The sequence below is a fragment of the Lepisosteus oculatus genome, chromosome 2 (assembly GCF_040954835.1).
Source record: "Lepisosteus oculatus isolate fLepOcu1 chromosome 2, fLepOcu1.hap2, whole genome shotgun sequence".
NCBI classification, from domain to species: Eukaryota; Metazoa; Chordata; class Actinopteri; order Semionotiformes; family Lepisosteidae; genus Lepisosteus; species Lepisosteus oculatus.
In genome coordinates, this window is record NC_090697.1 from 30,518,373 (window position 1) to 30,623,152 (window position 104,780).

A 104,780-nucleotide genomic window follows, 5' to 3' on the forward strand; every position below is an offset into this window, starting at 1 on the left:
AATCAACAATGACAACACAAACACTACACTACACACTGCAGCTGACAACTCCCTGGAGATACAAGCCCAGGGGTCACACACTCCACTGATATCAGTTGCCCGGACATTTGGATCACACGTGATCTGAGTGCTGCCATCCTTACAGTAAGGTCTGCTCTGCTAGCTGCAATCATTTGTTTGATCAGGGATGAGTATTTAAAAAGCTGAGAGGACACGTTCGACTTAAATCCACACACCCTGGCAGAGGAAAGTGCATGACGGACGAGTCAGATTGAGCCCCTGTGCTGAGGATCGCTGCGGTCATGATGCCTCTCAAAAAGACCTGATCTTCCTCTGCTGTCCTTTTCCTGCAGGGCACTTCAAGAGTCAAAGCAGAAAGGATCTGGGCACGGAGGCACAGCTACTGTATGTCACTCTCTGAGGCCGTGACCCCTCCATCCTGACCTGTCAGTTTCAGCTTCAAGCCCAAACAAATAGAGCCAGAATTCTCAAACACATAAAGTTGTTCTTTACTGCGGTGTCTGTATGTTAACAATTCTCAAGAACAAATCTGGTCCACTACGCTACTGGATGAGCTCGTTTACGCCAGGTTAATTGTCTCTGAGCTCAGAAAAAGCAGACAGGGGACCTGGGCACAGCAGTATAGCCTGCAGCTCCAGTGCTATTGGGCACAACAGAACAGCCTGCTGCTCCAGTGCGATTGGGCACAGAAATACAGCCTGCAGCTCCAGTGCTATTGGGCAGTCTGCAGCTCCAGCACCATGCAGGAGACCTGAGTACAGCAGTTCCAGCACCATGCAGAGGGCTCTGTTTCTCTTTAGAGGTGATAAAACAGCAAAATCTACAATCCGATTAAAGTCAAAAGTAATGAAAGCTTGCAAGTAATTGGAGAATTAAAGCTCATCTATAACTCATATTAGTTTGTAATTTAACAGCAATCACACAAATCTTGGGGGGCTGAGAGGAGTGTTTGTTTTATGGTCATATATATTTGAGTACTTCTAATTAAGTCTTCAAGTCGCCTCTTTTATTACACTCTGGCTGTAGACTGCTGGTAATAATTATAGTCAACCCTCTTTTATGAATGTATTTTATCCTGAAATTTAATTACTTTTATTAATCAGAAGAAGAATATCTCTGTGATGGCTTGCTTATTTGTGCTGGCTTTAAGACTGAGGATATTGCATTTTGCTTTGCTGGGCTGTAATTGGATCTAATAATGATAAATTATGAAACATTTGGAGGAGATAAAACATTGCCCAAGCGCTTGTTTGAAGCAGGAACCTCATACATCAAAGTGAGAGGTGCTAGACTGCCGCCTCCCCGGCCGGGTGGAGACTGGAATCTCTCAGGGCTTTATGATCAATTATTTTTATTCATTTTATGGTCGGAAACGAAACCAGCAGTAAACAACAGAGCACTGTGTGCACATCTGACCGGGAGGAGTAGGAGGGATGATGATTGGAGTCTCAGCCCACAGGTATGATTAGAGGACACTCTTCCGACTTCACGCTGGGCTGAGTGCTCAGGACTGGCAGTGTGTTCAGGGCTCAGATTGGTTCGAGGACACTCTTCAGACTTATCCTGCAGCGTTCTTTCAGGACCCTATGCAGACAGCACAATCCAGGGAGGAGTGAGGAAAACACGGGGGGAAAAGCATGCAAAGGGACTGGAAGGACAACAGGGGGTGTGATCTAGGTGCGCTGGTGTTCAGGGGGGTGTGTCCGAGGCAAACAAGTCCAAGGGAGTCCGTAGCAAATCCAAGAGTATTCCAATGTCCAAAACCGGGAGATCCATCCGGACACAGACAGAGTTATAAGCCGGAGCGGGATCTGGCTGAAGCCGCTAAGCTTCCTGTCGGCAGGCCAATACTGGGTCACGGAGGACTGGGGCCTGTTGAGCCTCTCTCCTGAGCAATTCATTCCCCAGCTCCTGAGCCGGTCCGGATCAGTGTCCGTATGATCCAGGAGATTCCCGAAGCAGAGCAGAATAAGGCGCAGATCCTGTGAGGATGTCACAAAGCGTCTTTCAGGACCCTATGCAGACAGCACAATCCGGAGAGGAGAGAGAAAACACGGGGAAAAGACTTGGTTAGGGACTGGAAGAAGTACAGGTGCGCTGGTGTTCGGGAGGGTGTGCCCAGGGCAAGCAAGTCCAAGGGAGTCCATAAGATAAACCAGGGAAAGCCAATGTCCAAATCCGGGAGATCCATCCAGACACAGAGAAACGGAGTTAAAAACCGGAGCGGGATCGGCGAAGGGTCGGGGGAATAAAAGGGGGGTAACGGGACCAGACGCTCCTTGATCCCGGACTCAGAAGGTCAGGACGCCGTTGTGAAGCCGATGCCGTCGAGTCGCTCCTGGACTCGCGGGTAGGCGGGCTTCTGGGCGTCCATCTTCCAAAGCTGAGCCCCGATAGGCAGGAACGTCTGGCTTTTATAGGACGGGGGCTGGAACCAGAGGCAGGTGCAGGAGATAAATAATCAACTAGGAAGGGATGGAGCGCCCTTAAGAGGAGGGGTGTACGAGCGTGACAAGACTTCACTCTGGGCTGAGTGCTCAGGACTGGGAGTGTGCTCAGGGCTCAGATCGATTAGAGCACAGTCTTCAGACTTCACTCTGAACATAGTTCTAGTAGAAGAACACAGCCAGGAGAGGGAGAGGAGTCTGTTCTGCACTCTCCACGGTCCTCCTGCCCGTAGCTCCCTCACACGGCCCTAGGTGAGATCCTCCTGTGCCTGTGAGGTGACGTTTCACTGTTGTCACGTTGTCTTTGTCTTTGCACTGCGCCAGGCGGCGGGTGAGGGGTCAGGTGTCAAGGGCAGTGCCCGGCTCAGAGCGGGTAGCTCACGCACGTGGCACACGCATGGCCTCTGAATGCATGTCACAATCAATACAACAATGACTGAAATTACAATCTCTGACGAAGAGAGGGTGGAAAAGCATTATAAGATGTGACATTACTGTGTAAAACACACCAGGGGAGAGCAAATGAGCCTGTCTCACAGCAGGTACACTCCCCTCCTCCCCGACTGAGACTGGTATCAGAACCACAGGCAGGACACCAGACCCGGCACCACCCCCTCAGTTTTCCACAAAAGGATTTTTGAAAACTTTCACTTACTTAACTTGCGCCCTAAAAAATTGTTGTACTTTGTCAATGGTTAGATTACACTAACCCCGAATTCCCAGTTCCTACATTGGACTGTTTGATGTGCAGGAGGGCTATCCGTCCAGGAACAGATATATTACATAGCATCTACATTATTGGGTGTTGACATTATGACCATCTTGTTTGCTCAGGTGGACCGATTCCTTGCAGTAGTTTATCATCATACTTACATTCGTTATATGACTAGGACTGTAGTTATAGAAGATTGTGCTTTCTGTGGGTTCTACAACTATTTCTCCTCAACGATTCAGAACCTCGTTACTGTCGATGTAGCTGCGAAAATGAACGCGTGTGGTCTTTTGTCGCGCCCATCAATAATAACCGCGAGAGTGCTGATGAACGTGAAACTGTACTTCTTCGCTAAATGCCAGATTGCTCGTCGTTATCTTCTGTCATGAAGCACTAATCAGTGGCATGGTTGTGAGATTTCACTTGGGTAGTTGCAACGGCTCCGATTCAACCGCAATATCACCAGCCCCCCTAAGAATTTCAGACGCCCCCTACGGACTGTTCCCCTGGCACCGGCCCTGCAGGACAGGCCGCGCTGGCAGAGAGCAGGGCAGGGGCAGGCCTCTCTCTCGCCCTGCTTGCAGTGCCTGACGGGCGCCAGGCTCTCCGCTGGCAGCTGGACACGGAGGTCTGACCGCTCCTCTCCGGGCGGCTCCGCTCTGCTGCGCCCGCGGTCGGCTGCGCCTGGGGACCCGAGTATCGCCTCGCCAGCTCCTCGTTTGTCTTCCTGCTGGAAACCCATATAGCAAGAAATGGAGCGGTGATCCATTGAGAGAGGGCACAGGCCTTGACGTGTGGCGTTCAGGGGGAAAGCCAGAGGCGGCCACTTCACTAGAAGTCGACCACAGGGCTTTACAGAAGCCCTGCAGCGCTGCCTTCAGGGTCACACAGCATCCGCTGGCATATAAAACAAAAGCATTACTGCCTGCTCTGCAGCTGGATCACAGTTGGCAACAGTTAGCAGTGATCTATCCTGGGCAACACCGCCTGTGTCCTGGCCACCGCCAGCAGCGTAGGGTCATGTGATTACCCTGCCTGTGTCCTGGGGTCAGCATGGAGAGCAGCCCAACACAACGGTCAGCAGAGGTGTCCCCTGGCAGCACACTGACGGACTGTTGAGCTCTTTACTCCAGCTGGGCTGTGCCCACAGAGCTGCTCCAAAGAGCTAAACAAAGCAGCTTCCCAGAGCTATCCTGCTGGGGTGTGTCAGTGATGTCTGATCTGCCTGCTGGGGTGTGTCAGTCTGATCTATCCTGCTAGGGTGTGTCAGTGATGTCTGATCTGCCTGCTGGGGTGTGTCAGTCTGATCTATTCTGCTGGGGTGTGTCAGTGCTGTCTGATCTATCCTGCTAGGGTGTGTCAGTGATGTCTGATCTGCCTGCTGGGGTGTGTCAGTCTGATCTATCCTGCTGGGGTGTGTCAGTGATGTCTGATCTGCCTGCTGGGGTGTGTCAGTCTGATCTATCCTGCTAGGGTGTGTCAGTGATGTCTGATCTGCCTGCTGGGGTGTGTCAGTCTGATCTATCCTGCTGGGGTGTGTCAGTGATGTCTGATCTGCCTGCTGGGGTGTGTCAGTCTGATCTATCCTGCTAGGGTGTGTCAGTGATGTCTGATCTGCCTGCTGGGGTGTGTCAGTCTGATCTATCCTGCTGGGGTGTGTCAGTGCTGTCTGATCTGCCTGCTGGGGTGTGTCAGTGATGTCTGATCTGCCTGCTGGTCCAGGTCATTCATTGGACGTCAGTGATAATAACAATTAGAATGACCGGGGGCTGCATGCTGTAGAGCTTGACCAGCAGGCTGGAGAGACAGTGACCAGTGGTCAGGCGTGAGAGTAACTGGAGTTAACCAGAGTGACCTTGACCAGCAGGCTGGAGAGACAGTGACCAGTGGTCAGGCGTGAGAGTAACTGGAGTTAACCAGAGTGACCTTGACCAGCAGGCTGGAGAGACAGTGACCAGTGGTCAGGCGTGAGAGTAACTGGAGTTAACCAGAGTGACCTTGACCAGCAGCCTGGAGAGACAGGCCCCTGAGCATGATTGTCAAACATCCTTTATCCCTACCTCTCCCTCCACTGCACATCTGTGATGAAGAAGAACACTCAACATTGAAGACTTTCACTCTGTACAAGGTCCTTACTTTTCATGAGCCTTTATAGGGCCTCAAAATCAGGAATTACAACAAGCAGAAAGTGGAAAAAAACTGCCTTCTACTTTTTCCTGACTTGCTCGGTGCTTTTCGAATGAATCGATTTTGTTTTATGAAGTGGCTTAATTTGCTTCCTGCTGCTTGGCAATAAGAGTGTGGGAATGAATAAGAACAGGATGCAGCCGTCTGCTGCTCTAATCGTGACTCTGGAGGAGCTGGGAGATCGCAGCAGCTTTTCGGTCCCTTCTAGTGAAGTCTCCCTGGGATCACACGTTCCCCCGGACACGTGCCACGACCCGGGAGAGCGAACGATCATTTATTAACGAGGCGTTTAACATCATCAGTTTTTAACAGCAGGAATTGTAGCCCTTGACCTGTTACAAGCGAAACGAAGTCAAAAAGGACAGGTCTGATTTTATAGCTTGCGCCTGTAAAGAGAGATCACAGAAAGGGCTTAAAGGCTTTTCACCATCTGCAGTTAAACACGCGGCTCTCCGGGTTTGCTAATAAAAGCCCCGGAGGTTTGACTAAATAAGGCTCGGGGATCATCAGTGTGCTGCCCGAGTGAGAGGTGGAGAGGAGGAGAGTGAGAGAGACAGGAGACAGTGAGGCCAGAGCAATGAAGAGAGAGGAGAGGGAAGGTGAGAGGAGACACGCTGAGCAGAGACAGTGAGGCCAGAGCAATGAAGAGAGAGGAGAGGGAAGGTGAGAGGAGACACACTGAGCAGAGACAGTGAGGCCAGAGCAATGAAGAGAGAGGAGAGGGAAGGTGAGAGGAGACACGCTGAGCAGAGACAGTGAGGCCAGAGCAATGAAGAGAGAGGAGAGGGAAGGTGAGAGGAGACATACTGAGAAGAGACAGTGAGGTCAGAGCAATGAAGAGAGAGGAGAGGGAAGGTGAGAGGAGACACACTGAGCAGAGACAGTGAGGTCAGAGCAATGAAGAGAGAGGAGAGGGAAGGTGAGAGGAGACACACTGAGCAGAGACAGTGAGGTCAGAGCAATGAAGAGAGGGGAGAGGGAAGGTGAGAGGAGACATACTGAGAAGAGACAGTGAGGTCAGAGCAATGAAGAGAGAGGAGAGGGAAGGTGAGAGGAGACATACTGAGAAGAGACAGTGAGGTCAGAGGAACCGAGAGAAAGGAGAGGGAGGCAGGATTGAGACACACTGAGGAACAGCGAGACTGCAATTTTTACAGCTGTTACGCTAATAACATACAAGTAAAAGGTTCAGAAGCCAGCAATTGTTTCCCGTGAGAGTTTCGTTCCTCATACCTAACCTGAGTTATATAGAAATGTTTCAATGCAAATTCTCAAAAACAAACTGTAACACAAACTAACAGCACAGCTCCTGCTGAGACGTACAGAGCCCTGCTGAGAGTGAGCTGATGGTTTGATTTGGCACAGTGGAATAAAATGTTAAAATGTAATATAAGAGAAAACAGGTACTTTTCGTTCTGCGAGTCAGTGCAGGTACCCACAGTCTGCCTTGCCTGGCAACAGCCCAGCCCAGCTCCAGACTCACCTGCGGTGGAGCTGGACCGCGTCACCGCGGACTCACCTGCGGAGGAGTCGGTCTGTGTCACTGCGGACTCACCTGAGGAAGAGCCGGACCGCGTCACCGCGGACTCACCTGTGGAGGAGTCGGTCTATGTCACTGCGGACTCACCTGTGGAGGAGTCGGTCTATGTCACTGTGGACTCACCTGTGGAGGAGTCAGCCTGTGTCACCGCGGACTCACCTGTGGAGGAGTCAGTCTGTGTCATTGCCGACTCACCTGTGGAGGAGTCAGTCTGTGTCACAGCGGACTCACCTGTGGAGGAGTCAGTCTGTGTAACCCCGGACTCACCTGCGGAAGAGTCGGTCTATGTCACCGCGGACTCACCTGCGGAGGAGTCGGTCTATGTCACCGCGGACTCACCTGCGGAAGAGTCGGTCTATGTCACCGCGGACTCACCTGCGGAGGAGTCGGTCTGTGTCACCGCGGACTCACCTGCGGAGGAGTCGATCTGTATCACCGCGGACTCACCTGCGGAGGAGTCGGTTTATGTCACCGCGGACTCACCTGCGGAGGAGTCGGTCTGTGTCACCGCGGACTCACCTGCGGAGGAGTCGATCTGTATCACCGCGGACTCACCTGCGGAGGAGTCGGTCTATGTCACCGCGGACTCACCTGCGGAGGAGTCGGTCTGTGTCACCGCGGACTCACCTGCGGAGGAGTCGGTCCGTGTCACCGCGGACTCACCTGCGGAGGAGTCGGTCCGTGTCACCGCGGACTCACCTGCGGAGGAGTCGGACCGTGTCACCGCGGACTCACCTGCGGAGGAGTCGGTCTGTGTCACCGCGGACTCACCTGCGGAGGAGTCGGACCGTGTCACCGCGGACTCACCTGCGGAGGAGTCGGACCGTGTCACCGCGGACTCACCTGCGGAGGAGTCGGTCTGTGTCACCGCGGACTCACCTGCGGAGGAGTCGGACCGTGTCACCGCGGACTCACCTGCGGAGGAGTCGGACCGTGTCACCGCGGACTCACCTGCGGAGGAGTCGGTCTGTGTCACCGCGGACTCACCTGCGGAGGAGTCGGTCTGTGTCACCGCGGACTCACCTGCGGAGGAGTCGGTCTGTGTCACCGCGGACTCACCTGCGGAGGAGTCGGTCTGTGTCACCGCGGACTCACCTGCGGAGGAGTCGGTCTATGTCACCGCGGACTCACCTGCGGAGGAGTCGGTCTGTGTCACCGCGGACTCACCTGCGGAGGAGTCGGTCTATGTCACCGCGGACTCACCGGCGGAGGAGTTGATCTGTGTCACCGCGGACTCACCTGCGGAGGAGTTGACCTGTGTCACCGCGGACTCACCTGCGGAGGAGTCGGTCTATGTCACCGCGGACTCACCGGCGGAGGAGTTGATCTGTGTCACCGCGGACTCACCTGCGGAGGAGTTGACCTGTGTCACCGCGGACTCACCTGCGGAGGAGTCGGTCTATGTCACCGCGGACTCACCGGCGGAGGAGTTGATCTGTGTCACCGCGGACTCACCGGCGGAGGAGTTGACCTGTGTCACCGCGGACTCACCTGCGGAGGAGTTGACCTGTGTCACCGCGGACTCACCTGCGGAGGAGTTGACCTGTGTCACCGCGGACTCACCGGCGGAGGAGTTGATCTGTGTCACCGCGGACTCACCGGCGGAGGAGTTGATCTGTGTCACCGCGGACTCACCTGCGGAGGAGTCGATCTGTGTCACCCCGGACTCACCGGCGGAGGAGTCGATCTGTGTCACCGCGGACTCACCGGCGGAGGAGTCGGTCTGTGTCACCGCGGACTCACCTGCGGAGGAGTCGGTCTATGTCACCGCGGACTCACCGGCGGAGGAGTCGATCTGTGTCACCGCGGACTCACCTGCAGAGGAGTCGGTCTATGTCACCGCGGACTCACCTGCGGAGGAGTCAGACCACGTCACTGTGGACTCACCTGCGGAGGAGTCAGACCGCGTCACTGCGGACTCACCTGCGGAGGAGTCAGACCGCATCACTGCAGCAGCCCAGCTCCAGACTCACCTGCAGAGCACTGATCCCAAGGGAACAGACTCCAGTGAGCACAACAGGCCATTAGAATGATGGTATCACTTCCATTCCCTGAAAGATCCTACAGCACTGCCTGTGTACAGATACATGATATCCTGGCTTCGTGAGACCCTTTTCTTGCCTGTATAGGTGTTGTGTACAGTCCTGTTTGAAAACAGAAGGAAACTCCTCGCATGCAAGATTTCATTTTTATGAGTCAGATACTTTCTTGTTTCCAAATTGTTCCATGGCAATAAAACGTAGAGTGAAATCCCTAAAATATTACCTAGTTATTAAAGCTCCAGAAATTTAATGTATGGGGAAACCATCTGATTAGGTTTATTGATTCCACAGGGTAAAATATCACAACGCTCTTTGGAGAAACAATACAGACACTAAGTAAAGTAGCAGACTGTTTGTGGAACAGGGTCTAAATAAGCTCTGCTCAGTACAAACAGAACAAAAGGGGTGGGATCTCACTTACGGAGGTGTAGCACCAAGCACAGAGCGTGCACAGCAGCACAGTACAAACCTGTTACACTGCGGAGAACCAGGGACTGAGGCGGACAGATTCCACAGACGCCTGCTCTTTATCGTGCATAACTCGCAACTGACACAGAATGCCAAAACCTGCCAAGGTACCCAAGTGCCGTAAAGCGGTAACCCCCAAAACCCAAAGCTCAACAGCATTGTAAACCCCAAAAGGACGCTGTGTGCGACATAACAAGACCCTGTGCCAAAGCACAGAGCGGAGACAGGAGCACAGCACCAGCCCTGTACCAGAGCACAGAGCACAGAGCGGAGACAGGAGCACAGCACCAGCCCTGTACCAGAGCACAGAGCGGAGACAGGAGCACAGCACCAGCCCTGTACCAGAGCACAGAGCGGAGACAGGAGCACAGCACCAGCCCTGTACCAGAGCACAGAGCGGAGACAGGAGCACAGCACCAGCCCTGTACCAGAGCACAGAGCGGAGACAGGAGCACAGCACCAGCCCTGTACCAGAGCACAGAGCGGAGACAGGAGCACAGCACCAGCCCTGTACCAGAGCACAGAGCACAGAGCGGAGACAGGAGCACAGCATCAGCCCTGTACCAGAGCACAGAGCACAGAGCGGAGACAGGAGCACAGCACCAGCCCTGTACCAGAGCACAGAGTGGAGACAGGGGCACAGCACCAGCCCTGTACCAGAGCACAGAGCACAGAGCGGAGACAGGAGCACAGCACCAGCCTTGTACCAGAGCACAGAGCACAGAGCACAGAGCGGACACAGGAGCACAGCACCAGCCCTGTACTAGAGCACAGAGCACAGAGCGGAGACAGGGGCACAGCACCAGCCCTGTACCAGAGCACAGAGCACAGAGCGGAGACAGGAGCACAGCACCAGCCCTGTACCAGAGCACAGAGCACAGAGCGGAGACAGGAGCACAGCACCAGCCCTGTACCAGAGCACAGAGCACAGAGCACAGAGCGGACACAGGAGCACAGCACCAGCCCTAAGCACAAAGTAGAGAATGTATCACAGTGCTAGCTATCCACACTTCTCACACAACAGAGTATTAATGACACTGCTGCAAGCCTCAGCCATGCAAGACAGAAACACCTTTACAGCTGGACCATCAATAAATACTGGAACAAACAGGCAATTAACAGCCCAATATTCCTTCCTTTTATTGCATTGTCCCAATTAACATGCAGGGTTATGTATCCAATAGTGCCTAATTTGTATTGAATTACTACTCTAAACTGGAATTTAATTCAAGCATGGAGCAGCTGAAGATTTAGTTAATAAGCAGATGGAACTGAATGCAGGAGAATGGATGAACGGCCGAGTTTAATTTCATTCTCCATTCTCTGCCCCAGCAGCCCGGCCTGACTCAGACAGAGCTCTGCGTGTCCTGGTGGCTAAACGGCAGCAATCGAGTCTTCAGGAGGCTTGCAATGTGGAACAGGAGACAAATAAACAATTATGAGAAGACTTAGTGACAAGGGATCATCCCAAAGTTCTAAGCTAAAAGAAGCCATTTGTCCAGAGAGCTGCTGCCTGGTTTCCAAAACAGGATCACAGCAGGATTTCAACACAGATATAAGAACATACGACCATCAGACAAGAGGCGACTGTTCAGCCTGTTTTGTCCATCTGGTAGTTTAGTAACTGAGTGAAATCTAATATTTCATCCAGTTCTTTTCTTAAAGAGTTTGGGTCTCAGCCTCACGGCTGGGAGGGCTGTTCCTGACACTCACCACTATTTGTGTAAACATGTGCTTCCTATTCTCTGACCTAAAGGAATTCCTCTTCAGTGTCCATGTGTCACCCTGTGTCCTTGTTTGTTTAATGAGTGTGAAATGAGTGTGAGTCTCCTGAGCTGAATCTATTCAAACTCCTAAGGATTTTCTATACCTCGTCACATCTCCTCTGTTCGAGACTCACGTTGTCCAAGTGCAACAGTTGTTCAAGACTAAAGAGACTCAGTTCCTTCAGTCTGTCAGTGTAGGACAGTCCCTTAATACTTGTATCAGGTCTCCTCACAGTCTTCTCTGTTCAAGACTAAAGAGACTCAGTTCCTTCAGCCTGTCAGTGTAGGACAGTCCCTTAATACTTCTATCAGGTCTCCTCACAGTCCTCTCTGTTCAAGACTAAAGAGACTCACTTCATCCAGTCTGTGAGTGTAGGACAGTTATTTAATGGTTATATAGTACCGGCTTTTCTACAAAGGGAGATACAGCCTGCAACACGTGTGTAAACGGAGAGTGAGCTTAAATTCCGCCCATGTAGTTTTAGTTCATCCGATCTAACTGAAGCAGACAAAATATTCTGCATCTGTTAAATGCATTCTGCAGTTCTGTCCCACAGCTTCACATGGAGCAGGAGATCCAGGGATTTTTGCCCAGGACCTCCCAGCCTTGCGTGCCTGGGGAAGCGCTCCGGGTTGGATGCGTGCCCTGCAGAGCCTTCCTCCACGGAGGAGTGCGGTGCCGCTGGCTGGCCTCCAGGAGGGAATCTCATTAAAGCCGTCGTCTCTAGCGGTGTTCCTGTGGTGTCATGCTTCAGCAGTGTTCAGTAGCTCACAATGGCATGTTCTACATCAGGCAGCTCCAATTACCCCTGTCACGCCTCGGCAGGTCCAGGCAGGAGCCCTGCTGCTTTCAGATGCAAATGACAGCGCGTTTGTTCGGCATCTTGAGCCACTCCAGATCTAATTGCTTTATTGACCTGATTAGACATGGTGTCAGCAGAAGCTGGCTTTCATCCACCCAATGCATCTGTTTCATTCATACAATAATTAGTGCGCTTATTTTTTTTACAAAGAGATTTGTAGCAAACGCAAGGCAGGGAATTCCTCGCGTGCTGTCAGAGCAGCAGCGGAAAAGAGTTGTATTGTTTGTGTCTAAAGGGGGCTGTGAACGAGCTCCGGAGGTGAAGAGCTCAGGCACCCGCCTGCCCAGCACACAAGACAGCCAGCAGACAGTCTTCACGCGGTGAAACTGAACTCTCAGAGACGTGAGAACAACTGTGTGGAAACTTACAGTCAAGTGAATGGCACAGTGGAGTGTCCAGATAACTTCTTTCTTTCCTTTCAATCAGAAGCATGTTCTATTCTCAACTGAAAATCCTTCTTATACATTTAGAATGCTTTTTTTCCACTGGTGGCTACATCTTCCTGCAACTGGTAACTGGCAGCCCACTGAAGCTCAGCAGGTGTGAGCCTGGTCAGTGTCTGGATGGGAGATTCCTGGGAAAAACTAAGGTTGCTGCTGGAAGAGGTGTTAGTGGGGCCAGTAGGGGGCGCTCACCCTGCGGCCTATGTGGGTCCTAATGCCCCAGTATAGTGAAGGGGACACTATACTGTAAAAAGGCACCGTCTTTCAGATGAGACGTAAAACCGAGGTCCTGACTCTCTGTGGTCATTAAAAATCCCAGGGGGTTTCTCAAAAAGAGCAGGGGTATAACCCCGGCATCCTGGCCACAATTTCTTCCTGGCCTTTACCAATCATGGCCTCCTAATAACCCCCATCTCTGAACTGGCTCCATCATTCTGTTCTCCACCCCACTGAGAGCTGATGTGTGGTGAGCGTTCTGGCGCACTATGGCTGCCGTTGCATCATCCAGGTGGGGCTGCACACTGCTGGTGGTGGAGGGGAGTCCCCATTACCTGTAGAGTGCTTTGAGTGAAGTGTCTAGAAAAGTGCTATATAAGTGTAAAGAATGATTATTATTAAATATTACCTGGAACAACCTTGCATTTCACTAAGCTCATCTATTATTCCTTCTCTTACTACAGAACATACATGTATAAACGAATTCGTTGAGGACAGCTGGTCATCACATTGCAATTCATTAACAAGTCCCAGAGGCTGCGCCCTGTGCTGCAGGTGTCAGAATAGCCAATTAAAATCCATTTATCCAGATTTGTGAATGTGGGGCTCTTCCCCAGCAGCCTTTTCTCAAATCTAAATGACTGTTCTGGACAGTGTGAAGCCCTGAGCTGTCAAGCTGAATGAAACAGTGAGTAACAAGTAGATTGGCAGTGACTGTACATTACAGTAAATTATGCATTTTGGGAAGTATGGGAAGACTTGAAGTGCTCAGTGAAAATAAAGACGCTGTTAGTCGGAGGTGAGAGACCAGCTGAGCATGTGTTAACCCTAGCCACCCTCCTGCTGCCAAGACTGGGGTGTGTCTCCCTCATGTTCCCCATGCTACTGGGCTAAAAGCCCCCAGAGTTTCACTGCCCTGGTAGTGCAAAGGCCACAGTTTCTACTAACATTTGATGGTGTTTTTAGTCTTGTAATGCTGGTGATGGGAACATAAGGACTTCAACTGAAAAGGTTTTCCACATCTCAGACACAACCAGGAGCGACAAGAACTGGAGTTTTATTCAGAAGCCAGATGGTCGAACCCTTATCTTGCCCACTTTCTCTTACTGGCGTGCAAATACCCCGCTCCCTGCTGACTCCCTGGTGCGGTTCAGTTGTGTCAGAGCCCGACCACACTGGGCTGCTGTCTGAAGCGAATCATCTCCCCCTGACTGCTCAAAAGCAAACCAAACTGCAGCTTTTCCACGTCGAAGCTGTGCCCCTTCAGAAAAGACGGTTTCCTTTTTGTTAATAATGGCTCTGTCCGTGTGCAGACATGATCTTGGTTTCCTGAAGCTTTTCAATTCCGAACCCACTTTCATGACAGACCTTTTCAAAAACCTTCTGGAAGTGGTAGAGGTTCATGTCCCGTGCTTTAGCTTTATCTTCTATCCTAGCTGCTTATCCAAATAATTCTACCAGGATAGTTGACCAGTTAAAATGCCATTTAGATTTAGTATTCTTCGCATGGTCCTGAAATGTAGCTGTCCTGTAACTATTGTTTCTATACTTGCCTGTAACAGAAGTAAGATCTAATGGGTCCTTAGTCTCCTGCTTGGATTTTGTCTCTCTTTTTTCAATTATATCTGTAATTCTGTAGTCCGTTGCAGCTCCCATCCTAGGAGCTGGAGGTCTGCAAATAACACCCTTCATATCCTTCTAGGTGACAGGGAAAATTGATCATTACTTGTTGCTCTTATTCGTTTCACTTCCCATAGGAGAATTAACCTATCAATATAGTCCTTCCTCAAGAGAATGTGTATATATGTGGTCAATATTTTGTTGCATTTCTCTCTGAAGGATAGGGAGCTCTCTCCAGGTCCCAGGCACCACGCAGCACAATTGATGACGTACTACTGCCATCCTGTGGGCACAAGAAGCATTACATGAAGTGCCAACTGCTGCGTGGTTGGAGAGAGGAATTTCTTGCACTCATAAAGCTTTAAGTAATGCATGAGGGCAGCATATAATCATTAAAAATGCACAAAATCAAGTCAAAGCCTGTAAGATCAATCTGCGCAGTGGGTTCACGGTGAAGACATTACTTGAAGAAGGAACACGTTGTAGCGTCTCCCACTTGCCTTGGGAGTGTTGCAGCCAGAGGCGGGTTACATTGTGTACACTGTTCACAGGGGGTTATTGCTTTTAATCTTCACAGTAGTGTGCTGGATACGGACAGTCAGGTGTTGGATTGCATTCACTAGAGCCACATGAGACAAAAAACAACTTTTCATTTTAATTAGCTGGGGTACTTTTAGAATCCTTCTGTACCCATTGGTCTGAGGTCACATTTCCAAAGAGATGAGACTGTAAAGGATGACCTTATCCTCCCAATACACAGCAGGTACCTCTGGTGATGCTGTAGACAGTGAGGACTCTCCTCATCCTCCAGACACACAGCAGGTACATGTGATGATGCTGTAGACAGGGAGGACTCTCATCCTCCAGACACACAGCAGGTACATGTGATGATGCTGTAGACAGGGAGGACTCTCATCCTCCAGACACACAGCAGGTACATGTGATGATGCTGTAGTCAGGGAGGACTCTCCTCCTCCAGACACACAGCAGGTACATGTGGTGATGCTGCAGTCAGGGAGGACTCTCCTCCTCCAGACACACAGCAGGTACATGTGATGATGCTGTAGTCAGGGAGGACTCTCTTCCTCCAGACACACAGCAGGTACCTGTGGTGATGCTGCAGTCAGGGAGGACTCTCCTCCTCCAGACACACAGCAGGTACATGTGATGATGCTGTAGTCAGGGAGGACTCTCCTCCTCCAGACACACAGCAGGTACATGTGGTGATGCTGCAGTCAGGGAGGACTCTCCTCCTCCAGACACACAGCAGGTACCTGTGGTGATGCTGCAGTCAGGGAGGACTCTCCTCCTCCAGACACACAGCAGGTACATGTGGTGATGCTGTAGACAGGGAGGACTCTCATCCTCCAGATTCACAGCAGGTACCTGTGGAGATGCTGCAGTCAGGAAGGACTCTCCTGCTCCTCCCAATACACAGCAGGTACTTGTGGTGATGCTGTAGACAGGAAGGACTCTCCTCTTCCTCCAGATACACAGCAGGTACCTGTGGTGATCCTGCAGTCAGGAAGGACTCTCCTGCTCCTCCCAATACACAGCAGGTACCTGTGGTGATGCTGTAGACAGTGAGGACTCTCCTGCTCCTCCCAGTACACAGCAGGTACCTCTGGTGATGCTGTAGACAGTGAGGACTCTCCTCCTCCTCCAGATTCACAGCAGGTACCTGTGGTGATGCTGCAGTCAGGAAGGACTCTCCTCTTCCTCCAGATACACAGCAGGTACCTGTGCTGATGCTGTAGACAGTGAGGACTCTCCTGCTCCTCCCAATACACAGCAGGTACCTGTGGTGATGCTGTAGACAGTGAGGACTCTCCTCCTCCTCCAGATACACAGCAGGTACCTGTGGTGATGCTGTAGACAGTGAGGACTCTCCTCCTCCTCCAGATACACAGCAGGTACCTGTGGTGTTGCTGTAACCAGTGAGGACTCTCCTCCTCCAGACACACAGCAGGTGCCTGTGGTGATGCTGTAGCCAGTGAGGACTCTCCTCCTCCAACTTTGAGGATGGCTCTGACAGAAAGTCTCAGCTAGTGTGATAGCACACTTATCAGAGATTCGGAAGCAGGCAGGTGCAATTACCATAGGAAACACGCACGCACCTGATATAGTTTGGCCCTTCACGTAGCCCCCAGTTAATCTAAGAAATAATATCTTTTCATGAAATTCGATAGGGATATAATAAATACTTGTAACACAGCCATTTTATTAATGTGCAAGTGCATGCACACCGATCTCCAGCACCACCAGTCACTCGTTGTTTGCTGTAGTGGACAGCAGAGGGTGGAGCAGTATTGCAGATATTTCATGTTTCCTCAGTGTGTTGCCACTAGGGACTGCAGAGCTGATCATTGGTTAAAAGAATATTATTGAAAAATACAGAGCACTGATAATCAACATGCCCCTTCATTAAAAGCCAGGTCCTGGATCTCCTCTAGTGCTCTAAAAGCCTGCAGGCTGGGTTTGCTCCACCCACAATTCAGAGCAGTTATGTTTCTGTAAAGACACAGGTCTTGTTCACACCAGACACGGTTTCTGGGTCACTGCAGCTGTCATGTATGAGCTGCACAGAGCTGGGTGAAGTTGCTTGGAAAGTAATCCTTCAGTGGTTTCATCTTGTCTTTGCAAACTGGGTAATTCCCATGGGAGAGAATGCTCTGTGCCAGACTGAGGATGTTACAACGCTGTCTGTCCTGTATCTCACTCCGGTAATAATGCCTCGTTGGGACTAAAGTGCCAGCTGGGCTGCTGCAGGGTTACAGGCAGAAACATGAAGGATGAAACCCGGGGAGGTTCAGGGCTTCACTCACAACGACACACCGAGCCTGAGGCAGAGCTGTGGCTTCGAGGCCCTTGGACACCTGAGCGTTTTCTTTCCGGTACTCGGCGTTCACAATAAAAACACATCGGAATGAGACTTTCTCAATGCTTTATTAGGTACAGACGCAGTCAGAGCCGGGTGCAGGGATGGAGATCACAGCAGAGGACCACCCCAGCGAGACAGTCAGCAGAGCAGGAACATGCACAGGGTCAGTAAGACAGCAGGGGTCAGAGGTCAGACATACACATGAACACATACAGGCACATCGGAGAGCGCGGCATCAGCCGCCCGTAGCTGTCAGTACTGCTGGCAGGCCTGAGGCCCTGCTGACGGCTGCTGAGTCCACTGTAGCTGAAGACAAAGATCTTTTCTTTTGGGGTTAGAGGTCGTTGTCCCGCATGAACAGTGGGCGTGGGTGTCAGCAGCAGTATTGTCAGGGTCACGGGAAGGAAGGGAGTCAGTAACAGGGCCAGTATCGAGGTCAGTGGCAGTACTGACATCAGTAGGCAGGCTGTGTTGGGCGGTATGCTACAGTGGAGGTGTCAATATGCAGTGCGATGTCCTCTAGTCTTAGATCACTGCTGTGCTCAGGCTGTTAATCAACAGCCACGTGTTTGAGGATTAAAGGTCATTGTTAGAAACAGTATGGGGATGGGGATGAGGGTCAGGGATAGCGGTCAGTAGGGTGGACAGAGCAAAGGCCAGGACAGTTATTTTCAGCAGCAGTGTTAGGGTCAGGGATAGCGGTCAGTAGGGGGGACAGAGCGAAGGCCAGGACAGTTATTTTCAGCAGCAGCAGTGTTAGGGTCAGGGATAGCGGCCAGGACAGTTATTCTCTCTAACCCTGGTTGCACTCTGCTAGGCTCACGCTCCTGGTCAGCGGGGAGCTCAGTGCTGGGTGGCTCAGCTGGCAGGAGAAGGAGTGCCCCGAGCTCCACTGGGCAGCGGTCAGTGACATGAGGCTGGTGAGAGAGAAGGTGCCGTCGGGCTGGCGCTGGGCCGCGCTGGTCTGGACCGCGGCACCGCTGCGCGCCTGGCCATCCTCCGCCCAGGACACGCTGACCGAGTCGGGGTAGAAGCCCTGCGCCAGGCACACCAGGGTGGCACTGCCACGCTCAGACAGCTCCCGCTGGGAGGGGGGCATCAGGGTCAGCGTGGGGGGGCTGGAAGACTGGCCACCTGGAGGAAGAAACCATACGCTTCGTCGTCATGCTGATCATCATCTTCATCTTCACCACCATTCTCATTTGCTTTGTAAACCTACAGCAGTCAAGCAGCGAAGAAGGGCTTTCTGCTGGGCACTAATCCCAACAGCCAACACCCGGTTTGCACATAATTTCATTTTGTAATTAAAAAGTCACTGAAAACAGAATCACAATGAAGTCCAAAAAAGGTTTATACAGGTAAAATGTTCAGCCAGACGATTCTCACCTTACCAAAAATATTCATCACGTTTATTTTTTAATTTTTATTACTCATTAATATCATGGCTGGCTGTCCATCTGTCCCTATATAATATTGCTCTTTGGACTTTCCAAGAGGTTCTGAGAAACCAAGAGCTAATTATCCCAGCTTCTCAATGTACACACCATTCTTTCAGTACTAACCGTGGTCTCAAAAACTTGAGATCTCACCTAAAATCACAAAGGATAGCGGACAATGAGCACAGCTTCCACATTAATTAGACATGAATATTGATGTGAAGCTCTTGAGAGACCGAGTGCCTTTTCATGTGTGAACTACCTGGCAGAAAACTGTCCCGTGTGTGTATTAAAAGGGGAAATAGACTTGGAATATATTTATATTATGTACAATATAATAGACATTATATGTTATATTTTATAAATTATACAGTTTATGTGCTGCATCGAACTTCTTTTAACATCTCAAGAATACACCTTAGCATTGACTACGGGCTGTTTTGCATGCGGTGGCGCTGGTAATGGTATGAGACACAAGCAGACTGTTTCAGGTCTCGTCAGAAGACCGAACGGTCACCCTGATGCCTCTGACCATTGGCTGTCACTGTCCTGTGGATTAAAGATCGGCCACAGCAGGAGGGCTCTCCAGCCCAGCGCCAGGGCTTCGATACGAGACACAAACATCAATCGAGTTGCATTTCCTAGTCATAGTAAGGTTAAGGTTTTGAGGTGGGTTCCTAATGACGATTACAAACAAAACTCCGCTTTCCTAGTGTGGAAAGACATTCCCATACAGTGAGAAAAACAGTTAATTTCAGGGCTATCCGGTCTAAACTACTAATATCTGGTGTCCGATCAAAAGCTAGAACCACCTCTTTAGAGTAAATTTTAAATATAAAAATGGAAAAAATAAAACTGTCGGTTTTCTATTGTCTTGGGTTCAGATTGTGGGACCCTCAACAGCCCTGCTGAATGCTGAATAACTGAATGTGTGTGGTTTTTGGAGAAAGAAAACAGAAAGGGAACATCCACACTTAGAACAGTACAAAGGTGAAACGCCTCTCTGCAGAGTGTGTTTAGAATCTTTATCTACTTTAGAGTCATGACCTACTCTAACACTGGCCGTCGAAAAGCAGAAAAATCTTGTAAATTGCTCAGGGACAGATTTTGTCTCTGTTTCTGGCACTCCTGTGGAGATCAGGCTCAAGGACCGGGTACGCTCACTCACCGACATCAAGCCTCGTTCCCCCTCCAAAGACTGTCACCCCCACAGTGACACAGAGCCGTACAAAAACCCTCAGACACAGATCAGGCTGCACCTGTCTTTCATGAGCTCTCAGCTCACTGCAGACACTGGGCATAGGCAGATTCAGACCCCAGATACCATCTCTCTTCGAGTTAAGAACACTTGCTCACAACAAATGGGTCGCTTGCTCCAGATCCTCACAAGCCTTTTCCAGTGTCAGTCCACCCCTCTGCAGCTTGCACTTGTGTCCTGTGGTTTCTCTGCTCATTCTGAAGAAGAGCACTGGGCGACCTTTGTCAGTGACTTTACTGTACTTGTATCAGGTTCCCTTGTAGTCTTCTCTTTAAAGAGTCTGAGATTGAAACAGTTCGGGACAGTCCTTTAATCCCACAATGTATCTGGTTGCTCTTCTCTGCACAAAACAAACGGTAACCAATCTCCCTCTTTTCTAAAAATGCACCCACTCAGCAGGAGAGGCCATTTTAACCAATTCTGCACTCAGGAAGTCCAAGTTCCCTAAAAACTAAAGAATAAAAAGCTCTCTGAGCTGGGTTCAAATACTTGGCTCCAATCGGATAATCTGGAACAAGTACCTCTTGCCTGGCACATGCTCTTTGTTCTGTATGTTCCTCATGTCTCCTCTCTCTCTCCTGGACTATTCTTTCCTTTTAATTCAATTCAATTCAGTTCAAGGTGCTTTATTAGCATGACCGATGGGTACAATCAGTGTTGCCAAAGCAGATAAAAATAATGATATTCACATTAAACAAAACAAAAAATAAAAGTAATTTTAAATCTACAGACATATTACAACAAAGACATATTATAAAATATTGACATATACTGTCTTGATCTGATCTTATATGGTGTCTCTCTGGACTGTTGAGTGACACTTAATCATTTACCCCAAACTTAATTAACTAAGGTAACCCAAAGTAAACGGATTGCTTTGATCACAGACTCTGAACCCCCTACATCTCAACAAACATCCTCTTTGCTTTGAGGCTGGAAATGTTTACGCTGCCAGCTGTTTATACTTATCTAGACTCCTACAGACACTTCCTAGTCACGTTTAGCTGTAACAATATACAGTACATATATACACCGCTGTTGTAAATCCTTAGAAATCGTGCATTGTCCTTCAAGCAGAAACACACTCGGTGCCCCTGTCTGTGTGGAGTCTGCATGTTCTCTCTGTGGTCTTGGGATTTCACTACTAGAGTCTCCTGCCCCACAGCTCCCAGGCTGTATTCCAGCTTTGAGGTCCTGTGTGTGTGGAGTCTGCATGTTCTCTCCATGACCAGGTGCTCCAACAACTTCCCACCTCCCAGAGACAGATTTCATGACCAGTGACTAAGGCACTGACTTAAAGCAACAGAACCTGGGTTTGATACCAGGTTCTGATTCTGAGGTTCTGGTGGTCTGGTGACTTTACTGATTAGCTGACAATGAGTCAATTAGCAGTGTGAAGTAGAAGTAAGGTTTTGGGCCCTAGATCGACAGATCTGGGTTCATATCCGGGTGATATCACTCACATTACTGTACCTGCTAGTAAACGCCCTCCCTTGTTAATTAAAGTTTTCCGAGTTGTCATCGTAAGTAAGATTCTGATATCAGTGTAAGTTGTACAATGTATTTTAAAGATGGAGAGGGTTGGTCAATGTAATGGTTTTGGATTATCTACTACATCACTTCATATTGACTCTTGACCTTGAGCTGCTGTGACCACAGATTTGTGAAGGCTGCAATCAGTCTGTAAATTGCTAGATGATAAGATAGGTTTCTCCTCACCCTAACTATGCTGTATAAATAACAATGAGAGTTATGATCGTACAGTACACCACAGCAGGCTTTGAGTATGCTGCTGATGCTCCTAACACACCCATGTTGTAAGTCCTGATTGTGGTTAAGATTAGTGCTCATGAGTGTACAGTACATATTCGTCAGCTTGTTAATGTTAATGAGTGTTAATAATAACAGCAACAGAAGCAATAATAAATATCACTCACCCAATCTGATCAGTTCACAGCAATCCCCAATCCTGTGACAATATCCGCAGTGCAGGACCTGGCTGTTGAGGAATTCTTATTATTAGGATCTGGAAGGCCTTAATCCTTTGAAGGCCTGAGGTAGGACCAGTACAGTCTCAGCAAAGGCTCTGTCTTCTCTCCATTGTACTACTGCAGTCACTTTCTGCAGGCTGTGTGTTTCTCCACTGTACTGCAGTCAGTCTCTGATGGCTGTGTAGTCTTCCCCATTTCACTGCCCCGCTGCAGTCAGTTTTTGTACGGCCGTCTCTCACCGATGTCACACTGTGGTAGTCTGAGGGACAGCCGTGGCAGGCGCAGTAGTAGGTGGCCTCGTCCTCCTGCTGAACGCTGGCGATGTTCAGATATTCCATTTTGCCAGAGGACTCTTCAGAAGCAGTAAATCTCTCTGGCGTTCCAGACCCTCGGGTTGAGTCATACAGAAGGAACCGAGGAGCACTGCCGGTCTTCTGCTGGTACCAGGTAATAACCCAGCTCCTGTGACTATCAATAGCACAGGATATTTTAGCCGAAGCTCCGGGAGACACAGACAGAGATTTCTGCTGGGTCATCACAAGTCCCTGGGAGCCTGTGAGGGAACAGAAGTGGTTTTAATTCATAAAACATACATCACAAACTCACAAACCTTTCCCATTACCCTGTCAGTAAATGTCACAACAAGAGGCAAATTAATGATCTACTGGCCTTCTGAAGAAAAACCAAGGACACTGAAGAGTCTTTGTAAAATGAGTAAAATGTTGGATAATGCCCAGGTAGCTAACCAGGAGTCACAGTTCATACCTCTGTAGATTTATATTCAACACAGTGGAGTTCAGTAACTAGCAGTCAATTGCTTGCTGTGCTGTTTAGAAGATATTATAAATGTAAGATTGAGTGTAGAGGTAGCTCTTACCAGGGAGAGCGAGCAGCAGGGCTGTGAGGAGAGCTGTGCTGAAGACCATGGCGTCTGACAGGACTGCTGAGGCTCTGGAGCTGCGATGGGACAACAGGACTGATACACCGCCTATTTAAAACAGCTCAGCCCCCTGGGAACACAGACAGACCCTCCCACCCGGGGTTTCACAATCTTCCACCAGGTTTCAATTCACTGATTTTCCACATGGGGAACTGAATCAAAGACTTATTGCAGAAACGTGCTATCACACACTGCTAAATTCACATTCTAATCAGACAAGGGGAGTACCAGGATAGTCAACGTGAAGCCTTTTAGCTAGCAGGACTAGGGACTATCATGCTGTGAAAGAGAGCTGTCATCCATAATAATGTAACACATACGGCCAACATTACAGGTTGTGCGATCTGCCAGCGTGGTGACGTCACCGCCCTTCCCTGTGAATAGCAGGGACCTCAGCCGCCGCCACTGGGGGGAGATCTCCCTTTAGCTCAACTGGCTGGTTCCCTGTTGAGTGATGCCGGAGGCTCGGGTTTGAGTCCCCGGTGGTGGGGGGCCGACCTGAGGCGGGAGCGGTGAGGGCACATACCCACGTAAACCCGAAAGCACTAAAATAATAATAATTTCTTATACTTACATAACACTTTTTCTGGACACTCCACTCAAGGGGATTTACAGGTAATGGGGACTCTCCTCCACCACCATCAATGTGCAACCCCACCTGCCATAGTGCACCAGTGCACTCCCCACACACCAGCTCTCGGTGGGGAGGAGAACAGAGTGAAGAAGCCAGTTCAGAGAAGGGGGTTATTAAGAGGCCAAGACTGGTAAAGGCCAATGGGACATTTGACCAGGAAGTCAGGGTAATACCCTTGCTTTTCATCAGAAACGCCCTGGGATTTTTAATGACCACAGAGAGTCAGGACCTCAGATTGACATCTCATCAGAAGGACAGCACCTTTTTACAGTATAGTGCCCGCGTCACTATAGTGGGGCAATAGGACCCACACAGATTGCAGACGAGCACCCCCTACTGGCCCCACTAACACCTCCTCCAGCAGCAACCTTAGCTTTCCCAGGTGGTCTCACATCCAGGCACTGACCAGGCTCACACCTGCTGAGCTTCTGTGGGCTGCCAGTTGTGAGCTGCAGGGTGATGCGGCTACTTGCATACGTCTTCATCCTATGGGTTCATATGGCTGCATCAATGGGTTCACTTATCTAATTCTATCTAAGTTACAGTACTTCCCTCTGGTTTGGAGGTATACTATATATCAAAAGAACCGGCTGTAAATAAAGGAAATTGGTGTTTTTAATCTTTTAATACAGAACAAAAGGGCCAATTGACACGAAATGTTTCAAGAGAAAGGAAGCAATTCAGCTAGCCTTGCTCATTTGATAACTAATGTCTAATCCATCTCAATATATAATCAAATTGTGTCTTTGCTCCGGAAGCAAAATTCAATTAAATGGCTAATAAAGTTTTTATTTTCTTAGAAAACTCCCTTATCCAGGGTGAAACACAATATTTAAAAAGATGTGCAACAAGGGTTAGGACGCACATTACAAAATCTACCATAAAATAACATGATAATAAAGCTGCATTAAGGTATTAGTAACAGAAAAATTTAATCATGCCCTGGTAGTGTGGAGTTAAGTAATGTAGACACCTCAGTAGTAACAGACAAATATGAATATGCCCAGGTCATGTAGAGCAAAGGTGGTAATGCAGACAACCCCATTAGTCAGTAATATGATAATAGGACATGCCCAGGCAGTGTGGAGTTAAGGTGGTAATGTAGACACCTCATTAGTAAAAGAACAATAGGAGGATGCCCAGGCAGTGTGGATTAAGGTGGTAAACTAGACACCTTATTAGTAAAAGAACAATAGGAGCATACCCAGGCAGTGTGGAGTTAAGGTAGTAATGTTGACACTCCATTGGGAACTGTCCAGTGTTCACTGTGAATACTGTGAAACTGTTTTACTAGGTTAATTAAGGGGGGAGTTTAGTGAGGTCAGATTGCACAAGGCAAGAGTGGGGTTCAGCCAAGGTACAAGGGTTAACAACCTTCTTTTACTGCTCTTATGAGCAGCCCTGGGATGGGAAATTATCACACACAGTAAATACATTGGTTTAACTCTCATCTAAAAGACCTCCAGCATAACAGAGTCCCTGGTCTCCATACTGGGGTGCTAGACTGGAAATTCTGCTCCAGATGGAAGAGCACCACCTACTGGTCCAACAAGACCCCTTAGAACAGCAACCTGATCTTCCTCGGAGGCCACCTGTCCCAGTATCGACCAAGCCCATCAGTAATGACCAGGCCCACCAGTACCAATCATGCCCATCATAACTGACCAGGCCCACTAGTACTGAACAGGTCTATCTGTACGAACCAGACCTACCAGTATCAACCAGTCCCATCTGTAGAGTCCAGGCCCACCAGTACTGACCAGGTCTGACAGTACCAACCTTGATCACCAGTACAGACCAGGCCCACCAGTATCATCCTGGTCCACTAGTACCAATCAGGTCCACCAGTATTGAACAGGTCCAATAGCACCAATCTTGCCCAGTACTGACCAGGTCCACCAGCACTGACAAAGCCCACCAGTACCGATCATTTTTCGGCTGGTTCTGAAACAGTCTATACTCCTGTTGCTTCACTTGACTCACGACGAGCTGTGGGAGGTGTGTTGGGCAGGGCGAGATCCTGTTCTTTCACTGTGGACCGAGGATCATCAGAGGGGAAGGGAATACTGAGAATCAGGACATTGGAAAAGCAATTGGCTCAAAAAATAACTCTCAAAAGAAATGCCACTGCATGAAGAAATGGAAAAGAAGCTGTAAGTGTTGTGGCCAGAGCTGAAAGCCCAGACATCCAAGCTTTTATGCCTTATATGGGGTGAGAAACGACGGTTAAAATCTTTACTGGTGAGCGATGACAAGACTTTTATTTTATTTTTATAATGAAGTCATTGTGGTCCAATCAATGACATACCAGTCAGACCCTTACCTCTCTCTTCTGTTTCTTATCTTACAAGGTCCCTATGGCTTGAATAGGGGAGGAGGCGGGAGACCCCAGCTTGTCCAGGGTGCAGATGGACCCCAAAGCTAAGTGGGTAAAGGGTACGAGATGAACGACCACTGCTGAACTCGGCATCTTATTCTCTGGGGGATTTTCCAACTCAGGAGCTGTGAAGTGCGAGCAGGTCAGCGATCCAGCTGTGGGTATGGCTGTCAGAACGTGGGCGCGGAGTTTCAGTTCCTCTGTGGCTCACAGCTGCTCTCTCGTACTGGAGTGTTTCTGGCAAGGGACAGTCCCTGCCACAGCCACCGTGCCAAATATAGACCGGCTTCCAAGACTCTGTGCAAATTAGGGGCAGCAAGTTGCAACAGTAGACACGAGAATAAGATTTATATAACTATATTGACTACATTTTATATTCAGGACAATACAATTTTGTTTTCTTAGCACCATTCCTGCTTAGGAATGTCAAAAAACTCACAATATTAAAAACAAGAGTCTTCGAAGCAAAAGCACGCTGCAGTTACAACGCATTAAACAACACATCGTGATTTCTTACACAGAGTGAACATTCATTCGTTAATCGTCTGTCCCTCTCTCCCACGGCCCCCTGTGACTGACTGGAGCAGGAGTGTCTCGGGAGACCTCAGGCTCGGTACTGAGCCACGCGCTCGTGGTGACATCTCTCCAGTGGTCTTGCCTTACTTCCTTGATCTTACGGCCTTGATCTCTGACAGGCTGATATTGATCTTGCTTTTCCGCAGGTTTCTTCCACTTCTCGGAATGGCCTTTAACTCAGCTGCACTAGACTAGGCCCTCACTAGAAATATCACCGGATTGAGGCACTGCGTGGGAGAAATTACAGGGCTCGGCCATCGACGTGTCCAGGCACAAGAAGCAGTCAGAGGCAGCTGAAGCAGCCCTCTCACACAGAGGGGAGAGAACTGGGACTGCCTGTTGTGTCCGGAGCTCTGCTAGCCTGGAGCTCGGCGATGATATATATACTGTATATATCCCAACATTAAATCTCCTGCCGGAACTAACGAGCTCAGGGACGTCTGATTGAAGGACTTTCAATCTAGACTACAGACTGCAAAACACAGGTAGCACTATATATATGACATTGGTTCTCATTCTAAAAACCTTATAAATGGTTTATGGATCATATTAATAAGAGGTGCCCCAGTTTGGAGTTGAACCCAGAATTCAAGAGCAGTGAGGAAGCAAGACAAACTGCCTATTCATAAAAGTAATTAATTTCAGCTGTATTGTGTCAAAAATGTCAGGACATATTTCGGTTATTGCATATTGCATAGTATAAATGAAGAGGTCTTGTGTTCAAATTATATACAACTGCACTATCAAGGTCTCATTTACAGTATTGCCTACATTTGTTTATCACCACATCAGAACGATATTGACGCTGAGAAATAAATTCTAGAGAAGAGTAAATACAAATATTTTATACAAAGAGGCTGAAGGGAAAGAATATGTTCAGTCTTGAACTAAAGTACTGTAGCATTCTCTGTAATCGCTCCGTCATCATGCGGTCCCGTTCAGTTCTTCACATTTAGGCCCTCACCAACATGGCTGCGCGCACACGGCATTCTGGGAGGTGGGAGCGCTCCGCTGTCTGCGTGTCTTTATTTACACACCAGTGCGGGGAGGCTACTGCGGATAGCATGGCGAAAAGGAGACAGGAAAAAGTCAGCATTGCCACAGAGGTCAGTCAGCACTGGATTCTGATTCGGGGGAAGGCGGTTTACTCAAAGACTTTAGCCTTACAACTTTATTAGCGCTTGCTGCACGACGCGTGTTTCTGCTGTAGCCACATGGGCACAGCACCGGAGGAGAAGACGAGATGAGAGTCGGAGCTAGGATAGGCAAGCAGTGTGTGCATGTACTCCTTTCTCAGTTGTATTTAATGAGAACTGCGTGTCTGTAGCTGTCTGTCTTGCGTATAGCAATGCAACACCTGGTGTATCTATGTTGCGGTGTGAATCCGGAAGTGTTGCTTCGCTGCGGTCAGTCCTGGGTCAGCTGAGGAGATCCGGTGCGGCCGCACTGTGCCTGTGTGCAGGAGGCGACAGGGCCCGTGTCCGGTACAGAGAAGAGTCACTTCATAACCGCATCAACCTCGCTTCAGATCCGTGTTTGTCAGAGCAGTTTAACTCAAGGCAGTAAGCAAAGCTTTAAACTGTGACCGGCAGTTCATTGGAAAGACAAGGTCGCCCCCCAGTGGAATGTCTGCTAATTGTTGCTCCGTCGCTCGTTTTAAACCAAAAATGTGTATAAATGGTCGATTTACGAAAACGGGGGAAAATACGAAAATGTAATCTTTAAATGAATATACTTTTGTCAGAATGGTTACCCATGGGCTGGGTACTGTACAGGCCAGTGGGAGATCATACAGACTGCAAACCCGTATTGACTCCACCACAGGTCCGTCCGAGAAGAAATGTTTCAAACCGAGCCTGTTACCTTGTTGTGAGCATGTTATCGACAGTGTGGCTTTTATGTTTAAGGTGTTACACTGATGTTCTGCCATATCATGAACTCTGGCCAGAGAGAATCCCAACCCTCTGGGCTACTTCTTTACCCAGCTGAGATCCTCCAGTCAGGACAGAAGGCACTTCTTTACACAAAGGGTGGTGGGAGCTTGGAAGAACTTACCCAGCCACGTTGTCAAAACCGATACCGTGGTTTCTTTCCAGGTGTGTGTGAGATCCTGGGATTAATTAACTCCTAACTGCCCGATGGGCCGAATTGTGACTTTTCCTGACCTTTGCTTTCCTGTGTTCTTATGAATACTTTTCTTAGTTTTTGTTCTGTTGTTACACCCACATTCCTGATATGATACTGAAAATAAGGAGGATGTTCAATGATAAAAATCATGTGGCATTATAAGGGAAGCACTTTCACTGTAGTGAAAATGGCATCGTACAGTGAAAAACACCTGTTAAAATACTTGCTGCATTGTCGCAAAAATAAATATCCATCTAGCATTTGTATGGCGTGGGGTGAGTGTATATACAGTAGTTGCTATTTTATTATTGCCAGTGGAACCAGAAATGACATTAGCTTGAATTAGATTTCTCGACAGTCTTCTTTGTGAGCATGTTATGCTCATTGTCATGTTTTCAAGAGAGTAGATTTCTGTAATGTACCGTAAGCACAACTTAAGTCAATGTTTGACTTTAATAATGCAAAAACATTTGAGACTATGATTATGTATTAGTACGTTTTGCTAAACTGGCAACTAGTGAAGACACGAAGACTTATTACTTTTTAAGGGGAAGTATTTTGTTTTAAAATAATATAAACACATACAAAACATTTTTCCCAGTAGGTCAGATTCTTTCGTGACATCAAAATTGATGTTTTCCCAAAACCTGAGATTAATCAAGCACTACCTGCTCTTAGGTTAGATGATGATAACCAACAGATGTAATGTGATGACAGGACTGAAGTAATTGGATCAGTGCCGGTTCTTCGGTCAGGAATCTGGGATCACTCTGAGTCTTCAGGAGGTCATGTTGACTGGCTCTCCTCAGTGTGACTGCTGATGGAGTCAGGGCTGTTCCTCCAGTCAGGAATCAGAGTCACTCTGACCTGAGTCTTCAGGAGGTCATGTTGACTGGCTCTCCTCAGTGTGACTGCTGATGGTCCTGGAGTCAGGGCTGGTTCTCTGGTCAGGAATCAGAGTGGCTCTGACCTGAGTCTTCAGGAGGTCATGTTGACTGGCTCTCCTCAGTGTGACTGCTGATAGAGTCAGGGCTGGTTCTCCAGTCAGGAATCAGAGTCACTCTGACATGAGTCTTCAGGAGGTCATGTTGACTGGCTCTCCTCAGTGTGACTGCTGATGGTCCTGGAGTCAGGGCTGGTTCTCCAGTCAGGAATCAGAGTGGCTCTGACCTGAGCCTTCAGGTGATCGTGGAAACGTATAGTTATTGTTTTTAGACTCTTTACTACCTAATCTGATAAAGAGTTCTGATTGAGCAATGTTGAAAATCATTTTGTATTATGGTATTGTACCTTTGTTGTATTGTATTATTGTCATATATATGTTTATGAGCTCTTGACATGCTCATAAAGACAAATTCCTTTAGGAGCAATAGAGGTTAATTCAATTTGTGTATGCCATGAAAGATGCTAACTAAAATAGTAAACTTTAACACAAATTTGACTTGCTTTTATGTGGTTCTCAAGGAATGACTTGCATAAGCAAAAAATGATACATTTTATTACAGAAATTTTATTACAAATCCCTTTTGTTGAACTGAGAATATTAGTGAATAAGTAGTCAGTTAATTATACAGCCAAGAGCATTAATGTTTGAAATATTGCCAACGGCCATATCACCCTGCAACTCACAACTGGCAACCCCTTAAAGCTCAGCAGGTGTGAGCCTGGTCAGTACCTGGATGGGAGACCTCCTGGGAAAAACTAAGGTTGCTGCTGGAAGAGGTGTTAGTGGGGCCAGCAGGGGGCGCTCACCCTGCGGTCCATGTGGGTCCTAATGCTCTATCCACATGCTCTATCCTTCGGATGAGACTTAAACCGAGGTCCTGACTCTCTATTATTAAAAATCCCAGGGCGTTTCTCGAAAAGAGTAGGGGTGTCCTGGTCAAATTTTCCCCTGGCCTTCACTAATCATGGCCTCCTAATAATCCCCATCTCTGAACTGGCTCCATCACTCTGTTCTCCTCCCCACTGAGAGCTGGTGTGTGGTGAGCGTTCTGGTGCACTATGGCTGCCGTCACATCATCCAGGTGGGGCTGCACATTGGTGGTGGTGGAGGGGAGTCCCCATTACCTGTAAAGTGCTTTGAGGGGCGTGTCCAGAAAAGCTCTATATACGTGTAAGGAATAGTTATTCATTATTTCCTGCTGCCCGTGGTCTGTGAGGACCAACAGCTGCAGCCCCTCAGGTCCCGCCCTCTTTCACAGATCGACCGCGTGGAGGAGCGTCGTGCCCTCTGCCGGGACAGTCTGGACAGGGCGGAGTACCGGCGCCGCCGCGAGGAGCTCTGTGAGCAGGACAGGTGAGACGCCAACACACGATGAGTGAAACCCTCTCTCAACCTGCCTCGGGCGGGATGCGCTGTCTGAGTGGGCAAGGATGGGACTCTCAATTCATGAACAAATGGTTACAAATGAGAGGAGGTAATTTGGCCCATCTAAACTGTTTTTGACAGGTAATAGCCGACTGATCTGCGTGTTATTTTATAGTGTGGTTACCACTCTCTCCAGCAGTCCTCCTTACATACAGTACAGCCACAGGTCTATGTAGGTGCAGGCGAGTGAAGACAGGGCAGTGTTAATTAGTATTACAATGATGAAAGAAATAGGGACTTGAAACCCTGCCTGTCTCTGCACATATACTGAGAGATGGAGTACAGGGCAGCATCTGCAGCTGACAGCAGCCCAACCTTCATCTCAGCACACGGACAGGCAGATGAGCTGCTCTGAATCGCTTGGTCACGCCTCTCTCTTTTCAGACAGGCGCTGGAGGAAGAGATGACCATTCTGAATGGCAGGCTTTCGAAATATGGTGAGGGATTGCCGAGTTTTCATCTCTCTTTGTATAGTCAGTATTGTGGCTCTGCTGCTTATTTCATAATGCTAAAAATCAAGATTTTTCATATAAAAATTGAAATGGGTGTCCTCAGTATAAGGGCCGTGTGTCTGTGGGTGTCCTCAGTATAAGGGCCGTGTGTCTGTGGGTGTCCTCAGTATAAAAGGGCCCTGTGTCTGTGGGTGTCCTCGGTATAAGGGCCCTGTGTCTGTGGGTGTCCTCAGTATAAAAGGGCCCTGTGTCTGTGGGTGTCCTCAGTATAAAAGGGCCCTGTGTCTGTGGGTGTCCTCAGTATAAAAGGGCCCTGTGTCTGTGGGTGTCCTCGGTATAAGGGCCCTGTGTCTGTGGGTGTCCTCGGTATAAGGGCCCTGTGTCTGTGGGTGTCCTCGGTATAAAAGGGCCCTGTGTCTGTGGGTGTCCTTGGTATAAAAGGGCCCTGTTTCTGTGGGTGTCCTCGGTATAAGGGCCCTGTGTCTGTGGGTGTCCTCAGTATAAAAGGGCCCTGTGTCTGTGGGTGTCCTCGGTATAAGGGCCCTGTGTCTGTCTGTCCTCAGATCAGGAGCTGGCGGTGCTGCGGGCAGAGAACAGGAAGAACATGCTGCTGTCGGTGGCTCTGCTGGCTGTCTGTGCTCTGATCTACTTTTCCCTGATCTACTGAGCCCAGAGCCCTGGTGCAGCAGGCTGTGAGTATCAGCGCCAGCTCCCCCTGGAGGCCTTCTCCTGCCCGCAGTCCCGGGTTCCTAGACAGGCTTCCGGGATCCACGGGCTCCTGAGGACACAAGCAGGGGTGATGGAGGAGCGGAGCTCTCACTTGGGCCTCAAGGTCCTTCGCTCCTGCTTCACAGGACTCAAGTCTTCTGGAGAGAGAAGATCAGATCTGTCACCGCTGGGTTTCTGGGCCAGGTTCTCTGTGCCTTCATTTTATATGTACTGTGTATGTCCTTAGAAGAACTTGACCTGCCACTAACTTCAATGTGTTAGAATCAAATAAACTCTTCCCCTCCACTGGTCAGGGAGTAATGTAACGTGAGGTCAAGTGTTGTGCTTAATTTAATGTGGTGGAGTAGTAATACAAGTAATGAACATCCAGGTCTCTCCAGAACTGGAGTGAGTTCTTGACATCAACACGGTGCATCCAGCCTTCACTTCAAAACCCTGAACACGGAGCCCTGGGGCACCAGAGTGTATTGAGGGGGAGCGGGGCTGCCTCCTCGCCGGACCCTGAACGCAGAGCCCCGGGGGATGGGAGTCTGTTGAGGGGGAGAGGGACTGCTTCCTCGCCGGACCCTGAACGCAGAGCCCCAGGGGTTGAGAGTGTGTTGAGGGGAAGCAGGACTGCCTCCTTGCTGGACCCTGAACACAGTGCCCCGGGGGACAGGAGTGTGTTAAGGGGGAGCGGGACCTCCATTAGGTTTGAACTTGGAGCTCGATTTGGCCAATCTGAGTTCTCACTAGTTTGTCCTGATGATTTCCTTGGTTGTGTTAGTGATGGCAAAGAAACGCGTGTGGAGGCAGAGATCGAGGAGCTCCTTGCACATGTTCTGTTCTCTCAGGCGATCTGCTGCTCGGGCTCTGACAGCAGGGCCCCACAGAGGCGTCAGGCAGCAGGGTAAGTGTGGAGCGAGACTGTCAGGCACGCTTCGGTGAGGGAACGTACAGCGAGGCCAAAGGAGAAGGATATCTACACAGAGTGGAGTGGAAGTGGGCAAGGTTAGGGTCTGACCTTCTCCTGAACTTTGGTTTAAAACTGGGCTGGTGCCACAGTGTGCAGTAAGCCTTTGAGAGGCAGCTGAGCCGGAGAGCAGGCTGGCTCAGTCTAGAAGATGATAAAATGGGTTAGTGGGATTAACTACCCACAGCTGCACCCTCCAGACAGGCGTGGTGCTGCATATCTAGGAGTTTTGGGACCAAGGGCCAATAAAGTCCTTCATTAAGACAAGAATTTAAATGAAGGGAAGTCATGCACAGTTACGCATTTGTTGTCAGGCATTTGTTACAACTAATTTGGTGTTCAGTTTGGTTACTGTGGTACAAAAAATATATATTTCTGGTCCAGAAAGACACTGAAAAAATTAGCTCAGGAGAACTGAAGATCAGCTGCCCCAAACAAAACGAATTTTAGAATTATTCAAAGCAGACACTTCTTTAGACAGAGGATTGTGAAACCATCTCCTCAGACATGTTGTTGATCGTGACTCCTAAGGGTGCTTTAAAAAAGATGGATCTATGTATACAGGAACAAGTGAAGGTTAATTCCACACTGAAAAGCATATAAAACAAATTCAGGGTTTTGCTTGTTGAGTCTCTTCAGGCGACAGGGACATAAGTCTGTGAAGGAGAGAGAGGAAGGTAGCAGGGATATAAAGCACAGGGGACAGGGACAGATTGATTCTCTCTCCTTTTCAGGGTGGAAGGAACTTGTATTTGTTCCTCTGCAGTCGGCACATGCTGATGCAGCTCCTCACTCGAACATTAAGGTTCTTGCAACCAGATGAGCAAGAAGGGCCAGAACCGGAATGACCTGCTCTCTATGCAGCCTTCATTATGTCCAGTAGCTTCTTACTGAACAGGCAATCCTGACACTTAGAGAACTGCTATAAGAAATTAACACTGCAGGTAAGGGGAGGCCAATTCAGGGCACCTAGCCTGTGTGGAAGGTTCTGTAGTTGCTCCGACGGCCATTTTGCGATGGAAACCAGTGTTTGGGCTTCAGAAACCAGGCTTCCGGCTTTCCTCGCTGTTACCACCTGCAACCTGGAATTGTGAGCGCTCCTAAAAAACAAACTTTCAAAGGTTTAAGAACACAAAGGATTTTATTTCTTTTTGACTAGGCCAGCTTTTTTGGGGGACCGGCTGCCATCGGCTTCAACACACTCTGCAACAGAAAGGAGAAGAGGTCGGACGAAGCCCAGCAGTGTCTGCGGTGCTGTGCTGCAGTCTCGGGGCGCTCGGAGAGGGAGGGCAGCTGCTTGCTGCTCAGGGGGAAGGCCAGGACACAGAAGGTCTCACCACCACCCCCCTAAAAGAATACACAGTCACTGCTGCTCAATGCTCTGTCCACACTGGCACTGTCTGCAGGTCAGAGCTGAACTGACATTGCAAGTTCTACCACCATCTCTCCATAGTGACGTAGCTCCATACAGAGTACTACTGACAGTCACATCTGTGAATATATAAAATAAAAACAGTGCCATCAGCACATAGACTTTTTCCATTATTACATAAACTATGAATCAAACGCAATTAATGATACATAAAATATTTTCATGGCTGGGTGGATGGAGATAAGACCTTTAAGAACAACACAATAATACTACCTAAACCCAGACAGGACATTCAGAGGAATCCCTGTCCCAGCTACTGGTCATATTGAAAAGGAGCAGAACAGGGTCTCAGCGGTGTGTATCAATGCGTCCCATCACACCCAGAACAGCCGCCACGCTGTCAGAAATCACTTTGGTGAAGAGCGCAGAGTTAGTCAGGGCTTTAACAACTGAAGCAGCCAGGGCTGATGGGATAGTTATACTGTCAGGACTGGGGTAATCTCTCTCAGGACTGGGACGTCTGGTGTCAGGGGTAATTATCCTTTTAGGGCTGGAACAGTCTCTCGTAGTGCTGTGATATCTGGTGTCAGGAGTAGTTATCATGTCATGACAGGGGCAGTTTCTCTCAGGGCTGAGACGTCTGGTGTCGGGGGTAGTTATCTTGTCAGGGCTGTGTCGTCTGGTGTCGGGGGCAGTCGGTCCGGGACAGTCTCTCTCAGGGTTGAAACGTCTGGAGTCGGGAGTAGTTATCCTGTCAGGGTTAAGATGTCTGGTGTCAGGGGTAGTTGGCCTGGGGCAGTCTCTCTCAGGGTTGAGACGTCTGGTGCCAGGGGTAGTTGGCCCGGGGCGGTCTCTCTCAGGGTTGAGACGTCTGGTGCCAGGGGTAGTTGGCCCGGGGCGGTCTCTCTCAGGGTTGATAGTGCTGGTGGATGAAGGAGAGTATGTCCTCCTTGGATAGCTTCTCGGGGTCGATCCGCGTCTGGGAGTCATGAACTTTCACACCGTCCTCCCAGGCCCAGAACAGACGCTCGACGTGACAGATACTAAGGAGTGACAAGCAGAGAACAGGAGACCATCAGTCATAAGCATGATACCCATAGTAAAAGGTGAAGGCAGAGACAGCTGGGATCCACCCTAACCCACCCCCAAACAGGGTACTCACTGAAAGGGGATCCACCCTAACCCACCCCCAAACAGGGTACTCACTGAAAGGGGGCCACTGCGTTAGGAGGAAGTTCATAGGTGGACTCTTTGCTCAGTCTGTTGTAGAAAAACTTCCTCTTGGAATTCTTACTGTAGGCCATCGTCCAGGGGTCTGCAGTCAGAGAAGAGAGAAGTGCGTGTGATTGTGCGACTATCATACAACAGACGTGGGATCTTGTCCACAGTTACTGCAGCACACTGATATTGTTGACGGATCTTTTTCCCCACCCTGTGCTCTTAAGATCACTTCATTTGATTCATTCTCCAGCAAACGTTTTCAATGCACCATGATAATTATTGATAAAGAGAGAAATGTTAAGCTCTTTATAAAAGAATGAAGTGAGAATTTCCAAATCATTACAGTGTCTTGAATTATTAAACTTGCTCTAAAGAGGAGGAATATAATCGTGATACTACAGGACTTCATTCATTTTATAAAAAGGGTGAAAACAGAAGTCATCATGTTAAATTATGCCCTGTTTAAGGATGAGGGTGTTTGCATTTCTCACCTTGATCGCCTCATTCTGAAGGTTTGGATCAATGTGTACTGTGTCTACACGGCTGTCTTTGTGAGTTACAGATGATCAAAGGGTGTTCCTAATAATCATCGCAAGTCACTGTTAGATCATTTGGTCAGACAAATTAACCATTAATATTCAACAGTGAGTAAAACATTCCTTGTGAGGTCATTAAGCCAGGCCCCATTGGAAAGGGCAAATCAGAAGAAGCAAGAATAGGAAAAACAAGGACATCACCATCATCGTCGACCCATTAGTTTGTCAGAACCAAGAAAATACAGTTTTCTGTTGCTAGAAGATTGTAGAACTAAATCAGAAGAATGTTTATAAAAAAAGTCATTTAACAGACAGCCAACATGGGTTTAGAGAGGTAAAGGTCTTGTCAAACTAACGTTTTTAAAATTCTTTAATCGAGCCAGAAGGACATTAGATAACACTAAAGAAAATGACATGTTTAGCTTTCCAGAAGGAGTTTGGTAAGGTCCTCATAAAAGCTTGATTCCCAAATTACACAAGAATAATCAAGATACATTCAGCAGTGGGGTGGAGAACTGGTTAACAAACTGGAAACTGTGTGGACTGAAGGGGTGGAGCCTCACAGGAAGATGTGAGTAGTGGTACAACTGGGATCCATTGTAGACCTCTTGCACTTCCTGAACTGTATTAACAATCAAGATGTTAGTACAGTTAGCGAACTAGTCAGACGTTTCTGATGATATTTAGCAGGGGAAGAGTGGCAAGCACAGAAGCCACGTTCCAATTGTCCTACAGGGACCGTGGTGAATGGCAAGCCAAGCTCCAGGTGCAAGCGCTCAGTGAGACTTCAGGGGTGGCAAAGTTTGCCTTAATTCCTGAGGCAGATGAGCTGAGGTGCTCAGAGGAAGTAGGGCTCAATGGAAAGGCAGTGTGGAAAAACACAAGTTCCCTGCAGAAAGTCAAGTAGGGCTTCAGTAAGGAGAAGAGAAACTGAGCATGGCTCAATGTCAGAGCACTGACCAGAGAATTGGATGAGGAAGGTGTTCCTGATTGATAGAGGAACAGGGGCTGGGAGATGTGTCCTGAGGGAGTCTGTACAGGGTTAGATGCAGGCTGAGTCCCCTCAGAGGCAACAGCAGGACACGAGTCGCTCTGACCACGGAAGTAACAATAGCCTTAGAAATGTCAAGCGAAAGCAGAAAAACAATTCCTGCTCTTGGTATAGAAAGGTTGAGGGAGCTAAATCTCTTCCATTTATAACAGGGGAGACTAGATCCAGGTATACACTGAATTTTAAATATTGACGCATAGTGTAACAGTTGTTGATATTATAACTACTGTTATTTACTGTCAGTACTCTACCGAACTCCACCAGTGAATCAAAGAGCACGTATCACCTAATGCTTGGTCTTCCCAAATTTGGGGGATTGAAATATTAATCTTTATAATTTTCCTGCCTAGCAAGCTGGTTTTTACATTGCTTTGATTATGTCCCTGTTTTGTCATTTTAACCCCCAGGGGTGTAATGATTTATAAACATTATTGCTGTTGATAAAAGTTATTCTTACGACGGGCAGTACTTTTCAACCTTGGGTTTTCTGCACACAAAACATGGTAAAAACTGCTTCCCTTTTAAAGGCAGCAGGTCAAGCCCATCCACACCTGCAAATCGCTTTCCCAGTGGGAGCTTCTCAGTCGGAAGAAGTGACGATTTCTGTGCCCGTGCTCGTGGGGGTTTTTTTTAAGACTGAAGCGCTGGGAATCACCGACACTGCACTCCTGCCTCCCTCTCTCTCCGACACCCCGCCCAGCTCGGTCTCCAGCTCTGTGCTCTGCCTACGTACCCACCTCTCTCTCTACCGTCTGTCTCTCTGTGTGTCTGAGCGCGTCTCACCATTGACAGTTTTGATGATGTACAGTCCGGTGGGAAGGAAGTGCCGGTCGTCCCTCCCGGTGTAAGAGAGGCGCGGGAAGCCCCCGGAGCTCTTGGTCACCTTCATCTCCAGCCTGAAACAACGGGCAACACTTCACGAACATGCGCGCGAATCGGTATCCTCCCACCTCCTCGTCGGGACCTGCGCCGGGCGGCTCTCTCCCTCCGGCTCCGGGCTTGCGGCCCATCTGCCTCACCCATCTGCTTTGCTCTGCACCACCCTGACAGGCTGATGAAGCTCAGACCCTGGGAGTCACCTTTCCATTCTCTGGCATCACCTCCAGTTGCCCAGGCTCCCTGACTATACCCTCACCGCTCCTCTTCCTCCTCTGACCGCTCTCTTACCTGACGAAGATCTTCTCCATCTCCTCCAGCCTGTACACCTCCTTCACTCTGGAACAGGAAGAAGGACAATCACAGCTGCAGCTCACAGTTCTGATACTGTAACACTCCAACAGGGATCTCTTTCAGACGCACAGTAGCGCACGCCGGCACAGAGCTGTATTTTAATGGGGACACAATGAGTGATGAAATTGAAACTCTTGCGGCAAAGTGCACAGGGCTCCACCAGCCTGCAAGTACCAGGTGCTGGAAATAATTTAATTTCGGTTGCCCCGGCAGCAATTCTGCACTGAAAGACAAACAGTTCTACAGTAACATTCAGAATTCACGGACCATAAATTTGTTTTTCTGCATTACCAGTACAACTGGCCGCGTGGTTCAACTGTGGAGAGGGAGCCCATGGTGACTCAGGACAAGGGAGGTCTCAAGTCTCACCTGATGGGGTTCATGTCTGGCCGGCTGGGTTTGGAAACGGCTCGCACAAACTTCTCTGCCATCTGGACCCTGAGAGACCGGCAAGCACAGGCAGAGGGGTCAGCCACTGGGCAGAGGTGAGCAGCAGTCTACACATGCATGGTGTGATCACCGTGCTGGATTAGTCCTGCTGCAGCTCACTGGGCTGAGGGGCCATTCATGAATGGCATTATCATCTGATCAGTATAGCACGCTGGCGTAGGATGGTGTATCTCTGCTGTCTTTATGACTGTGAAATAGGAGACTCTGTGCCTTCACAATGAGCCAGACTCTAGTTGCGGACTTGCGCACGGTTACACTGGAGAGACTGCACACTTGGAGAAAGAGTGGGGGGCTCACCTCTGGTTAAAGTGCTGGTCCCGCACATCCGTCCCATTCAGTACCAGCGCATCAAGGACGTGCACAGCACCAATCCGGCGCTGTGCCTTACCCTGCGGACACACGTGGCACAACAGCAGGCCGTAAGAGTCGCGGAACGGAAGGGTTCATCCAGCAGGCCTTGCTCATTCACTCGCCCGATTCCAGTACCCCCTAAGCTGAAGCTCACACTTTGCACTCAGTGCCCAGGTTTATTTCTCCCCCTTTCCCACACTGTAGAGAGAAGGACCTGGCTCTCTAGATTCAGGCCTTCCAGTACTTACTGTGAACAATCCTGCTACCTGCATGCAATAAACTCTAGACAAAGTATTTCTTCATTTCTTTGTAATGTGACCAAACCTGTACACAGGGTCATGTATTTTAAATTAAGTCATATTAATGTTTTGCACAATTCTACCGTAGGATCTCTCTCCTAATTAAATTTTGCCTATTTAGCTATGTACCCTACGATTCTGATGGCCGTGTTCCCTTCCCCACAGTGTCTGGGAATAGTGGGTTCAGTCCTGAGGGACCTGTCCTTTCGAACCCTTTGTCCACTCATTCTTACTCAGCCCTTAATCACTGGTGGACAGGCATTTCTCTGGATTCTGACCTCGGTGTCAAAGGCACCCTGGCTGAAGTATGTAGCTGCAAGAGGGTCAGCAGACAGAACATTCTGCAGTCTCTCCAAAACTAGCCAATTAAGAATTTGTTTCTTTATTTCTGACTAAAAGGCTCACAATGCCTGACCAGTTTCTGATAAACAGATACAAAAAGTGGGAGTTTGTCCTTCTGCTGAAGTCCAATAGGCCACACCCCAAACAAGGGCAGCGCTGAAGCTCGCTCATCAGCACTGACACTGAGTACGCCTCCACTAAGCTTTGCGGAGAGAGCCTTGCGGAGTCAGTACCTCTCCCTTCAGTTCCTGCACGATCTCCACGCTCAGCAGCGTGTCCCTGGGCAGCTCCATCTTGAAGTTCTCCAGCTTCTTCCAGCGTACAGGAGACTTCCCATCCCATGTGTAGATCTGGGATTTCTGACAGGCACACAGGTGAGCTTGTTAACAGTTCTGCGTCTGACAATGACACAGGCACAGGACCGGATTCTTGTATCTGGTATAGGGAAGATTCTGACCCCAGGTGAGACTGAGGTCAGCAGGGATTCTGCACATGTAATATGCAAGAATGCAGCAGTGCCTGGACTGTAATCTTCAATCTCCTGTGCAGATCAGACGGAGCCCGATGCTCTGCTTCAGGATTGTGACTACAGAGACTGTCTGCAAGGGATGTTAGAAACAGGTCTGGCTTGTGAAGCTCACATTTAGATGGAAAAGGAACTCGATCAGTGTCAAAGAGGAGCTAACAGTGCGAGTTAACAGGCAACGCCCTCCACTCACCCCCAGCCCCAGCAGGAAGAGCTGCTCCCCTCCACCCACAATGCAGCGGTAGTCCAGCACATGGTGCATCTTGTCCAGTGTCCGCGAGGTCAGAGACGTGGGCTTGTAGTTAAAGGACTCAATATCAGAGCCCTTAGGGGACAGAAGGAGACAAGCACTCAGTATACACTGTGTATGATTAACAGGTCTTCCTTTACAGAGACACACTACAGGACACAGGCACAGACTCACACATACAGACAGCAGGCAGAGACAGAGACAGGGTTAAAGACAGAAGGACAGACTCACAGGCAGGCAGACACACAGAGAGACGGATGTCTCCTGACCTTCATCAGCTCAAAGAACTTGGCCTTGGGGTCCGAGGGGGAAGGGGCAACTCTGGCCTGGTCAGGAATCTGCAGAAAGAAACAATGTAAGAATGAAAGATGAAGAGAGAGGGAATAACTGTCTTGATAACAATGAGAAAGGCAATTCTGCAGTGCATGTGTCAGTGTCAGAGCTCTGTACCCAACCCTGCAGTGTGTGTGTGTGTGTCAGTGTCAGAGCTCTGTACCCAACCCTGCAGTGTGTGTGTGTGTGTGTGTGTGTCAGTGTCAGAGCTCTGTACCCAACCCTGCAGTGTGTGTGTGTGTGTGTGTGTGTGTCAGTGTCATAGCTCTGTACCCAACCCTGCAGTGTGTGTGTGTGTGTGTGTGTGTCAGTGTCAGAGCTCTGTACCCAACCCTGCAGTGTGTGTGTGTGTGTGTCAGTGTCAGAGCTCTGTACCCAACCCTGCAGTGTGTGTGTGTGTCAGTGTCAGAGCTCTGTACCCAACCCTGCAGTGTGTGTGTGTGTCAGTGTCAGAGCTCTGTACCCAACCCTGCAGTGTGTGTGTGTGTCAGTGTCAGAGCTCTGTACCCAACCCTGCAGTGTGTGTGTGTGTCAGTGTCAGAGCTCTGTACCCAACCCTGCAGTGTGTGTGTGTGTCAGTGTCAGAGCTCTGTACCCAACCCTGCAGTGTGTGTGTGTGTGTCAGTGTCAGAGCTCTGTACCCAACCCTGCAGTGTGTGTGTGTGTGTGTGTGTGTGTGTGTGTGTGTGTGTGTGTCAGTGTCAGAGCTCTGTACCCAACCCTGCAGTGTGTGTGTGTGTGTCAGTGTCAGAGCTCTGTACCCAACCCTGCAGTGTGTGTGTGTGTGTGTGTGTGTGTGTCAGTGTCAGAGCTCTGTACCCAACCCTGCAGTGTGTGTGTGTGTGTGTGTGTGTCAGTGTCATAGCTCTGTACCCAACCCTGCAGTGTGTGTGTGTGTGTGTGTGTGTGTGTGTGTGTCAGTGTCAGAGCTCTGTACCCAACCCTGCAGTGTGTGTGTGTGTGTGTCAGTGTCAGAGCTCTGTACCCAACCCTGCAGTGTGTGTGTGTGTCAGTGTCAGAGCTCTGTACCCAACCCTGCAGTGTGTGTGTGTGTCAGTGTCAGAGCTCTGTACCCAACCCTGCAGTGTGTGTGTGTGTCAGTGTCAGAGCTCTGTACCCAACCCTGCAGTGTGTGTGTGTGTCAGTGTCAGAGCTCTGTACCCAACCCTGCAGTGTGTGTGTGTGTCAGTGTCAGAGCTCTGTACCCAACCCTGCAGTGTGTGTGTGTGTCAGTGTCAGAGCTCTGTACCCAACCCTGCAGTGTGTGTGTGTGTCAGTGTCAGAGCTCTGTACCCAACCCTGCAGTGTGTGTGTGTGTCAGTGTCAGAGCTCTGTACCCAACCCTGCAGTGTGTGTGTGTCAGTATCAGAGCTCTGTACCCAACCCTGCAGTGTGTGTGTGTGTGTCAGTGTCAGAGCTCTGTACCCAACCCTGCAGTGTGTGTGTGTGTGTCAGTGTCAGAGCTCTGTACCCAACCCTGCAGTGTGTGTGTGTGTCAGTGTCAGAGCTCTGTACCCAACCCTGCAGTGTGTGTGTGTCAGTGTCAGAGCTCTGTACCCAACCCTGCAGTGTGTGTGTGTCAGTGTCAGAGCTCTGTACCCAACCCTGCAGTGTGTGTGTGTCAGTGTCAGAGCTCTGTACCCAACCCTGCAGTGTGTGTGTCAGTGTCAGAGCTCTGTACCCAACCCTGCAGTGTGTGTGTCAGTGTCAGAGCTCTGTACCCAACCCTGCAGTGTGTGTGTCAGTGTCAGAGCTCTGTACCCAACCCTGCAGTGTGTGTGTCAGTGTCAGAGCTCTGTACCCAACCCTGCAGTGTGTGTGTCAGTGTCAGAGCTCTGTACCCAACCCTGCAGTGTGTGTGTCAGTGTCAGAGCTCTGTACCCAACCCCGCAGTGTGTGTGTGTCAGTGTCAGAGCTCTGTACCCAAACCAGCAGTGTGTGTGTGTCAGTGTCAGAGCTCTGTACCCAAACCAGCAGTGTGTGTGTGTCAGTGTCAGAGCTCTGTACCCAACCCCGCAGTGTGTGCAGCTCTTTTCAGGACTCACCCCCCACAGCTTCAGACACTCCTTTCGTATATCTGCCTGTTTTGGCTCCGACAGCGTGCTGAAATACAGACAACACAGTCAGGCGGCACGTAGAGACAGACACTAGGGGCAGCTGGAGAGAGGCAGGTGGGAAGACTGGTACATGAGTTGACACACAAATGACACATACGGCACAAGAAGAGATTTCGAAGGCCCTTCATTGTGATCGGACAAACTGAAATGACAGTTGGGTGAGAAATATGTTAAACTAAAACAGTTCTGAGCAAACGCCAGTTTTGAGATCTAAGACCAGAAGAGAATAACGTATACACAGAGTGCTTACATACAGGCGGTACTCACGTGTCCAGGACGAAGGCATGGATTTTGGCCAGAGATTTAATCTGGACTGCACAGTGGCTACAGGAAAGAGCACAGTAACACTGTTTATTTTCAGTTTGGCTGACATCTTTATCCAAAGCAACTTAATATTTGCTCTAACTTATATATGTGGGTTAAGGGTACTACAGAAGTGTTTCACTCAGAATTTGAACCCACAACCCTCCAGTTACAGGTCAAGAGCCCAGAGTGCTTCCCCACACACAGTGCCCAGTCAGCACAGCTGCACAGAGGCCACACAAGATTAAGAAAGCTCCTCTAGAGATACACACAGCTTTCTGTACCTGCCTGCTTAAAGAAACACAGGTTTGTACAAACCATTTTTGATATCACACTCAATTCCAAAGGTATGTGACTCTTCCGTTACATTCTGAGCACATAACAATTAAGTAGGGTAAATATTGGTATGATTCTAATTATTCGCTAATGGGGAAAAAAGTGCAGCTACTGTATGTGTACCGGAAAATTAAATGGCATCAGCATTCCGATAGTAAGAGCTTAATGCCTTGGTACCACACTGTTCACACTGCATGTATTCACTGCACATTGAAGATGTGATAGGAGCTACAGTGATGTGAAAAACAAAGTATACTACCTCACAATTCTATGGTTTTATTTACACTTAGACATATCTGACCTTCACCTTGTCCTCACCACGTCCCCAACAGTAGATAAATCTAACCTCATGTGACAGATACCACAAATTTTGCTTTGTTATTATGTATTGAACAAATAACTTAGCCAACATTCAGTAGCCTTGTGTGAAAAAATATTAAAGGACTGTCCTACACTGACCGGCTGAAGGAACGGAGTCTCTTCAGTCTTGAACAGAGAAGACTGTGAGGAGACCGATACAAGTATTAAGGGACTGTCGTACACTGACAGGCTGAAGGAATGGACTCTCTTCAGTCTTGAACAGAGAAGACTGTGAGGTGACTGATACAAATATTAAGGGACTGTCCTGCACAAACATCTACAAGCAGAGATGGACTAAACTTGACAGTAATGTATAAATGGAAAAATGGAATATAAATGATAGTATAAATATAAATGACAGCAATGTATAAATGGAAAAAATCTGATTCTGGATTTTTGTGATTTTAAACAAAAATAATTGCACAGGAAGTTGTACTTTCAAGATGGCTATTCTTAACCATCTCTTAAATCCAGTTAATTGTGGGACAAGTTTTACTCTGATTACATTTCCATTCTCCACTCAGCTTCACAATAAACACATACCTCACCTCATTTTATACAGCTTGAGTCCCATCCACACCCCTCTCTAACTCTCAAACTCTCAACTAACACCTGCTCACGGGCAAACACATGATCTTACAGCATTCAATTCAGCTTCAGTCCCAACCACACCCCTCTCACTGACAGGCTTCCTTGGGGCCTGCAGGCCCATAGCGACGTCATCAGTCTCCCCCAGAGTGCAATACTGCAGTCTGTCCACCTGACACAGGACCAGCCTGTCTTGTGCCCCCCCCCTTCTCCCTTTAAGGACAGGGGTCCCCAAAAGTGGCAGTTTCAAACTGGGTGGATAGGTAATAAAAATAATTGGCAATTCCATATTTATACACCAAGCCCTCTCACTGCTGCCTCTGCTGAACTGTCACTATGCGAGACAAGCAGCTTTGGATTACAGTAAAGAACAGGACCGGATTAAAGTGGCTCAGAGCCCAACGGCAGGGAACCTCAGTGTCCTGACCTCTCATTGGAGCGGACCATGTGCTGGTAGAAGTCCGTGTCTCCCTTAATGATATCCAGAGGGACGACCTCCGTCACGTCAGAGGACGAGAGCCTCAGCTGGTTCAGCTTCAGATTCACGGAGAACAGGTACTCCCTCACCGGATCGGAACCGGGCTTCAAGCCCCGGCACACCACGTACCTTCGAGACAAGCAGAGGCAGAGGCGTCAATACTGCGTCGTTGCATAGTGGAAACCCTGACAGACTAGCCTCTTCAACGGGACCAGACGGCTGGCCGCAGACGCCGAGACTCACCTTCAGCCTAACAAGGGCAGGCGGGCGGACGGACACACTGACCTCTCAGAGTTGGCCGGCCGGCTGGTGACGGGTTTGAAGAGAGACACCCTGTCGAAGCACAGGTACAGCAGGTACACCAGCCCCACGCTGAACGGAGTGAAGAGATCGAATGTCTTACACAGAAAATGACCACCTGGAGGCAGAGGGAGAGAGAGGGTGAAGGAGGAGAGGGAGAGAGAACGTGCAGGGGTGGGAGAGAAAGGAGGAGAGAGCGAGCAGGGGTACGAGAGAGAGGAGGAGAGGGAGAGAGAGCGAGCAGGGGTACGAGAGAATTGAGGAGAGGGAGAGAGAGCGAGCAGAGGTGGGAGAGAAAGGAGGAGAGGGAGAGAGAGCGAGCAGAGGTACGAGAGAAATGAGGAGAAGGAGAGAGAGCAAGCAGAGGTGGGAGAGAAAGGAGGAGAGGGAGAGAGAGCAAGCGAGCAGAGCTGGGAGAGAAAGCAGGAGAGGGAGAGAGAGAGAGAGAGAGCCAGCAGAGGTGGGAGAGAAAGGAGGAGAGGGACAGAGAGCAGGGGTAAGAGTGAAAGGAGGAGAGGGAGAGAGAGCGAGCAGAGGTGGGAGAGAAAGGAGGAGAGGGAGAGAGAGCAGGGGTAAGAGTGAAAGGAGGAGAGGGAGAGAGAGCGAGCAGAGGTGGGAGAGAAAGGAGGAGAGGGAGAGAGAGCAGGGGTAAGAGTGAAAGGAGGAGAGGGAGAGAGAGCGAGCAGAGGTGGGAGAGAAAGGAGGAGAGGGAGAGAGAGCAGGGGTAAGAGTGAAAGGAGGAGAGGGAGAGAGAGCGAGCAGAGGTGGGAGAGAAAGGAGGAGAGGGAGAGAGAGCAGGGGTACGAGAGAGGAGGAGAGGGAGAGAGAGCGAGCAGGGGTACGAGAGAATTGAGGAGAGGGAGAGAGAGCGAGCAGAGGTGGGAGAGAAAGGAGGAGAGGGAGAGAGAGCGAGCAGAGGTACGAGAGAAATGAGGAGAAGGAGAGAGAGCAAGCAGAGGTGGGAGAGAAAGGAGGAGAGGGAGAGAGAGCAAGCGAGCAGAGCTGGGAGAGAAAGCAGGAGAGGGAGAGAGAGAGAGAGCCAGCAGAGGTGGGAGAGAAAGGAGGAGAGGGAGAGAGAGCAGGGGTAAGAGTGAAAGGAGGAGAGGGAGAGAGAGCGAGCAGAGGTGGGAGAGAAAGGAGGAGAGGGAGAGAGAGCAGGGGTAAGAGTGAAAGGAGGAGAGGGAGAGAGAGCGAGCAGAGGTGGAGAGAAAGGAGGAGAGGGAGAGAGAGCAGGGGTAAGAGTGAAAGGAGGAGAGGAAGAGTGCAAGCAGGGTACGAGAGAAAGGAGCAGAGGAATTCCAGTACCTGTCCTGACCACAGACAGTGCAGTGAGGAACTGACACAGCAGTAACTGTTTACTCAGGATTTCCTGGATGTTCTCCTGCCCCTCCACTGAGAATCCCTGCACAGGAAACACCCAGTTAGAGCACAACAAAGCATCTGTCAGCAACTTAGGGCGCACAAACCCAGCAGAGTATCACGAATCACACACTCAGACACCCCTGCTCACACAAGGACAGAGACGGACACACATCCACTGCTCGCGCACGGACACACCGCCCAGTAACAGGCAGACAGCCTGGCTCCGCACCCCATCTGCCATGAGGAAGTGCAACCCGCGGCGCTCCGTACTCTCCAGGACAAAGTTCCGGAATGCGCTGATGTTCTCCGGGCGAGTGATGTCGCCATCGCCGTCCACACCCCCCTCGCCTGCAAAAGATTACCAGTTAGACAGGGAGGCCGAGAGGAGGATTTCTGAGATTGAGAGCAGGGCTTGGCGATATACCGAAAATGTACCGACATTGACGTTAAGACCGACCTCACCGACCTAATTTTGCTTATTTCGGTATGTTTGATAAAAGCTTTCTCCTCTGTGAGCTTTCATGAGCGGTCCCCTTAAAAAACTACAACACCCGGTAGTCATATCCAGTCACATGCTTCTGCCTCGACCACCCTTCGCTCTTCATTCAAAACACAGAGAAGCGTGCCGGGCGTGAGACAACACGAGCGCTCGTGCTGAACCCAGGCAGGCAGGGAAGACTCAAGTACAAATGAAGAAGAGCTGGTATCTAAAACAGATGCAGTGTCGATCGTTTGGTCATATTTTGGCTTCAGCAAACTGAACAAAGAGAAGTCAGATGTAAACTCTGTCGGAAAACCGTTTCTGCGCCCAAACGTCACACGAGCAACTTGTGTCATCGCTTGAAACACAACCATGTTGTGGAATACGAAGAGTGTGTGGCCAAAAAAAAAAGAGAGACTGACAAGCGCACTCATGGCCCAATTGATTCCCCCAAACAGCTGTCTCTAACACAAACATTTACTAACGCCACTCGATATGCAAAGGATTCACGCAGATGAAACGAGACAACTAACGCCATTACAGACTACACAGCGAAGGACATGGTCCCCATAGCTACAGTGGAACATAGAGGTCTCCAAAGACTCGTTCAAGGCCTTGACAAGAGATACGTCGTGCCCTCGAGAAAATATTTTTCTCAAACTGTGGTGCCCGACATTTATAAAAAAAGAAAGGATAGCTGCTGAGCTCAAATCAGCCACAGCAGATCTCTGGTCAAGTAGGCCGATGGAACCATACTTGAGCCTTACTTTGCACTCTAGCGACGGTGAATGGATCCTGCGCAGCAGATGCCTTCAGACAGCATGTTTTCCTGATGATCACCCAGCAGGTATGAGTGCACAGGGCCTGAAAGATGCCCTTTCCGCGTGGGACCTCCCGGAGGAGAGGCCGGTGTCCATCACGCCAGACAACGGCGCGAATGTCGTCAAAGCCACAGAGGTTAACAACTGGACACGGCTGCAGTGTTTTGGCTACAGATTGCACCTGGCAATCGGTGAGTTAGTAGCGTCATTTGAGTAGACACAATGCTACAACTGGATTAGTTCTACCCTTCATTAAGCAGGCTTAAATGCCATAATGTGTGTGAATATTAAAGTATAATTAATAGAATAATAAATAATCAATCATATTTATATAGCACTTCTCATATTCAGAGTGTAACACTGTGCTTTGTACAAAAAGTACTCCCATTTACAATACATATGACCAAACATATATATGAAAAAAAATCATTAAAATAATACCAGAAAATAACAAAAAAGATGATCTATCCTGGGCTTAAGAATAGTAAGCAATATTTTCCCCCCAGTATTTAATAGTCAAGGGGAAGCACAAGAAAAAAAAAAGACATTTCTCCTCATCTGTTAATTTTAAGATGGTGGCTGGTCAACACACCAGTTTGAAGCATGACTGAACCTTCACTATAATACCTCAGTTTTGTATGTGTATTGCGTTACAGAAAATGCTGCGAAAGATCAGCGTGTGGAGCGGGCAACAGGATTATGTAAGAAGACTGTCAGCGCCTTCTCCTATAGCTGGAAAACAAAAAGGCCTTGGGGATGGCACAAAAAGAACTCAACCTGCCACAGCACAAGTTGAAGACTGCATGTCTTCAACACAAGATGGGGGTCAATGCAGATAATGACTGAAAGGGTCCTTGAGCAAAACTAACAAGCCATCACACAGGTCCTCACTGATGACAAGACGTTAAGGCACCTTGTCCCGTCCTGGGCTGACCTGGGTATCTTAGGGGCTGTCACAAAAAGCTCCCTCCCCACTGATGGAGGTTACAGGTGCACTCTCAGGACAGGAGTATGTCACCGTCTCACTTGCGAAACCTGTCCTACGAATCCTCCGTGCACGAGCGCTGGCTCTGGAGGAAGATGACGCAGAGCGTCCCATCAGAGGGGAGTTACCGGACATGGCCGGTTTTGTCGACCCCAGATTTAAGACGACGTACACTGCTTCACACCACGTCCCCACCAGAAAGGAAAGAGTGAAAACGGAGATGGAGTCAGCTGCAGTCCCCCAGGAAAGTACCACAGGGAGCGCAGAGCCCCCTACTTGTCCAACGGAAGGAAAGAAGCCAAGGAGGTCATTAGGGAGCTTTTTCAAAGGAAATGAGGCAACACCTTCAACCACCTCCACTGTGTCGGTCCAGCAAACAGTGGAAGCAGCACTGAGCACCTGCTTGGTGTCTCCCATGCTGGATAGTAGTGCTGGGCGATAATTCGATAACGATAAATTATTTTTCTAAAATTTTTCTCGATATTATTTAAACAAAAGTTCGATAAATGTTCGATATATATGTTTATGCTTTATAGAAAATACTGCGTGAGTGCGCATGCGTGTTGCAGACCGGGCAGCTAACGTGCTGTCGTTTCCCCACACGGTGGTGGCTGACAGGATTGTAGTTGGAGTGGAGAAATGAGCGACACTGAAGCAAATGTAGTGCTGCCAACGACCAGCTCGAAGGAGAAAAAAATCTGCCTTTAAACTTGAAAGAAATAATGATTTTACGTGTATCGGGATAATTAGCGATATCGACTGATATGAAAGTTTTTATCGTGATGTTTTTGGCCATATCGTCCAGCCCTACTGGGTAGTGAGGAGAATCCATTGGACTGGTGGAAAAAAACATCATGTAAACCTTCCTGCTTTACGCAAGGTAGCAAAGAAGTTCCTTTGCATAGCAGCCACCACCTCCACACCAGAGCGGGTTTTCAGTTCAGGTAGAAACATTGTTACACGCCTCTGGTCCTGCCTGAAACCAGAAAAGGTTAACATGCTGGTGTTCCTGGCTAAGAACGTAGAGTAGGAGGCCTACAAGTGCAGCATGGACACCGAAAGAGCAACATAAGGGAGGATTTTATTTATTTACACTATTCATTTTAAAAAGCTATTTTCTATTTTTGTTAGTAATTCAGGCATCTACAACTTGCCTTTTACTGTAAAACAATTTATAACAGTGATCTTTTTCCAAAGGATGTATATCTTGATTTCTAGCATAATTCATATTGAAAATTAAGATGGGAGACATTGAGATTTCGTTTGCATTTGATAAGTATTCAAAGTTCTATATTTTTCATAAATGTTCTTTGTGCAATATGTTAAAATGTTCATTAAAAGTGTTTCCATGAATTATGTCCTTAAATTATTTGTAAGACATTGAGATAAGATGGGGTGTGTGCGGCTTCAATAGTTGTATATATTTAAAACATGATCTTCCAGCATATCATGTCGTCATATCATTCCAAGGGTTTAAAAAAAAATATCGTTAATTTATCGTTATCGTGGTAAATGTGTGAAATTAGCGTGATATTGATTTGAAGTCATATCGCCCAGCCCTAACTGAGAGGTTTGAGAAAGAAAGGCACAGTGAGGTGATCTTCTCTCTCATTGGGGTCCATACGCCCCCAGACTACATGGTCTGCCAGTCATGGGGACACAGGAGCAGAGCGCTGACAGGGCTCACAGTGCGACGGGATACAGAGCTCAGTGTGAGGACAGGCTCCCCAGGCCTGTACCCAGCTCGGTGTCCCTCTGTACTGAACAACCAAAAGAACTCAAGGTAGAGTGCTGTGTCCGGGCTCAGTTGGCCACAAAGCCAGTTGGGAGTCTGGGACACTGCAAGAGGCTATTTGACCTCACTGTCTGGAGGTCTTGTACAGATCCTGCCCCCACCCAGAGAGCCCAGTCAGACTCGGGAGCTAAAGTGGTAAATAAGACACCAGTTTTGAACAAAGACAAATACTTACTGACTGTAGTAGATTCTGGTTGTTTTCATTACATTTAGATTCATCATTTTTTTTGTATTGTCCAATCAATCTGGAACCTTGTGTTTTTATATCTTGGAATGAAGTTCTGAACCCTTGTGACCACAGTAGATAAAGCCCTGTACCAGAGGCTCAGGTCTGATGGAGGACAGGAGTGTCCCCAGTCTCCTTATCTCTCAACACATCAGGAAACAGAGCCCCATACTGGAGTCTCAACTCTGATTGGAGGACAGGAGTGTCCCCAGTCCCCTTATCTCAACTTATCACAGGAGACACAGCCCCATACTGCAGGCTCAGGTCTGACAGGAGGACAGGAGTGTCCCCAGTCCCCTTATCTCATCTCATCACAGGAGACACAGCCCCATACTGCAGGCTCAGGTCTGATTAGAGGACAGGAGTGAATTCATAAGTGAATACGCTAACCCTGCGGTCCAATGGCTCTCTCTGGGAAACCAATTCGTAAAGCACACACCAAGAGCTGTGTTGCAGAGGGTTAAGAAGAAAAAGGAACACAGCAAGCTTTGTGTTGGAAGCTGTTTGCGCGAGGGTGACTCTGTTCTGTCTGATGTCATCTTACCGTAGTACGGTTCGAACAGCTCACTGGGCGCGGAGAAGAAGTCCTCCAGCCGGAAGTCGTTGGGGCCGCGCAGCGTCATCCCGAAGCCCTTGGCGTGCCAGCGCCGCCGCCACAGCACGTACTCCGAGAACCCGCCAGGCCCCGCGCACACATCCCCGAAATACAGCAGCTCGCCATCTCGGTCCCGGGTCAGCTGCTTCTGCAGGGGACAGAGAGGGACAGGGGAGGAGGTCAGAGAGGGAGAGAGATCACAGGGACAGACTGGCGAGGGGGTCAGAGAGGGAGAGAGATCACAGGGACAGACTGGCGAGGGGGTCAGAGAGGGAGAGAGATCACAGGGACAGACTGGCGAGGGGGTCAGAGAGGGAGAGAGATCACAGGGACAGACTGGCGAGGGGGTCAGAGAGGGAGAGAGATCACAGGGACAGACTGATGAAGGGGTCAGAGAGGGAGAGAGATCACAGGGACAGACAGATGAAGGGGTCGGAGAGGGAGAGAGATCACAGGGACAGACAGGTGAAGGGGTCAGAGAGGGAGAGAGATCACAGGGACAGACTGGCGAGGGGTTAGAGGGAGAGAGATCACAGGGACAGACTGGTGAGGGGGTCAGAGAGGGAGAGAGATCACAGGGACAAACAGGTGAAGGGGTCAGAGAGGGAGAGAGATCACAGGGACAGACAGGTGAAGGGGTCAGAGAGGGAGAGAGATCACAGGGACAGACTGGCGAGGGGTTAGAGGGAGAGAGATCACAGGGACAGACTGGTGAGGGGGTCAGAGAGGGAGAGAGATCACAGGGACAGACAGGTGAAGGGGTCAGAGAGGGAGAGAGATCACAGGGACAGACTGGCGAGGGGTTAGAGGGAGAGAGATCACAGGGACAGACAGGTGAAGGGGTCAGAGAGGGAGACAGATCACAGGGACAGACTGGCGAGGGGGTCAGAGAGGGAGAGAGATCACAGGGACAGACTGGCGAGGGGGTCAGAGAGGGAGAGAGATCACAGGGACAGACAGGTGAAGGGGTCAGAGAGGGAGAGAGATCACAGGGACAGACTGGCGAGGGGGTCAGAGAGGGAGAGAGATCACAGGGACAGACTGGCGAGGGGGTCAGAGAGGGAGAGAGATCACAGGGACAGACTGGCGAGGGGGTCAGAGAGGGAGAGAGATCACAGGGACAGACTGGCGAGGGGGTCAGAGAGGGAGAGAGATCACAGGGACAGACTGGCGAGGGGGTCAGAGAGGGAGAGAGATCACAGGGACAGACAGATGAAGGGGTCAGAGAGGGAGAGAGATCACAGGGACAGACTGGCGAGGGGGTCAGAGAGGGAGAGAAATCACAGGGACAGACTGGCGAGGGGGTCAGAGAGGGAGAGAGATCACAGGGACAGACTGGCGAGGGGGTCAGAGAGGGAGAGAGATCACAGGGACAGACTGGTGAAGGGGTCAGAGAGGGGGAGAGAACACAGGGACAGACTGGTGAAGGGGTCAGAGAGGGAGAGAGATCACAGGGACAGACAGATGAAGGGGTCAGAGAGGGAGAGAGATCACAGGGACAGACTGGCGAGGGGGTCAGAGAGGGAGAGAAATCACAGGGACAGACTGGCGAGGGGGTCAGAGAGGGAGAGAGATCACAGGGACAGACAGGCGAGGGGGTCAGAGAGGGAGAGAGATCACAGGGACAGACAGGTGAAGGGGTCAGAGAGGGAGAGAGATCACAGGGACAGACTGGCGAGGGGGTCAGAGAGGGAGAGAGATCACAGGGACAGACTGGCGAGGGGTTAGAGGGAGAGAGATCACAGGGACAGACTGGCGAGGGGGTCAGAGAGGGAGAGAGATCACAGGGACAGACTGGCGAGGGGGTCAGAGAGGGAGAGAGATCACAGGGACAGACTGGCGAGGGGGTCAGAGAGGGAGAGAGATCACAGGGACAGACTGGCGAGGGGGTCAGAGAGGGAGAGAGATCACAGGTACAGACTGATGAAGGGGTCAGAGAGGGAGAGAGATCACAGGGACAGACAGATGAAGGGGTCAGAGAGGGAGAGAGATCACAGGGACAGACTGGCGAGGGGGTCAGAGAGGGAGAGAGATCACAGGGACAGACTGGCGAGGGGGTCAGAGAGGGAGAGAGATCACAGGGACAGACAGATGAAGGGGTCAGAGAGGGAGAGAGATCACAGGGACAGACAGGTGAAGGGGTCAGAGAGGGAGAGAGATCACAGGGACAGACAGGTGAAGGGGTCAGAGAGGGAGAGAGATCACAGGGACAGACTGGCGAGGGGGTCAGAGAGGGAGAGAGATCACAGGGACAGACAGGTGAAGGGGTCAGAGAGGGAGAGAGATCACAGGGACAGACTGGCGAGGGGGTCAGAGAGTGAGAGAGACCACAGGGACAGACTGGCGAGGGGGTCAGAGAGTGAGAGAGACCACAGGGACAGACAGGTGAAGGGGTCAGAGAGGGAGAGAGATCACAGGGACAGACTGGTGAAGAGTTAGAGGTAGAGATATCACAGGGACAGACTGGCGAGGGGCTCAGAGAGAAAACTCAGACACAAACAGATAAAGACAAGCAGCCTGAGGCTCCAGAAGGCAGGTCATACCCCCTGGGTGTCACGGGGGTTAGTGAACATACAGTCGAAGACATGGTCGATGTTGGCCATCTTCATCGCAGCTCTGAGAAGAGGATACATAGTTAGAGACACAGGAAACAGTCTATACAAGGAAACAGTCTATATCATGTCACTGAGTGAATCTAACTGAGTCTGTGTCCCAGAGCTCATCACCAAGTGGGGGTAACCAAGTCACAGAATTCACATCAACTAGTGAGTGCTATCAAAATCCAATGTTCACAGAGCGAGGGTAACCGAGGCACAGTGCTCGTCGCCGAGCGAGGCTAACTGTGCCCGGATCCAGGAGCTCGTCGCCGAACGAGGCTAACCGAGCCCGTGTCTCAGAGCTCATCGCCGAGCGAGGGTAACCCAGTTGTGCCAGAGCCCATCCTCAACTGTGCTACTGACAAGCAGCACTGAAATACCTGTTGAGAAAGAAGGCCCCTCTGATGGTTTCGTAGGGGTTCGATCGAGTCCGAGCACGGCGCATCTCCTCCCCCTCCAGGTCATCAAACACACTCTGCACACAGAGAGAGGCTGTTACACACTGTGGACAGACAGCGGAGTGAGCACACACCTGGCGGACACACTGCTCAGTCAGGGGCCTGGTGTCAGGCACACACACACAGGGCAAACCTCAGACAGGCAGCAATACGGAAGGGGGACACTTCCAGAAGCCTTCACTCAAAACTGCTGATCTGGTGCAGCTCAAGATGGATTTCAGATTGTCTGTCGCTTCGCTTTCACATCTTAAGACAGCTTGGGTGGTAGCATTGCTATGTCTCGAGCAAAGGGTTTCACTTTCAAAAATAATTCTCATGATAAAGTTCTGCTGCTCCGGTAACCGAGCAAGTCTGCGTTTTTCACAGGTTTTATGCAAAGAAGCGTCACTTCCAATACACACAGAATACCCAGTGATATTTATAAATGAAAACATGAATATGAAATATGAAAACATGAATGAGGTATTTTAAAATTAAAATACCTCAAAATCAAATGAGCATATTCATAAAAGCATCCTAAATGAATTACACATCAGCATATATGACCTTTTTTAACAAATTTAGTCTGTACCATATGTTTCTTTTTGCTAGACTGTTCAGTAACTAAAAGAGTTTGCATTACAAAGAAACAGCTGCAGGATTTTGTCCCCCAGGGAAAAGAAAACTCGACGGCAGTCTTCTGTGGGGAGGATTCAGACATGCAAACACCCCAACCTTGCACTGCAGAAGGCTGTGTAAGAGCTCCTCGCTGCAGAACTCGGTTTCATCATCAATCTTCAGCTTTCTCTGAAAGTTCAAAAACAGAAAGGTGAGTCCTCACAAAGCAGCGGATACGTGACCAGGCCCTGAGCACTTCTGCAGAAATGGGAGTTTAGAATGAAAACAGGACATTCCTTTCCTCAAGGGGCATCGGTACCCTTCTGGGATATACCTCATAACCTTTCGGTACCTACCAAGGTATGTTCTGCTTTCTGGAAGTAAACTGCAATACACTAAAGAGTCCAGTTTCTTTTCTCACGTCGAGACTGTACTGGAAAATGATCGGAAGTTTAAAAAGTTGTGGATGAAATGTGGATTTCCGCGTCTCATTTTCATCTGGCAGCAACTGGCTGTATTCTTTGAGCTTAACAGCTTATACGGTGTATTAATAACGCTGTGTGAAGACGTATTTCCTGGCACCAGAGACAAAGCTGGTCTGTCTTCCTATTTCCTGTGGAATTCCTCATCTCTGACTATCAGCACTGTTGTTTACCTGTCTAGTGTGTTGTGAATTGACTCACGGCATGTTGGCCACACACACTCACATATATTACTGCAGCACTTTTGGCTCCTTGCATGTTACAGGTTCTTCATCTCTGGGTTTCCCTTCTGCGGGTACATTAACCCTAACAGACCTGCAGCGGCTGGAGACCTCCTGGCCGCTAATACACACCAGATTACTAAACCAGGGAGTAGCCAGTTACACTCCGAGCCAATCACGTTTGCTCTTTTCGTCATGTGTCTCGCTAGACACCAATCATTTACTTTAGGTAGATGTCTCTTTTTTATACTCAAATGAGCAGTTTCTACTTTAGGTAGATGTCTCTTTTTTTATACTCAAATGAGCAGTTTTCAAACAAAGCCCCTACTTTCTTGCTGCAGGTCTCCATGTCATATTTAAGCGACGTAAACCCTCTTCAGCAGGCTGCCCACAGTAAGCTAATACTAGTAAGCTAAAGTAATGAACTGTGCCGGAAGCAGTACTACCACAGCGGTGTGCCTCAGTGCAGCGCATTCCTCCACTGTATACCTGGCACTGCCCCCTCGCCAGTCCTGCCACTACAAGCCGTTTAACTGGGGGTGACAGTGCGCCTGTACCTCTCCCACAGTCATCCACTCTCCCAGCTCCTCCGCGTCTGGGATCTCGGTGGAGCACTCGGGGAACCACTGCACCTCCTCCGCCGCGCTGGCCTGGGGAGAGGGAGGAAGGGGAGAGGTGCGGTGAGGGTACGAGGCAGGGCAGGACAGGGTGGAGAGGGCGGGCGCAGTCAGAGAACCAGGTCGGTTTTTGCAGTATCACCTTTTTCAACTGTCCAGAACACATACAATCATGAAAGACAGCTTTAAAAATCCGCAAGAAAAACTAAAGCTGTATGAAAAACAAAACAAACGTCATTGCTAAGGATTAAGAATACTGTGAAAATATATTTGTGAACACGTGAACGGCTGAAGGATTTGTCCCTCCAGTCGTCTGCGAGACGGAGGAGTCAGAGTCCCCCCTCAGGTCTGACATGATTTCCGTCACGTGATTTTAGGGCGGAGCGGTGGCTCTGTGGCTAAGGATCTGCGCCTGTGGCTGGGAGGTTGCAGGTTCGTATCCCGCGGCCGGCAGAGGAATCCTACTCTGTTGGGCCCCTGAGCAAGGCCCTTAACCCCAGCTGCTCCAGGGGCGCTGTATAAATGGCGGACCCCAAGCTTCTCTCTCCCCGTCTGTGTGCCTGTGTGTCTCCTGGAGAGCAAGCTGGGGTATGTGAAAAGACAAATTCCTAATGCAAGAAATTGTATGGGGCTGATAAAGTGCACCTGTTTGGCGCAGGGCATCAGAAACGTACCGCGGTGCTCAGGACCTCACTCGGCCTAGTGGATGCGCTCGTGTTTCTGGACAGCGACCGCTCCGATCAGGCGCGGTTAGCAGCCCTACCTCGGGCTCGTCCCGCCACTCCACGTTCAGCTCGCCCTGGAAGCCCTGCAGGGTCAGGCCCAGCCCTCTCCGCCCGCGCTGCGTGGAGGCTTCCACGATCTCCCGCCGGCCCTGGCCGAACTTCCCCAGGCCCTCGCCCTCCCGGAAACCCATCTTCGCCTGCGGGGAGGAGGAGAGGGAGGAGAGGGAGACAGGAAAGAGAGAGCGAAGGGAGACCGAAATAAGCAACAAAGAGAGGAACAAGAGGAAGTGGGCTTGACGTCACTCTTCACACTCTAGATGAGAACCTGTCCCTGACTCCGAATGGTATACTACCTCAAACAGCACATCCTTCCTTCTGCCTCTACACAGACACGGACCCTACACTTTCTATACATTCTGCACCTGTACAGCCCACTGAAGCTCAGCAGGTGTGAGCCTGGTCAGTACCTGGATGGGAGACCTCCTGGGAAAAACCAAGGTTGCTGCTGGAAGAGGTGTTAGTGGGGCCAGCAGGGGGCGCTCACCCTGCGGTCTGTGTGGGCCCTAATGCCCCAGTGTGAACAGGCGCCGTCCTTCGGATGAGACGTAAAACCGAGGTCCTGACTCTCTGTGGTAATTAAAAATCCCAGGGCGTTTCTCGAAAAGAGTAGGGGTGTAACCCCGGCGTCCTGGCCAAATTTCCCATTGGCCCTTACCAACCATGGCCTCCTAATAATCCCCCTCTATAAATTGGTTTCATTACTCTGTTCTCCTCTCCACTGATAGCTGATGTGTGGTGAGCGTTCTGGCGCACTATGGCTGCCGTCGCATCATCCAGGTGGGGCTGCACATTGGTGGTGGTGGAGGGGAGTCCCCATTACCTGTAAAGCGCTTTGAGTGGAGTGTCCAGAAAAGCGCTATATAAAAGTGTAAGCAATTATTATTATTATTATTACGGGCAGCCCAGCCTGCTGCTCGCGCTGCCTTTAACACAGCAGGCTTTAAGAATTAGGGACTCTTTTCTACTACAAGTCACTGTTTCTACACAGACCGAGACGTGAGACACAACCAGCCAGTTTACCATGAGCTTCTGGGAGACGCTGTTGTACATGGAGAAGAGACTGGAGGAGCCCTCCTGCGTGGCCCCCGTCGGTGAAGCATTATGGGACAGTGAGTGTGAGGCGAAGCCAGGTCTGTGGTCTTCGGAGTCACTGCCAGAGTCGCTGTGGCTGGAGTCTATAACAGAAAGAAAGATTCGCTGTAAAACACACTGTATAAGAACACCCACGTGGCATCATGTGACACAAAGGGCACTGCTGCTCTCTCAGTGTGACGCCTGTACCCTGGCTCGTCGCCCTGTCTCTCAGTGTGACGCCTGTACCCTGGCTCGTCGGCCTGTCTCTCAGTGTGACGCCTGTACCCTGGCTCGTCGGCCCGTCTCTCAGTGTGACGCCTGTACCCTGGCTCGTCGGCCCGTCTCTCAGTGTGACGCCTGTACCCTGGCTCGTCGGCCCGTCTCTCAGTGGGACGCCTGTACCCTGGCTCGTCGGCCCGTCTCTCAGTGGGACGACTGTACCCTGGCTCGTCGGCCCGTCTCTCAGTGTGACGACTGTACCCTGGCTCGTCGGCCCGTCTCTCAGTGGGACGACTGTACCCTGGCTCGTCGGCCCGTCTCTCAGTGGGACGACTGTACCCTGGCTCGTCGCCCCGTCTCTCAGTGGGACGACTGTACCCTGGCTCGTCGCCCCGTCTCTCAGTGGGACGACTGTACCCTGGCTCGTCGCCCCGTCTCTCAGTGGGACGACTGTACCCTGGCTCGTCGCCCCGTCTCTCAGTGGGACGACTGTACCCTGGCTCGTCGCCCCGTCTCTCAGTGGGACGACTGTACCCTGGCTCGTCGCCCCGTCTCTCAGTGGGACGACTGTACCCTGGCTCGTCGCCCCGTCTCTCAGTGGGACGACTGTACCCTGGCTCGTCGCCCCGTCTCTCAGTGGGACGACTGTACCCTGGCTCGTCGCCCCGTCTCTCAGTGGGACGACTGTACCCTGGCTCGTCGCCCCGTCTCTCAGTGGGACGACTGTACCCTGGCTCGTCGCCCCGTCTCTCAGTGGGACGACTGTACCCTGGCTCGTCGCCCCGTCTCTCAGTGGGACGACTGTACCCTGGCTCGTCGCCCCGTCTCTCAGTGGGACGACTGTACCCTGGCTCGTCGCCCCGTCTCTCAGTGGGACGACTGTACCCTGGCTCGTCGCCCCGTCTCTCAGTGGGACGACTGTACCCTGGCTCGTCGCCCCGTCTCTCAGTGGGACGACTGTACCCTGGCTCGTCGCCCCGTCTCTCAGTGGGACGACTGTACCCTGGCTCGTCGCCCCGTCTCTCAGTGGGACGACTGTACCCTGGCTCGTCGCCCTGTCTCTCAGTGGGACGACTGTACCCTGGCTCGTCGCCCTGTCTCTCAGTGGGACGACTGTACCCTGGCTCGTCGCCCTGTCTCTCAGTGGGACGACTGTACCCTGGCTCGTCGCCCTGTCTCTCAGTGGGACGACTGTACCCTGGCTCGTCGCCCTGTCTCTCAGTGGGACGACTGTACCCTGGCTCGTCGCCCTGTCTCTCAGTGGGACGACTGTACCCTGGCTCGTCGCCCTGTCTCTCAGTGGGACGACTGTACCCTGGCTCGTCGCCCTGTCTCTCAGTGGGACGACTGTACCCTGGCTCGTCGCCCTGTCTCTCAGTGGGACGACTGTACCCTGGCTCGTCGCCCCGTCTCTCAGTGTGATGACTGTACCTTGGCTCGTCGCCCCGTCTCTCAGTGTGATGACTGTACCCTGTCTAGTCGCCCTGTCTCTCAGTGTGATGACTGTACCCTGGCTCGTCGCCCTGTCACTTAGATGTTCCTCATCTGAGCTGGGTTCCTCACAGCGTTTCCTCTTCTTCTTGTGTGGTTCCGCGGAGTCTGTTCTCCGCTTCATCGCTGCAACTGAAGGAGCAAAAAGATGGGACAGAGAATCACAATGGAGCTCAAAGACATAAAGCAAAACTGAGGTTAGTGCACATGATCAAAGCAGGAAATGGAAAGCTCTTGTTCAAGTTTATGAGCTCCACAATCTTGAAGGATTCATCCTGAAGGAACAAAGAGCTCAACAACGAGCATGACCATCTGTATGCCAAACATTGTCAACAAAACCAGTCATCTGGTTTAATTGTCAAGGTGCAGATCCATGCCTACATGTTGCCCTCAGAGCCGTTGCTGGTCTCTGCAGGCTGGAAGGAATGGCAATGAATACTGTATCACCACATGAGTCAAGCCTTCACCAGCATCATCAACACTATCATTTCACTATTAACAGAATCTCATTTCATTGCAGAGACTAGGCAGGCTGGTTTCTTAAAGCAAACTAAAACTTTGCAGATAAGAAGCAGAGACCTAACAGTCTAAGTGACATTTAAAGAAAATAATTCAGATGGATTTCAACCAAGGACAGCAGTCAGAACTACACTACAGCTGTTTTCTAAATGTTACATGGGGAGACTTCCTATAAAATAACATTGGAGGTACTACTGTAAATGAAGTGGTGTGCATCCACTAACAACATTTTCAGCTTTATACAACTTTTGCCACCTTACACAGTAGAGGCAGCTTCCAGGAAATAAACTGAAGTTCAGGTAAAATGTGAGAAATGCAAGTGCTTTATATTCTGCAGCACAGTTCTAGTGAAAGAGTAATTAATCAGAGTCAAACGTGGATGGACCAATAAATATCATCATCATAAACATGACTACAACACAAACAACATTAAACAGCATATGCACAAATCAATGCATTCCAGGGGCCTATGTCCTACAGACTAAGAACACAGTATTCTGTGCCTGTCATCTGAAAATACTATACCTAAATACACCAACAACAGAAACAAAAACCTGCATCCTAAAAACAAATCCCAAATTAAACTAGATATCACGTTCTTTAAACTACACCCCCAACAGCAAAGCACATCTATGAACTGGCTTCATCACTCTGTTCTCCTTTGCACTTATTGCCGATATCAGCGACGGGGACACTATACTACAAAAAGGTGCCGTCCTTCACATGAGATGTAAAACTGAGATCCTGACTCTCTGTGGTCATTACAAATCCCAGGGCGTTTCTCGAAAAGAGTAGGGGTGTAATCCCAGCGTCCTGGACAAATTCCCATTGGCTTTACCAATCATGGCCTCCTAATAATTGGCTTCATCACTCTGTTCTCCTCTCCACTGAGAGCTGGTGTGTGGGGAGTGTACTAGTGCACTATGGCTGTCATCACATCATCCAGGTGGGGCTGCACACTGATGATGGTGGGGGGGAGTCACCATTATGTGTAAAGTGCTTTGAGAGGAGTGTCTAGAAAACATACATCACCCAACTAGAAGAGAATGTCTGAGGATTCCACAATACATTAATCTGAACTTCCTCAAATAAATAAAAACGCAATCTTCCTGAAATTATGTTCAGATTACTAAATCAGAATTTGGTCTCCAGGACTGATCAGATCAAGGTCCTAGTTCATGGGACAGCGTAGAGGAAGCGGGGACTGAAGGGGATTTTCCTTCTCCTCTTTGTGTCGTTTCCTCTGCTTCAACTGAAATTCAAATAGCTTTACTCGCATGACCAATGATTTGTTACAGTGTTACCACTTAACAAGATATTTACTGACACCATATGAGACACTTTATGATGTTCCTCTATACCCATCTTCTTTCTCCCTTTCCTTTCCTCTCTCTGTATTTGTGCTGTGTTCTATGGCTGTTGAGTGTATATTCTGTATTGGGGTTAATCCGTGTAATTCGCCAGAAGACCCCCTTTGATCATCTGTGCTTACCTGCCTCTTGGCCCACACGCAGCAGGGCTAACGTCTCGAATGATGCCCACTGATACATGGTTTCTGAGTGAGGCCCTGAGCAGTGCAATCAGGATGCGAACTGCCAACAACATAACCCCTGGCTCACAACCTCAGGCTCAAACCAAAGATAAAAATGTGTGTAATGTAATTGGAGATAGCTAGACATAGCAGAGTATTAAAAAAAAGATCGATTTGAATATAATCTGTTAGTTGCTTACTTGTAACAGGTTTCACATCCTTTTATCACTGGGTGCAGTAAAAACATCTGCTGCAAAGCCTCCTTGCAGCTGTAGGAGTGCTGCAGGTTCACTGCACAGCACTGATACACGCTGCCCTTCTGCAAGATCACGAATCCTCAGACTCCCCCCAGAACAGTGGAACTGCCCAATTTCCCCCAGAGGCCCGTCCTGTCACAAGCATGGATATCTACCTTCTGCGCAACTGCCTGTATCAGGCCCTGCGAGATGCACAACACTATCACCTACACGTTCGTAGCTAGTGTACGTCACAGGCATATCTATTTTATACCAAGCAGGCACACTTCACAAACTCAAATTCAAGTGCTTTATTGACATGACGGATGAGTTACAGGGTTGACAAAGTAGATGTAAAACAACGTCTAAAGATATTTACAGTACAAACGTATTCTTGGATAGTTACATGCAACATATAAAACATTAAACATTATTGAGAGGCTCACTGTCTGTTCCTCAGGCTGTGACAGGAGCTCACACACTAATATTACTATTGAGAGACAGGCTCACTGTCTGTTCCTCAGGCTGGGAAAGGAGATCACACACTGTATTATTATTATTGAAAGAGAGGCTCACTGTCTGTTCTTCAGACTGGGACAGGAGATCACACTGTATTATTATTGAGAGACAGGATCACTGTCCCTCAGGTTGGGACAGGAGATCACACACTGTATTATTATTATTGAGAGACAGGCTCACTGTCTGTTCCTCAGGCTGGGACAGGAGATCACACTGTATTATTATTGAGAGACAGGATCACTGTCCCTCAGGCTGGGACAGGAGATCACACACTGTATTAATACTATTGAGAGACAGGCTCACTGTCTGTTCCTCAGGCTGGGACAGGAGATCACACACTGTATTAATACTATTGAGAGACAGGCTCACTGTCTGTTCCTCAGGCTGGGACAGGAGATCACACACTGTATTCTTATTATTGAGAGACAGGCTCACTGTCTGTTCCTCAGGCTGGGACAGGAGATCACACAATATTATCATTATTGAGAGTCAGGCTCACTGTCTGTTCCTCGGGCTGTGAGAGGAGGTCATATGCTGTATTATGCTTCTGTTTCTCTCAGCTCGCAGTGGGAACACAGCCTGTCCTCTCTGGGCAGCCAGGTGTGCCTCTATCCACTTTCTATGCCCAGGTAGTGATCACTGAGCCTGTACTTCATCAGGGTTTGTTTTTCCTTGTTGTTTCTTATCCCAGATACTCAACCAGTGTGTATTGCCAAGAGAGGTGAAGTAATATTGCTATGGTTAAACCAAATAATTGCTACACTCTTCAATAGCACAAGAAAATCATTAAGGATAAAGTAACATGTATCTGAGAGATAAAGATGGGAAACTTCTAGACAATTAGAGGGAAATGGTTGATATACTAAATGAGTATTTCACCCAGGTATTTACTAAAGAAAGCCTCAGGTACAGACCACAGTGCTATATTTTACAGGACCAATACGAAAGAGGGAGAAGAGATTCATGTACTAAAAGCCCTCAAGATGAATAAATCCCAGCACTGATGGTATTTTACAGTAGCAACTGTACTCCAGGACATGACAGTTGTGATTCAGAAGACACTTACACAGCTCTTCCAGCTGTCCCTCAAGACAGGGCTCGTACCAGGGACTGGAAAACTACTGGACAATATAGTCATTGTAGACCAGTAACTCTGACTTCTGTTACAGTACAGTCCCTCAAGACAGGGCTCGTACCAGGGACTGGAGAACTACTGGTCATTATAGACCAATAACTCTGACTTCTGTTACAGTACAGTCCCTCAAGACAGGGCTCGTACCAGGGACTGGAGAACTACTGGTCATTATAGACCAATAACTCTGACTTCTGTTACAGTACAGTCCCTCAAGACAGGGCTCGTACCAGGGACTGGAGAACTACTGGTCATTATAGACCAATAACTCTTGACTTCTGTTACAGTACAGTCCCTCAAGACAGGGCTCGTACCAGGGACTGGAGAGCAGCTGATGTAGAGCCCATCCACACGAAGAGTGACAAAACTGACCCAAGCTACTATAGACCAATAAACTTGGATTATAGATTAAGCATGGAAGGCAGGTATTGTCTGACCAACATGTCAGAGTTCTTTGAACAAACAACAGCAGCAACAGATACAGGATATGGTGTATCTAGATTTACGGAAGGTTTTTGAAAAAGCTCCTCATAAAGCATTAATTCTGAAAACACAGGTGGTTGCCCTTAAGGAAAATGGAAACGCATTTGGACTGAGAACTGTAAACGTTAAATCCAAAACAAGAAACTGAGCTTGAAGAAGCTGCTTATACAAAAGACTTGGGTGTTTATGTTGAAACAGCACATCTGTGAAACAACATTTGTACCACACTCGTATTCATACGCCAGGGTTATTGGTATTATTCGCACATTTGTATCCTTTTGTAATCGACACAGAACAAAAGAGAGGTCTGGAAAGCTATACAGGACCAGTTATAAACCCAGATGAAACGGAACCTGCTCACTGTACTTCCTGGAATTAACACAAGGGAGTACACAGGATGGCCAGAAATCAAGCAGTGTGGCGAATGAATGACAGAGTCAGAATCAGAGGGTCAGGACTAGGCACTCGTCTACAGTGTAGGTTGGCTCTTCCTTCCTTCCTGCCTCTCTCTGTCCACTCACTGCATTACTGGCCAGCACCACACTCCCTTAGCTACTTATCTGTCACTTCCATAACAGTGGAATCACCTGCTAATGCAGTAGAGGCTGTTTCTTTCCTTCCCAATTCTCCTTACATTTAAGCATAAGCATTTATCCACCCTCCGTTACTATTCTGAATATTATAATTGGACTCTTATTGGACCTCCCACGTTATAGCGTATAATTTCTGTCCTTCTTGTAGTAAGAATGCCGTCGTTTCCACATGCCGACAAGTGGGTACAAGGAAATTATTTTACTAGTCAGTGAAAGATAGTAATAATGCAACTCAGTGGTACAATGAGTATAAATGAAATAAATTAGTATCGCTAAATGAAGCAATTTAGAAAGAGGAGAACTCGTTTCTATTTGTATTAGCATTTTCTCCTCTGCAATAACGAGCGCATACCTTCATCCCCATGAAGCGTACCTTCTTATTGGTACTGACTACCCTCTACAACCGAGCAGCCACTAGTTATCTAAAGGTGAAACGCGGGTGCGAACCCGCCCTGGTCCTACCCTGACCAAGGACGACAGTGCAAACCTCAGAGAAAGTGCGAACCAGACAAGCGGTACCTCGTGTTACGGAGCTGTAGTCCCACTAGACCAGCTGTCTCATTCCCGCCTCGCTGACCCGGCTCGTAAGCAGACGAGTGCTGATTTCCACGTCCTCTTGCTTCTCTTCGGCTCGGTTCAGTACTAAGCGGGCCTGACCGATCGTAAGGCGATCCACTCTCCTTCCGATCGGGTGCCCACTGGGTCCTGTTTCCAAAATCAACACGTTACTTACCAGCCGCTTCTCTCACATAGCCTTAGCTCCCAGTCTCGAACAGTCGATTCCCAATGTGAAGTTAACTTCTGAAACCCTATACTTATGTCGCATTCAAACCCGCTATCCCACAAGCAAACAAGCAAAACCTCAGTTTCCAGTTTCGATTTTCTGCGCTGGTGTCGCTGGGGTCCTTTCAGTCCCGCGGCTGGCATTAGTGACGTATGTATGGTGTTCACTCTTGTGCCCGAATATTGCAATGTAACCGATACGACCAGGGTTGTAAGATAGAGATAAGGTAGAACCAATTGATGAAATAGAAAGTAGAATGTAAAATGTTGGAATATTACTAAAAAATGATTATTTGAGTTATTTATTTTCAGTTACTGTCCTTTAGTATTCCTCATAGAGGTTTTACAGAATTTTAATTCAATTTAAGCTTTCTTATCCATTCACCCGTCCACTCTTTAACCATCTAATCCAGAGTTGTAGGGGAGCTTATCCCCGTAAGCAATGGGCCAAAGGTGGGATATAATCAGGATGGGACACCAGTCCACCGTAGGGTACACACACAGCAGAGACAACTTTCCTTTAAGCCAATTAACCTACCAGTAATACCAGTATGTCTTTGGACTGTAGCAGGAAACCAGACCACTTGGAGGAAACCCATACAAACACAGGGCGAACATACAAACTTCAGTCAGATAGCACCTCAGGAGTTGATCCTAGGGCCACAGGACTGTAATGCTAGCCACAGCGCCACCATGCTGCCTTGACTGATATCCACCCAGGATTTTGCTGCTTAAACTTTAATTTTCCAATCTACATTACAATTTGTTGTACTCATGTTGTCCGAAAATCAAGTACGGTAAGACAACAGTATTGTGGTGACTCCCGGGTTACTTCGTGGAAAGACAGGCTCGCACACAGGCTTACGTAGGGAGGGGTGTGCTAGCCACTGCAGGGAGAAGCTGAAGCCCTGTGATCCAGAGAGAGGGGCGGCAGTATTCGATAGACGGACATGAGGCAAAAAGAAGAGGCCTGGGTCGAGGGTCATAATCTCGTGTCGTGTTGTGTTTGTTGTAATCATGTCTCTGAACGGCCCTGGCTCCTCTAGGGAAGAGCCCCCCTCTCCGCGGGCCTGAAGTCCGACATCATGACCCACCCAGAGGAGCTGATGGAGGAAGACCTCCTGGGACAGAGCACTGATGATCTGAGTACGTCACGTGTTCCACGTACAGTGCAGCACCAGGGATCTGACTGCAGGCCTTGTAAATGCCTCTTGCATGTCACATAATCATTTCCAGGACTTGTTTCCCTGTCTGTCAGAGCTGTCAACGATATCTTGATCCGAAAGTAAGACAGTACTGTACCAGGATCCGACTCCTTTCACATGCCACCTGTACGTTGCTCAGATTGGTTTCAGTTTTGTGGTAGATTGCTCCTGCTGATTTCCTTGCGAGATGCTGGATGTCATTGTCCTTATCCGGCTCATTTGAAAGGAACAGGTACAGGTACAGGAACAGGTTCAGGTACAGGTACAGGGAGGGCTCTCTCACTGTGTGTCCGAGTGGACAGCATGGGGACAGCGCTGCTGGCCAGTGGATTGACTAACCACTGGACACCACTTTTCTCTGCATGGAGCCAGTGCATTTGGACATAACAACCTGACTTTCACAAGAATGTTACAGCCTTTGTTAACGACAGGAAGAGTTTTGTATAATTATATTTTGAGAGTGATGATGTATTTTATAGATTGAAGTGTAAAAAAAATGAAATCCTCACTATGGGATTGTCATGCCTCGTTGTAAAAGCAGAGATGTACATTAAAGTCATGGAAATGAATCCCACAACACAGCATCTGTGCAGCCTCCACCGATGGCCACACACTCACTGTTGATCAACACATCATGAATATATGGATACTGTTTCTGTGCTGGAGAATGTCAGTGAACCTGCTACAAAAACACACGACTTGTTTCTGATAACTTTGTGAAGGTGGGGCAGTTGTAAGTGATAAATAATATCTAATATAAATAAAATACTTGAAAACAGTATCTAAGAAAAGCCATCCAAGTAGTTCCATTTATATGACAGCATCAGAATCACTGGACAAAGGTGTTTAAAATTCATATGTATTACAGTATGCCTGTTTATAGAAAGTGTTTAGACTGTATTTCAGGATTTTGGCAAAGAGATTACTTCTTCCCCGTCAGTCAGATGGGGAAAGGAGGCCTGAGCAGAGACTTTCAGAAACACCGAGCTCACAGGCAGCCCTGTTCTCCTGGAGCTAACAGAACCAGACAGATCGGAGAGACACAGCAGGTTTTGCATGTTGCATATTTATTGCTGCTATAGCAATGGAAACAGGAAAGCACAGAAAGACAAGTCTTGGCTTGCTAAAGATGTCTGAATGGACATTTCTCCGAATGTTATAAGGCCTCATTGTAACTTAAAGGGTCAGCTGAAGCTGTTGGACTGAAGTGGAAGACTGTCTTCCCCTGCTCTCTGGCTTTTCCAGGTTTAATCCCTGCGTGTAACAGAGATGAACCAGCTCTGAAAGGTAAGGATTTCTCGTCTCACTCTTTTCAAACTTTTCTTTTGGAGGAAACTAGACTGCAGATATTGCAAAGATACTTCGATGCTGACTGATGATGACCCTGGATCACGGGCTCTGCAGTTGACTGTAGGGCTAAGTTTAAGGGTAGGATAGGGGAATAGAGCTCTTTTTTCAAATTTTCTGCAAAAGGGGACCACCTGGGACAAAGAGGGCTGCACTGTCCTTCCAACGACTGAAACCCTCACAGTTTATGTTCTGATGGTTAAGGTTAGGGTTAAAATTAGGATTAAAATAAGGTTAAATGAGGTTAAGTTAGCCCTAACAATATGGTCTGAAGGGTTAGGATTAGGTTTTAGGTTAAGGCCCTGTCGCTATGAACTCTGGGGCAGGAGAGGACTGAAGGGTTAATATAAAGACTTTTGGGTTGATCAGTAATTTTCATGTGACATTCAACGGTTCAAAGGTGGTTCGGCTCTATAAGCTGACAGACGTGTCCCGTTGAAGGCTTGATGGCCATGGCGCTGCCGGACTGGAGGACAGGAGACACAGGACTGGCAGAGGAGCAGCAGTCTGTAGCGAAAATTAAGCTTGATTTTCCAGTAAGAGATCTCAGGGGAGCCGAGTAAACACATCTTTGCCAACCCTGAAGTAAAAAAATCAAAAGTATCTTGTTACATTTTTCCAGCATACATTTAAAAACTGCACACTTTAAAGATAAATTTAACAATGAAATGTGTGCAAAAGGTCTAGATCTTGGGCACTACAATCTGTAGCCTGAGGTACCTGTTGTTTCTGAGGAAGTACTGTATTTACAGGAACTCACTATTGAGATACTGCTGACAAAAGAGTTTGGGATTTTGGGGACTCTTGAGGTGTCCAAGCCCGGCGCCGTTATTGACAGGACCAGGGCGAGACCCCCGAGTCAGTGCGCGGCACCAGTATTAACAGGACCAGGGCGAGACCCTCGTGTCCGAGTGCGGGGCCGTAGTGACAGGACCACTACGGGCGAGACAGTTCAAGAGGTCATATTCATTTACGGATCTTTAACGGGAAAAACACCTAGTTTAAGAATCAATAGCAGTACTGGTCACTTCAGAGTCCAGCAGCCAGCAGAATGTGAGGATGTTCTCCGCAGTGTGATTCATTCTCTCCCGCCTGACACCTCTTCCTCTCACACTTGTCGTTTTCTGTCCTCTAATGTTAATCGTTCTGTATGAGTGGCTCTTTTCATTCAGTGTTTGGTCATCTTTGCGGCCTTGGTGTGAGCCTGTTGGCCAGTGCGTCACTGGAAAGGAGTGTCTTATCTTACCCGAAAAAATCATTCTCCCTACCAGCAGTCAGAGGTACCGGTGAAAGACACTGCTCACCTACATTATCCCTGCCTGAGAGGCAATTCCCAGAAGGCATTTAGAGCTGAAAATGGTACTGATGGTATTTGAAAGACCTCACGCCCGAAGAAGGCTTCACAGCCGAAACATTGTGTTTTCTCTCTTCTCTTTTCAGCATGGAATAAACGTATTACTTGTTCCTTTGAAGACCTCAGGATGTCAGGGGAAATAATGCTTGGGGCTGGGTGTTGGTCCAACTTTAAAGTCGATTCTTTAAACGGGACAGAACAGCATGAATGGAACCCGACAGAGAGCAGGTTTGGAGGTAGGGAAGTACAGAGTACTGCCGGGCTAGTTTACGTAGCGAGGTCCCACCTCCGGTCCTGCCGTGCCGCAGGAAGCTGAGCTCCTGTGCCCTTGTGTCCGAACGCTCTGCTCACTCACCGGGTCTGCGACCAGTCGTCGCCCTCGGTCTTTGCCTTCCCCCTCAGCAGCCACGTGGTCTCCAGGCGCTCCTCCCCGGTCTGGCTCACAAAACACTGCCCGACCCAGGATGTCACCGACTCTGCCGAACGGAAAGGTCACCCTCAGCAGACGCGCTCGATTCACGGTGCACAAACACAGTGTTGTGCCTCCAAAATGGACAGAAGGAGGCGTGCTGTGTCATGGATACACAAGTGTGTGCTGAGACCCCTCAGCCAGCGGACGTTTTTGTGGGTGCTGTGTAGGTGGCTGCAAGAGAGAGGGGCTCAGATGGAAGTACGGGACTGCTCAGCTTGGGATTGGGTTCTACCAGTAGAGGGCGCCAAAGTATCTGCATCCATAAAAGAAGGAACCTAGAAATTGTTATGTCTAACCATGATAACTTTGTATTTGCATTGATTGCAAAAAATCGATTAAAATACTGTTTGCTATTGTGTGCTATTGACTTTACATGATGAAACAAGTAGTTATCTCTATCTCACACCGGGCACACAGGCTTGTACAGTGTTGCCTGTAATTAATTGTTCATGAGCAATAAAAGACAATATTGTAAACAGTGCAAAAGTGAGTTTTTACAGCATGTTTTTTGTGTGTATGTTGATTAATATATGAAGCCATTTAGTGGGAGGAATTTTCACATTGGCTTGTGTAAGACAGGTTAGACATGCAGAAGTGAAGACATTATACTGTAAGTACTGTGGTTTGTGGTTTGTTTAAAGGTTTGCATAAGATGAAATATAGTTCTGTTATGTTGCCACATGACAAAAAGATTTACGGGAAACCCAGAATCCTGCAAAGAACCAAAGAAATTGTGAATTCATGCAGACATTCATACCTGGTTCGGCCTGTTTACACACTTTGCCAGCTGGGTGATCTTTAAAATAAATTGATTTTGCTGTTTGAAATTTGCTGGACTCAGTCACTTCCTTCGGGGGGGCTCCGTGTTTCTTGGACCTTGACCAGCTTCGGCAGACTGGACAGACATGTGATTGTGGGAAGAAGCTGCTTTGTGGACCCTAAATACATGCAGGGCTGACATCCCCTGAGACCTCCAGGATACAGACATCCACAGTCTGAATGCTACTTATTCCTGGAAAGAGTCACACAGTCCGTAGCCTGTTCCAGGGCACAAGGAAGGAATCTCTGGACAGGACACCTCACACACATAAACACAAACACTCACACACACATACACACACTTTTTAGAGACACCAGGTAATATCCTGGAGAGCATTCAAACTACACACAGAAGGTGTCCTTTCTGAAATCAAACCCAGAATCCAAGAGATGTGACACAGCACTGATAACCACTAAGGTCTATTATACCAACAATGTAACAATGTTCACTGCAATCACATGTTCTCAATAGTTTAGGTAACCTTGATTGTATCCTGTCTATTTCTCAAGAATGGTAATTGAGCAACAGGCCTGCCTCAGTAATATTTAATTGTCATCTAGTAGCGACAGAGTGCTTATAATCAGTAAAGCCAGTGGCTTTCTTTAAATGACCATTCTGATTCAAATGAAGTTAAAATAAACTCAGCAGAGGCACAGTGAATTCTGGTGTCTTTCCTCTAGCTGGACCAATAATTCAGGCAGTTTGGAGGACAGCTCAGCTCCTGACGAGACTGGGAACTAGAGGAGGAAGACAGAAATAAACCACGAAAGATGGCAGTCCTAAATCGACAGCTCCTTACCCACAAAACTCCACTTAACGAGGAATCCGAACACAGGGTGTTTCAGCTGCACCTGTCCGGAAAGAGCAGACTCCTTGATGTGTGCCCCCTGCTGAGTGCTCACAGCAGTGAAGTAGGAGCCCGTGAAGAGTCCCGATCCGTCCACAGCCTTCACAGTCATGTTGGAGCCCAGCTCGTTCTTCCATCTCCCTTTCAGGCTGCACTGAAATGACACCCAAGACACGGGCTGGTTGAACTGCTGCTTTTGGCTGAAGTCATTCCTTTGTTTGCTTGTGGCAGGCCTTGGGGCCGAAGGGCTCATTCAGTTAAAATATCATTTTACAGGGAAGAACAGCACCTGATAAAAACATTAGCAGGAAATGTAAAGAAGAAAAGAGCTGCTGTCCCTCCCAGACTTCCTTAGAAACGCATATAAGACAGCAAATAGTCCAGCATTGCTGCCAGTGACTCCCCTTCAAGTGAAAAGACAAGGCAGCTGGAAATGTTCATGGCTGAAACCAGCTGGATGGAGCCGAACTACCCTCTGCTTCAGGGCGTCCAGATCTGGTCCAGCACCTGCGAAGCCATCGAAACCAGAACTGGGCTCCCAGAACACAGATCCCAAAGAAAGTCGATTTCAAATGTTGTTATAGGTTTGTATTGATGTTACAGGTTCGTTCAAATAATTAGTTGTGAAATCCAAATATCTGCATCCATACTTTTCTATTATTGCGTAGAAAACATTAAAAGTTTACTATTGCTCCTGAAAATGAGGTATAGGAGTGAACTGAAGTATGTTTGTGAACAAAACGAACGTAAAGGGAACTAATCCGCTCTGCTCTTCCCTCAGCACTACTCCCAGAAGCTATACGCAAGCCCCAATCACTCCCTGTCCCTGGCAGCAGTGATATTCTACTGTATAAGATTGTTCAGAGCCAGGAGAGGACACATTGTTATACTGTGTAGAACTATTGACTAGATGTATTCTAAAGTCAAAACACATTTAGGAATAATTAATCAGTAGCAATATTATTACTTGCATGTCTACTTTTTCTTTTTCTCCAGTTTGAAAACTCTGGAAACTCACCAAGAGTTCCTTAAATGATTTTATCAGGAATATGTAGCCTGACTGCTGCTGAATATCATCATACACATTGCCAGATTCCACTTATTTTACAGCAAGGATGTGACTTTCAGTGATCGGAAAGCAGAATCAGTAAGGAGCAGCAAGCACCTCAGGAACAATCTTAACAGTCTAGGCAGGGTCCAAACTGCGCTGAAATCTTACCTTTTGTTGCAGGAAGGCAAAACCAGATACTTGGCAGAGACACAAGAAACAGAAGAGAAAAGTCCTGCGTCTCATATTGAAGGATAGGGAGAGATTTTCCTTAGGAGTCAAAGAGGAATGGACAGCTACAGTGTGAGACCACGCAGGTGCCCGTCGGAATGCTCTGAATTCAGCTGCTCTCAGTGACAGAGTTGAATATCCCAGCTCACGGTAACAAACCACAAGAACAGTTCAACTGTAGAAACATCAGAGGAAATATGAAAGCAAATCTGTGGTAACCAAGGGGTTTCTACATTGCAAAACCTGTTACCAAACATTATTTTACCAACCACTGTCCGCATATTAGAGCAGCTTTATCCATTGTGTTTTTAAACGAAACAATTTAAACGAAACAGTCACAAGCACTGCAAGTATTTTAATGTTCAGGAACTTTACAGTACAGTTACAGCAGGAGTCATCACATCTGTTAATTCTGAATGTTTTATTGAGTACATTATAATGATTTAATCATGCCTGATGAAGCAATATTCACATTTTGGTACTGGTATTTACCCGGAAAAGTCCTCTAGATAGGTGTAAGCAACCAGAAAGCACCACAACAGTACAAAAAAAACTGGTGTTGCTACAGCTCCTTCTGTATATCCATATCCATTTCCATTCACATACACATATATTGTATAGTAATACACTGTCCTAGCTCACCACAGTATTTACCGCAGGGCTCCATGCTGATTATCCACCTGGGTCTTCTTCCTTGTTTACAGTTTGTTCTGCACATACAGTATGCGCTCTATAAGCAGGGGCGCAGTTAGTGCTTTCCAGGAGGAGGTGAGGATACCCTCCCCCAGTTCCACCCCCACCCCCAACACGGGCACCAGCAGCTCTCTGTACAAAGAGAGCAGGTGATGTTATAATAGTGGGAGACATCAACGTTCCACACATAAACTGGAACAGCAGTCGACATGTTCATTTTCCTTCTGTATTTGTTTAACTGTGACTTATCTTATCCTTGAATGCTTCAGTTTGAGCATTTAGGTTATGAGTAAAATATGAAGTTTAAGCATTTTACACAATGAGACACCACAGAAAAGTTCCAAATACCTTTACAAGACGCTGTGTGATTCAGGACCGATTTTTGATTGAATAATTAAGCAATTACTCTCTGCACATGTGGGGTGCAGGTCCCAAACACTTCTGGGAAAGATTTGTTTCTGCTGGGAAAATGGGATTGTGTTTACCTCGATGGGACACACAACTGTTTTTTTGTGTCTAGTGCAGAAATTGGAACTTATTGTTTTGGAAAAATGTGTGTCACACAAATTCATTTTATTCTAAAAGTGATCAAAAACGATTATGTTAACTATTCTGAAAACATTAACAATGTTTTGAGAATTCTCTTCAAGTGCTGAGATAAAAAAACCGTGATGATCTACTTGTTTTCTACTTTCTAGTTTTACAGAGCATTTGATGTCTTCCTTATTAAAAACTCACTTTCAGAAATGGCCTGCCTTATATTTCTATACAGATGTTTATTGAAGTTCATTACATGCTACTCTGTGTAGACCTTTGTCCTTATGTATTTCATTTTACCCCAGACATCTACCTATAGGGTTCTAGACATTTTAAGGTGGGCTGAACGGCCCCCTCTCATTTGTAATTGTTCTTAAGCTCACTAATGTTCAGCGCGTTACTAAATACAGTCTTAACTATTCAAATGATAGATGTATTAAGCCGGATGCAGGGCAAAAGATTCATCTGAAGTGTACCTGAATTGAGCCACAGATGTGGTTTAAACGGCTTCATATTGAGAAATACTTCCTTAATGTTGCTTCCAATTCAACAAGAGTCACATCTTAAGTGATGCACTAAGGATTAAGAAAATGATAAAATCAGATGCAATATTATAAGGTACTGAATACTGTCACAATATTGTAATAAAACATAGGTTTAGGTCATGACTTACTAGAAGCAATCTCATAATGATGCTATACATGATTATTAAGTATTAAGGAGGCAGGGATGGGGTTAGGAATGCAGTTCAGCATAAGGTCAAAAAAGCATTATGTTACCAACATGTACAGTATGTAATCTACTGTAGAAGCTTATTGTAATCACATTGCTGCTACTTTTTTAACACTTTAGCAAAATATTCCAATTTACGGTTGTGGTCCTCATCAGTTCCAGACTTTTTGTGCTGTTGAACAAGGCTTCCAGTGGGACTGCACCAGCACACCTCTATTCCAAAGCCAGACCCTGTGTTCCCTGAGATCTGCTTCCTCAGGCCAGCTGGCAATGATGAATTCCAGGGGGGCTGATTCTCGGTCACTGTGTTTCCCCTGGGGCTCTGAGATCTGCTTCCTCAGGCCAGCTGGCAATGATGATTGTATGTCAGTGTGTGCGTGCGGATGGCATCATACAATGACGCTGAGATAGCAGGTACTTTAACTACTTCACTCAAGTCTTTACACACCTATTCATGTGCTGTGTGATAGAAATTCCCAGTTGCATTAAACAGCGCTGCCCATTGAATCAGAAGAGTCATCGGACACACCATGCTGCTGGAGAGATGCAGCAGGCGGAGCCTGAACTGGTGCGTGAGTCTACAGAACAACTCCTTCCACATGAGCTGCAGTGTGGAGAGATTATGGTGGTCAGACCGGCTGTTGTGTCACATATCAGGAATGTCCTCTTGGCTCAGTTTATACCCCTTGGGTCACAGCTATAACGCTGCACAGCTGTGCAATGATGGTTTTTTGAATTACTATGCATGAGCAAATGAAGCACAAGCCCACCAATCCATACCTGTATTTCTGAGGAATTCGAGAAGCTCTTGCTGACTGTATTCATCATCTTTCAGGTTGATGTCAGCACGGACAATGCCTCCCTCTTCTCCACTACAAGCTAATGGGCTGCCAGCACTTCAACCCAGTCTGGTAGCAGACATGCTCAAATAGGGGCCAGGTATTTTCAGTGCGATGGGGAAAACTTTGCTTCATTTATTGCTTCAAAGAACAATAAACGATTTATTGTGGTGGGTTGAAGCCAGCACTGACACACATAACAATGCTGCTTTTGTCTGGCTCAGTCTCCGAGCTCCTGGCTGAAGATCGCTGGGGAAAGGAAGCTGGAATGGAACAATAAAAGCTGGAGTTCACAAAACCGATTCAGGCTCCGTACAGGGAAATTCCTGGGATTTTCATTCTCGGTTTTCCAACACAGCTGTTGATGTTGTCATGCCTGTGAGAAACACTCAGACCCCTAATGGAATCCTGCTGAAGACGCATCAGCAGAGTAAAGAGACACTTCAGCAGTCGTGTCAGGCTGTTCTGTGATTAATCACATATCTCAGATCCTGTCTTCAGACTCCTGTCTGGACACAAACAGGCAGATGGCACATGGCAGCCAGGGGCTCTGTTTGTCACCACGGTAAAACTGCTGGCTAACAGAGCCCCCTGCCGTGTGGTGTAATGGAACATCTGGCTAATCTACTCCGGCAATTGGGCCCCCTGTCTAGCTCCAAGAAGGAAACGCCGAAGAGAGAGAACGATCATTTCATTTCTTTCAATCACAGCAGAAATCAATATGATGTGGACACCTGTGTCCCTGCTGTTTCATTTTTTCCAGACGCTCTTGTCCCTTGCTCAGGACCTTCACTCTCACAGACCAGTGGCCTTGATGGTGGCTGCCCTGGGATCTGTCAAGAAGCAGCTGCCCAGACTCTGGGATCAAAAAGCTGCTGATAGTCTGGCAGGAGAGGTCGGAGAATGGCCTTGTCTTGTTCCATTTATGTAGGGGCCGTGGTTTAGGGAGCAGCCCCTGATCGGTCTGCAGAACTTCTCAGCTCTCAGTCACCTGTCCTAAGTTTCAGTTCAGTCCAGTGTCATATGCACAAGTGCAAGGAGATGCATCTTTGCATGTATGCTCCAATAGAAAGACATTAAGGAAACACCAAAAACATAAACACAGAACAGCAGCAGCAACAACAAGTTAAATAACATACAGTACAGCTTAGAAAATAAACATTGGTGTGGGCCAGCGGAAGGGGTAGATTTCAGTTATCTGACAGCTTGTGGAAAGAAACTGTCTGAATCTGGACGTTCGTGCCTTTATGCTCCTATAATGCTTACCAGAGGGAGGGGGGAGAAAAATGATAAACCAGGATGACTGGTATCCTCAGCGATACCTCCAGCCTTCCTGAGACAGCGAGTTGTAAACATGTCCACAACAGAGGGGAGCTCTACTCCAATGATAGACTGGGCTGATCGATCACCCCCTGTAACGCCTTCCAGTCAGACAATGAGCTGCTGCCAAACACGTTAATACCACACGTGAACACACTCTCAGTAGCACACCTGTAAGATATGGTCAGGACAGCTGAAGATAGACCACATTTTTTCAACTGTCTGAGGAAGTAAAGGCGCTGTTGTGCCTTCTTTGTAGCTCCACTTACATGCTGGGACCACGTTAAATCATTAGTGATGAATTTACCCAGGAACTTGAAGCTGCTAAGCATCTCTACAGCCACCCCACTGATGTGTATAGGTGTGTGGTCCACCCCCTGCTTTCTAAAATCCATGGCCAGCTCTTTGGTTTTGCTGACACTGAGAGAGAGATTATGTGAGAGTTTCTCTCTGCTGATCAAAACATACCTGGAAACACCAGATAACACAGCCTGCTGTGGAGTTCAGTTCGTTGGAGTTTTGCTTTAAACATAAACAATTTGGAACTTGTGTGAAGAATATCATTCATGCAATGGTCCCCTCTCCCCCTCCAAAAAAATAATGATAACTGATTATTTAAAATTAGTAGCAAAAATCAACAACACGCCCATGAGAAAATTAAAGAGAGGAAGGCGTTCAGCCTATCAGACATGTGTTAGACACACCTGTGAGGCAAGGAGTGTTTGTGTCAGGGCTCAGTGACTCTCTGAGAATTCAGTCAGGAAAAATCACACCTTCCCTGTCTCCACCTGTTCATGGTTTGCATTCTTGAAGAACAACACTCCTCTCTGGACTCAGCAGGAGCACAATACACAGTGATTCAGTTTTATGCTAAAAAAAAATCTTATTCTTCCACAATCTAGACAAAACTGGGCAGTTAGTTTCATACATTAACCATAATGCATAAGCAGCTACTGTAGGTATTTTCAGCAACAACCCAAGTGTGAGAACGTTGATATATTTGTGTCCAGATTAGGCAGGAGAAACTAGTCTGTGTCAGAATGCAGGGATGTGTTTGTGTCCAGATTAGACAGGAGACACCTCTGTCTGAGTGCTGTGATGTGTACAGTACTGTATGTACCCAGATTAGACAGGAGATTCCAGTCTATGTCAGAGCCTTTTCTCTGATTTACATTCAGAGACTCCAGACTAGGATGGCGTTTTGATGCAGTGGTTAGCATTGCTGGCTTGCAGTTCCAGGGCTCTGGGTTCAATTCCTGGGGTACTATCTGAATTAAGTTTGTATATTCTTCCTTCTTCACATACAGTAGGTTTCATTCCAATACATTTCCAATAAACCCACCAGTATGTTTCTGGACTGTGGCGGGAAACCGGAGCACACGGAGGAACCCATGTGACCACGAGGAAGCCATGCAAACTCCACACAGATAGCACCCCAGGTCCGAAATTGAACGATGGTAACCGCTGCGCACCAGGCTGCTGTATTATCGCTGATCAGAAGCGCTAAACCGCGACACCTGCGCTGGTCTCACTCTGGGCGGAGAGCAGTCCCTGCTGTTGAAGCTGTGTACGTGTTTCTACTTCTTAAGCAGACTTGGATCCCTTTTTCTCGTTTCGATCTTCAGGGCTCACCGCTGGTTTTTCCTTCAGTCTAGATGTTTGCTGTCGGTATTTTCGTCTTGCTCAATTCCGGCCCTTTTCGCAGGATCCCACTCCGGAGTCGGGAGTACGGATTTCGGATGAGCCGCTTCCTTCATTCCTGAGCGCCGAGTTTTCACACACACCCTCCTCGACAGAGCGAGAAACTCCCACCTTGGGGAGCGGGGAATGAGACGGGGAGCGGAGCAGTCAAGAGCGGGGAGGACGAGCAGCACCAGGGCTGATATCAACCCGAAAGGACGGGACCGCAGAAGCCGCAGAGGACCGCAGTCACCCCGCTGCTCTCTGGAGGTGTGTGGCCGTGAGCCCGGCGTGTTGCAGGACTTGCCGACTCGCTGTACCGGGTGAGAGAACTTGGCGACCCTGTCAGTCACTTTCCTGCTGATTAGGACTCATAGTATTATAATAATCATCATAGTTTAGTGTGGAACGATGTAATAAGCTGAATTTTAACGCTTGCCAGTGTAAAATATATGGTCTGCCGCTGGAAGGCTGGGTTTGGTCATTGAAGAGCTTCAGTGAACAAATGTGGGAGCAGCAGTGTGAACTTGTGAACTAGAAGTGAAATTAGTTTTTATTAAGTGAACATGACGCTGGGATTTTATCACACGTCCGAGACAGAAACAGGAGACATTACACACTGCGGATAAAAAAAGCTTCGAGAGCCGTCAGTGTCACACCGGGAAACACGTTCCAATTTGTGATTTTTAAAAAGGGAAACAGATAGGTACAATCCCAATTACGGCATCCTCACTAGACAAATGTAGCACCTGGTAATGTTTTACTGGATGTTACAACAAAAAAGCGCCGCCCTGCTTGAACACCGTTCCAGGGACGCGTTTCTGAGCCTCTGTGCTCTTTCCTGCTCCTTTCTGAGCCGGAGGGTCGATGAGCTCTGTGTCCCCAGGCGGAAACGCGGCTTGGCTGGCTTGCGTGGCCGATGGCAGGGTCAGAGAGGGTTCGCTAAACAAATTTCACCCGGTCCCAGTCTCGGTCTCCGTTCCCTCCTGGAAACCGCATTCAAATTTCAGATGTATTTTTACTGCCAGAACAAACCCTGGAGGTGCAGCACATCACTAGAAATTGTGTTCTGTCTGCAACAGGCTGCTGGAATACGTTTCTATAAAATATAAATCATCCAATCATGGCTCAGAGTGATTAAGCGGTGCTCAAGCAGGATTTAATACAAGACATGAAAACAGGTTTGTCTTGGACGCGGGAGGGATCACAATTTTCTTTTTAAAGTGCAGCACATTGACAGATGCTGCGGGTGAGCAAAACAGTCCTGTTTAATTGTCTGTATGTGCTGTCCACTGCACTGACTGCAGCTGCTGTCTGCCTGCAGGACACACAGATCTACAGCACCGTTGCCTGGGCCTCTGGGAGGAGAGACAGGGGTCAGAGCTGCTGTCTGCTCTCAGGACAGACTGACGCTCCCAGACACACAGATCTACAGCACCGCTGCCTGGGCCTCTGGGAAGAGAGACGGGTTAGAGCTGCTGTCTGCTCTCAGGACAGACTGACGCTCCCAGACACACAGATCTACAGCACCGCTGCCTGGGCCTCTGGGAGGAGAGACAGGAGTCAGAGCTGCTGTCCGCTCTCAGGACAGACTGACGCTCCCAGACACACAGATCTACAGCACCGCTGCCTGGGCCTCTGGGAGGAGAGACAGGGGTCAGAGCTGCTGTCTGCTCTCAGGACAGACTGACGCTCCCAGACACAGATCTACAGCACCGCTGCCTGGGCCTCTGGGAGGAGAGACGGGTTAGAGCTGTTATCCACACCACACTGTCCTCATGGGAAACTTCAATACCAAGGACGGGCTCCTCTCTGAAGGTAAGAGCCCGATATCTGCGCTCCTGCCCAGTGCGACCCTGTCCACAGGGCCTGCATGAACACGCACTGGCAGAAAGCTTCCTCTGACCTTTGGACTCGGGCAGGGGCAGGCTCAGGCTGGATGAGGTGCTCATTGCAGTCAATCTATGAAGGAGTGAGAGGTGTATTTTACACAGTGTTGAGCCGTCCACATTGAATAGCCATTCAGATAAAAAGATAAGGGTTTGTGGTAAAATGGTTAGGTGTATGATTCTATTAAAAACTCTGTTTTATTATGAGCACTTTTAAAAACCGTTCCTGTACCTAAGGCACAGCGGAGTAAAATGAAGGCGAAAAAAAAACTCATGTGAATTAACCAAATAAAATGAAGAATGTAACCATATGATAAGGTTTTAGTGCTAAGTGAGTTAAAATTTAAAGGTTGCAGAATGTAAGCAGTGAGCTCCACATGTGTGGTCCTACACACAGGCGGCCCATCACCTGCTGGCTGGTCTTTGGCAGAGCGGAAGGGCCTGAATATGCTGGGCTGGCCTGTAATCGTACAGTAAGACCATACGATGCCCTGAAAGGTGTCCAGGTCCTTGTACCCGAGTAGGAGACTGTTAAAACGCACTTACTCTCAGGGGTAGCCTATGCAGTGATCACAGGTAGGGGCTGGTGCCAATGCAGGGTGGTTTAGTAAAAACAGGAGCTGAGAAATTCTGCACCTCTTATTTGCCTTAGTAGATACACCCTATGTAATGGGGTAGTCTAATCATGATTGAGTAGGGAGCTGTGTCAGCATGCATAGGCTGCAAAGGAACAGGTAAACTTAATTTCATGCTGAAAGGTGAAGAAAAACTCAAGGTTTTGGCTGTGGAGCGTTTTTCAGGTGTCACCTTTCTGAATGGAATGAACCGTTACTGTTCCTTTGTAGTCTAATTGTCAGTATTTCAATCGGGCATGCAGGGTAGAAGTCTTAACTGACCAGTGTTTCACATTTAGTAGAAAGATGCCTTTATAATTTACTTTGCATGAGCTTCACATAATCACGCAGTGCCAAAAGTAATTAATACCAAGGTTTCTAAATTTCACATGTGGTTTGATTTGACCACTCAGCAGTAACGCTAAGGTCTCCTGATGGTCAAAGGCTATGAGCAAGAACCCCAGTGTTACTATAGTCCACGTTGGTGTTAGACAGATACCTTATAAGTGTAGAAGTAGTATCTGATTTGGTCTGCAATTAAATTTGAAAGTCATCTGAACAGCAGTGACGCCCAGGTCCAGGTTGGAGAATCTAACCGAGAGTCAGTACGTCCGTATATAAATACTACAGGTCCCAGCACAGAGCCCTGTGGAACACCCTGAGAAAGTGGCGCAACATCTGAGAATTATGAATTGTCTCCTGGCAGTCAAATAGCTGTCAAAAGAATGGAGGGATGTGCCAATGACCCATACATACCTGAGCCACTGTGGCAGTAGGATGCTTTGAATTAGATTAAAAAAAACATACGAATATATAAAAATGAGTATAGCCCCCATCTAGCCCCCATCTAGCCCCCATCTAGCCCCCATCTAGCCCCCATCTAGCCCCCATCTAGCCCCCATCTAGCCCCCATCTAGCCCCCATCTAGCCCCCATCTAGCCCCAGGGGTTTCTAAGATCTTCAGCTGGAAAGGATATTAAGTTGCAAAGAGCTGGAGGTCATGGGTGAATCATTAATTGGCTTAAAGTGGGCTGTTTCAGTGCCTTCTCTCTGTGTACACGTGTGTGTACACACTGATAGACTTAAAACTCATCAGAATCTGGAGTAACTGAGCTGCCACGACCTGTTCCCAGATTGTTCTTGAGAAAAATTGGCAGTGGGAAGAATATTGAGTTGAGTATGAATTTTAAATTTGACAACATTCAGGGATTACAATGATACTCAAACTAATAGCGTTGGAGCCATTATCAAACGGTTTGATCCTTCTGGGTTACAATGTGAACAATGAGGAAAAGCATGCTGGTCCACTCGATATGTGCCAAAGAACATCCTGTCAGCAGCGAACGAGGGAAGAGTTCCATCTATGGACTGTGCTGATTTAAGTTCCAGTGGATCGAGCACAAAACCTCAAAATTTGGGAATATCTGCAAATTTGAAATTAAATGGGATAAACCTAGGAAATCTGCTCACTGCTCTTTGTAGCTGCTGCATGGAATATGCATTGATATTCAGAAGTGCTGACTAAAGCCTGGTTAGTTTACTCTGTGGTGAGTCCACACATTTGTCTCCTTAATCAGCCTGTGATGATGTCTGAAGTTCATTGGGTTGCCCCGATTTCTCACGCTGTTTCAAAGCGTTCCTGGGCTCTGTATATTGGGATGTTTCCTGCTGAGAACAAAGGGAATATTCAATCCTCAAATCTGGTGTGGTTCCTAACTTCATCTTCCTTCAGAGCAGGTGAGCTGTAGCTGACTGATCCACTGCAGCTGCCATTTTCACAGCTGTTAGAAGACACTGGCGAGATCTGTGGCTCCTCAGAGCCGAGTAAATTTGCCGAGACGCTGTGGTGATAACAGGAATTTTGCTTCAAGCTGCAGCAGGATGCAGTCACACCGAAGTCTCTCACTGTAGATACACTGGGCTTCGGCCTCCTGTTTTTTTTTCTGTAGCCCACTGCTCTCCGTTTGCTTTATTGTGCAGGAAGATTAATCAGACCTCCTTTGCACAGCAGTTTAAACTGCTGCAGGGTTGCTGACTGTTTCTGGAGCACGGACAGAAATCTGGAGTTAAAATAATTTACAAAACTGCGCGTTGCTCTTCAGTGTCTTCAGTACTCTGTCTGAGGGTGTTCTGATGAGTGCTGCAGATCATTCTTCCCATGCTGTGAGCTGTGATGCTATTATGTTCTCGATTGTGCACACAGGTATTCAGAGTGGTGTTCCTTGTCTTGATATTCCTCTCTTTTCCAGTACCTGTTTGATTTATCCATTTGATCCGTTTTCGATTTTGGGGGTCATGGCTACTGATCATTATCCGTTTTCTAGATGTAAATCTTCAGCCGTCTAGTGACTATGGTAGTTCTTAAAAATAGTGATCTTTTAAAACTTTAGGTTCTTATTACAGGGGTGCCAGACTCATTATCTGTAATGGGCCAACCTGGATATAATTGGAATTCAATCAGGCCATTTCCTTTTGTATTTTTGGTGATAATTTACAACAGCTTACATACCCTCTAAAGTGCCTTTTACAGTCATTGAATCTTCATTAAATACCCATTTAGCAACTTACCCCTTACAACTGAGTTTGGGATTTGTGTAAGCATTATTAAGTGTAATTATTCAACATAGTTTCGTGCAGTATGTAAATATTCTGTTGACAATATTGTTGGGACACTCCGTTCAACAACAGGTGAAAGAAAATGTGCAACTCTTACTTGTCAATAGATCAACAACTGCAGGACTGAATTGTTTAGGCTCTGGAATTAGTTTGAGAGACTGATGAGACTGTCAGTGTGTTTTGTTATCAGCAGTTTCAGTGTTTTTTACCTGGAAAGCTGGAAGAGTAAAGGAACATCACCTCACAAAAAAAATAGGCTATCTAAGAATTGCAAAAAAATGACTTTCAACTATTGCTATTGCTCTTGGGCAAATCCCATGTAAACTTATTATTCACTTTGATGAAGGAATATAGTTTTCTCTCATTTTTCTTTTATAAATGAATTACAGGGCCCTTATTACTAAGCTCAAGAATATCCCTTTGGGATCAGAAATCCAGCAGGTTCATTGACACTTGTCAGACTAAATCATCAGACATCAGAAATTGAGACTGAACCTCGGGGAGCTCTGTGTGGGCTCTGCAGGCTCAGATAAGGTGCACATTAAATCCTGACTGAGGTTCCGGCAGTACCTACAACACAGAACCAACAGATGAGTCTATCAGGACAGACCCAGCCCATGGACCTTGTTTGACACCCCTTAGCTTAGTAGGGGTGTGACCCCAGCGTCCTGGCCAAATTTCCCATTGGCCCTTACCAATCATGGCCTCCTAATAGTCCCCCTCTATGAACTGTCTACATTACTCTGCTCTCCTCCCCACTGAGAGCTGATGTGTGGTGAGCGTTCTGGCGCACTATGGCTGCCGTCGCATCATCCAGGTGGATGCTGCACATTGGTGGTGGTGGAGGGGAGTCCCCATTACCTGTAAAGTGCTTTGAGTGGAGTGTCCAGAAAAGCACTATATAAGTGTAAGCAATTATTATTATTATTATTATTATTATTATTAAAAGATGAATGTGTGTCTCCGTTCCTCTGTGCTTACTCATTCACATCCTGCTCTGCAGTTTAACAATGTAGAGAAGGCACATTTCTGAGGCGCCTTGTGAAGTCGGACACACGCCGGTGAACTGAGGCGTGAGGACGCCGAGGCTCTCTTGCCTTCTGACGGAACCCCACCGCCTCCGAGCAGCTCGAGCCGAGAGCCGGGCGGTGCAAACTGGGTAATACCTGCTCCCCATATGTCCTGAATGTCTTTTCCCAGGGCACCAGCAGTCTGGAAAAGCACCCGCGGATAGCGACGCGTTTCACACACCCCCAGCGACGCCTCCTGTCCATTCTCTGCCCTGCCCACCCCCCCGCTCTGCCCCCGAGCAGCCCGCGGAGGAGACGCCGCAGGAAACGGAGTGGAGCCCCGGGGGGCGCTGGACTGCGGGAGGGACAGAGCCCTGGACGTCGCTCGATCGAGGGGTAGAGGACGTAGCCAGGGGACCCCGAGCGCCCCCGGGGGCCGTCCGCTGCCTTCCCCTCTGTGAGGACACCCGCCGCGGCCCCCCCTCCGCGCAGCAGGGGGGCGGCCCCCCGGAGGACGCCTCGACTGGGACGGGCAGCCCGGCGGAGTGGGTGGAGAAGGACAGCGGGCTGGACCAGTCGTCGGAGCAGGACTGCAGCCTGGCCGAGGAGTCGGCCCTCTCACTGGAGCAGCTCCTGGGTCGCCTAGGGGCCTCTCTCGGTCCCAACCCGGGCTGGGACGGCACCCTGAGCGTCGCAGGTGAGGGCGGCGCTCTGCTGTGGCTGACACTGACCAGACCTGGGGCAGTACGCCGGCTCTTCCTTCTCTTCAGACACGCCCTGCGGTGCCCGGTTGAGCCCCTTCAGAATTCCAGTCTTGCCTACAAGCCGAAGCAGGAGCTGTGGTATCCCGCGCTTGTTGGCTTGCGGTTTTACCAACTCGCACGCTCATGTGCCTAATGAAGCGGTAAAGCAAACCGATTTGCACGGTAAAATCGGTCCGCTTCACTGCCTCAGTAGGCGGACGAGCGTGCAGTTTGTGAAACCAGGTGTGGGTCGAACTGCTGTATAGTGGGAGTCGGCTTATTAGAACAGCTGTGGTGGACTTGTGCTGGGGGGGTCTCCTCTCGGTTTGAAGCTGTCGGCAGTCCATTCAGAAATTAAAAGTTGGTCGCGTCAAAATGTGGTGTCCGAGGTCACTCTGACGTACGTGCTGTACCAAGCACTCCTCTGTATGTGTCCTTCTGCCCCTCCAGGACTTTGTTACTAACCGGCTGTCTGCTTGCTCTGCAGGTCTGGCGGGGAGGCTGCTCGAGGAAAGGGAGGAGCTGCTGGCGGAGGTCAAGAGTCTGAAAGAAACTATCAGGGTGAGCTGGTGTCTCTGCACTCTGAGCAGGGCCTTGCGCCGTCTCATCCCCGTTGGAGTACTAGATACAATTCCAGTTTCACCCCCCACTAAGAGTTTAACCCCACCTGGGAGACTCGCAGATCAGGGGGGAGAGAGAAACTGCTGCACCAAGTGGATTAGGGGGGAATTTAAAGCTGGACAGGCAGTACAAAACAGGATTTATCCAGGACACTGGGTATCATCAATGGTTAAAATGTCTGGTAATATTGGATAACAAAAATTGGACTTTTCTTTTGGAATTTTTTGCTTTTGATCTTTTGTTATCCCCACCCAATGTACTGAATGCTTCTCATGGCTTGACTCCTGAAACTGTACACGGGGACTATTAATACTATTTAAAGAGCTGTCCCAGACAGTAGGGGTGTTGATTGGACACAGGTGTGTGTGGGAGAGCTGTCCCAGACTGCAGGGCCTAATTCTGATCCTTCTTGAAGACACTGTGTTCAGTTGTTCCTCATAAGCCCACTCTCCCCAGCTCTTTGCTCAGTACTGAGTGCTCCGCTCTGATTCCTGGGACTCTGGAGCGGCTGTTGAAAGATGAGGTAGTGCTGTGCACAGTGAGTACAGAAGCTGCCTTCGAGAGAGGGAGCCTTGCAGTATTCAAATAAGCAGATGTAAAATAGAAGCAGAATATCGGCATCCAAATGTGAAGTATTAAATGAAATGAACAGAAGCACCAGGGCCTGATACCAATGCTTCTCTCTGTTGTTGAAAGAAATGGGTGACTCTTTTTTCTGTCTGGATTTGGAGCTGCAGTAACAGTTCGAACAGTTGCAATTCCAAAGGAATTACTCCAGTCCTCTTGAGGCTCAGAGAAGTTCCAGTTTTTTCGTAATTTCCTGTTGCGGTTTCCCTCTGCCTGGGGCCTTCCCACCCCTTCCCACACCCACACTCTGGGCTCTGGTCCAGGCCTGGCCCGGGATAGCGAGACCTGCGGCTCGGAGCCTCTCAGGAAGAGAAGCCCCACAGGTCCCAGGAACTGTGAAAACGGGACAGAACCAGCAGCAAATACGAGAAGACCGAGATGACCGAGTTGGGAGCTAATTGGAAAGAAAACAGAAGGGAAGAGGAGCCAATCAAAGAAGCGTTCAAGATGAGCGACAGCAGGTGGCCATCGTCGCTCATTTGTAAATGACCGAAATGAAACCTCGTCAAACCTCTTTGCTGAAGATCTGTTTCTGCGCCTGCATGCACCCCCTCAACCTCATGAAATTAGCCTTTTGGCTGTAGATAGACCTGTGAACAGAAGATGGATGAAATTGTTGGAACATTTAGCCAAATCTCGATTTCCTGAAAGCTGCTATTAAAATTTAAAGACAAGAAACATTGTTAAGTTTAAAGAAAAATGAAGACAACATTGCTCTGAAAGTCATTGCCCTTGGCTGAATCTTCTGTATTTCTGCAGGACAACATGTCTGACAGTTCAAGGGTCCCCGTATGTGGAGACAGTGCTGTTCCACATTTGCACAAGGGTTTTGGGATTCGGCAGTTTCCCTGGAAATATGACCTAAAGAATTTCTGACCCAATTGCAATCGAAGGACAACAGACCCTCTTTTTGCACCAGAGGAATGTACCAGCTGGGGCCAGGGGCCAGGAAACTGGGAACTGGGAACTGGGAACTGGGAGCTGCTGCTGGGCAGGGGGCAGGGGTCTGTGGGCAGGGGTTGAGGGCTGGAAACTGGAAACTGGGAGCCGGAAGCTGCTGCTGAGCAGGAGACGGGGCTGGAAACTGGGGGCAGGGGGCTGGAAACTGGGAGCCGGGAGCTGCTGCTGGGCTGTGCTCCTGTCAGAACAAGGCTTTTCTCCTGGCGGCTGCGTTTCATTGTCCTCTGTCACTGGGGCCTCACATACCTTAGGCCTTTGGGAAATCATCCGAGCAGCACAAGCAGAGACTTGTACTTGGAGCGTTTCAGTAACGACTCGGTTGTTTGCTTTTGAACTGACTTGAAAGTCTCTCTACTGAAATGTCCTTCTTGTCAGAGCCAAGGGCTCCAAGAGGTCCTATGTCCATGTGTTCCCCTCCTCAAAAAGTTTTGTTGGCTGATTTTTTTGGGGGAATCTCTAAGCTGTTCAGCTTTTTCAGTTCTGTGAACCTCCAGATTCTTTCAAACCATGATGAGTTTGAAGTTTTCTGAACTGATTATTTTTGTTTCAGTAGTGTCGCACCCTCTCACCTCTTACTGTAGTGAGATCCTGCTATATCGCTGGTCCCGCAGTCTTCCTCCTTGCTCTGGTCATGGTGCTGGAACAGAGGGAAACTCTATTTTACAATTCATAAATAGATTTACTAAATAGCTGAGACACTTCTTCCAGAGATGCACAATGTATATTAGCGTTTTAGTCCAAAAGGAGAGAAACAAGCATGATCCTTCCTTCCTAAGCATAACTGGTGACACTCGATCCCCTCCTCCTCCTCCTCCTCTCTCCCTGTGGCACCTACTGGGTGACTGATCCTTCTCTCCCTTTATCTGGGCCCAGGCGGAGCGGATGGAGTGGCTGCAGTTCCAGTCTGACCTGCAGGTGGCAGTGTCCGTGGCCGACCGGCTGAAGACGGAGGCGGAGGAGGAGCTGAGCGCGCTCAGAGTGTCCCAGCGGGAGGCGCTGGGGAGGCAGGCAGAGCTGGAACGGGAGCTGGAGGAACTGAGGCAGAGGCACAGCAAGACCTGCAGTGAGCTGTCTGCTCTGAAAAGGAGGTGTGCGACCCTGGAGCCGGACCCTCTGAAAGACCAGGCGGTGCCAGGAGAGAGGCGTGGGCCAGAGGGGCAGGGCTCAGGGGAGAGGCGTGGGCCAGAGAGGCAGGGCTCAGGAACGAGTGAGCCGAGGCCGCACGGCACACAAACGGAGCATCAGCAGAAGGGAGAGGGAGAGCAGAGGAGCTTTCTCAGGCTGGAGCGGACGAGAGAAACACGCAGCCATGACAGCAAGGCGTCTTCTCGAGGACTGAAGTCTCAGAGGGCAAGGGAATGGATAGCAGACCAGGACAGGTGAGCGGGGCCTTCCGTAGGTAGAAAGCGCAGTCCCATCCTCTGTCCCGCTCGCAGAGAGGACATTTCTACTGTTACAAGACCGTGAGCAGGAAATAACCTGAGCCTTACACAAAACGGGTTGGTTTATTCTCTGGCAGGGATCTGGTGATAAGTAATAAATTTTGGTTGAAACTTGGACAAGATTTACAACTATTTCTTAAAAAACGAAATGACACAACTGTACAACACATTGTTGCACAACATACACCAGTGAGACTTGTACAATCAATGCCGTCCAGAATCTGACCTTGCTTCGGTCACCCAGATGGTCATTTGCATGACCTAGAACGGGTGAAAGAGAGAGAATTGTTGTGTCATAGTGAAAATAATGGATATGACTCAGGGCTAAATCTCTCTTCTTACAATCTAGGATGCCCAGAAGTGAATAAGAATCAATGTTCTTACTCTTAATGTGCATCTCTAACTCGCAAGAAAGCATTTTAGTGTGAGGATTCTGCAATATAGGACATCGGAATTTCCCACCACAGGACTCCTGGTAGGTGGCATGTTGGCACAGTGGTTAGCACTGTTGCCTCACAAGAACAATTGACTTGTTCCTTCGCAGCCTGCGCACGCTGACACAGCTACCTACTTGAAATTGTTTTGTGATGTGAGTTTTTGGAATCTGATAGTCCTGTGCCCCCTTGTGGTTTTCTCCGTTCCTGATCTCCAGCTCCTTTTCTGATGCTGCTTGTACGCATGAGTCGCTCTGCTTGGCCCAGGGTAGCGCTCATTGGTTTGCCGTTACAGGGGCCGGGCGCCAGACGCACGACAGCCGGTGTCGCTCAGAACCCTCTCCAGACCCTCGCTGTCTCCCGAGCGTCCGTCGGCTCTACACCCCTCCCTCGGGCTGACGGCCACAGCTGGATCGCAGCGACAGGTACCGTAGGCGTCTCATTTTCTTCCTTGCAATAAATGTCTTTGGAGCGCCGTCGCTCAGACGTGAGCTGTGAGGCCAGTGACCCCGAGCGACCCTCTGGTTCGAGCAGGGGGTCCACAGGGTGTGGTTAGCTTTTTCCTTGACTCCCGCTGTGGAACTCGCATGGTGTTAAAAGTCGACTGGCCCTGGAAGGTCCTCATTCTCACTGTGCAGTGCAGTGTTGTGGCCAAAAACAGTTTGCACATTCCTTTTCCACAGTTGGAATTGGAGAAAGTACCAACACAGTGATCGGAATAAATAAATATACTGTATATTTCGGGCTGGATTACAGCACAGATCGTGTCTGCAGGCTTTCTAATTCTCTGTAACAGCTGGGGAAAGTGTTGGACGAATTAATCTGGTATTAAGCTCAAACCTGCAAGCGCTTCATGACTGGAGCGTCTCCTCCTGGGTTACGCCACAAAATGAAACCTGAAGAGGGACTCCTGGACTGCGACTCCAGGACGAGGACCGAATGTCAGGATTTAGGATGTGAAGATGGGAATCGGGGAATTCTGCAGCAGACCCGGCGGTGTCTGTCTCCTTGACTTGGGGGTCGGATGTGGTATCGGGGTCACCCTGAGAGAAGCTCCTAGTTTGTTTCACACGGGGCTTTCAGGACTGCTGCTGTCCCCTAAAAATAACCGTATTTTCTGTCCGATTACTGCAGTAAATGTTGTGAGTACATTATATAGAAAGTACCTGCAGTGCACCCCAGCATGTGGTCAGAAGGATTATAGTCATGCGCTTAAGTACTGCAGCCTACCATGTAAAAAAACACCGGACAATCCAGGAATTGTACAACCTGCCTTTTGGTGAGGAAACTTCTAGACCGAATTTCTCGTTTAAGAGAGCAGGATGGGACAGTGGGATGTGTGGTATTGCCCCCTCTGCTGTGGGCTGTCCTCGTCGAGGCTCCTCTTTATGGCTTGAACACGCAGGCGGTGCTACAGTAGAAGGTGTTGTCACTCCTCGGCCTTCCTCCACCGCACAGTAACCGCGATCGCTGCTGTAATGCTATAATTACAGAATCCCGAAGGCGTATCGAGGGGGAGGAGAACAGAGACCTCAGAAGAGAGACCGGGGAGCTGTGCTGCCTCTGCTGCAGGTCTGTTTGTGTGTGTGTGAGAGAGCATTGAGCTGCTGTAGGAGTATGTTCAGCGTTGACTTCCACAGGAATGTGCGTGTCCGGAATTGCCACAGTATTTGTTCCAGCGGGTGACTGTGTTCTGCTGCCTGTCAGTAATGACCTTAGGAGGCTGCGCTTGCTGTAGCCTAGTTCTCCACACCTGTGTGTTGAGACGGGAGAACAGTGCAGGATTAGAATACCATATTTTACCCCTCTGTTGGTCATCAAAGCACTCCCACTACACTTACCTCCCATCCCAGTGACTGGGCGCCACTTGTGTGAATTTATGGCAGTGAAGCTCATCTTGATTTGACCAGAGATGGACTGGGACTAGTGGGGTTGGAGTCTGTTGTTGGCTGGGTATGGACCTTATAGAGGTTATCAGCAGCTTGCTGTGCCCTTTAGCCTTGTGTCTTCATACAGAAGGGGCTTACTGCAGCAGGAGGCTGTGCTTTTATGTTGGGGGGGGGGATGCTCATAGGGGTCCTAGGTGACAGCCACCCCTCTGACATTAGACTGTCCGATGTTAGTGGAACTCACGTCAAGAGATTAATTGGTGGGCCAATCTTGTTTATTTCAGATAGTCAAAAAGACATTCTGCCTCTCAGTCAACAGAATAGCGTGTCCAGGGATACCGGAATGGTGTTGGGCAGTAGAAGCAGGTGAGCCAGCAGATTCCCTACCTTCTCGCTATCTTGAGATCTGCTCCCGACGGATTCGTGACCTCTGGCTATAGACCGAATTCAGGTCTAGGCAAATACCTGGCCAATGACACTCCGTAAAGACCAGTACGGAATGTTGTGTACCAGTAAGAGATAAACAGAGATAAAACACATGAGAAAAGCTGAGCTTAAAGTTTCTGCTTGCAGAGTAGATTGTAGATGGAATTCAAAAGCGTATTTATCACTGTTGACCTATTTTGTAGTTAAAAGCATACAATATTAAGACATACAATTGTCCAATGCACTACTTTGTTGTCACTTATAGTGTTGTGGATTATTCTTGTCACTACTTTGCTACTTCCATTTTGAAGTCAGTCCATTATGAAATAAGGACGTTCACAAACGAGACAACACAGCCCTTTGAGTGAAGAAGTGCCTCCTGTTCTCACGTAGAACAGCTTCCACTTGTGGCGCCTGGTTCACGTTTCACTGTTCACTCTGACCAGATCCACCGGGCTGCTTTTGAGGGTTGTCAACATGAACACCCAAATGATTTTTGTTCGCAGGCAGTGAAAGTAGTTGTTATTAAATGTCATCTACTGGTGTTTGGCCAGTATTGAATTTTATGTAATATCCATCACTTTCAATTTAATATGTAGCATCTCCAGTGTTTGCAGTTGCTAGAAAATTCTTGAGATTTGCAAACTTGATGAATTCTCAGAATTTAGATCATTAGTATAAAGAGCGGTGATCCTAGTGCAGGTCTCTGCAGCACTTTATTAATGACAGGAATTTAAAGGAACCCAGAGGATTTTGGAATCAACAGTGAAACTTGAAAACCAAGTGGAAACTACTGGGTGTGTTTAAAACTGAGACCAGGATGCATTTCCTTACACAAAGGGTTGTGGTAGTCTGGAACAAACTCCCCCGTCATGTTGTTGAAGCCAATAACCTGGTTTCATTCAAGAAACAGCTGGAGATTCCCATATTAGTTGGTCGTTAGTGACCAAATGAGCTAGACAAGCCGAGCTGCCACCATTTTGTACCCCATACTCCCAATGTTCATAATGAAATGTAAAAAGCAGACAAAAACGCTGTTGTGTTTTTCTGACAAAGGTCACATGTAAGAAATAATACAGTATGTGAATCACCACCAGGGGGCTCAGAGGCTTGCAGCTGTTCAACATACTGTCTGGGCTTGTTTGTTTCACCTTCTCCTCACTGTAGTGATTGCTTTGACTCAGGGGGGGAAAAACAAGTTTTGGGAGCTTATTCCATTTTCAAAACTGTACAACAACCGCAGTGGTCAACCCTGATACAGCACAGTGGCACAGAAAAGAGGTCCCAGTTGAAAACTTGCAACTGAGCGGAAGAGTCCGGTCTTGCACAGAAGGATTGTGGGTCCCTAGGGTGTGGGGCCAAGTCCGGTGTGGGGGATGAGTCTGGCGTGGAGGTCTGTGGTGTGTGGGTGTGGGTCTGTGGCGTGTCGGGCTGAGCCCGGGGTGGGTCCGTGGCACGTGGGGATGAGACCGATGGGAGTCTGGCGTGTGGGTGTGGGTCTGTGGGGCCGAGCCCAGGATGGGACGAGCCTCCTGTCCAGTGGTGGGTGTCGGGTGCTGTCGTCACGATGTCCTGCCCCTCCCAGGTCCGGAGGGGGCGTGAACTCGCTGCTGCGGAGACACGGGGGCTCCAAGAGGAACTCGCTGCTGCACTGGTGTCAGAGCCGCACAAAGGGCTACGAGGTGAGCCGCTGTCCGCTCGAGCGGAGGCCCGTCCCGGCAGCGGGGCGGCGACGCTCGGGCCTGTCCGAGGCTGCTGAGCAGTTATTCCAGATGTTTCTGTGATGGGCACTGTCGCACCTCCCCTGCCTTGACTTGTTCCCGTGATCAGAGGCCAGCCATGGTGAAGCAGTGCTCAGTGCTCAGTGCTCAGTGCTCAGTGCTCAGTGCTCAGTGCTCAGTGCTCATCTCCATGACTGGTGGGCATCAGGTTGAGTGGAACAGTTCCAGTTAGGGCATGATGGGAGGCGGAGATTCTGTCTTTTAAAAGGTGCTCTGGAAACAAGGTCAGGGCTGGATTCAAGTGAGACGTGGGAAGGCCATTATTTTTCTCACACTTCTGTAAATCTTGCTCATTGTAGCGTGGATTGAAAATTCCTACTCGCAGTATCAGTGAGATTAACACCTTGTGTTTAGTTTCCATTGTATAGTATTGTAGCTGTCTCTGTGTAATCCTGTCCCTGCTCCCTCTGTCCAGAACAGTGCCTGTAGCTGTCTCTGTGTAATCCTGTTCCTGCTCCCTCTGTCCAGAACAGTGCCTGTAGCTGTCTCTGTGTAATCCTGTCCCTGCTCCCTCTGTCCAGAACAGTGCCTGTAGCTGTTTGTCTCTGTGTAATCCTGTCCCTGCTCCCTCTGTCCAGAATGTTGACATCACCAACTTCAGCAGCAGCTGGGCGGATGGCCTGGCTTTCTGTGCTCTTTATCACACCTACCTGCCGGGACACATCGCCTACAGCAGCCTGAGCCCCGCAGACCCGGTAAGTGTCTGAGCGCTTCTGGAGCTGCAGAGCTAGGGCTCCCTCCCGGCAAACAGAAATACTTTAGGACAGGGCTGCTGGCTGCTCCTGTGTCTCGGCTCTTTGTATATCCAGAAAGCTCATAAATTGACCCTCTCTGGTCCAAAACAGTACTGTGTGCAATTCCTCATCCTAGAGCTGATGTGCATTTCTCAGTGAACTTCACACAGGAAGGACGAGTTGATATTAGGAGCTGAGCAGAATCCGCAGGAGTTTTTAAGTGGATGGATACATTTCCTCCTGTATGCACACACACTCCTGGAATGCTTGAGAGAGGACAGCTGAACTTTCTTTTCAAACTGGGCTTTAGAGTTTGGATTGAAAATGTGAAGTAAATTGCACTTATAAATTGTTCATTTTATAAGCAGCGGTTTAACTGAACCCAATTATCTGTGGTCGGAACTTTGTGAAATTGTACCTGTAACTTGATTTTTATGAGGCTTGTTTCATAATTCAACACTGTCAAGTGCTGTGGCCTGCTTCTGTGTGAAGAGTACCACCTGAACCAGAAGTGTTGTCAAAAAGGCTGATTTACAGGGAGATTTTTAACTGTCAAGATGCTGTGAGAGTTCAGACTGAGCACATGAGGTCGAGTGCGTTTTAGTCCCATCCTGCGAGGGAGGTCACAGCCTTAAGGAGGAGAGGCCTGTGTGCGAGTCTGTTCCTCTGAACCCAACTCCGACACACAAACAAGCCCAGAGCCTGGTGCTGGAGGTCAGATGAGGCCAACTTTGCATTCAGGCCAAGACAGACAAGTGTTTGACATGACTCCATGCTTTATTTCAGAGAGAGAATCTGAAGCTCGCTTTCAGAACGGGGTTCAGCGTGGGGGTCCCCTCGTCTCTGGTAAGGCTCCTCGGCAGCACACAGCAGTAACTTTGATGGGGAGATTTGGTGGGGATTGATGTGGTGGGGTTTGGGGTTCAAAGCTCTTTCCTTCAAATAAAACCTAAATCCCCGTTTTCTGAAAGATATTGTACACATTTGCAGGTGTCAGCCCAGAAAGAGCCCACATGTTGCATAGTGCTGGAATATGTCCCAAAGCTAAATCTTTATTCTAATGCACATGAACAAAGTTCATTTCAAATCGAGGTCCACTGCTTTTCTGTCAGTCAGTATTGAATAAAGCGCAGGCTTCATTGTTTATAAAAGGTCCAGAGTATCAGTTTCATGGTAGTTCATTCTCTGTTCCCTCCACTCTCTACAAGGCGGAGAGAGATTTCTCCAGTTTTGGATTGTTCTATTCGATGTAAGAATTAGTATTCCCCGTCACTGTAACAGTATGAAATGTCATTTCTGAAATGTCCAGACTGATTAGGAACACCCCTCCAGTCACAATTTGCAGCATCTATCCTACTTTTTAAGTACTATATACCCCTGGGCATGTGTTTCAGTTCCTTGTGTCTGGACTGTACAGTCCATCAGAACTGTCTGCCTGGGAACCCTCTGAAGGAAACACTTCAAACCAGAAGGACACTCCCTTTAAGCACAAACTGTTTGATACGCTCTAGTATTATTTAGGCAGTCATGAAATCTTGAGTGGGTTCTGGACTGGGAGGACCTGGAGGAAGAGAACTGCAGCAGAATCGGGCTTTGTCTCTTGCAGACTGTGGAAGAGATGCTGAGCACAGGAGGTCCAGACTGGCAGAGGGTGCTGGAGTACGTGGAGAGCATCTACAGGCACTTTGAGATGTGACCCCTTCACCAGACTGCGCTGCCCTCTCCTAGAGCAGCAATGGCTGTACTTGTGGGTTATCTAATGAGCACAGGCCTCGACAGACTGAGTCGGACCACGTGGGCAGACCGATTTTTCCCTCCTCCCAACTCCAGTTGGGCAACACGCGCACCAGACGTCCTCTAGTAACATCTCATCCCTCACCAAGACATGAATTGCCCACCCTCGGATCTGGTGTCCTTCATCTCCTTCCTTGAGTTTCCAAACCAGGGGTTACGCAACACGTGCCACGCTTTCCAAGTGTGGCCATCCAGGCTTCATCGCTCTTGAACGGAGCGATCAACAGGCGGGGCCCAAGATCAGCTGTGAGCACAGAGTCACGGGCTAAACCGCCTCGGGGAAGACGAGGGTCTGTCTGCGGTTGTGCGATGAGGGATATGCAGCTGTTGCGCAGCTCAGAGGATGAGGTCTGTATGTACTGAGAACGTGAGCCTTGGTTTTCCAGCCATTGGCCATCAAAAGGCTTCGGAGCTCTAGAGCTCTTATTCTTTGTGGACATTTACCTCGCAAACAGCAGTCGAGTTCCTGAGGTCAGGCCCCACCGGTACGAGGAGAACACGTTCAGTTTGTCTGCAGGGCACAGACTGTTGAGATGACTGGGGCCATTTTCAGCATCATTTCCACCAGGGGGCAGACTCTGCACAGTGTAAGTGTGGCCCCTTATTGGTAAGGAAAGGTTTCTACATCAGCATTAGGCTTCATATGGTTTTAATTTTCTTAAATGTGAGTATTTTGTAATCACTTTCACCCTGAAATAAAAATGGATAAATCTTAAACCAGAATAAAGCAGAATTATTTTATGTCCAAAGGTACTATATCTGGATCTCAAGTTCCCTTTTGATGAGCACTTGAATGGAGACTAAGACTCATTTATTTTGAGGAGATAAAGATACGGCTCATTTCGGCAAGCAGGTGATGGGCACCGCCAGAGTCTTCACTGACGAGCTGCAGGTGTGCAGAGGACAGGGGGGTACTGACTGCCAGAGCAGGGACAGGAAGACGAACTCAAGGGGAACCGCTCATGGTCAGCAGCAGAACCTGGGACTGGGTCAGCGATGTGGATCACTTGTGCGCTGGTTCATTAAAGCTCAGAAAGTATCGGGGTAGTCCATTGCTATTCAAAGGCAATGTGGTTGCCCGTGACGTGACTTGACACCTACAGCATGCTGTTATGCAGTGAGTGAGCACTGGAAGTGCCACAGCTGAGGAGAAAAATGTGCACTGGGCCCCTCTTGCTGAGGCTGTGGAGCACTGTTGCACTGAAACAAAGTTGCTGCCTGGGATCGTAATGGGAGCAGAAGTGTGACTCGCAGCAGGACACTGACACAGGAGGAGCTATTCGGCTCATCTGGACCGGCTGCCAGGAGTTCAGTGAGCCCAAGCTCTCATCCAGCCACTTCTTGAAAAAAGCCAAGACATCAGTTTCAAAAACTTGGCAGTGGCTCATTCCACACTCAGTCTAAGCTTGATTTTAAATGCACTTCTACGTGATTTCCACTTGTCCTCTAGGTCTCGTTTCACTGTCGAGATGTGCTGGGTTGAGTTTGCCAGGGATGTTGCAGATTTTGAATACCTGCAGCAGCACATCTCCTAATGCGCTTCTCTGTTCAGGACTCTTGACCAGCACATGGCTGCTGCTCCACAGCCACCAACCCACTACGTCATCTGCACCAGCCAGCAGAGAGCAGGCAAAAAAAGACATGTCATAGAGGATATTACTGCTGTATTCTACAAGGCTTGTAAACAGAAGAAACAATGTTCATCTTAGGAGCACAAAACATAATTTAATAAACTCAGACATTTTATATTGCACTGCCTGCATTACAAATGGTCACAAAAAGATTTTCATTAGTGTTTGATAAAACTATACCCGGACAATCTATATGACAATGAATACACTGTATATATGGAATGTTGCAAAATCACACTCCACCCTAGTCTCACCAGAGTAAAAAAAAATTTAACGCAGAGGAAATGACATACAGGCCCATCTAAGAAGCTGTGATCCCGCCCCCCACAGGTGGAACAGACATGGGTGGCAGAAGGAGAGACTTGAGTTTGACGGACAGGGCAGCGATCTCCGGGTCCTGAGACTCGTACATCTTCACGAGGCGGGCAAATTTCAGGACACCTAAAAACACAACGTAGCAATAACCAACACAGCACCTCCGCATTAACTAAAACAAAAGAAATTTCAAACCCAAACAGGCCATTCAGCCCAGATACTATAAGTGCATCTGCAGTTTTATCCTGTAAGGAGAAGTCAAGGAGTCGCAACATAGTTCAGTGAAGATTTGAGATTAGTCGTTTAATTTGTTACAAAAATGGGCATTTCTGGAGAACACTGAAACAGACACACCACAAAGTATATTCCCCACAGTGTCCCCAATTACAACAGTGTTACAGCAGGTTTTACAATCAGAATCCAGCTGTGGTCACCCTGTGTTACTATCACGAAAGGAGGTTTATAAATGACCATTACCAATCAGACTGGAATAAAAAAAAAAACATTTTGACTTTTGGTACAGTGGCTGTTACTGATAATGTTATCCCTGCCTTTAGGTTCTTTTGAAGGTGTCAGATACAATAGCAGGTGTCTGTTTAAAATTCACTCAGGCCCACTCAGGAGTAATGACCCCTGGCCAGAGTCAGATTTTACATTCCCTCCTCTTAGTTTGAACGTTTTTTTTTATACGTTGATACAAATGGAACAATTAAATTTACATGGAATAATTATGGTTTTGGTTGATATACAGTATTTTGGCATTTCCATCACAAATGTATTCGACCGACAAAATGATGCTATTGTGGATGTCAATTGTGCTAGGTCCTATGATAAATATCTATAATCTTTACCTCTGTGAAGGGCATCCATCATTCCTGCTTCTCTGTGTATTAGATCAGCCATCAGTCTCTTTATACAATTCCTCCACCTCTACTTTGTTCGGGTACTGTGTAACCACAGACATACTGCCTCTGTCACTCTGGCACCTGCAACCGTCTGAGCAGGATTACAGCACTGCAGTGCTCATGTAGGTAGTGAGTCAGTATTAACCCCTCTCTCTGAGCAGGACTACAGTATCACAGTGCTCATGTAGGTATCTTGTCAGTATTAACCCCTCTCTCTGTGCAGGACTACAGTATCACAGTGCTCATGTAGGTAGTGAGTCAGTATTAACCCCTCTCTCTGTGCAGGACTACAGTATCACAGTGCTCATGTAGGTAGTGAGTCAGTATTAACCCCTCTCTCTGAACAGGACTACAGCACTGCAGTGCTCATGTAGGTATCTTGTCAGTATTAACCCCTCTCTCTGTGCAGGACTACAGTATCACAGTGCTCATGTAGGTAGTGAGTCAGTATTAACCCCTCTCTCTGAGCAGGACTACAGTATCACAGTGCTCATGTAGGTATCTTGTCAGTATTAACCCCTCTCTCTGTGCAGGACTACAGTATCACAGTGCTCATGTAGGTATCTTGTCAGTATTAACCCCTCTCTCTGTGCAGGACTACAGTATCACAGTGCTCATGTAGGTATCTTGTCAGTATCTTGTCAGTATTAACTGACAAGATACTGACAAGACAAGGTATCTTGTCAGTATTAACCCCTCTCTCTGTGCAGGACTACAGTATCACAGTGCTCATGTAGGTAGTGAGTCAGTATTAACCCCTCTCTCTGAACAGGACTACAGCACTGCAGTGCTCATGTAGGTATCTTGTCAGTATTAACCCCTCTCTCTGTGCAGGACTACAGTATCACAGTGCTCATGTAGGTAGTGAGTCAGTATTAACCCCTCTCTCTGAGCAGGACTACAGTATCACAGTGCTCATGTAGGTAGTGAGTCAGTATTAACCCCTCTCTCTGAACAGGACTACAGCACTGCAGTGCTCATGTAGGTATCTTGTCAGTATTAACCCCTCTCTCTGTGCAGGACTACAGTATCACAGTGCTCATGTAGGTAGTGAGTCAGTATTAACCCCTCTCTCTGAGCAGGACTACAGTATCACAGTGCTCATGTAGGTATCTTGTCAGTATTAACCCCTCTCTCTGTGCAGGACTACAGTATCACAGTGCTCATGTAGGTATCTTGTCAGTATTAACCCCTCTCTCTGTGCAGGACTACAGTATCACAGTGCTCATGTAGGTATCTTGTCAGTATCTTGTCAGTATTAACTGACAAGATACTGACAAGACAAGGTATCTTGTCAGTATTAACCCCTCTCTCTGTGCAGGACTACAGTATCACAGTGCTCATGTAGGTAGTGAGTCAGTATTAACCCCTCTCTCTGAACAGGACTACAGCACTGCAGTGCTCATGTAGGTATCTTGTCAGTATTAACCCCTCTCTCTGTGCAGGACTACAGTATCACAGTGCTCATGTAGGTAGTGAGTCAGTATTAACCCCTCTCTCTGAGCAGGACTACAGTATCACAGTGCTCATGTAGGTATCTTGTCAGTATTAACCCCTCTCTCTGTGCAGGACTACAGTATCACAGTGCTCATGTAGGTATCTTGTCAGTATTAACCCCTCTCTCTGAGTAGGACTACAGTATCACAGTGCTCATGTAGGTATCTTGTCAGTATTAACCCCTCTCTCTGTGCAGGACTACAGTATCACAGTGCTCATGTAGGTAGTGAGTCAGTATTAACCCCTCTCTCAGTGCAGGACTACAGTATCACAGTGCTCATGTAGGTAGTGAGTCAGTATTAACCCCTCTCTCTGAGCAGGACTACAGTATCACAGTGCTCATGTAGGTATCTTGTCAGTATTAACTGCACTCTCACCCTCTCCTTCATTGTTGAAGCCATATGCTTTTATAACTTCCTGTTGTATCTGTGTGGCAACAGGCAGCACCAGCTGCAGCATCTTGCCCATATCATTGCAGGCGCTCTCTCGGGCTTCTTCCATCCGCGCTGCGTTCTCTGGCACTGAGAATGCCTGGATCACCTCGCTGAGCACCACTGCAACACAGGACAGCATTGTGAGACACATCAGGCCCTCTATCCCACTGTTTCACACTGTCCCAACTGCAACACAGGACAGCACTGTGAGACACACCAGGCCCTCTATCCCACTGTTTCACACTGTCCCAACTGCAACACAGGACAGCACTGTGAGACACACCAGGTCCTCTATCCCACTGTTTCACACTGTCCCAACTGAAGCACAGGACAGCACTGTGAGACACACCAGGTCCTCTATCCCACTGTCTCACACTGTCCCAACTGCAACACAGGACAGCATTGTGAGACACACCAGGCCCTCTATCCCACTGTTTCACACTGTCCCAACTGCAACACAGGACAGCACTGTGAGACACACCAGGCCCTTTATACCACTGTCTCACACTGTCCCAACTGCAACACAGGACAGCACTGTGAGACACACCAGGCCCTCTATCCCACTGTCTCACACTGTCCCAACTGCAACACAGGACAGCACTGTGAGACACACCAGGTCCTGTACAACAATGTTTCACACTGTCCCAACTGCAACACAGGACAGCACTGTGAGACACACCAGGTCCTCTATCCCACTGTCTCACACTGTCCCAACTGCAACACAGGACAGCACTGTGAGACACACCAGGCCCTCTATACCACTGTTTCACACTGTCCCAACTGCAACACAGGACAGCACTGTGAGACACACCAGGTCCTCTATCCCACTGTCTCACACTGTCCCAACTGCAACACAGGACAGCACTGTGAGACACACCAGGCCCTGTACAACACTGTTTCACACTGTCCCAACTGCAACACAGGCAGCACTGTTTCACACTGTCCCAGCTGAAGCACAGAACAGAATACACTGCATTGTTACAGACTGTTACAGTGACTGAACAGGGCAACAGTCCAACATTCTTCAGATGCTGCAGATCTGAGCTTTTCTTCCTGATTTAAAGCTGTTTCAAATCACTGTCAATAATGTATTTTTGTGAGAACTGGAATAGAGGAGGGTTCTGCCCTCTGATCCAGACAAAGAACATCACTGCTTACCGCACATGTGATATAAAATATAGCAGGATGTTCGATACTGCAGTTCTACTGCCAGCCAGTGCTGAGGGCCTTGTGTTTTATTAGGGGGCTGTCGACAGATATACTGTATGCCCTCTGAAACAGTAAACAACTGAAGCGGGTTTGGGAGTAGGACTGTCCTGGAGCTCCAGGTCGGTTGGTGTCTCTCACCTCTGGCTTGTTCCACTGTGAGGACAGGCTGTTGCGGCTGAGCAGAGGCCATCCTGAGACCTGCCAACACCTGGAGCAGGACACCCTGGTTACAGCGCTGAGGAGACAGGCCAGGGCATTAAGATGCTGTAACAGGATACCCCAGTACAGTAACACTTCATCAGACGGAGATAGAGTGTAAACAGGGAAAAGCAAGGTCAGGTCAGGTGATGCCCTTCCCTCTGGACCCCAATTTCCGAATCCCATGACCCAGCATGGGAGGGGACTGTCCTGTAGACGAGATATTCTGACCAGGACCCGAAGTGTTAGTGGGCATTAACGATAACATGGGACTATTCTTAGCAGCCGGGATGTCCTGGCTAAATTCTGCTCTTGGTTTAAACACTCTGTCCTCCCTGATGTTCCTCCTTAATTCACCCGGAGCAGCAGTTTCTCTCTCTTCCCTTGGATCAGCAGTGCAGTGGGGTTGCTGGGCTTTAGTAAAGGATGGAGTGGATCCTCTGCAATATGTACAGAGCTTTGCAATCATTCGGGAAAAGTGCTAGATAGCTTAAAGAAAATCTTATAATAATACCAAGGATGATGACACAATGCCTGACTTACAGTGCTACACTGCATTGTAGAGAAAGACAGAGCTGGACAGCATTTATACTATAAGTTATAGTACAGTATCACCCGAGCCTTCCATTCCTGTCTGCAGCAGACTGTAACCGAGGCTGGGTTTAAAAACACAATCACACAAAACTACACAAAGAGCGGCGTTGTGTTTGATCTGGTAAATGATATGCATTTCCAATCAAACTCTCGGCTTGCCTACTCACGTGAGTCCCCGGAAAAGCTTTAAAACGAAGAAAATTGTTTCACAAACGCAAATTTAAAAAATGAACCCCATCTCAGCGACTAACCCACTCAAACAAACACTGCAGCCGAGACACTCCGCCCCGAAGCTGAAGACAAGTGAGACTGCTCTTTCCCAAACTCTGTGCTGCTGTATGTTTGCTGCCCCCTACTGACCGCGGAACGAACTGAGGTCTGCAGGAGACAGGAGGAGACATCACTGCAAAGAGCCATGAGAGAACCGGAGCAGAAAATCCACAATAATGTGGAAATGGGCTACAAGTGCAAGAGGTGCACTTGGATTAACTCCGTGTACGGTGTGGATACCAGGCAGTACAGAAACAGCATTCATTGGTGATGAGAGGTGTCTATATACAGGGAAGGACTAACAGAGTCACATCAGGAGAGTGAGAGGAGAGTAGACTACATGAGCTGCAGAAATTTGTGTGAGCTGGATCTGTGGCAGAGAGGGAGTTACAATAATCTAGACTGGCAGAGCAGGAGAGGGGAAGGGAGGATTCGAGGAAATGCAATACAGTTCGCCCTGGGCGTTCATGAGGGTTCTGTACCGAGAACCATCACAAACAGCCAAATTCACATATAACCACGTCCAATCCTATTGCTTTGCAGAAGAAGATCAAGAAGAACTTTTATTTATAAAGCACCTTTCCGCACCCAAGGACACTGTACACAGTGATAAAGAAGAAAAGAAAAAAAATACAATAAAATGTAAATATAAATAAACAAGAACATATGTGAACTGTAAGGAAATCAGACATTGGCCTTAGTAAAAAGGTGAGATTTAAGTTTAGACTTGAAAGAATTTGTCTCTTGAGAGTCAGAGGAAGGGCATTCCATAACAATGGAGCAGCAACAGGAAAAGCACCAATACTCACCAAGACACCAGCAGCCCTACATTTACACTAATCCGAAGAACAGGGAGCTAAGAACCAGCCTCATCTGAACAGAGCCTACAGGAAGGGGTTCGGAGATGTACGGCATGACGGAGCCAGAT

General features: G+C 48.6%; 7 protein-coding genes across 11 annotated transcripts; 3 read left to right on the top strand and 4 right to left on the bottom strand.

The window, feature by feature from the left end:
- The first annotated feature begins 5,486 nt into the window (after positions 1-5,486).
- LOC138225546 (sialidase-like) lies at positions 5,487-8,940 on the top strand. The gene is made up of 2 exons (XM_069185867.1): positions 5,487-5,564; positions 6,829-8,940. The coding sequence occupies exons 1-2, from the start codon at positions 5,487-5,489 to the stop codon at positions 8,938-8,940; spliced, it is 2,190 nt and encodes a 729-aa protein (XP_069041968.1).
- An 8,312-nt stretch (positions 8,941-17,252) lies between these two features.
- LOC102688633 (immunoglobulin lambda-1 light chain-like) lies at positions 17,253-22,845 on the bottom strand. Its single transcript, XM_069178578.1, has 4 exons — positions 22,769-22,845; positions 22,149-22,444; positions 19,811-19,850; positions 17,253-18,340 (listed from the first exon to the last, which is right to left on the bottom strand). The coding sequence occupies exons 1-4, from the start codon at positions 22,815-22,817 to the stop codon at positions 18,000-18,002; spliced, it is 726 nt and encodes a 241-aa protein (XP_069034679.1). The 5' UTR covers positions 22,818-22,845; the 3' UTR covers positions 17,253-17,999.
- A 4,545-nt stretch (positions 22,846-27,390) lies between these two features.
- On the top strand, positions 27,391-34,573 carry ccdc167 (coiled-coil domain containing 167). 2 transcript variants are annotated; one of them, XM_069178582.1, is made up of 5 exons: positions 27,391-27,524; positions 30,750-30,844; positions 31,301-31,353; positions 31,932-32,060; positions 34,209-34,573. In XM_069178582.1, the coding sequence occupies exons 1-4, from the start codon at positions 27,483-27,485 to the stop codon at positions 32,033-32,035; spliced, it is 294 nt and encodes a 97-aa protein (XP_069034683.1). In that variant the 5' UTR covers positions 27,391-27,482; the 3' UTR covers positions 32,036-32,060; positions 34,209-34,573. The 2 variants fall into 2 exon arrangements, with proteins under 2 accessions (XP_069034683.1, XP_069034682.1); XM_069178581.1 differs by lacking the exon at positions 34,209-34,573 and having other exon boundaries at positions 31,932-32,402.
- On the bottom strand, positions 34,172-66,229 carry cmtr1 (cap methyltransferase 1). Of its 2 annotated transcripts, XM_069178580.1 has the most exons (25): positions 66,173-66,229; positions 65,831-66,016; positions 60,317-60,430; positions 58,535-58,689; positions 57,493-57,651; positions 56,670-56,762; positions 55,527-55,598; positions 54,735-54,829; positions 54,301-54,373; positions 51,707-51,905; positions 47,084-47,202; positions 46,798-46,894; positions 45,478-45,610; positions 45,142-45,321; positions 43,395-43,451; positions 43,056-43,113; positions 40,947-41,015; positions 40,621-40,752; positions 40,135-40,260; positions 39,207-39,298; positions 38,829-38,897; positions 38,397-38,444; positions 38,013-38,125; positions 35,628-35,736; positions 34,172-35,464 (listed from the first exon to the last, which is right to left on the bottom strand). In XM_069178580.1, the coding sequence occupies exons 3-25, from the start codon at positions 60,420-60,422 to the stop codon at positions 35,329-35,331; spliced, it is 2,490 nt and encodes an 829-aa protein (XP_069034681.1). In that variant the 5' UTR covers positions 60,423-60,430; positions 65,831-66,016; positions 66,173-66,229; the 3' UTR covers positions 34,172-35,328. The 2 variants fall into 2 exon arrangements, with proteins under 2 accessions (XP_069034681.1, XP_069034680.1); XM_069178579.1 differs by lacking the exon at positions 65,831-66,016 and having other exon boundaries at positions 66,045-66,223.
- A 2,120-nt stretch (positions 66,230-68,349) lies between these two features.
- LOC102689036 (avidin-like) lies at positions 68,350-73,593 on the bottom strand. The gene is made up of 4 exons (XM_015355582.2): positions 73,359-73,593; positions 72,092-72,293; positions 70,356-70,476; positions 68,350-69,226 (listed from the first exon to the last, which is right to left on the bottom strand). The coding sequence occupies exons 1-4, from the start codon at positions 73,431-73,433 to the stop codon at positions 69,193-69,195; spliced, it is 432 nt and encodes a 143-aa protein (XP_015211068.2). The 5' UTR covers positions 73,434-73,593; the 3' UTR covers positions 68,350-69,192.
- Positions 73,594-79,017: 5,424 nt separating this feature from the next.
- LOC107078412 (cytospin-A) lies at positions 79,018-97,516 on the top strand. Of its 3 annotated transcripts, XM_069178584.1 has the most exons (13): positions 79,018-79,106; positions 79,245-79,542; positions 80,544-81,037; positions 85,539-86,045; positions 86,579-86,652; positions 89,173-89,678; positions 90,471-90,600; positions 91,669-91,747; positions 92,349-92,430; positions 94,076-94,172; positions 94,850-94,966; positions 95,792-95,851; positions 96,612-97,516. In XM_069178584.1, the coding sequence occupies exons 3-13, from the start codon at positions 80,998-81,000 to the stop codon at positions 96,699-96,701; spliced, it is 1,782 nt and encodes a 593-aa protein (XP_069034685.1). In that variant the 5' UTR covers positions 79,018-79,106; positions 79,245-79,542; positions 80,544-80,997; the 3' UTR covers positions 96,702-97,516. The 3 variants fall into 3 exon arrangements, with proteins under 3 accessions (XP_069034685.1, XP_069034684.1, XP_069034687.1); XM_069178583.1 differs by lacking the exon at positions 79,018-79,106 and having other exon boundaries at positions 79,116-79,542; XM_069178586.1 differs by lacking the exon at positions 79,018-79,106 and having other exon boundaries at positions 79,116-79,489.
- Positions 97,517-98,504: 988 nt separating this feature from the next.
- Positions 98,505-103,880, bottom strand: grcc10 (gene rich cluster, C10 gene). Its single transcript, XM_069178587.1, has 4 exons — positions 103,750-103,880; positions 102,929-103,025; positions 101,525-101,701; positions 98,505-98,871 (listed from the first exon to the last, which is right to left on the bottom strand). Exons 2-4 carry the CDS (start codon positions 102,978-102,980, stop codon positions 98,732-98,734), a joined length of 369 nt encoding a protein of 122 aa, XP_069034688.1. The 5' UTR covers positions 102,981-103,025; positions 103,750-103,880; the 3' UTR covers positions 98,505-98,731.
- Positions 103,881-104,780: the final 900 nt, after the last annotated feature.

Coding starts and splice junctions, on each gene's coding strand:
- LOC102688633 (XM_069178578.1), bottom strand. CDS start 22,817: ATGGTCTTCAGCACAGCTCTCCTCACAGCCCTGCTGCTCGCTCTCCCT. Junction 19,851..22,148: donor GCCACGGCTGTCCCTCAGAC/TACCACAGTGTG, acceptor TGTGTCACTGTG/GGGGTGACAGTCTTTGGAGG. Junction 18,341..19,810: donor GGGAACGAGGCTTGATGTCG/GTGAGTGAGCGT, acceptor TTCTTCCTCCAG/GTGGCCAGTCTTCCAGCCCC.
- cmtr1 (XM_069178580.1), bottom strand. CDS start 60,422: ATGAAGCGGAGAACAGACTCCGCGGAACCACACAAGAAGAAGAGGAAA. Junction 55,599..56,669: donor AGTGGATGACTGTGGGAGAG/GTACAGGCGCAC, acceptor TTGAACTTTCAG/AGAAAGCTGAAGATTGATGA. Junction 43,452..45,141: donor ATGGTCCGCTCCAATGAGAG/GTCAGGACACTG, acceptor TCTTTCCTGTAG/CCACTGTGCAGTCCAGATTA.
- LOC107078412 (XM_069178584.1), top strand. CDS start 80,998: ATGGGAAACTTCAATACCAAGGACGGGCTCCTCTCTGAAG. Junction 90,601..91,668: donor CAGCTGGATCGCAGCGACAG/GTACCGTAGGCG, acceptor CTATAATTACAG/AATCCCGAAGGCGTATCGAG. Junction 92,431..94,075: donor GTGTTGGGCAGTAGAAGCAG/GTGAGCCAGCAG, acceptor TGCCCCTCCCAG/GTCCGGAGGGGGCGTGAACT.
- grcc10 (XM_069178587.1), bottom strand. CDS start 102,980: ATGGCCTCTGCTCAGCCGCAACAGCCTGTCCTCACAGTGGAACAAGCC. Junction 101,702..102,928: donor CACAGTGGAACAAGCCAGAG/GTGAGAGACACC, acceptor CCTGTGTTGCAG/TGGTGCTCAGCGAGGTGATC. Junction 98,872..101,524: donor CTTCAACAATGAAGGAGAGG/GTGAGAGTGCAG, acceptor TTGTGTTTTTAG/GTGTCCTGAAATTTGCCCGC.
- ccdc167 (XM_069178582.1), top strand. CDS start 27,483: ATGGCGAAAAGGAGACAGGAAAAAGTCAGCATTGCCACAGAG. Junction 27,525..30,749: donor AAGTCAGCATTGCCACAGAG/GTCAGTCAGCAC, acceptor CCTCTTTCACAG/ATCGACCGCGTGGAGGAGCG. Junction 30,845..31,300: donor GAGCTCTGTGAGCAGGACAG/GTGAGACGCCAA, acceptor CTCTCTTTTCAG/ACAGGCGCTGGAGGAAGAGA.
- LOC102689036 (XM_015355582.2), bottom strand. CDS start 73,433: ATGAGACGCAGGACTTTTCTCTTCTGTTTCTTGTGTCTCTGCCAAGTA. Junction 72,294..73,358: donor TTGCCTTCCTGCAACAAAAG/GTAAGATTTCAG, acceptor GTGTCATTTCAG/TGCAGCCTGAAAGGGAGATG. Junction 69,227..70,355: donor GACGACTGGTCGCAGACCCG/GTGAGTGAGCAG, acceptor TTTTTACTTCAG/GGTTGGCAAAGATGTGTTTA.
- LOC138225546 (XM_069185867.1), top strand. CDS start 5,487: ATGAATAAGAACAGGATGCAGCCGTCTGCTGCTCTAATCGTGACTCTG. Junction 5,565..6,828: donor GAGATCGCAGCAGCTTTTCG/GTCCCTTCTAGT, acceptor GCCTGGCAACAG/CCCAGCCCAGCTCCAGACTC.